Source organism: Pinus tabuliformis, chromosome J (genome assembly GCF_031772625.1).
Source record: "Pinus tabuliformis cultivar Carrire ecotype Pingquan chromosome J, CPIR1, whole genome shotgun sequence".
NCBI lineage: Eukaryota > Viridiplantae > Streptophyta > Pinopsida > Pinales > Pinaceae > Pinus > Pinus tabuliformis.
The window spans coordinates 385,202,488-385,346,666 of NC_142295.1; positions in this window are offsets into that span (position 1 = coordinate 385,202,488).

The following is a 144,179-nucleotide window of genomic DNA, read 5'->3' on the forward strand; positions in this document are numbered from 1 at the left end:
CAAAATGTATTCGAATCTCATATATATAAAATCATATTTAATTATGGGTATTTACTTGAAATTAGGAGTAGATTTAATTAATTTTCTAATGTGTTGATTCAAATGTCACTCAATTCCTAAATTCAAACTGTGATTAACGGCGGGGTGTTCGAGTTAGTGACTGAATGGCCATGAAAAAAAGGGCAGCGTACTCGGAATTTGTCCGGTAACTGTGCACGCCCGTGCGATTTAACAGTTGTTTATGGGTTTGAAAATGAAAGCTTCTATTTATCGTGATTTGAGTCGTTTTAGTTTTTATGTTAACAGAATATTTGAGATGTCTTGTGATTAAAATAGTGAAATATTTATGTGAACAAAATAGTGAAATATTTATCATCAATTTTATAACGTATATTTTATTAGTATTATTATATTAATTAAATGTGGTTTTTTTTTAATTAATGATATTGATTTATATTGTAAAATTGATTTTATTTGGTGAAGAATATTTGATTCATATTGTAAAATTAATGATAAGGAAACATGTTAACGACTTAAGATCCAAAAATATTTAGCAGGAGTGAAAACTTGCTCTCTTACGGATTACTAGCAGATTATTCCAAGTGGGGTGGTTTTCCTTGAATAAAGGTGATGAGCCAGCCTACATGAGCAATTAGCAACTTAGCAACTAGAGATGGTGATGGTTGTCCTCACTGCTAGTTTGACAACTAAAACATCTAGCAAGAGCGAAAACCTGCCCCCTTACGGACTACCAGCAGATTATTCCAAGTGGGGTGGTTTTCTTTGAATAAGGGTGATGAGCCAACCTACATTCGTAGTTAGCAACTTAGCAACTAGAGATGGTGATGGTTTGTCCTCACCGCTAGTTTGACAAATGAGTTATTGTTTGTAACCGTCATCAAAATTGAATTTTTTCTCAGCCAAAATAAAAAATTTTAAAAATCTAAAAATAGAAAAGAAAAATTAAATGACTATACAAAACATTTAAATAATGTCTGCTCATAAAAAAATTGCGAGTGAACAAATTGGATCCTTCTCTACTCATGTTAGATGTGTCTTTAAGATAGATCTATGTTATATCTGTCTTTAAGATGGATCTATGCTGGTGATAGGTTTTCCCACTTGTTAGAAAAAGTAAATATAGATGTACAAAGATGTCAATGGGAAAATGAATTAATAGATATCAAGACCAATAATAATTTTGTAATCATATTTAAATTTAATTAATAAGCACGTAAAAACTTTATATTGTATTTATATTTAAAATATAACAAGGTTCTTAATCATGGATATTCATCCCACTTTACCATGAATATTATTAATTTGTAAAAAGTTTTGTTACAATACTATGGACAAATACCATGGATTATCAATACCACATGCTCAAAAACCATAACTCTTTTCACAATTATAAATATTTTATTTTAATTTTATTTAACAACATTTTTTTATTAAATCTTTAAGGATATTTTTTTTAGATATATCTAAACCCTCTACCCTCACTCCTACTAAATATTTCGTGGATATTTCATAGAAATTAAATCAAGGTTTTAATAAATTTAAAAATGAGAATACTTTTACCCAGATCGGGGTGTGTGCATGTGGTTGGGACAGCCTGCGGAAAGTAATGAAGCGTACCTACGATTTATGTACCATCTCCCCCCACACGCTCAAAGCGATGGGTGCGGTGGCCCTTGACATGAGTGCATGCAAGGGTGGTGGGAAAGGTGGCAGAGAAGATGGTGGAGGGGCAAGATTTATAGGAGCAAAGGGCAAACAGGTGGGTAATGCTAGTGAGTTTGCTTGCGGACGAAGGAGTTGGTGTAAGGGAAAGGGAGGGCATTAACATCCTCGGTATCAAGCTTGGAGACGGCCTACAATCATTTACGGGTATGTTTCTTGGCTCTTCTCCTCCTTTGCAATGACGACCTAGTTGGGTTTCTGCTAGGGGGAGAGGGGGAAAATTAGGAATGTTAATTGGGAGGTTGAGAAATGCTGGGGGAAATGGAGGTGGTGACTAGTTGCATTGGCTTGGTTTTGCATCTATGTATTGCACTTGCCAAGTCTCGCCTCTGCCTTTTGTTGTCTTGGCCTTGTGTTGTTTCGCATTGGGACAGCACGCCTAGGGTTGAGTGGGGTTGGTTGAAGGGGTCAGGTAGGTAGAGGATATGAATCTGACATTGAGGGAAGTGGGGGTCAGTTACTACGTTGTATATGAGCTTGGCCCCGCTACCGAAACCACTGCAATTGTTGGGGTACTGTGAGAAATTCTTGTGGTAAAAGAATTGCTAGGGCCCTTGAGTGGGAAGTCTGGTATGAAAATGACAGTGGCCTTGCTCTAGTTTACTGGGAAGAGGGGAAAGGGTTTGCAATTCATGGACGGTAACATGTCAGTATGAGTTTGGGCTCACTTGCATGGCCTTAGCAAGGAATGCCAACTTGACTGCGTATGGGAGGCACTAGGGGTGGAGGTGTGAGATGACATAAGGGAATTGGAGACTGGCCCCTTCTGGGGACTGGATCTCTGTCCATTATGGCTTTGGTACTAATAGTAAAAGGAAAAGGGAGGAGCATGGGGAGGCAGATTGCACCGATAATTCAATTCAGGGAAGCAACCAATGCCATAATATGTCAAATTGTTTTCGGTTAACAAATTATTGTTGTGAATAGGTTTCGGGCATCTTTGACATGGTTCAGCCCGCGAAAGGTCGCGGACATGGAAGACGGGGTCGGAAGTCCAGAAAGGATAAGGACCTGAGCACGTTTGAGCCCCACAGAGGGAGGAAATCGGTAGAATACCTTATTAGTGAAGTTGTTGAGGCATATCGCGAGGGCACGGATGATAGCATCTGGAATTTGTTAGAGGAATGGGAAGAGGAAATTAAGCAGGGCAGTGAGAATGAGGAGGATATGGAAAATTGGAGGATCCTTGTCCCGAATCCTAGGAACACCAGAGGTAGAATAACACAATTTAAGCAGACCCTATACCTCTACTGGCTGATGAAAAGCCTGTTGGGCAAGGCTATGGAACATATCTCGGTGGGTATGGCGGTTTCTCTCTAAGGTATGCCGAGCCACAAACAAGATCTGTAGAAAATTCAATTCCAACTCCATAAGCAAAATATTAGGCTGGACAGAATTGAAACACATATTCCATGCATCTTGGAACTCTCTAAGATGCCTGGAGCAACTGTTAAGGACCCCGCGCCAGTCGAATCGGCCTCGGAGGAGCAGAAGGGCTAGTCTTTCTCCCATGTTTACTTTTGTTTTATATGCGGATAACATTTACTTTTCGTCGTACAAGTAGATGTATAGATAGAAATATAAAGTATGGTCATGAAACAAAGACATATATAGCTTGGCTAAAGAGATTGAAACTTTATTGTTTTTGGATGGCTTATAATGCATATAGGTGGCCAACAAACTTGGTTTCCCATTAGGCAAGTTGAGGCCACCTAACCAATCTATGTGGTGTAAATTTGCCTATGATGGAATAGAAAATGAAAGGTTGTGCCAAGCTTAACAAAATCAAAAACAAAATGAGAATACTTTTATATATGAAAGTGGAATTTGTATATAGATCAGCTTAAATTTGTTAACTGAGATCTACCAAACACTCCGAGAAAGATCAAATCTCTTGAAGTGAAGTGAAAAGAGATTTGATCCTTCTATGGGTAGATCTAGAGTTAAGATGGATCTAGGTTGGTTTTAAGATTAATGATATTGATTCTTACTAAGTTATTTACTATTGCTAATTTGTATGGTAATATGAAAAAGTAGATATAGATTTACAGGATGTTATTTGTTATATGATAATTTGCATAGTGATTTGATAATTGTATTAAACAAATGTGAAAAGGTAAAAATGGATTTAGAGATACAAGTCAGTTAATATTTAAAATTCTATTTGTTAATGTAAAGAAAACAACACGAATATACTACCTTATCTTCTTTTTAACCATTTAAAAAAAAAAAACTACTAATGTTCAATAAAAGAAACACCTATCAACATAATTATATATTTTAATAAATGTTATAAAGAAAACACTTACCAATATAATTATATATTTTAACAAGAGCTACATAGTCGCTAGTACATGTTGTTTAGCTTAAATATAGCTTAATTAAACTAAAACACAATAGGCATAAAGATTTCATCACAAAAAAAAACAACTATATTGTTGAATGTTATCACCAAAAATTAAAAAATGTTATTAACTAATGTTGTTATATATTTTTTTATATATATTTATGTGTTTTATTTTTTATTAATGTATCTAATTTTTTATAATTAAATTTAATAAATGTTTTTAATATAATAATAAGTCTTCTTAAATTGAAAAAAAAAAAAAAAAAAGTTATGAAAATAAAAAAAATAGAAAAAAGAAAAATCAGAAACCTCAATAAAAAAAATATGAAAGTTGTTTTGATCGTTTTGATATAAAAACACGAAGATGGGTGCCCCATGAAAGTGATGACTTGCATAATGATGGAGGTATAGTGTTTTTTTGTTGATTGTGGGGCGCCATTAGTTGGTCTCTGTTTGGCTTTGATGAGGCGGATGACATGCCCAATGTAGAATGTGGGGGTGCATTATCTTGATCTATGGAAAATGAAATAAGGTGGCCTGGGATAGTAACATGGTTAGAAAAAAGTGAATAAGAAAAGAATGGGGCTAATTTTCAAGTTATGTAAGTGAAATGGCTGGCGGGCTGGAGTAGATGGGCATGGATTTCCATCTTTATCATTCTATTCTTGTGTATATTTTTTTTTGGCGAAAAATTTCTCTTATGTAATTTTTACGGAAAAACTTTGCTTAAAAATCAGAAAGTTAAATAAAAATTAAATAAATTAAGAACAAAAAATTGGTAACTAATAGAAATAGAAGTTACTAAACAACCCATAATAAAACCTTAACCAATCACGTTACAAATAAATAGATTTAAATAATAATAATAAAATATCAAAAATTAAACTCTCAATGTTAAACTATGGATAAGCAACATAAATTTTTGGTCAAAAACAAATTAATACACAGTGAATTTAATAAATTATAGTTAAATTTACATTAAATTTTATTTTTAATATATATAATTATAATATAATTTTAAAATTATAGTTAAATTATACATTAAATTTATTTTTCATATATATATAAGTATTCTCTACTTAATAGATAAAATGATTTTTAATTTAAAATGTAGCAATATAACTTTTTGTAAGATAGTGATTTTTTATGGTTTAAAATATATAAATAGATTAACACTTTAAAATATAAACATTTATTTTTACAAATTAAATAATATAAATTTATGATTTTTAAAAATATTTACTATATTTTGAATAAAAATAACCATTACCAATTTAATATATATAAAAATGTAAAAAATTAAATGTTATAACATATATATTTTTAAAATATATATAATAAATATAAATTTAATTAATATTTAATAAGATGATGATAATGGTGGTGGTTAACGTTCACTGAGACCAAACTTTAATCTATCAGACCTAAAGAAACAAATTATTTAGTTTGATTTAAGATTTTATTCCTATGCTCAAAAAGTTTGGGAAGAAACCTCCCGAGCTCACTATAATTTATTAAATAATATAGTAGTTTTAATAAAATATAACTAATAACGTATATTTATTAAATAATATAATATTTTTTAATATAATAATATTAGTGTAATATTTAATGAGATATAATTGGAACCTATATTTATTATAATGTATTTTTAAAATGATTAATGTTTAACGGTACAATATTTAATGACATATAAATTATAATATATATTTATTAAATATTATAAGGTGTCATTTTAAAATAGGACAATATCAACTTAATATTCGATAAAATATATTTGTAAAGTATATTTTATTGAATGTTATAACTTATTTTATTTAATAAAATTGATTTTTATAGAGAATCAATAGAAATATCTACGTAATTTGTTTTATATTATTAGAAATATATATAGATTATAGATTTGATAAGCTGGAGTTATTTATGCCGAAGTAAAATATGGATAATAGAACTTTGTGGAGATTGTCTGTTTATGAAAGGGAAATTAGACAATCTTCCTCAAAACTTTGAGTCTGAATGTTAAAGGGGTATAAAATATTATACAAAACCTTAAGAGAGAGTCATTTGCCCATAACTGGGAAACCAAATGGTCTACTAGTGAGTTCGGGTGTGAGATATATACCATATGATAACAAAACCAAAATGAACATATTAAAAACTAGACGATCTAGAACAATAAAGTAACAAGTAAGTGGGAACTTCTGATAAAGCAAAATCCTAGAGATTTGTCATGCTTGGGGGGCCCTGACCTGGTTAGATTTGGGTTGAGTTTGTTAAGCCATCTCCCCTTGGACCTTGTTATGTTGACTTTTCTCCTTCCAAGTATGCTCCTACAACTCTAGGAACAAGAATATAGCATCATAGCCCTCTGAAAGCCAAGGAGGGCACTCCCATTCAATGTAAGCCCACCATGTGTAAGAGTCCTTTAGTTTCTTTAAGGGCTCACCCTTTGAAGTGCCCTCAGCTTCGGTTTGATTGGTCAGGTTCGGTAGTTGTTCTACCAGTTCCAGATAGTTTTGGTTGGCCATCACCTTTAACCTTTTTTTATTCAGATTGGATCATTATATTGTTTTTCATCCATCTCGATGCATTCACAGTGGAAAAAGTGGAGGAATCAGCTCACAGGATCATTTTTACCAATGGGACCCAATTTGGCTAAAACATTTCGGGAGCATTTTAGGCATCAAACAGTGTTTTTTGGGGGTAAAACTTTGTTTCTCTAGTGCGCACCTTTTTCTACACACATAGATCTACCCAACGACGCAAGAAGCACGTCAATCAGAGTTCGTATGCAAAAGTTATGCCACTCAGAAGTTGACCTTCCTATTCCTATAGTTCGGGAGGGTGTCGCGTCAAGCCCCGTTAATCATGGAAAAGGGGTTAGCCACGTGTTTGTGATGTAAAAGAATCTAAAAGAGTCTATATTGTAACTCTAGTTAAGAGTTGATGTAGTCAAACTTAACCACTAGCAAGCTATCAGGCGACGTTATACTTGACCCAATAGGAGGAAGAGGCATTCCATTCTTTCGAGAGCAATTTTTCCATAGCTAAGCAAAGATAGCCAGAAGAGATAGGAGGTAGAGCACACAAAGAGGATATGTGCATTGTAGAAGCCCACGGGCCACAGACATTACTTCTTTGAACCTATAATCATATTTTTCAGACAAAGAAAGAGAGCGAGGCAACCTCACCTTCCAACTGGGTTTTCTCTCGAAAGGGTTTCCCAAAGCATATGTTGTGTCTTCTGTGTGTGTGTGTGTGAGAGTGTGAGGTTATTTTGTTGTTCTCTACTTTTCTACATAATTTCCATTCACATGCATGCACTAATTATAATTAAATTCATAGATCTAGAGGTTTAAATAAACTGTAATGGTGTAGAAATTTAGAATTTTAATATATTATTATCATATATGTTGTGACGAACTGTTCAATGGAATATCCATGATAGTTTATGGATCATTTTTTCCTGCGATTCTGAGTGTCCCCGAAGAGAGTGTCTTTGTCCTTGGTGGGAAGAGCCCTCCACTTCAGATCTACCATGTGATTTGGAAGATGAGAGAGGAGTTGGAGGAGGAGGAAAGGGGATCGACATCACCCTAGCCAGGTTCTAAAGTGTCGTTCATGTGTGAACCAAAAAGGCATTGGCCTCCTCCATCTTGCTTTCAGAATTGTCTTTAACTTCCGCCTGGTCATTGAGATGTTTGGCAAGCACATTCCTTACAGCCCAAAAAGCATTGCTAGTGTTGTGTTGCTCCTCGGCCTCCATGGTAGCCACAAGTTTGTGGATATGAACTAGTATGTCCTCGTCAAATTCCTCCTCCCCCTGAGCATGCTAGGGGGGAGAAGTTGACGACCTCATCCCCTACCACCTCGTATGGCACAAGCTCTCTCTCTCACCATAATAATCAGAGTGATGAAATACCAATTGGTTCATGGGAGTTGATTGTGCGCTCAGCAGCTCCATACCACTAGTAAACAAACTCTCTCTGCGCCTGGAGTTTGCCTGGAGGTATGTTTGGGGTAATTAATCTTGAATCCATGTCGTGCACCAAGGGCAAATGCATTGTCCTCGACGAAAAGCTCATGGCCTGAGCGCAATGAATGTGGTTTGAGGTAAGGTCAAGGAATAGTTGTCACCCTACCATTCCTTCAATTTTATCATGTAACAAAAACATGAAACAAGTACTCTGCCTCATAATCACCACGTGCACCCTCATCCAAAAATCATTAATTAAATTGTAATTTTAAATACATATTTTTATATTCTAGAGTAAATATTCATATTATATTACATTATCAAATAAATATTTACATTAATTTAAAAAAATAACATTAAAATAATATATTAAATAGAAAAAATTATATATATATATATATAATTCAAAATCATTAATAGAAATGCATAAAGTCGGTAATATAAAGGCATTAATTAAAAAAAAAAAATCTGAAAACATTTTGATTAACCAATTAAATTAAATCATTCCAATTTAACATTACCATTTAATATAACTTTATTATTGAAAATAACCATACCAACTATATGCACTATCATACACAGAAAGTACTAATATTATAAAATTATATATGCAAAGCCAAAAAAATTCTTTAGTTATGTAAAATGAAAGAAAATTACGTGTGCAAAGCCAAAATACATTCGTAAGGTATGTACCATGAAATAAAATTTATACAAATCCAAACATCAACGAATTTGACATTTCCTTAATCATTTAGTCCTAATTGTGCCCGTGTGTAGTGTTTTCTGGAGAGTGTTGACTTTATACAAATTATTGGTACATAAGACTTTCGAGTAATATGTCCTTAGAGTTAGGTGTTTTGTACTCAATATTACAAAATGTGATGTAACGATGAAGGAATAAAGCTATTATAGTTACTTTGAAAAGTATGATTATATATATAGAGGAGGAATATAAATATTATTAGTGGTAATATTTCGATCTTTGATGGCAGTGTGAGCAAGGGTTTTGGTCCTTGAGATTTCGGATTCAACTTTTCCTTGGATGAATAATGTAACATGTTATTAATATAAAAAAATTATTTTATTTTTTAAATTTATAAAAGATTAAAAAAATATGTGATAATCTGTTTAATATATCACAACAAATTTTAATATGGAAGTTAAATTTTTTTCTTCATTATTAGTTTTATCTCGCTAAAGACTATAGCATTTATCTCGCAATCAAAGTGCATTGACTTTGCATTTTTGTTGTTGTGTTTTTGCAATTTAAAACAAAGTTTTCGGAAAATGATGAATATTTCTATTTTCTGTAAATTCAAAAATAAATTTTTTATTTTTTGTAAATCTGATTTTTAATTTTCAATTGGCTAAGCTGATGGGACATAGTTCTCTTGGTGGAGGACGCTTTATTTTCGGTATTTGTTAGCGCCTAAATAATAATTAAAAAAAAAAAAAAACTAATTTTCTGACTCGCTATTTTGTCAGTGAGTGCTTTGACACTGACATTGTTATGCCTGACACTACTATTGGTTTGCCCAATGTTGCAGGTCCCTTACGTGGGCGGGGGCGCAAATTGTTGATACATTGTGCACTAAAAATTACATCGCATTTGCAGAGAAAAGACAAGTTGATTGCAATTAATTTGAAAATATTTTATTTCATTATGTATGTTTTATGCAGTTGAGTTTTTTGAAATATGAGAAGCTCATGTTTCTACACAGTTGCAAGCCCTTTGCATGGGAAAGCGGGAGTGGAGTGGAAACATTGATACATTGTGCGCTAAAAATTATATAGCATTTGTAGAGAAAAGGCAAGTCAATTGCAATTTATTTGAGAAATATTTTAATCTAAAATGTGAATAGATTATTTACAACTTTTTATCTTCCCGAGTCACCACGAATACTTTTCCTTGTACTGTGTAGGACATGTGCAAATAACATTTACTAATATTTTAATAGTCATTTTTTATAATAACAGAACTCCACACAATAATCTGTGTAAATAACATTTACTAATATTTTAATAGCCATTTTTTATAATAACATAACTATGCACAATAACAAAACTTTTGCACATGAACATTAAATTTGTCTATGTGGAGTGCAAAGAGCTTTCATTGTGCAGAGTTTTCTCTGCACTCCACACAATGACAAAGCTTCCACACACTAAATACATCTATGCACTGACTTTCACGACATCTTCTACTGAATTTTTCTTTCAAAATTATCTATTGATGCGACTAGACTTAAATAAAAAAACAAGGGGTCTGCACTTCCAACTTTAGAGTAAAGCAAATTGATGTTAGGAACAATTTAATGAAGCGAATCCTTGAAATCTTTCATGCCACTATCGGTTAAATTTGGGAACATTTCTGAAGTCTTTGGTAACAAACAACCAAAGTAGCTTACAACTCTCTATGAATTTAACCTATCGACGTCCAAGAACGTGTGGCTTTTAAAGCTTTAAATTATTATTTCCATTGCTTTCTCTCGTCATTTGTAACATCATATTCCATCTTTTGGAATTCAGTAGCAACAGTTCTCCACCTGCAATTAAAAACACAAATCTGTCACTATCTATGGCCTTCAGAAAACTCGAACATTGACAGAACTAACAGGAGCATTTTTAAAATTTATCTACACACCACAATCATTAAAATGTTAAAAAATATTGAATCAACAATAACAATTTTTAGACTTGAAAGTTCAAATTCAAAGGAAAAATTTAAATAACTAACTAACTCCTATCGTGTCAATTATATAGATTAAATTAATACAATGAGGCCTAATTACTAATTACTATATGTTATTGTTAGGTCTCTATACTACTAGTGTAACCCCTTATTGTTATTAATGCAACCCCCTTATTGTATTATTGTGCCCATATAGTCCCCATGTTGTTATTATTATGCCCCATAGAAGCCCACTATTGTTATTGTTGTGCCCCTACAATATTATTGTTATGTAGGCTTTGATTGTATTGGGACCCCTTAGATTCCTATATATAGAAAGGAGGCCTTTTCATTTGTATCATCCAAGAATTGTTCATTTGTGTAATGTAAAGGAGGTTTCCCCCTCGAAGAGACTGAATTATAAGGCGTTGATCTTTCTTTTCTATCCTTTTGTGAGCTAGTTTCATAACATTTGGTATCAGAGCTTTGGATTCCAGGGTTTCGCTGCTCCAAATAGGACATCGTGGAATGTTCGCTATAATGTTTTCACTACGAAGTTTCATAAGCTAAAAACAGAACCCATTTGACACGAAATCCTTCTGAACCTTGGGTCTGAATTTCAAATCTTTTCTCTCTGTAGTTTCGGAGATATGATCTAAGGAAGTTAGAGTTTTTGCAAGATCCAGAATTCCATCTCAAACAGGTCATTGTGGAATTTTCACTATAAGTTTCTAAAATTAAAACCCATTTGAATCGAAATCTTAGCGAAGCTCGGGCCCGAATATCATATCTTGTTTCTCTATATTTTCATAAATACGGTCTAAGACATTTAGGGTTTCTGAAGGCTCCTTAATTACATCCCAAACAGGTGACCTTGGGAAAATCGTCATAACTCTCTCTCTGAGCATCTAATTCACATTTCATAAACATTTAAAAAAAGAAGACGGACTGTAGTTTTTTGGGTATCATTTTCAGAACCTAAGATCGAAACAGTGAAACGTGACACATCGTACAAGTTCGCTCTACTGAACCGGTCTATAATTAGGCCATCACAGTAGATTGGGCAGAACCCTTTCTTCAGGAATCCAATTGCGATTAGACTTGCAGTATTAGAAAGAGGACTCAAAGGGATATCATAGGCCGATATTTCAAAACTTAAAGATTCGAAATTACAGAGTTACAGTCGTTTCAGGATCGAGCTCCTAAAATCAAGAAAAAACGATATGAGGAAGTTTGACGGCAAGGATCCGGTAAATTGGATACTATAGATGGAGAAATATTTTGATCTACATGAAGTGCAACTGTTACAAAATGTACATATTGCATCTTCATATTTCAAACCGAATAAATTTTTATGGTATAAAGGGCTTTGTTCTCGTAAACCACTTGTCACTTGGTCAATTTTCATGGAGGAAATGATAGCACATTATGAGGATACAAAGAGCAACACCTTCTTTAGCCAATTGATAAATCTCAAACAAAAGGGTTCAATGGTAGAGCACATTGAGGACTTCCAAAAATTGAATATAAGGGTAAATGATATTCCAAAGAAGCAAAGGATTGATGTCTTCATAGGGACTTTAAAGGATAACATTCAACATGAGGTTTGTCTTTGGGAACCTGATTCATTGGAGAAGGCATTCAGGTTGGCAAGAAAAATTGAAAGAGGAATTATGGAAACAAGGAATCCTACCACTCACAACTATAAATATGGAAGTGTTTTTGCTCCTAGCCTTCCACAACCTACAAGGTTTACACCACAACAATTGGAAGAAAAAAGAGAAAAGGGGCTTTGTTACATTTGTGATAGCAAATACACTAAAGGTCATAAGTGTGCTGAGAAGAAATTATTTTACATAGACTATGAAGAGGAGGAACAAAAGGATCAAGAAACATCAAAGGAAGAGGATATATACCAAGAACAAACCCCAAAGAAAGAAGAAATGAATCCAACCATATCTTGTAAATCATTGACAAGAATTACCACTCCTCAAACTCCCAAGATAGGACATATCAAGAAAAAAAAGGTTCAAGAAGTGAAAGATCACATCGAGCATCAAGAAATGAATCTGACCATATCTTGTAATGCATTGACAGGAATTACCACTCCTCAATCTCTCAAGATAGAAGGACATATCAAGAAAAAAAGGTTCAAGCAGTGAAATATCACATCGAGCATGAACAACAAGTTCTTCAGCTTTTAAAGGATAACCCCACTTTGGCGAAGAATAGAATGAAACAACAGGCAGATTAGAAGCCCACTATTGTTATTGCTGTTCCCTTACATTATTATTGTTATGTCATCTCTGACTATATTATGACCCCTTAGACTCCTATATATAGAAAGGAGGTCTTGTCATTTGTATCATCCAATAATTGTTCATTTGTGTAATGTAAAGGAGGTTGCCCTCTCAAAGAGGCTTATTTCTAAGGCATTGATCTATATTTTCTATCTATATAACTAACATGAAATGAGAAATTCCACATGAATTCTAATTCATTGATCTTTATCCAAATACTAAAGATTAATGGTCGAATGAGTGACTAAGTAGAAGATAAACAAAATAGAAAAATAGACAAGAAATCATTCACACATGAATCTCTGAAACTGCACATATAAGATTGCTTATAGCCAAATATATTGATCTTCAAAGTCTACAACAATACACAAATATTTGTCTTTTTTTTCAAAATTATAAACCCTTAGTTCTCCTTCATGGTTAGCTTTATAGAATATTTACAAACTATAACCATGTTTTTAGAAAACTTTAATTACAAAAAGTCTCAAAAATATATGTAAGTCTCTAATTGGGATCAAATACATTTCATAGAGATTTCCTTGATGTACTATTTGTTTAACCATAAAACAAGATGATAAGATGTTTTATCTGGAAGTTGAGTTGTAGCTGAAATTTTGGTTGAAACTGAGGACAAAATCACCCGTTGATACCATGCCAAAATCTTCTGAAATTCCCTACTTTATCACCATGTTTGAAATAGCAACCTTGCCTCGAAATTTGGGCATGATCACCAAAATAGGAATCTGGTATATGAATCCATCTTTCATAAGATTTATCTGCTCCAAACTCCTTATCGTTGCCTCAAAAAAAAAAAAAAAAAAAAAATATATATATATATATATATATATTATTTATTTTCCCGAGTTGTTGACAAATTAATTAGTACATATCTTATCGAGATAAAAATTGTGAACCGATGCCCAATTAACTGTCAATGCTCGAAAGAAATAGAACAAAAATAACACTAACAATTTAACTGTCAACGCTTTGTCAAAACGTTTTTAAAAAGAATGTTGATAGACTAACAGTCAGCACTGTGATAAAACCGTACTTGAGTTTGTTGGCGGTCTCCAACAAAAGATCTACATTACTTGGCTTCCATTTCTTAATATTCTTGGCCTTGGGGTCAGGCTCTCGCCTCCTTTGACCTTTGTGCTTCTTGGAACTTGAAGGCTATTATGTGTTTATCAAAAAATCTTTCAGGGGTGTATCATTTGCTTCAATGACCTGATTTGCTAAAGTTGGGTTTTCTTTTAGCTTAAACTTAAGTTTGGGCTTGTTTATAAGCATGGCACAAGGCTTTTTGACCCCATAGATTTCAGCTAGATTGGGTTCATTTAGAATCTCCCTTTCCTCTATTTTAGGCTGACCCTCCCCTGTTTAGTCGAACTGATTCTCTGTAACTTCCACTCATTCTTCTGGTAGCTCAGGGGATGGATCTTGAGGAGGAGATAGGGCCTCTTCCTCCACAATCACTTTACCTTTTCTTGTGTAAACCCTTTTAAAATCAGGAACTAGGATTAGGGTTTCTGTTTGACTTTTCAGGGAGGATTTTTGTTTTTATTTTGGTTTGGACCGAAGAGGTTCCTTATTCTGGGATCTCAAAGCTCTGGGAAAGGTTATTTTGTTTCCTCTTCTTGCCACTAGTTTTGGATTTAGGAGAAACAGTCTCTACGAATCCCCCCCAAAATAGGGAATGCTCCCAGGTTCTTGTTATCACCCCAAGAAACTCTCCTAGGTTGCATCTCAGAGATGCTCGGGAACATTACAAACTCAACCAAAATGTTGGAAATAGGTGGATGAATGGAAGGAATGATGTATGTTCAAGCCAGATAACCACTTCTACTATGCTTAACCCTAGACATGGGTGAACACCCCCCTTCCTTCTTGCCACTAGTTTTGGATTTAGGAGAAATAGTCTCTACGAATCCCCCCCAAAACAGGGAATGCTCCCAGGTTCTTGTTATCACCCCAAGAAACTCTCCTAGGTTGCATCTCAGAGATGCTCAAGAACATTACAAACTCAACCAAAATGTTGGAAATAGGTGGATGAATGGAAGGAATGATGTATGTTCAAGCCATATAACCACTTCTATTATGCTTAACCCCAGACATGGGTGAACACCCCCATACTACAAGGATTTAGACCACCAATTACTCACAGTTTGAGGAACAGGTGAAGATGGAGAATACTGACCACACCAGCAGATACACAGGACCTTGTGATGGCCGACTACAACCAGTTAAAAGGTCTGTAAATCTATTTCCTAATGCGCAGACAGGATGACAGCTCTCTGGCATTAAAATAACAGAAACCTGCATATACATTCAATGATACATACTAGATTTTAACACAAAGGTGGGATGACAACCCCTCTAATGCTAAACATCAAGAGCACATGAAAAATGCATAACAGGCACATCCTGGAACAAAGAAGAAGTGGAAAGTGAGCAATTAACAGCAAAAGAAGCTTGTATTAGCTGAAAATGAAGACCAGACATTGCAGGTATCATAGTAGTTACAGTCTCCAGAAGTAGAACCTTACATCAAAACAACAACCATCAACCCCCCTTTACATTGTCTTTTTTTGGGGGGTATATATGGAGTTTTATTACAAAGATATTCTGTTGTTCTATGTGTGGAAGGGTCATAAGGGACCACCAACCACCTTAACTCTCTGATGGAGTCACAGTTACGATCTGCTGGCTTTAATGAACAGATTGACCTTTTCTACTGTTTCAGTGAACAAAATCAATCTTTCTAATACTCTGTTGTACTTCACGAACCAGTGGGGTGCTATATTGCAGGAATTCCATAACTGATAAAGGTGGTTATCTGCCTGAGCTCTGTACTTTCCTTCCTTGTCCATGTTTTCTTTTAAATGCGGTTGTTGAGGGTTAACCACGCAGAGTGCTGGTAGGTAATCATCTTCATTCCAAGGCAACAAAGAACAGTCGGTGGTGGTACAGACAATATGGTGAAGGCGTGAATATGACGGGAACAATTATTGGCCGTCGGATCGCGCGGATGAACAACTGAGATTGAATCGAAGGGAGCTATCGGTAGGAAACGTGGACGGGTGAACGTGGGCCGTCGGATCACAGTCGGGCAGATCCGACGGCTATCGGGCGGTAGAGATGCGCGAATGTTAACGAGCGGGGAACGTACGAGCGGGCAATAAGCAATATTCCCTGCACCGCCTACGCGATCGGGCGGTAAACGTACAAAGTCGCGCGATACCATTGAACGCGCGACACGTGGTGGATGGGATGGGGCCAAAACCGCTTTCCCCGTGCGTTATCATGCGTGCAACTTATGGGAGCGGGAGGTGCGATCACTGTTAGATCTCACGGTGGATGCGATTGATAGTGGGGAAATGAACAGGGTTTAGCGTGTGGGAAAAAAGGGCTGAGACTGTTGGATCGGGATGATCAACAGCGGGGATTAAGGCAATGAGTTATGAAAGCACCGAGTCATATGGTTGGGTCATATGGTGGCTAAGCTTAGCGCTCAGGGGTCAGAGGAAACATGGGTTTACACAAAGTTTCAAAGTTAAAATGGAGGTAACTGTTTGAAAGTATAAGCGGGGGCGAAGGGGAATATAGGTTTACAAAGGATTTTGGAGTAAAACAGAGATACAAAGGGCTAAGAGAGAATGAGGAAGCAGAAGGAGAAGAAGGTAAATGATTGTTGCGAGCTCCCTTTTCTGCATAAACGCATGGCCGAGTTGATATTTGGTCCTCCAAATGCTGAAGTTTGTAGCAGAGCTAACACTGGCTCCTTCTGGGGATGAGATCCTCCTTGTGAGGTCTCAAGAACTGCAGACCAATGCCTTCATACAAAACAAGCTTAAAAATAGTGCCTAGTATCCATTGGGCATGGAGTCAAACTAAGTCTACACTAAAACCTGTAAAAGAAAATGCTTACAATCATTAAGGCCTGAGGACCTTAAACAACATAAATATTCAAAAACTGGCCAACTAATGGGCCATCAAAATTGTTTCTCCTCCTCTCGGCCGGTTCATCATAGATTTGCAAAACTGGATTTATTTGATCATCTACCTCAAAAAGTTTAGAACATTTGAGCTTAATAGGTAGATATGGATCAAATTTCATCTCCCTTCTGTATGTTCTCATCCTCTGATGTTCTTCATGGGAGCCTTTGTACACCTGCTGGATAACCATGAATGTTGTGTACTTCTCTGTGTCATCTGTGGCCTGCACAATTAGTATAAATGGTGTACCAATGTGTTCATGTGTGGAGGACACAAAGGCATCATCTGCTCCTTGATTTTTCTTAGAACAGTCTTCATCCAAGGAGGAGTCCCAAAACTATGCACCCTCTTCCTCTGTCATCTGGCAAGCTGCCCTTTCAATCTGTATGGAGGCTACCTGAGCATGTTTCAGAATATCAAGACTGAGATGATCAGTATCAGCCTTGGGCATTGAGTTATGGCCTGCCTCAATGCCTAGTGGGCAATTGTGAGGGATTGTCACTTGAGCAGACAAAGGGACGGAAGATGATGGGGAGCTTTCCTCTCCCTTTCTGATCACTGTGTTGGGAATAATAGCAGGCTGGTGAGTTTGTAGATTAGCATAGTGGTGTGAGGATAGGACAGCTTCAAGCTCAGGGTCTTTGAGGATGGTACGATGTGCTACTGGTTGCTTCTGCTGATAAGCTTGTTGTTCTGCAGCTACAACAAACTCACGAGCAGCGTCTTCAGACAATGACTTTTCATAGGCAGCTCTGGTTAAGAAAGGGGCACTGGTCTTACCTTCCGAACCATGGACCTCCTCCTCTTCTTCATATCACTCTTCCTCCATGACTATATTCTGAAAAAGGGTTTTCACCCTTTTGTCTTCGTTTGTATCTCTACTTCTTTGCAAAATCTGCAACTGCTCCTGTGCTCCTCTATATGGGTTTGGCTTTGGAAGAGTAAAGGAACAAGGAGCTCCTGCTTCCTGAGAATATTGCTCAGCTTCTAGTCTGGAAACTTCAGAGGTCAATAGCTCTATCATCCTAGCTAATTTATCGATCTTAGGATCTGAGGATGATGAGAGTTCTCCTCCCTGTCTTCTCCTTTCAGCATCATCTTCGAGCCTCTCTGCAGCTATGATGTTTGATTCTACTTCAAAGGTTGCACCTTGCATATCAGCCAAAGAAGTACATCTTCTTTCTTTTAACAGTAGGCAGAACTGAGAATCAAAGGCATTGACATAAGTGAGCATAGGAACACATCATCTAAGGTCTCAATATCTGTTATACACCTAGGGGTTAATTCTCTGAACCATTTTCTAGCTTCTCCCTCTAGGCTTTAGACAAAAACCCTCATCCACACATCTTTTTCATTAATATCTAGGTTATCAGCATAACAATAAAAAGACTCGAGGTGCTCTTCAGCTAATACTACTTATGTACCAGTAAACTTAGGCATGTATTCTTGATAATCTCCTGCAGGCATGGCATTCAAAGGGACAAGCAATACCAAGGGTCCATACCTAGCAGCAACGATTTTTTGTATCTTCGTAGGTACTTGCTGACCTGCGATGACTGGGGTATGAAAGGATACTGGTAGACTGAGTGGTATGGATCAACGAAAAGGATGACAGAGACAGAGGAATATGATGGACAGCATGGATGCTTCTTTAAACTGAGATCCGAAAGGGAAATGAATGAACAAGGAGCTGTATGAATCTCCGAAGGTATTTCTACACTAGCAGAGATACATGGGACTTTTAAGGCTTACCTGATCCTGATGCTCCTTTCTATGATGTTTTCTTCAACTTGACAATCTTCTTAGGGTTAGGCACTGGTTCAGCTGGTGATTTCTGAGGATTTCTTCGAGTATGTCTCACAAACTAAGCCAGAACTGCAATTTGGAGTCGCCAAAAGTTGGTCTTCCTCCAGTGGAGTCGCCAGATAGATGATTAAAACCAGAAATGTGCCCAGACCTTGTCTATCATCAAAATCTGGAACTGTGTCATTCTCCTAGGGAAGCTGAGCTTCAATCTCCTCTCCCTGGCAACGACGCCAATTAATGTTATCACCCCAAGAAACTCTCCTAGGTTGTATCTCAGAGATGCTCGGGAACATTACAAACTCAACCAAAATGTTGGAAATAGGTGGACGAATGGAAGGAATGATGTATGTTCAAGCCAGATAACCACTTATACTATGCTTAACCCCAGACATGAGTGAACACCCCCAGACTACAAGGCTTTAGACCACCAATTACTCACAGTTTGAGGAATAGGTGAAGATGGAGAATACTGACCACACCAGCAGATACACAGGACCCTGTGATGGTCGGCTGCAACCAATTAAAAGCTCTGTAAATCTATTTCCTAATGCACAGATAGGATGACAACTCTCTAGCATTAAAATAACAGAAACCTGCATACACATTCAATGATACATACTAGATTTTAGCACAGAGGTGGGATGACAGCCCCTCTAATGCTAAACATCAAGAGCACATGAAAAATGCATAACAGGCACAACTTGGAACAAAGAAGAAGTGGAAAGTGAGCAATTAACAACAAAAGAAGCTTGTATTAGCTGAAAATGAAGACCAGACGCTGCAGGTATCACAGTAGTTACAGTCTCCATAAGTTGAACCTTACATCAAAACAACAACCATCAACCCCCCTTTACATTGTCTTTTTTTTTGGGTATGTATGGAGTTTTATTACAAAGATATTCTGTTGTTTTATGCGTGGAGGGGTCATAAGGGACCACCAACCACCTTAACTCTCTGATGGAGTCACAGTTACGATCTACTGGATTTAATGAACATATTAACCTTTTCTGCTGTTTCAGTGAACAAAATCGATCTTTCTGATACTCTGTTGTACTTCACGAACCGGTGGGGTGCTATATTGCAGGAGTTCCATAACTGATAAAGGCGGTTATCTGCCCGAGCTCTGTACTTTCCTTCCTTGTCCATGCTTTCTTTTAAATGCGATTGTTGAGGTTTAACTACGCAGAGTGCTGGTAGGTAATCATCTTCATTCCAAGGCAACAAAGAACAGTCGGGGGTGGTACAGACAATATGGCGGAGGCGTGAATATGACGGGAACAATTATTGGCCATCGGATCGCGCGGATGAACTGCTGAGATTGAATTGGAGGGAGCTATCGAGAGGAAACGTGGACGGGCGAATGTGGGCTGTTGGATCACAGTCGGGCAGATCCGACGACTATCGGGCAGCAGAGATGCGCAAATGTTAACAAGCGGGGGACGTACGAGCGGGCAGTAAGCGGTATTCCCTGCGCCGCCTACGGGATCGGGCGGTAAACATACAGAGCCGCGCGATACCATTGAACGCGTGACACATGGTGGATGGGATGGGGTCAAAACCGTTTTCCCCGCGCGTTATCATGCGTGCAACTTACGGGAGCGGGAGGCGCGATCACCGTTAGATCTCACGGTGGATGCGATTGATGGTGGGGAAATGAACAGGGTTTAGCGCACGAGAAAAAAGGGCTGAGACCGTTGGATCGGGATGATCAACGACGGGGATTAAGGCAATGAGTTATGAAAGCGCCGAGTCATATGGTCGCTAAAGCTTAGCGCTCGGGGGTAAGAGGAAACACGGGTTTACGCAAAGTTTCAAAGGTAAAATGGAGGTAATGGTTTGAAAGTATAAGCAGGGGCGAAGGGGAATATAGATTTACAAATGATTTTGGAGTAAAACAGAGATACGGAGGGCTAAGTGAGAATGAGGAAGCGGAAGGAGAAGAAGGTAAATGACTGTTGCGAGCTCCCTTTTCTGCATAAACGCATGGCCGAGCTAATATTTGGTCCTCCAAATGCTGAAGTTTGTAGCAGAGCTAACAGTTCTATTAACATTTTTCAAATAATTGACAATCAAAATCTTAATTAAGCTCCTATGAAAAACATAGTGAGGGGATGCATTTGGTTTAGCCAAAATCCTCATTGACATTTTTTTAAGACTCATAAGCAAAAAGAAGGGCATTTTTTTCCTAACTTGTCTAGAGATATGAGTGAGAAATCTAAAATGATACATGTTGAGCCTGTTGTAGCGTCCCTTGTAGGTAAAATAAGCTTGATTTGTCCTTATTATTTGGTCCCATTCATATTTGACCTATGATCTTTTCATTCCCAAACACCATGGCTTGTCCTTGTGCTCTTACTTCAGAAAAAAGGGGATATCAATACCCACCAAGGTTCGATTTTTGAACCAACGATCTTGTTGTCACTGCTACAACACCCTCCAAAATTTTGGCCTACACTGAATTTCAGAGCCTACCTTGGTCTTGCATATTGTCATTGCAAACATTGAAATCCATTGTATGTGTTTTCTTTAAGTATTTTGGTCCCTTTCACAAGAAAATCAAAATGTCATATTTTCACATGTTAAGTGTCGCACAATGTATGTGAAATTTTTTTGGTTGTTTCAAGAGGTTACCTTTGGGTAAATGAGTTGATCATACCATGTAACAATTCGTCACACTCATTTCCAAAGTTGTAAACGTTGTCGCACAAGTGTCATTACGGTCATCGCAAAGTGTATCTTTAGTGTCACACTTGTCGTGAGTCATCACAAAGTTGTCGCACTAAGGGAAGTATGTTGTTCATGTGTCCCGAATGATCTATGTTGGTGTGTCGTTAAGTGTTCTAAGTGTGTGACCATAGTCGAGTCTTATCATTGTTCACATAAGCTTCATCGATCCCACACTTAGTCAAATTTTGAAAGCTCTCCGACCAAGCAACTTAGCCTCATCTAATCCTCCTGAACTGCACATTGCGCAATCTCAGCCCTCTAGCTGCAACCTTTCCTCTTGACATTGTACAATGGGTAGTTCCTTCCTTCCAAGACTGTGAACTGTGCAGTTTCAATGCTCAAGCCCTGACCTTGGCCTCAAAAACTGTGCAATTCATCCCTCCAACCTAGCCTCAACTGCGCATTGTGAAGTCTCATACCTCAAGCCCAACCCTTGAGCTCCTGAGCTACGTAATTGCGTAGTCACCCAGCCTCCCCTACCTTCCTAAACTACGTAGTAGCCTAAATCAGTGCTCAACCCATCAACCTAGCTCACTGAGCACCCAAATTGCACTATTTTCTTCCTTAGTCCATCCTGAACTACACATTGCATAATCTCAAGGCTCAAGCTTCACCCCTGACTACATGATTTGTGCAATTGTACAGTCACTGAGCCTCTCCCTCACCCTGCAATCCAGTTCTGGCTCAGTTAGTGGATCAACATGCGACATCTTAGACCATGGGTTTATTAGATTGATGTCGTCTTGTCATGAGTGAATTACAGATGCATGTACTCATTCATACCATGACAGGATTATGAAGAAGGATATGGAGAAGGGAAACATGCTAAAAAGCATCTTTTTAGATAATTATTCAAGCTGATCAATAAAGAGAAAGAAAAGGGGCACCAGTTTGTGATCGTAGCTCAAGACCTAATATCACTAAAGACTCCTTACCTCTAAGCCATATAGTGGTGGATAGAAGAGCATTCCCAAGAAGACACATAGAAAGGAGCAACAAGAATGGCTTGAAATTTCCATGTCAACAGTGTCATGTCATGTCATGTCATGAGTTGTCATATGCCACATCATTATTGTGGATTATGTAATTTACTATTCGAAAATGTATTGTAAAGTGGAAGTCCAAAGGACATGTACAAAATATGAAGAGTCATGTTAAGTTGAAAAGTCATATGAAGTCAAATAGTCATGAGGGTAGTCAAAGAGTCACAAGGAAGGTGAAACATCACCCCATTGGCTCCTCCCGCAAGGCATTAGAGAGACAAGCTAGTTCTTTTGAGGAGAAACTAGTGGTTCCAATGCTCCACTATTGGAGCTAGTGGTGTTCAATGTATACATGTGTCTTGGGAATTTTACTTAATATATGAAGCTTGATGGCCAACACATTCTTCATGCATGGATTATGAATGTTTGTAAGACTATTCTGTGAATGTTTATGATTCATGTTTGTTTTCACCTATACTAAAGTAGTTCAACTATTTCGGTTATTTTAGTGCTATCATATTGAGAAGTTGTTGTATTGGTTGCAATGACCATCACATCTTTGTGGACTATTCAACTAGATGTTAGACAAACCTTTTTTGTTCATTTGTGTCTCTGCTAGGGTAGTACTATTACCTCTCTCTCAGAGGCTCACTTTATATTTCCCTATGTAGTGGAAGAACCTTGACACGCCTACAACCGAACACTCACTACACACACTTGCTTTTCAAAGGCACACATGTGTTCCTCTCTCTTGCTGAAAGTCAGAGCCAAGGAAAATCTTTACGAAATTGGCAACCAATCCATAGTCCGGATGGGGCTCCTATCCTAAATGTTATGAGGTCTAATTGGGACCACATATCGGGGAGACCCCTTGAATGTTGGTGGGTCCAATAACGTCAAAATTTTTGGAGCTAGAAGGAGGGAACCTAGATTTTAATGGTTGATAACCTCACCCACCCTCACCATACATCTTTCGGTCAAGGCAGTAATATTACTGTCACCTCCCCTATTCATATTCCTGAAGATGGTGGATCTTCTCAGCCCAATCTTGAAAAAACCTGTGAAATCTCTTACGAGCACATCTGGGCTATCTTACCTATAACCCGTAAGTTTTCAAAGGTTATCAAATTGATTCCCAGAGTACACAATCTGTCTTATTTTCTAAAGAAGAATGCAACCACTCCTTCTAGGATAGTGGTTTCGATAGTCAAAGATCTAGTTCTTGCAACCCTTAAACAGTTATCAAAGACTGCAGAAAGCACAAAGAAACTAGAGCAACCTCCATATTTTAACAGATGTGATGCAAACAATGTTGTACTCTCAGATGATACTTTCTGCAGGATAGGTGGTGAAGAAGAAGAAGAATACCCATCAAATTCTAGAGAAGAAGAGGAATATCCATCATGCTATGACGAAGTAAGTTAGACCAAGATCTAGATTGGATGTCTCAGGGTTTGCTTGCACTACAGGGTGTGTTACATAAGATGTCGAGGCACCTGGAGAAGTTGTTAACAAAGTATGACCCTGAAAATGCAGTGAAGGCGGAGGACCACTTGGATAACTTTTACATGCATCTGCAAATTCTTGAGGTACGTTATGATGATGTTGCATGTAGAATTTTTCTGTGTACCTTAGATGGCAGAGTAGCTGCATGGTATAACAGTCTTCCTCCTAACTTAATCTAGAATTGAAAGGGGTTTAAGAAGTTGTTTCTTGAAAAGTTTGTCGATGAAAAAAGCCCTACCATGTTATTAAGAGAGCTGGTAAATATTAAGATGGAGCACAAAGAGAAAGTGAAAGATTTCAATTAGAGGCTTAATTGTATGTTGAACAGATTTCCTACAGATACGAAACCTCATGACTCCATCACTATCGATTACTATACATCTGCCTTACCTACAAGCATCATGCAGTTCGTGAAGAGAAGTACAAAAGCGGCTCTTGCGGAGAATTATGAAGAAGAAATCATAGTTGAAAAATAATTGTGTGCAATCAAAGTTATTGTTGACGATGAATCATCAAGGGAAATCAAAGAAACATGCAAAATTTCTCAGGCTTTCTCAAGCAAGGCCAAGGAAAAGGAAGTTGTCAATATTGAGAGCTTGACCCACACTATCAAGTGTCTGTCCAATGAGTTGGCAGAGTTAAAACAAAGGTCAAGCGAGACCACCCTAAGCAACAATCCTCCTAAATTCAACTTTCTGAGAAGGGTTTCCAACTTCGGTAGCAACAACAACTAGCCGACCAAATTTGCGCAGAGCTCGAACATTGTGTTGGATGTTGAGAGTATGGGCATGGACCAATATTGTTCATTTCATCAAGAGTATCATTCAGAAAAAACATGCTTGCAATGGAACCACCACATGAATGCTCTAGATGCACATATTATTGATACAATACTTTTTGACAAGCAGATTGAGCCAGTGGAAGAGAAGGAAGAAATTGTCGTAGTTGAATAAGCTAAGAGTGTTGGGCATGCATTGAATACACTTAGTTGTGTTTACGCAACTAAAAAGAAAAGTGTCGCAAAACAACCACTGAGTGAGGACCTGACCCAAAAGAAGAATAGTTGATGCAAATTGAGAAAACAAGGGTTGGTCTTCGAACAAGAGTTGATAAGGAAAAATTGAAAGAGCATTTGCTCACACCGCCTGTCAAATAAAACCAGAACACTCTGAGCAAGTTTGGAAATGTGGCTACAACAAAAAAGGCTTCCATGAACAACAGAAGAAAGTCCATCATTTTGGAAGTAGCAGATAATGTTACTCCTTTAGACACTTCAACAATGTCTCTCGCACTTGATTACAACATCGTTGATGACATGAAGAAATCTCACGCCCAATATCTCACTCTTTGAACTTACAAGGGTCACGAGCCAACAAGAACTACTTGTCCACACTCTTGAACAATTTGCCTCAGGTAACAATGCTTCTTCACAAAAGGGATTTGAATTTGGTAAGTCTTATGGTCCTCTGGAATCTGTGCTTAATGCTTTAACATAGGATGCAAATACACTTTCCCTCTATGTTTGTTAACGTTTGAATTACAATGTACATAATTTCTTAGTTGATTCTGGTGCATCTGTAAGTGTAATTCATTTATCTGTAGCCATGAAAATAAATGAAAAATGGGATAAAACAGATGCACAGATCATTCAGTTGGACATGACTCTTGTCCATGCTATAGGTGAACAAAGAAATGTGCATCCATCTATCATCCGATCAATGAGTTCAAGAATGTATAAATATAGTAATTGTGGACATTCCGGAAGCATACGATGTATTTTTGAGCATAGACTGGTCCAACAAACTACAAGGGTATTTTGCTACAGGTTGGTCACATTTATGGCTTCCGTACAAGGGCAGAAATAACTAAATCTGGGTAAACTTAGAACCTTACATGAAGCATATTGTTACACCCTTCGAGGGAAAAAATGAACCAATTGCTTTCACAAATCTAATATTTGGAATTTTCTTTCTAAAAATTGATCTGGGGTGTTATCTTGCCAAACCATCCCAAGTCCCACCTGAAAAACTGTTAGATCTCCTTCCTAGTCCAACTGACACAAATGACGTATGTATAGTAGACAGTAATAGTAGTAGTAGTATTAGTGTAGGTCCTAACTCTTGTACATATGATGTTTGGATTTTGTACTTTGATGGTTCAAAGATGCAGGAGGGCTCTGGAGCTAGTTGTGTTTTAGTAGACCCATGATAGAGGAAACACCTAATCTCAAGCCGCTTGGAATTCGAGTGCACAAACAACATGATAGAATATGAAGCACTCATCTTGGGTTTAAAAAAGGCCATCAACCTCAATGTTGGGGTTCTCAAAGTAGTAGGTGAATCTGAAATAATCATAAGAGAGGTACGCAGTAATATTCACTATGTGTCACCTCATCTGAAAGGTTATCAACAAGAGGTATGGCATTTGATTTCTCACTTCCAAGATTTTAATATTATATTTGTTCCTAGAATGTGTAACATAGTTGTAGATGCATTAGAAAATGTTGCTGCTAGTGTTGGGTGTGTGTTATATTCTTTCCATGACTTCCCCATGTGTGGAGGGGTCACAGTGGAGGCGGTAGTCCCCCTGCATGGGGTCTGGGGCAGCGCCCCGGGAAATTTTTTTTGGACCCTATATTAGGTGGGCGAACATACCTATGGTTTTGTGCATGGATTTTTCACATGATTTTGGGCATGATGGTTTTTTTGTCCATGGTATTTTGTAGATCCGACCAAGGGAACTACGGTTATGTTCTAATCTAGGGTTAATGGATTGGGGTTTATGGATTCTTCAGCATGAATATATATGTAAGTAACATTGAAAGGAATATAATGAAAAATCAATCTGATAGTCCCAATTTTGGGATCTAGGGGAAAATATCTGTGTATATTTGTTTTATGTTTTATGCTCTCATCATTGTTTATTTTTTGTTTTTTAGAATTCATATGTAGGTAATTTATGTACGGGGTTAAAACATAAATTTGGAATCATAGTTGTTTTGGATTCAAGGGGATGCCTTTGCTGCTGAGGGGTTTTGCTCGTACCTGTGGTAGACCCTGTTCAGTGGGAGATCTGCGGGATCGATTCTTGTGGTGAAAGAATATGGCAAGCAGTGGAAAGATAGAGATCGAGAAATTTAATGGTCATGGTTTTGAGTTGTGGAAACTCAAGATGGAGGATCTGCTAGTGGATAAAAGTTAGTGGATCACAGTAGATTTGAGTGCTAAATCAATGACAATGTTAGCTGAAGACAAGGAAAAGTTGGATCGAAAGGCAAAGAGCACAATACGATTGTGTGTCTCAGATTCAGTATTTCTGAATGTATCAGGGGAAGCTTCAGTGAAGGCTTTGTGGGACAAGTTAGGGAATTTGTACCAATCTAAGTCTTTGGTGAATAAATTGTTCCTACAGAAAAATTTCTATAACCTGAGGATGAAAGATGGAGACTTGGTGACAGAGCGTCTAAACGCCTTTAATATTGTGGTAAGCCAGTTATTATCTGTTGATATTAAAATTTTAGATGAAGATAAGTGCATCAACTTGTTGTGTTCTCTACCAGATTCGTGGAATAGTCTTTTTGTTGCAATAGGTAGCAATGCAATTTCCTTACAGTTTGATGAACTAGTCTCATCCTTGTTGTTAGAGGAGATGAGATGAAAAAATATGGCGGGCCATAATGGTGATGCATTGTCTATTAGGACGGCCCCGAAGAAACAAAAAGAAGTCCTTGAGTGGGAGATCTAAATCTAGAGGGAGATCTAAATATCCAGGGAAACTATAAAGGTGTGTTGGAAATGCGGAAAGGAATGGCACTTCACAAGGGACTATAAATATAAAGCTCCTGAGGAAGGAAAGGGATTTGATGATGCTCCTTTTACAGAGGCAAAAACAACCTCAAATGAAGGTGGTGATGTTTACTTGGCTTCTTCTTCAGGTAAACATGTAGATCATGAGGCATGGTTGATTGACTCAGGTGCATCCTTTCACTTCACTCCCCATAGAAAGTGGTTTTGCGAGTGTGAGAAATATGATGGTGGTGATGTCTTCTTAGGGGATGACAGGACGGCTAGAATTGTTGGTCGCGGAAAAGTCAAGTTGAAGTTGCAAGGTGGAAGGATTAGAACACTTCCAAGTGTTCTGCATATCCCTGCATTGGCCAGAAATCTAATTTCTGTAAGCAAGTTGGATGATGTAGGTGTAAAAATAGTGTTCGAGAAAGATACATGCAATATGGTTTGGGGAGCACTGGTATTGATGTGGGGAGTTTGGATTGGAACTATGTACAAGCTTCAGGGTAGCACTGTTATTGCTGGGTGAAATAGTTATGTGGTTCCTAAAAGTGGAGCAGAAAATCTAGTGGTCTCTGGAGAAAAGACCTTGTTATGGCATCAAAGGCTTGGACATATTAGAGAGAAGGGTCTTTGAATACTTCATGGTAATGGTATGGTAGAAGGTATGTCTAATTTCTCTATGGATTTTGATTTCTGTGAAAATTGTGTATATGGGAAGCAGAATCGGGTGAGTTTCCCCTCTGGTGCTAAGAGGGTGAAACCTATATTAGAGCTTATGCATAGTGATGTGTTTGGACCTGTGTTAGTTCCATCATTGGGTAAGTTTGTGTACTATGTATCATTTATAGATGACTTCTCAAGGAATACATGGATATATTTTCTTAGGAAGAAATCTAAAGTCTTTGACAGGTTTAAAGAATTTAAGGCTTTGGTGGAAAACCAGACAGAGAAGAAGATAAAGGTGCTGAGGACATATAACAGTGGAGAGTTTTGCAAGAAGGCCTTTGAAGAGTTATGTAAGAAGTGTGGTATAGCGCGAAAAAATAATACTCCATACACACCTCAGCAAAATGGAGTTGTAGAAAGAATGAACAGGACGTTGATGGAAAAGGAAAGAAGCATGTTCAGTGGTGTCAGGTTAGGACAGGAATTATGGGCAGAGGCGGTGGAGACTGCATGTTACCTAGTCAATAGATCACCTTCATCATCGTTGGAGGATAAGACTCCACAAGAGGTATGGGCTGGTAAGGAACCTTCTCTTTCACATTTGAGGGTATTTGGATGTGATTCATATGTACATGTTCCAAAGGAGAAAAGAACAAAGTTGGATAGTAAATATGAAAGGTGCATCTTTATTGGGTATAAGTATGGTTTAAAAGGTTATAAGCTTTGGAACCCAGAAACAAGGAAGGTTGTGTATAGCTGAGATGTGGTGTTTAGAGAGGTGAAAGATGTTATTAAACATGAAGTCCTACCAAAGGAACCTAAGAAGATAGAGTTTGAACTAAAGGAGGAAGAATCAGACTCTACAACAGAAGAGGAATAAGAAGATGAAGAGCCACAAACTTCAATTGTGAGAAGATCAGTTCGAGAAAGAAGTCAACCAGAAAGGTATAGTCCATCTGATTTTTGTTCAAATTTTACTTTATCTATTATTGATGATGATCCCAAAACTGTCAGGGAGGCAGTAGATTTAGAGGATGGAAAAATCTAAAAAGAGGTCATGAGGAAATGGCATCTTTGCACAAAAATGAGGCTTGGGATCTGGTGGAGTTATCGGCTGGAAGGAAACCCATTGACAACAAATGGGTGTTTAAGAAGAAGATGAATGCAGAAGGCAAGGTGGAGAATTACAAATCTCGGTTGGTAGAAAAAGGTTATTCCCAGGTGTTGGGAATTGATTTTGGTGATATATTTTCTCTTGTTTCCAGGTAGCTTCTATTAGATTACTTTTATCTATTGTTGTTGCTTTTGATTTTGAGGTAGAACAGATGGATGTGAAGACAAAATTTCTTCATGGGGATTTGGAAGAAGAGATCTACATGAAGCAACCTGAAGGATTTGCGGTGAAGGGTAAGAAAGAACTAGTATGCAAGTTAAAAAAGTCTCTATATGGGTTAAAACAGACACCAAGGATGTGGTATAAAAAATTGATACATTTATATAGGGACTTGGCTTCACTAGACGCAAAGCAGATCATTGTGTGTATTTTAAATTAATTGGTGACCGTGTTATTTATTTGGTCTTGTATGTGGATGATATGTTTCTTGTTGGAAATGACAAAGAAATTATCCAAGATTTGAAGACCCGATTGTCCTCCAAATTCGACATGAAAGATATTGGTGCTGCAAACTATATTTTGGGCATGCAAATTAAATGAGATCAGGCAAAGAGGAAGCTCTAGTTAAACTAGAGGAATTATGTCGAGACAATACTGCAGAGGTTTAATATGCAGGATAGTAAACGGTGAAAGTTCCTATTCTTGTAGGTGTAAATTTATCTACTGAACAATGTCCCCAAACACAAGAAGAGGAAGGGGACATGTCTCGTGTTCCATATGCAAGTGCAGTCGATAGCTTGATGTATGCAATGGTCTATACTAGACCAGATATTGCACATGGAGTGGGAGTATTGAGCAGGTTTATGTCAAAACCAGGGAAGGAGCATTGGACAATAGTGAAGTGGGTTTTCAGGTATTTGCATGGCACTAGTGATCATGGTTTGTGCTACCAAGGAAGACCGTGATTGGACAGAGTTTTCGACATTCGTGGTTTTGTTGATGCAGACTGGGCTGGAGACCTAGATTAGAGAAGATCTACAAGTGGGTATGTGTTTAACCTATTTGGAGGCGCAGTCAGTTGGATGAGTAAGAGACAGTCTATAGTGGCCCTTTCAACTACAGAGGTAGAATACATGGCAGCCACTCATGCAAGCAAGGAAGCAGTTTGGTTTCAGAGATTGTGTTCAAGTATGGGGTTAGTACAATGAGATATAAGGATAGACTGTGACAGCTAAAGTGAAATTTTCTTGGCAAAGAACCCTGTTTATCATTCAAAGACAAAGCACATTGATGTTCAGTATCACTTTGTGAGGGATATGGTTAAGGACAAAATGGTGTTGCTGATAAAGGTGGATACTTTGAAGAACACTGTAGATGCATTGATAAAGTCTGTGAGCACTGAGAAGTTCTCTTGGTGTAGAGAAACAATGGGTGTTGCAGGGCTTGATCAATGGCTAAGCTCTCCTTAGGACCCTTGTGGAAAGAAAAAAATAAGTGGGAGAATGTTGGGTGTGTGTTATATTCTTTCCATGACTATCACACGCGCGGGGGGGTCACGGGGGGGGGGGGCAGTAGCCCCCCCATACATTGCGCCAAGCGCAATAGGGGGGTCACAAGGGGGGTGATTTTCCCCCTGCACGAGGTTTGGGGCAGTGCCCCGAGAATTTTTTTGGACCCTATATTAGGTGGGCAGACGTACCTATGGTTTTGTGCATGGATTTTACACATGGTTTTGGGCATGATGGTTTTCTTTCCATGATATTTTGTAGATCCGGTCAAGGGAACTACGATTATGTTCTAATCCAGGGTTAATGGATTCGGGTTTATGGATGCTTCAGCATGTATATATATATGTATTGTAACATTGAAAGGAATATAATGAAAAATCAATCTGGTAGTCCCAATTTTGGGATCCAGGGGAAAATCTCTGTGTATATCTGTTTTATGTTTTATGTTCTCGCCATTGTTTATTTTCAGTTTTTTAGAATTCGTATGCAGGTAATTTATGCATGGGGTTAAAACCTACAAAGAGGTTATCACTGCTTCGGGATGATTTTTCTGTTGAAATTATTTATAAGCCATTCATCCTCGACAATATCACTAATTTATATGTTTTCAATGATGACCAATATATATTGAACTTTATGCAAACACTGATGTATTCAAAGATGTAACTATCGATGAATACAAGCATGAAAAGGTGTTGCAAGATGAAGCCAACGCAAATAAATAAAACCCCATGTCGAAGGGCGTGATATCATTGGAAAAGTTGTATGATTTGCATAATGCTTTCAAGGGCCAGTCAATGCCAAAACCCACAGTTCAATGCCATCACGCGAACAAATAAATCTTGGAACAGAAAAAGGATCTGAAGTTTGTCAATCTTGGTACTTGTTGCACATCACAATAACGACAAGCTTTCATATGTATATTAAAGTAGTACCAATATGTTTTCACGTGTACATATGATGAGCTCAAAACGTATGACACGTGAATAATCTAGCATGTTATCCCAATCACGGAAGGGGCCAATCCTTTTCAACAAAAGTTGCGAAAGGTACATCTGACACTTGAGCCCATGATTCAAAAGGATTTGAGGTAGTTGCTAGATGCTCAGATCATCGATAAAGTGTGACATTCAACCTGGGTATCTAATCTGGTCCCAGTAAGGAAGAAGTATGGGGAAATCTGCTTGTGTGTTGATTTCTGAAACATGAATCATGCCTTGGACAAAGATAAATACCATGTGTCATCCATAGAATAGATACTGTAGACAATATCAAGGTCAGAGATGTTCTCCTTGATCGATGGTTATTCAGGTTACAACCAAGTTCTAGTATCATAGCTTAACAGACTAAAAACAACATTCCGCACCAAGTGGGGCACGTTTGCATTCTAAAGAATGCCATTTGGGCTAGTCAATGCAGGTGCTACATTTCAACGTGCAATGGACATCGCATTTTGTGGACTGATCGGGTAGAGCGTAGTGGTGTATCTCGATGATGTCACAATGTTCTCTAAGAAGATATCTAACCACTTATGCCATTTGAAGAAAATATTCGAGCAATGTCAGAAGTACGAGATATCCCTTAATCCCAAGAAAAGTATTTTTGCAGTGTCCGAGGGTAATCTCTTGGGCCACATTATCATAAAAAGTGGGATTAAAGTAGACCCCAAGAGGGTCAGAGTTGTCACGTAGATTACCTTCCAAGTGAATAAGAAATCTATGCAGTCCTTCTTGTGGAAGATTAATTTCCTCTGCAAGTTCATCTCCGATTACACTCAGATTGTGAAACCTATGCAGGAGATGGTAAAGAAGGATGCATTATACAAGTGGGACAAAAGGGAAAAGGACACATTTTCCCGTATCAAGCAGGTTATCATAGAAGCACCAACCTTGTACAACCCAAATTTCAAGAAATATTTTTTTCTCTACACTTTCGCTTCTGACACTTCTCTTTCCATTATGCTCACACAAAAGGATGATCAAAATAATGAGCAGTCGATATCTTTCATGAGTGCCAACCTACAGGGACTTGAACTTAACTATCCCACCATTGATAAGAAGTAGTATGTAGTCAACAAGGCAGTAAAGCACTTCCGACCCTACCTATTGAATAATCATTGTATTATCTTTGTGTCACACCCAATATTCAAATGGCTGTTTGTTCAACAAGAGGTGGGTAGGAGAAGAGTGAACTGGATGACGAGTCTGCAAGCGTATGACTTAAAATTAAAAATAGTTCACATGATCAACGGCCACAGTCCATGTTAGTTAGTAGCAGAAGTGGTGGATGCTAAAGAAGAAAATTCATCTGGATGGGAGTAAGAAATCGAAATGTACAACATTGAGTGAACTTTCCCCACTATTATCACAATATCTTGGTACGTTGATGTGCATCAGTATCTTGAGCACGACACAATTCCATCACACTTATCTGCATGGTAAAAGAGGGCACTCATACTAAAAGCATTATCTAGTTTGTGCATGGGGTGCTTTTTAGAAAGTACCATAATGGAGTATTGCTCAGGTGCTTGGAGGCACACAACTCAGAGAAAGTATTGTGTGATCTCCACGATGGACGAATCGGAGGACACTTTGTGGGTGACAAAACAATGCATAAAGTTATTGGGCCAATTTATATTGGCCCACATTATTCAAATATGCTCACACCTATGTTTATAAGTGTCTGGTCTGTCAAAAGTGAGTCGGTTGAAACAAGAAGTCAATCGCCATGTTGCATTGTATTGCAATAGAAGAACCATTTCAAAAATCCACTAAAGTAAGTGAATGATAAGGAATTCAACAACTTCCTTAAGCAAAATATCATTTCAAAGTTCGGCATTCTGACTTAACTTGTTTTTGACAATGCAACATACTTTTCAATGCTAAGATTATATGATTTTGCATGATAAAATGGAATTGTATTGAAACATTCAACTAATTACTATTCGCAGGGAAATGGTCTTGTTGAGTTTACAAACAAGAACCTTATATGTAACATTAAGAAGATAATTTTCTCTAAACAAAGGAATTGACACTCCACTTTGGTGAATGCCCTATGGGTTGACCGAGTCACACCAAATCCTTCTCTGAATACGTCTCCTTACTTCCTGGTGTACGGAAAAGAAGTCATCCTACCCCCGAACATCTATTTGCCTACCCTTCAACTTTCACAAGAATCGAAGCACAAGTCATGCTTAATGGTTCAACGTAGGATAGACACCCTTCACAAGCTGTAGGAAGAAAGAAAAAAAGCAAAAGACATGTCTTATCTTCACCAAAGTGATATCAAGAGGTTGTTCGACAAGAAGTCTACACGGAAGAATGTATTTGGTGTGGGTGACTGAGTCTTGAAGTGGGACAAAGCCAAAGAGGAAAAAGTAAAATACACTAAGTGATGAGCCCCAAATTTGGTAACATTTTGGGCTCATTTGGCCTAACTACCTCTGCTCAATCCTTCATTTTTCATAACTTATGCATCATTTTTTTAGTATATTTATGTCATTTGTACGAATGAGGGCAGTCACTATTCCTAGGTGGCTAACACGTGCTTATTTCAGGTTTTTTGACATTTAATGGAGCAAAACCACGCAGATGAGGGCTAGGAGACAGCCAAGATGGGGTTGAGGATTCGTAGGAGGGTTTTCCACAGCATTAAATGGCCTTCCTCGGGATTTTCACCCCCAACTCCGAGCTCTGACAGCCACCACAACCGGATCTAGAAGGCAGCCAAACGGATTTTGAGGAAGCAGCAGTTCACTCTTAGTTTGGTCAGCCAAGCCCCACTGATTTAGGAGGCCAGCTTGGGGCCTTGAGATGTATAAATGATAGGGCTTTAGCCTTCGAAAAGGACTTTTGAAACCTTGTTGCACATTCTGAACTACGAGCTGCTAGCTCTGTTTTGCTCTTTTGTAGCCATCATTGGCATGTTATTTGACTTATGATTATTATCTTTTAATGGAAAGCAGGTAGATTTGAGTCCAGTTCTAAGTTTTTAAAGGAGCCATAGCTCTCGGGGTTGGGCCCAACCTGAGAGCCTAAGGCCTCCTTCCTTTGTATTGTTATCTTTCTTTCAGCATTATGTTTTTTTCCTTTACATGCATTTGAAACATAGTTGTTGAATCAGATTTCTTGGTACGGTTAAGTAGGTCATTGGTAGAAGATAGAGTTGCTTTAGCTGTTTAGAATAAATTGGAGAGATTAGAGTTGATAAAGTTTCTAGAAAAGGGTTGCTTGCACACTCATTTTCACCTCTTTCTAGGGGCTGGAATTGCAGACAGTGCTGCCCACCAAAACCATTGGTTTACACGTTCATGCAATCTTTGATGCAATATTTTTGTTTATAGAAGTGTCCATGCATTCAGATCTCTTGGTATGTTTCTTTGTTTCAGTACCATGCATGATTCTCCTTAGGAATAACGTTGCTGTTCATTGGTTTTATTAAACAGTTAGAATAGGTTAATAATATTTCGGTTATGTGCAGGACGTGGATGATTTGTTTCGTTTACACTGTGCAGCGCTACTCCCTCACTCTCTTGTCCTTCTAAGCCGTGCCCAGGCCGACTACTCATCTCCCAATCAGATCCCTTGTCTCTCAACTATTCTATTACCCTCGTTATTCTACCTTCTTCGGCCTTCCATTCCCTCTGCCCTCTTCAAGACAACCTAGATTTGCACACCCCCTCTTCATCTCATCTCTCTGTCACTGAGTCCTTACAAACTACCCTCCTACCTCCCTATCCATCCATGCAGCCTCTTCCACTCACCCATCACCCACGAATCCGATTGTAGAACATCCTGTAGGAATTACTGAACTTCCTGTAGAAATTCTGAACATCCTGTAGAACCCCTGCAGACTTCTTGTAGAAGCTCATAAACACGGTTTCTTGGCATCCAAACTTTGTGAAACTCTCTGAAAGGATGTTAGGGACTCCTTAGACCCTCTCTGAGCCTTCCTGGCCTCTTCCAAGCATTTCCCCCCTTGATCTATCCCTGCACAGTAAAGACCCAGTTAGAAGCACATGCATAATAATTCCAACAACTTGAACAAAAATATAAAAATATGTTTTCTTCAGATCAAAGTAGTCTAGACACATGCAGCTCACCTTCCTAGAAGTAATGGCATCTCTTTCAGTAGTTTGCATTCCCACCTTTGCATCAGTAGGACTAGCTGGTAGAATTAGGGTTTGCTAGGGTTTGTGTTTCTTGTTGGCTTTCAGTTCGTTCCTGCAGTAGGTAAATTTCCTTTGAGTTAGCTTTCGTTCATCGGTTAAAAAGCTTCTTCTAAGAGCTCATAGAAGTTGGCTTGAGCCCTAGCGGACTTGTGCCAGCTGACCAAGTGACAGCTGCGGCAAGAGCTAGTACTTGTGCATACAGCACCGTCGCTTCCAAGTTTGTTACGAACTACCGGGTTGATAAAATTAGAGAAGGAAGCTCCAGGAGTTGTAGCATTATTGCTACAATACTGGAGCCCACCATCTTTTTGGCGCCATTGCCGGGGAAGCGTCAGAGTATTAGTGATTGTTGCTTTTCTTCTACTTTTCTACTCTCGCCTTCTGCTAAGTAGTATTTCATTTCCATTCTGCAATTTCCTTTCTGCAAAAGTAGTATAGACATTTCCTGCTTTCATAGATTAACATTTCAATTCCGCAATTTCATTTCTGCAAGCGTAGATTAGCATTTCAATTCTGCAAGCGTAGCTTAGCATTTCATTTCTGCAATTTCATTTGAGCAAAATAGATTAGTTCTTTCATGCTTTCATTTCAATTCTGCATTTCCATTTCAGCAAGGTAGTTAGTTGCAGTTCAATCTATTTTGGTTTTGCAGGTACCAGGAAAAAACAAAAGCAATCAGAAGTCTTTTCATTTCATGCCTCGTAGAAATCGAGATAAAACAGGCAAATTCTTACCCAACACCCCCACCACATCACTAAGTTACCCTTCTATCTTCTTTGGTGACAGTGATCTAGAAGAACCTATAGGTGAACCTCCTGAGATATACGAAGATCCTATAGCAGAAGAAGAGTTAGAGACCACTCCATCTGAAGCTATGGCTGACAATAGGGGAGAAGATGAGAGAATTGAGGGTGCCTTCCCCATCTGAGAGACCAATGGGGACATGAAAATGAAGAACATTAGCCCCTCCACTTTACCTCACTTCCATGGACTGACTACTGAATATCCTGATACCTTCCTATTTGAGTTTGTTGTCCTTTGCCGAACATATGACTATACTGAAGATGAGCAGAAACTGAAACTCTTCCCCTCAACCCTTAAGGATGCAGCATTACGCTGGTTCATGGGCTTACCTGGGAACAGTATCACCACTTGGGCTCAGATGCAGCAAGCTTTCAATACCAAGTACAGGGACTACTGTAGGTCTAAGGAAACCAAGGGAGAAATCTTTCGGATGACCATGGGGAATGATGAGTCTTTAGAAGATTACGAGGAAAGGTTCCAACTCAGCTATAAACGGGCCAGGTGCACACTTGACCCTGAATCCCTCAAGTTGGTCCTGCTCCGAGGAGTCCCTGAAGACCTCTTAGATACCCTTCACATGCTAGCTGGAGGAGATATTTACCAACTGCCTTATGAGGACATAAAGACTGTGTTTAGAAACCACTCTAGGGCAGCCCGGAAAAGAGGTAGAGGAAACCTCCTCTCCGCTGGTATTCCTTTCTCCAAACATGAGTTTGCAAATCAATTAGAGGATCTCAAGAGTGAGGTGAGACAGACCATCGCCATGCAACTTGATACATTCCGAATCCAGCAGAAGAAAGAGGAAGCTGAGAGGGCTTTGGCTATTTTCTGCCCTAGGTGTACAAGGAAACACCCTAAGAATGAGTGCCCATTACATTCGGTTGAGGTATGTTTTGTCTGTGAGGAGGACCACCCCACAAACCAATGTCCAACCTTACCTGGGCTTAAAGCCATGTATCAAGGGACAGAAGCGCCCACTGAACCTCTCTATTTCCTCAACCAAAGAAGGCCACATGGACCTAGACCTTACCAACAGGGGATGCAAGGGACACCCCAAACCTATTACAGCCCCAACCAATCTGCTCCTATGCCTTCCTGGGGACCCCCTGTTCATCCTTCCTGGTCTATACCTCCTCCATGGTCTTACCCACCTCAGTACCATACTCAGCCCACTACTCCTTCGTTTCACTCACATGCCCAACCACAGCCTCAGTGGAATGCACCTCAACCGGGGTGGAGGCTCCAATACAATACTCCTCCCGCCATTTTGCCTCCACCACCAGTTCAACCACAACCATTACCTCCTGCTCCTCCAAGGTAACCCCAAATGCCTGCTCAACCGAACCCGAACCCCAACAACAGACAGGCCCAACAGGTATATACTGGGGAAACATCATGCCCTACCTATGCTGTGGAGATCTAGGAGATCAATCTGCGATCGGGGAAGACTCTTCCGGATCGCCAACCTCCTCCCCCAGAGGACGAGGAAGATAAACAGGAAAGTGAACCAAAGGCTATTCCACCCTTTCCTGAGAGACTAACGACCACCACACAACCCAACCCAGAGGAGGATGAGCTTCTGGGGGAACTCAAATAGTTGTGTGTGAGAATACCACTTCTCCAAGCCATCAAAGATGTACCGATACACAACAAACTGGTTAAGGAAAAGTGTTTCAGACACCCAGGCAAGCGAAAAAGAGATGCTTCAACCATCAATGTCATAGGACAACTGTCTGATCTTATGTTAGGGCAGGCCATCTGCCCAAAGTATCTAGATCCTGGGAGTCCTGTAGTGGATGTCCACATCAATGGCACCATCATACCTCACACATTGATTGATCTGGGGGCTGCCATTAATGTGATGACAAGAGATACCATGCTCAAACTCAACCTCCAGGGTTCCTTGAGAAAGACCTCGACAATCCTACAACTAGCAGATCACTCCATCGTGACTCCCGAAGGGATCGTAGAGGATGTCTTGGTCTCTGTTGACTCTTGGGAGTACCCTGCAGACTTCTTGGTTCTGCAACCAAAGGCAAAGCTTACTGGATACCCTCTCATTTTGGGAAGGCCTTGGTTAGCCACTGCGGATGCTTACATAAGCTGCCGTGCAAGAAACATGACCATCAAAAATGGTCCTATGTCCAAGCAGCTAGTCCTGTACCCTCCTGCCCAACCCTTATTAGAGCATGACTTACCACTTTGGTTGGAGGAAGGAGAAGAAGATGAGGTGTACTCAGCACCTTTGTGCACCCTAGACACCACTAGGGGAGGCCTCCCAACAGAGGATGATTTGATTGAAACCTTGATCCAGACTCCACCTCCCAGTGCATTTTCCTTAGAGGAATTGGTGGAGGATGCCCAAGCTAGCACCTTAGTGAACCTTTGTGTGACCGACCCTGTCACTCCCAGAGTCAAAAATGTGGATTTCGGTCCTGAGAGAACGTTAAAGATCAGCTCCTCCCTATCTCCTTCCTAGGAAAAGGAGCTGTGTAGTCTGTTGGCCAGTCATCTAGATGCTTTTGCTTGGAACTATAAGGAGATGAAAGGAGTTCATCTTTCGGTCTGTACCCATCACATCTACATCAAAGAAGACTGTAAACCGGTTAGGCAACCCCAAAGGAGAATGAATCCAGCCCTTAAGGACATCGTCAAGGAGGAATTACAAAAACTGTTGGATGCCGGATTCATTTACCCCATCTCGGATAGCGAATGGGTGTCCCCTTTGGTGTTGGTTCCCAAGAAAAACGGGAAGTGGAGGATCTGTGTGGACTACCGAGAACTGAACAAAGCTACCAAGAAAGACCATTTTCGTCTACCTTTCATAGATCAAGTGTTGGATGGTCTGGCAGGAAAGAAGTTTTTCTCTTTCCCAGATGGGTTTAGCGGGTACAACCAGATCTAAATCAGCCTGGAAGACCAAGATAAGACCACCTTCACTTGTCCTTGGGGTACCTTTGCTTACCGAGTTCTTCCCTTTGGACTATGCTGTTGGGTCCCTATAATACTAGTGATTACCCCATTACTATTGTAGTTATACCCCCTATTTATATTGTTGTGCCCCTATTACCCCCATATTGTTATTTCTGTGCCCCATAGAATCCCTCTATTGTTATTTTTGTGGCTTATTATTATTATTGTTAGGTCGGCTGGATTATATTGTGACTCCTGTTGGATACCTATACCAATAGGTTTCATATTTCATGATTGGCAAGAGAAAGGCCAAATATGCCCTGCTTTGGTATCCCAAAGATCCCATATTTCCTAGAAAGCAAGAGCTGGAAAAAGTGTTTCAAGTATTGAGGACCTTATTTCAATTTTGTGGATGATTCAACAGTCTAATCTGGATCATGCCATATTTCAATTTTGTGTTATAGAATAGAGAAAGAAGTCTGTCCAAACAGCCTAATCTTGGCAGACAAGCAGTTTAGGTAGAGAAGCAAAGGTTCCCAACAGTTTAATCTGGGACCTTGGAAGAGACAAGGGTAGAAATAGATAGAGAAAAGAATAAAGAAAAAGCCAAAGAAAAGAAAAGGCAAGTAAGGGTTTGCAAGTCCAAGTGCACCCTCCAAGGAGAAAAAAAAAAAAAAATGCTAGGCAAGCAACTGGGTAGGTAGTTGGGGTCGCAGAAAGTGAGTCCTATCATTGCAAGAATGGTGATGATGGGCAGCAAAGTAAAAGACTACAGCAGGAGCATGACTAACCTCCCTCTCCCCCTTCATTTCATCACTAACATTCCCTTCCTTTCAGCTGAGATTTATGAAGAGAGATCATGGTTTTATGGTGGTTCTAGTTCATTCAGAAGCCACATTTCTTGTCTAAAAACTTTTCATTTTGATCTACTCTCAAAACCAAATCATTTTCAGATAAACTCAGTAAAATCCCTTTCATTTGCCCCTTCATTCATATTAACCTCTAATTTTACTATATAGCTCCCCTATTTTTCCCATTCCCCTAATATTACTAACACCAAGGTGTATAAATCCCCAACTCTTATAAATACCCACCCCCTTGGTATTATAGCCAATAAAGTTACAAGTCAGGGATCAAATGACATCAGGTCATGTTGATAAACCTATGCCAAATACCCCTTCTCCTCATAAGCCACTTCCTCTACCTCTACCCCCTTTTTTGCACATAAAACCTTTAAAATGGGCCCTAAACCCCACCTTACCCGCTTCAAAGGGCCAAAGCAGCATAAGACCCACTTTCCGCCTGTTAGCCAAGGTTGGCGCATATAACTCTTTTTATCAAAATACATTGGAAAAGCGCACAAAACAGGTTTATTTGCTTCCGCCCTCATCCGTATACTCCGCATATGTCAACTCCCCGACCACCATTAGATCAAGGGCCTACAGATCCGACGGCCCTGATCGCGTTGGAATCCTTCCGACGTCTGAACGATAGCCGTACTAAACCTCCCGTCACATCTGCCTCGCGTCCGCCGTCCGATCAAAGTCCGTAGATCTAACGATCATCGTGACGTCGGAGCCCATCCGATGACCGATAGATATCTCCCGACGTCCGTATTTGGAGGACGTCATGCCTCTGCTACGTGCCCTCACCACCTTACGTCGGAGGTACTACTGTCCGATACCGCCCCGTACATAAGGCGGTGCGATATAAAACCACTGCTGGTTTCCGGATTCCCTCATCCCGCCTACCCGCGTCAGCAATGCGTCACCGCCCCGTCACCCAGCTACGCTGCCCCGTCGACCTCTCTGTCCCCGCCATTGGTCCACCTGTCCTGCCATGTCACCGCCACCGTGTACCAACCATACAGCGCCACGTCACCCGATGACGTCAGCATGACGTCATCCGACCTTGACCCCACCCTATGACGTCATGCTGACGTCAGCACATATTCGCGCCAAAAGCATAAAAAGGTCTATTTTACCCAAAATTTCATGTTTTTTGGTCATTTCGCGTATTCGTCGTTAATCTGCTCTGCATGCAAACAACGTCCAAATTGTCTACCAGCTTGCTAAATTGACCAGAAGGCCTCCAGCGCACCAGTTCACCTGCGGTCACGACCTCTGCGCGCTGTCTTACCAGGTATTCCTCATCATTCATCCTCTGTGCGCCTGCAATTATCTATTTAACGCCTTAGAGAGCTTAATGAAAGCCGAAAATCAGAAATTCACCACTGAATTCCTCAGCAAAGCCTCAAAGTTCCAATTATCACTTCGAAAAACACCGGCCGAGCCTTTCCCAGTGGCATTTTGCTAAGAAACCAGGCCCTGTCTGCGCAATCGTGGCAGGCGCATTTGAAACCAATTTTTAACATTGAAAGGTGCCGAAACAGGGCTAAGCTTCGCTCTTAATTACAAAAACAGCATTTCAACTGCTGCACACCCGGCATTTACCTCCCACTTGCATTTCCATCCCTCTACAAAGAAACTGTGCTGTTGTTACTCTGCATAGTAACACAGCCCCTGAGTAAGAGTAAAATTTGCAAAGGAAAATCATGGACCCCCCTGTAGCTCCCATAGCCCTCAATGTGGCTCCCCTGAATGTCCCTAATAGAACATTTGACACCAGAGCATTGGCAGACCTGGACTACAAGATTACAGAGGAAATGATGAGCAGAAGCAGGTTCCATCTGCTGATATTAAATGAAATAAAGATCAAACATGAGAGGGGGACAGACATCCTGGGAATTTGGGAATCATTCCTCCCAATATTCAAACTTCCTCAGGTTAATCAATTCCCTGAGCTTGTGCACATAGTTGCTGAACACTATGATGCATCCCAGAGAGCAGTGCTAGATGCTGAAGGTTCAATCCTGTTCCTCATTACCCCTGAAGCCATCAGGGAGATGTTGCAATTCCAAACAGAGCATAAGATGGTCCCTCTGACACTAGCTGATTTGATAATACAGGGAGCCAGAACCACAGAGGCCCAAATCACTAAGGTCAACCAGCTCTTCATCAAAGCTGACACTTTGCAGATTCCTCCCATCAACTGTGTGTACCTCAATCAATTGGGCCAAGACCTGGTCGACATGATCAGTCCCATCCTGGGATATGATTCAATAGAACATATTGATGAAACAGTTATACAAATGATGCTTATGTTCTCCCCAGGAAGGAAACCAATCCACTATGATTATGCAACATACATATCAGACAAGATGCATGAACAGTTGATGAATTTGCCAAGAGAAAGAGTGTTTAGGTACACCTCCTACCTATATCATCTGCTCATATACTTCCAGCATGATAAATTTTCTTTCCCAATAAAGAGACTAGATGCACAGGGCAATCTGAGATCAGTAGTATATTGGACATCCGTTTTCCATGTATCATGCTACTCTCCATATACCTACTGTGAGTTTATTGATCTCTTCATCCATCCAGCCTTGACTCTACTGATTGGTTCACCTCCTCCTAGACTGACAGAGGACATGAAAAGGTGCCTACATTTGTCAAAAGTATACAGTATTGGGGACTGGTATCTTTACCAACACCACACCGTTATCAGAATATATGGGTGTGAGTTACCCCCATTTAGACTACCCAAATTTGTGCCCATGAGGCTATTTGCCTTAGAATACTTCAGGCAGTTTGGCTATGTGGATATGTTCCACTTCTCAGGCAGAGGCAAGAAAGCACAGCTGAAAATCAAGAGCCAACTTGGCCATTTAGTCTACAATGAAAGGGATGAAGGGTGGAAGGAGGCAGATAGAATACTGGGGGGTTTTGGTTTGAAGCACAGTTTTACATGGAAACCCTATGACCCCAACAACTTCATCACAATGAGGAGACTCAAATATAAACTGTCTGCTTATGGTCATCATAGCCTCCCCAAAATTGAAAAATATGCCAATCAGAACAAGTGGAAAAGGGGAACTCTAGAAGAAGATATAACTCAAAAAGAGCTTGATCAAAGAGCTCTGAACAATCAAAAGAAGATGGCTGACCTTGAGTTTTATGCACAGGTCCCCTCACTGCCAAGCACACAAATTGGAGCAGCAGCCTCCTCTTCAACTACTCCACAGCAAACTACAAAGGTTGCTGGAAAAGTCTCAGAAAAAGGAAAGGAAAAGGAAATGGAGGCAGAGCAAGAGCAACAGCAGGAACAGCAGCAGGAAGACATAGAAGAGCAAGAGGAACAGCAGCAAGAAAAACAAGGGCAGGAGCCACCTGCCCAGCAAAAGGAAACAGTGGATACTCCTCAGACCACTGAACAAGTCATGCCTACAAGGCAAGACTCTACATTCGATGCCTCAGTCCTACAAACCCCTCAAAAGGAGGACACATTTATCTTGAGGAAAAGGGAAAGAGAAACTCCCTTGACATCCTCTATCAATCAAGGAGAGAAAAGGCAAAGACTCAACGATTTTCCAGAAGAGGATATAGCCATCCGAGAAGCATCAGGCATGGGCCCACCAAGTCAAGATATTTCAGCAAGTTCCTCCCAGCAGGAACCAGACAGGACAATGGGAGGGGAAGTCACCTCCTCCAGCCAGCAGAAAGAAGAAAGAGTGAGCATAAAGCAGCAGTTCATAGACATCAAGAGAAGGAGTGACCCAATCAAAGTTCAATTATACAATCACCTACTTAACATGGCTCCTTCCAATCAGCAGAGACTCATGTCTGCTTTCGATGTAGGTGAGGGCAAACTGACCTTGAGTCATTTTATGCCTACAGCACTCAAGCCACAGTCTTCTGCTGATTATCTCAGGACCAATTTAGAGGTCCTTGCCAAAGACATACACCCCATGGACAAAATTGAGTTGCATAAACAAACAGGGGAAATGGTGTATGCTTCATTGGCCGATAAGACCTTGGACAACTACAAGTTAACAAGCAGTCTGAATGCCACGGCTTCCCAGCTGGAGCTAGAGAGAGCCTCTTCTCAGGCCAAAGATAACAGGATCAAAACCCTGGAAGAAATCATCATAGAGATTGGGCACAATCCCAATGATATTAAAGGGATACAAGAGATCTTAAAAATCAGAGATGCTGATATGGCTGCACTAAGGAAGAAGATTAAACTTCCAGCCACTATCCATCCACAGACCGATGAAGTGGCAAAACAAAGGTATGAGCAGGATTCCACTGCTCTGTTAATGTCTGTTTACAAAGAACTTCTGAAGGCACAAGAAAAGTTGGGGCAATATGAGGCCTCACAAGCACCTCTGAAAGGATCATCAACACAAGCACAAGAGGGGCAAACATCTCAGCCCCCTCCACAGGTCATTAATCTTGAGGAGACTGCTCCTACTACTGCACCTCCACCTCAGCACGTTGAACAACCAGTCACATCTACTTCAGCAGCACCCACCAGCGCAGATCAGAGCTTAGACATGCAAAAGCTAAAAAGTGAAATACAAGCTTTAGAAGCACAAATGATGCAGCTGAATGAAACTAAGGAGCAGCTGGCCAAGGTGAGTGAAAGGCATGACAAAACAAAAAGAGAAGTAGGAGAGAAGGCCCAAGAAATTAAAGCTCTTAAAGACAAAATCAAGGAGCTTGAGAAAGAGCTACAGCTAGATAAAATCATAGCCGAAATCAGAGCAATGATATGGTCCAATATTGGTAAGTCCATCAATAACCAGTGGTCATACATTGAGACAATCCATGAGCAACTGGAGCTCATTCCTAAAGCACAGAGGGAAATCAGAACAGCAAGGGCCTTGTTGGGGAACATGCCTGAAATTGCAACAAAATTGATCAATGTGCTCAATCATAAGACCAGTTCTCAGTTGACAATCATGGGAATAGCAAACAGAACTGATACTATCCAAATGATCAAGAGGGTTATTACTCTTAGGAATCTGATGCAGACCTTAGACAGGAGAACCCAGGATATGCAAACTGAGGTAAACAGATTCTTTGAGAAGTTTCGGGTATTGGAAAGTAAAGGACTCCCTAGCTTGCTGAACAATGGAGGCAGATTATTCACCCATGAAGAATATGCCAAGAGAGTGAATGTTTTTGCCTCATCACAGGTAAATGAGAAAGCCAACACCTCAGAAGATACAGGGCCTATCACCGGACAGGTTTTCTATGGTAAGATAGAACATCTACTTTTTATAATGAATGAAATGAATCATCTATTTGATGTAGCCCCCAATTTTTTCAAATATACAGAAGCAGAAGAAACAATGCAGGCCATCCTCAAGCATCAGCTCCCTACACAAGAATGGTGGACAGATGCCATCCAGAGAATTTTGTAAACATTAAGCCATCCATTAATTTCTGTTTTTTCTATAAATTCTGATGGAAAGAACAGTCAGCAAAATCAGCAGGCATCATAAACTCAAAGCTGAGCCAACTCAGCAGATGGAGCAGCCAACAAAGCAGGCAAAAGACTAACGCAGCTGGCAAAGCCGAGAAATTCATTGCGCAGGCAAAAGTAAATACGTACCTACAGATCGGTACATAGTAAATGTAACCGACTCAGTGACTCCTTAAAGTCAAAAACAGTCATCTGACAGACATAATTGGCATTTACTCCGCATTTAATGTTGCAATAACTCCCTGCGTACTTTCTGAACACTACCGAAGATATTTTCTCTCTCTCAGATGACTCAATGCCTGAGATATTTTGTATACTTATTTCTATATAAACCCCGGCGCATGATAGAGGAAAGGGTTGTTGTAATTTTCCTTGGAAGAGCTCTCGCTCGTTGTAAAAATTCCCAGAGAGAAATAATAGAAAAGGAGAATGGAATTTCCAAAGCGTGGTGTATTTGGTGCGTTGTGGTGAATGGTGAATGTTGCAGGATTCCAGTTGTTTCATAAAACAATAAGTCTTCTCAAATCTCTGTATTACATGTTTTCAAGTCTTTTGTTCTCTTTTATCGTTCAGATATTTTACACTTAATAGCAAAGTAGAAGAATAGTTCAGGACTTAATCCATGATTACCCTGAACTCAAACTGAGCTATTATCTATGTTTTCCTCAGATATAGTAACAGAAGAGTAATTCTTAGTTGCTGCACTTTGAATCTATATCTTTCACTGTGATAGACATTCCCAGGGATTCAAGTTTGCCCCTGTGACATCTGTCTTTTCTCATAACCAGTTTGGTGGAAACAGTTAACAACGAGTGAAAATTCTTGAATGCTTTCATTGTTTGTCTTACCTGTTTCCTGTTATTAATCAAAATTTGTTCTATGAAACATCCAAATGGCCCTGTAAGTTTCACCAGTTCATCTCAAAGTTTCTAGACACCTACAGCCGCAGACTCCATTGCCCAATGATACTTGACTCTCTGAAAATCACATCACAAGAGATCTGAAGGATATTCTTCAACCAAAACATAAACAAAACCTGTGCATAATAGCTAGCCTAAAACCCTATCATAAACAGTTACAAATCATAAAGAGAGAGCCCTCTCTGATCACAGTTTGGCTAGAAACAGTGATCCAAAGATTGGTTAGTGGTTACCCCGGCCGTATTCCCTTGGGAGTCATAGGGAACAACCTGGGTGTTAACAACTCCTTAGACTCCTATATATAGAAAGGAGGTTTTGTCATTTGTATCATCCAAGAATTGTTCATTTATGTAATGTAAAGGAGGTTGCCCCCTCGAAGAGGCTGAATTCTAAGGCGTGGATCTCTCTTTTCTATCTTTTTGTGAGCTGGTTTCATAACATTTGGTATCAGAGCTTTGGATTCTAGGGTTTCGCTGCTCCAAACAGGTCATCGTGGCATTTTCGCTATAACTTTGTTTCTGTGATGTTTCAGAAGTCACAAAAAAAACCCATTTGAGAAGAATTGGTGTTGAACCTTGGGTCTGAATTTCAGAGCTTTTCGCGTGATATTTTCGGAGATATGATCTGAGGAAGTTGGCCTTTTTGCAGACTCCTGAATTACATTCAAAACAGGTGACCTGGGGAAAATCGTCATAACTCTCTCTCTGAGGATCAGATTGAAATTTCGTAAAAAGGTACAGAAAGAGGAAAGACTGTAGTTTCTTTTATATGTGTTTCAGATTCAAAAGTTGAAACAGTGACTCGTGGCACGTCGTACAAATTCGCTCTACTGAACCAGTCTAAAAGCAAGTCACTGTGGGAGATTTCACATAACTCTTCCTTGGAGAATCCAATTTGGCTCAGACTTGTGGCATTGGAAAGAGGACGCAGAAGGCTACTGCAGGTAGCAATTTCAGAATTGGATGATCCGAAATTACAGAGATACATCAGATTCAATATCAGGCTTCTACAAAGTAAAAAAAGGTGTGTAGTTTTTATTTTTTATTTTTGCATAAGCTTGGTTTGAAGGAATTCAAAGGGCATAGTAAAGCATTATTATCGGTAACTGATGCCCCGAGGAAAGAAAATGCAAACACCTAGTAAGGAACCTGAAAGCTCTAGCATGACTCATGAAGAAGAGGAAGAAATGCAACATGATATATCAAAATTACAAGACCAAGTGAAACAACTGTCCCTTGCACAAAAGGGAACAGAATCTAAGATGGATGGTCTAAAGAAAGATGTAGAAGCTAAGATGGATGGTTTAAAGAAAGGTGTGGAAGCTAAGATGGATGAATTGAAGATAGATTTGAAGACAGACATGGACGAATTGAAGATAAATATGAATAAGTTGCTACAAGAAATCGTCCCTAAGGGTGAAAGGGTACTAAAGGAAACTCATGATGAGAACAAAAGAAATGTTAATCATGATTCCATAGACTCTAATGTTGGATCAAAGACTCACCATGTTCCAAAAATCGATATGAGGAAGTTTGATGGCAAGGATCCCGCCACATGGATATTACAGATGGAGCAATTCTTCGATCTCAATAATGTGCAAAACACACAAAAGGTACGTATGGCAACTTTATATTTGGAACCAAATCAGTTTGTATGGTATCAATGGCTTTGTTCTCGTAAACAATTTATCACTTGGGCAATTTTTACGGAAGAATTGATAGCACATTATGAGGATACAAAAAGCAACACTTTTTTTAGCCAATTGATAAGTCTCAAACAAAAGGGTTCAATAATGGAGCACATTGAGGAGTTCCAAAAATTGAACATAAGGGTAAAAGATATTCCAGAGGAGCATAGGATTGATGTGTTCATAGGGTCTTTAAAGGATAATATCCAACATGATGTGCGCCTTTGGGAACCTGATTCATTAGAGAAGGCATTCAGGTTAGCAAGAAAAATGGAAAGCAAAATTATGGCAACTAGGAAGCATACCGTTCACAACTATAAAGACGGAAGTGTTGTTGCCCATAGTCTTCCACAACCTACAAGGTTGACACCACAACAATTGGAAGAAAAAAGAGCAAAAGGGCTTTGTTACAATTGTGATAGCAAATACACTAAAGGTCATAAGTGTGCTGAGAAGAAATTATTCTACATAGATTGTGAAGAGGAAGAAGAAAAGGAGCAAGAAAGGTCAAAAGAAGAGGATATATTCCAGGAACAAAGCCTAGATGAAGAACAAATAAATCCGACCATATCTTGTAATGCATTGGCAGGAATTACCACTCCTCAAACCATCAAGATAGAAGGACAAATCAAGAAGAAAAAGGTAATAGTGTTGATTGATTCAGGAAGCACCCACAATTTTATTCATTGTAGGGTAGCAAAAGAATTGAATTGCTTCCTATATCCAGCACCAGAGTGTCAAGTGATGATTGCAAATGGAGGAACAATAAATTGTTCTGGAAAGTGCCATAATATCAAGCTATCCATGGGAGAATATGTATTGACTAGCCCAATGCTTTCCATTCCAATGGGAGGTGCTGATGTTGTACTAGGAGTCCAATGGCTACAATCCTTGGGTACAATAGCTTTTAATTTTCAAGAACTTTTCATGAAATTTTCTGTGGAAGGAAAGGAAGTTGAATTAAGGGGTATTGCAGGGAAACCAGGAAAGATAATCAGCTCTAATGGCATGACAAAGCTTCTAAAAAAGGAGCAAAGAGGTGTAATTGCACAATTATGTTCGCTAGATGTTTCCACATTGGAATCATCTATTTCTCCAGATCTCCAAAAAGTCCTGGACAATCATTCCAAGGTATTTGAGACTCCCAAAGGTCTCCCACCTATGCGTGATCATGATCATGCTATTCATCTGATTCCAGGAAGTGTTCCTCCAAACATCAGGCCGTACAGATATCCCTATGTCCAAAAAAGTGAAATTGAACGTATGGTTGCAGAAATGCTAGAGGCTGGTATAATTCAACCGAGTCAAAGTTCTTTCTCAGCTCCAGTAGTATTGGTGCACAAGAAGGATGGATCATGGCGCATGTGTCCAGATTATAGGGAGCTCAACAAGCTCACTATTAAAGATAAGTTCCCCATTCCTGTTATTGATGAATTACTGGATGAATTGCATGGATCAATTTACTTCACCAAGTTGGATCTTCGTTCGGGATATCATCAAATCAGAATGAAGATTGAAGACATTCCGAAAACAACATTTAGAACTCATGAGGGTCATTATGAATTTTTGGTCATGCCTTTTGGCCTTACCAATGCACCTTCAACATTTCAAGGTTTGATGAATTCAATTTTCAAACCATTCCTTAGAAAATTTGTGTTAGTATTTTTTGATGATATACTAATCTACAGCAAGTCTTGGAAGGATCATGTTGAACATGTTGACAGGGTGCTACAACTATTGGAGGAGAAACAATTATATGCAAAAAGATCCAAATGTTTCTTTGGAGTCCAGGAGGTGGAATATTTGGGTCATATTGTATCTCATGAAGGAGTTAAGGTAGACCCTAGCAAAATTAAAGCCATTAAGGAATGGAAAATCCCCACATCCATAAAGCATCTGCGAGGATTTCTTGGGTTGACAGGGTATTATCGCAAGTTTGTTAAGAATTATGGGAGAATAGCAGCACCTCTAACAACATTATTGAAGAAAGATTCATTTTCATGGACTTCGGAAGCAACAAAGGCCTTTGAACATCTTAAAGAGGCAATGTGCCAAGCACCGGTCTTAGCTACACCGGACTTCACAAAAACCTTTATTGTGGAATGTGATGCTTCAGGAAATGGAATTGGTGCTGTTCTAATGCAAGATGAAAGACCCATTGCTTTTGAAAGTCGTCCAATCAAGGGAAAGTTTTTAAACAAAGCTATTTATGAGAAGGAAATGTTGGCAATACTCCATGCACTTAAGAAATGGCGACCCTACCTAATGGGAAGACACTTCAAGGTAAAAACGGATCATGATAGCCTTAAATACTTTTTAGAACAAAGATTATCCTCTGAAGAGCAACAAAAGTGGGTCACAAAGATGTTGGGTTATGACTTTGAAATCATCTACAAAAAAGGGAAGCAAAATGTGGTGGCAGATGCACTCTCAAGAAAGGATGAGGATGTGGAAGCATTGTTGTGTGCCATTTCTATTATCCAACCAGATTGGATAAACGAAGCAAGGGAGGAATGGAAGAATGACGAAGAAGTGTGGGCACTTATTCGAAAGCTACAACAAGATTCCAGTACTTCTGATACATTTAGCTGGCAAAATGATTCGTTATGGTACAAAGATCGCTTATACCTCTGTAAGAATTCCCAGCTAAAACAAAAGATTCTTATGGAATTGCACACTTCTCCCTTAGGAGGGCACTCAGGATTTTTAAAAACTTACCACAGGGTTAAGAAGGAATTTTTTTGGGATGGCCTTAAATCAGATATTCAAAAGTTTGTGGCGGAATGTTTGGTTTGCCAACAAAATAAAGTTGAAACAATTAAGACACCAGGTCTATTACAACCTTTATCCATTCCAAGCCAACGTTGGGAGGAGGTTTCAATGGATTTTATCACAGGTTTACCCAAGTCTGAGGGAAAGAGTGTCATCATGGTGGTAGTTGACAGACTTACCAAGTATGCACACTTTTGTGCATTATCACATCCATTTAAAGCCAGTACAGTTTCTACTGCATTTATGGAAACAGTTCAAAAGCTACATGGAAACCCAAAGATTATTGTAAGTGACAGAGATCCCATTTTCACTGGAAATTTTTGGACAGAATTATTTTCTTGTCTTGGTACTCAGTTAGCTCATAGCTCATCTTATCATCCTCAATCTGATGGGCAAACTGAGATAGTAAACAAATGTTTGGAAGGATATCTTCGTTGCTTTGTATCTGATAAACAGACACAATGGGTCAAATGGTTGCCTCTGGCTGAATGGTGGTATAACACTTCCTTCCATACAGCAACAAAAATGACCCCATTTATGGCACTTTATGGGTATCAACCACCATCCATCACATCATATTTAAGAGAAAATTCTAAGGTTCAGGCAGTGGAACATCACATCGAACATCAACAACAAGTCCTCCAACTCTTAAAGGATAACCTCGTGTTGGCACAAAATAGAATGAAACAACAGGCAGATCAACATCGCAGTGAAAGAAGTTTTGATGTAGGTGATTGGGTATTCCTACGGCTACAACCATATAAGCAAATGTCCCTAAAGCAAGCTAAGAAGGATAATAAATTATCACCAAAGTATTATGGTCCGTACAAGGTGTTGCAAAAGATTGGTACTATGGCATACAAATTGGAGCTTCCTGCAGCTTCTCGATTGCACCCAGTTTTCCATGTTTCATGTTTAAAGAAGGTTATAGGTGACAAGCTCCCAATTCAAACAATATTGCCAGAACTTGACGAGGAAGGAAAAATTATATTGGAACCGGAAGCAATCACAGAAACAAGAACTCGACAGCTACGAAATCGATCAATTTCAGAGTATCTTATCAAGTGGAAGAACTTATCCGCTGAAGATTCCACATGGGAGGATGAGAATTTTATGCAGAAGTATCCAGAACTACTCAAGCGTTGAGGACAACACTTTTTTGAAGGAGAGGGGCATGTTGGGTCCCTATAATACTAGTGATTACCCCATTACTATTGTAGTTATACCCCCTATTTATATTGTTGTGCCCCTATTACCCCCATATTGTTATTTCTGTGCCCCATAGAATCCCTCTATTGTTATTTTTGTGGCTTGTTATTATTATTGTTAGGTCGGCTGGATTATATTGTGACTCCTTAGACTCCTATATATAGAAAGGAGGTTTTGTCATTTGTATCATCCAAGAATTGTTCATTTATGTAATGTAAAGGAGGTTGCCCCCTCGAAGAGGCTGAATTCTAAGGCGTGGATCTCTCTTTTCTATCTTTTTGTGAGCTGGTTTCATAACATATGCAATGCTCCTGCCACCTTCCAGAGAGCCGTCTTGAGTATCATTTCTGAGCTGGTCCATGATTCGGTGGAAATCTATATGGATGACTTCACTCCCTATGGGTCCAACTTCCAGGAAGCATTGTCCAATCTGGGAAAAGTCCTAACCAAGTGCATTGAGATGAACCTGTCCCTTAGTCTTGAAAAGTGTGAATTCTTGATGACTGGAGGGACCGTGCTAGGCCATACCATTTCTTGTCAAGGATTACAGGTGGATCCCAACAAAATTGCTCTCATCAAGAAGGTTCCACCTCCTCAGAAGGTAAGAGATGTTCGAAGTTTCTTAGGATTAGCAGGGTATTATAGGAGATTCATTAAAGACTTCAGCAAGCTAGCCTCGCCATTGTTTGGCCTCTTGGCAAAAGATGTTGAGTTTAAATGGACTGACAATTGTCAGAAGGCTCTGAATGAATTAAAGGACAAGTTGGTGTCTGCCCCAATCTTGAGAGGTCCAAACTGGGCCCTACCTTTCCACATCCATACTGATGCCTCGAACAAAGCCATAGGGGCAGCCTTAGGACAAGTTGAACAAAAACTTCCATATGCCATTTACTTTGTCAGAAAAAACTTATCCAAGGCAGAACTGAATTACACTGTGACTGAGAAGGAATTCTTGGCCGTGGTCCATGCACTGAACAAGTTCCGACATTATATCACTAGCTATCAAACATTTGTACACACTGATCATGCTGCAATTAGATATTTAATGAATAAAGCGGATGTGAATGCTCGTATTATTAGATGGTTACTTTTGTTGCAACAGTTTGATTTGACCATTGTTGACAAGCCAGGTAAAGAAAATTTTGTTGCTGACTTTTTGTCTAGATTGGATTTACCTGCAGGGGAGGATGGAACAGTGGATGACCAGATGCCCGATGAACATCTGTTTGCTATCTCAGTACTCTCTCCATGGTTTGCTGATATAGCAAACTACCTTGTCTCAGCACAGTTTCCTCCGCACCTATCCTCAAGAGAGAAGAGCAGGATCATACGGAAGAGTGCCTCATTCACTTGGATCGGGGGCAACCTGTTCAAGCTTGGCCCTGATCAGATCTTAAGGCGTTGTGTAAGGGAGGAGGAAGTCTTTGATATCCTCCTCACCTGTCATGACGGGCCTTGTGGAGGACATTTTGCAGCAAAGAGGACTGCCTTCAAAATCCTGCAGGCAGGCTACTATTGGCCCACGCTTCATCAAGATGTCAGAAGGTATATCAGCCAATGTGACTGATGCCAAAGAAACCGACTCCAAGGGATGAAATGCCTCTCCAACCTCAAGTGGCTCTTGAGCCATTTGAGAAGTGGGGTATGGATTTTGTGGGTCTAATCAATCCTCCTTCGAGGCAAAGGTCTTACATCATTGTGTGCACAGACTACCTGACAAAGTGGGCAGAAACCAAGGCAATCAAAGTAGTGACAGAAGAAAAGGTGGCCGAGTTCTTAAGAGAAAACATCTTCTACAAATTTGGCTACCCAAGAGAGTTAGTCACCGATCAAGGAAGCCAGTTCACATCCAACTTAATTGAAGACCTACTCGCTCATCACAAAATCAAGCATAGGACTTCCACCCCCTATCATCCTCAAGCAAATGGGCAAGTGGAAGTCACCAATAGAGCACTAGAAGGGATCTTGACTAAGGTGGTGAGCAGCAGTAGAAAAGATTGGGCAGATCGCCTGGTTGAGGCCACATGGGCTTACAACACCACTTGGAAGACCACAACTGGCTTCACACCTTATGAGCTGGTCTATGGGAAGAAAGCTTTGCTGTCAATTGAGTTTGAATACAACACCTTGAGGATGGCAGCTCAGCTGGACCTAGATCTCAGCCATGCCCAACAAGAAAGGTTATTGCAGCTGAATGGATTGGACGAGCACCGAATGCAGGCCCTTCTTCACTCAGAAGTGGTTCAACTTCAGAGGAAGGTGTGGCATGACCAACACCTCAATGACAAACAATTTCAGCCGGGAGATTGGGCGCTGTTGTATGATTCCAGGCATAAAGATTTCAAGGGGAAGCTGAGAACCAGATGGCTGGTACCATATGCAGTGGAAAAATGTCATGACAATGGATCTATTCTTATTCAGACCATTGATGAGGAGGCCATCCCTATGCTTGTCAATGGGCATCGATTGAAGATCTACAGGAAACCTCTCTCAAGACAAGAATTCATCAAAACTGTGGAAAAATCAGTGCTGGTCATAGATCAGGGTTCTGCCTCTGTTTTGGGCACACCCTGAAGATCTTAGAAACAAAACAAATAAATAAATAAATAAATAAATAAAAAATAAAGATCCTTGGGTGAAAACCTTTCTGAGGCTCCCAAGGCAGATGGTAGGGGTGAAAACCTCATTGAGGCGTCCCTACTATCTTTCTGAAAATGTTTGAGAAAAGACCCTTGAGTGAAAACCTCTTTGAGGCACTCAAGGCAGATGGTAAGGGTGAAAACCTCATGGAGGCGCCCCTGCTGTCTTTCAAAAAAAAAAAAAACAAAAACAAAAAAACAAAAAAACAGGGACAACAAGTTCACAATGTGGCAATGCATGCAGGTTGCAGGTATTCTATGAAGGAAAAGAGGCCCTCAACTCAAAGATAAGGGTCCCTACGATGCTACCAGGTGACCTCACCAGCACCCCCTCCAGAAACACTCATCTTCTCCAAGGTCTGGGCACGATTTGATCACAGTTTAGTCTTCTACAGGAAGCTACAGGACTTTCTACAGGAAGTTCTGTATTTCTACAGGAAACTTCCTGTAGAAGTTTTGGACGACCCAGAACTAATTGTGTGGGGAGATCTAATGCCCGAGGTCCGGCACGGAGGCATGCAAGCTAATATTTTCTCCATCACGCACTGCTATCACCTCCTTCTACCACCCCAGTTGCCATGCAATGAAAATACCTGCACAATCAAAACAGCACATTGAATTATCAGAGGAAGCGCTTCTCAAATGAAAAAAGATGCAGAGATACCATGCAATACTTATCAAAGCCATCCGAGGGCCCTGCGTTCATGGCTGCGATGCCACCGTCCCCACTGTCTCAGCATGCACCCGAGGAGGAAAAACTGCTACAGGACATCCCACAGGAATCCCGTAGCAGTTCCTCCAACTAGAGTGTACACCATTAAATCGCCTGCAACATGCAATAATAGAGTGGGCACATGCAGCCGAGTCACAAGCTTCGTCATCAGCGGCAGTCTGCAAGGAAGGACCCCCGGGCCTGTGCAAATAGCAGCAGCGAACAAATCTAATCACCATTGTCCTGAAACCTGAAAATCATGTCGCGGCCACACAGGTAAGTGCCTCACCCTTTCTTTCATCGAATTACATGAATAATACTTTGAAATGTTTGCAAGTATGAAATGAACGAGTTGAGCAGTCGAATGGCCATTCAACTGGCCACGACGACCAGTCAGATGGTCTAGTCGGATTTGGAAAGTGGTGGTCGTGGCTAGCTAAACGGGTAGTGGACACGTGAGAAGCGTCCAGTTGGGGAGAAGCGCGATTTAACGGAAATGGCGGCGACAGATCTGCGGGGAATGATGCGGCAGTCGGGGAGATTTGCAGTGAAATGAGTAGGTGACGTCGTCCAACGGTCCGGCAGGGACAGCTCACCCCCACGCCACGAGTTTGGCCGAGATTCAAATCTACCGGCTGGATCGCCACTCCACTCATTTATCATCAGCCGTTTTGAAGTCAAGTGAGCGTCCGAATTTCTCTGAAGCTCGTTACTCCAAGTCTTCGGCTTTTTCGAACGTCTGGTAGTGGCACAGAAGACGCAGAACCACTGCCGTGCTCTCCGGAACCTGTGCGCTACTCCTACAGGAAAGCTACGCTAGAGGAAGCTCACTGCCACGAGGAAAATTAGTCCCTTCACGTCAAAGGTGGCGAATTGGAAAAGGTAAGCCTGAACCTGTTCCTCCCATGCAATTGGTTAAAAGGGTGGCTAAGTCGACGTCTTCAAAAAGTCTGAGCATAAAATTGCAAGCGTCGTCTTCCTTTTGCATGAATTGTCGTCGAAGTATATGTGGGGTTCTCTACAGGATGTGATTTATAATTGAGCCCCTGTCAAGGCTCATCTGTAGATAATCTTCACGAATTGCGTGCGTGACAGAGGCGTAATTCTACGCTCTGTCCCAAAGAAATCTGAAAGGCCATCTTTTGATACGCACCCGCCACCTCCGGTTAACATAGCAGGTTTTCACCATGCCAGGTGGATTCATCAGAAAGGAACCGACCGACTCACAGAAACTAAGGGAGAACCCGGAGGTGGTAGAATTGTTCACTCGGGCGCAATGGATGTCGTTCTGCGACAAACTTCAAGGCTATGATGATGAGGTGGCAGAGGAGTTCCTGCGCGCGTTGAAACCAAAATAAAAAACGCTAGCCATTGTTAATTTCAGGGGTTTGAATCTAAGGATCACCCCACAATTCATCAGCAGAGTCACTGACCTCCCAATGGGGGTACCATGGGACAAAGAGGAAAGGAAATTAGGCCAGAAGGCTAAAAAGGAGTTCTTCCCACCAGAGGAGCAATTCTCAGAGGATAAGAACGAGGTTCGCAGAGCTAGCTTACTGCCACTTTGGAGCGAGGTCAGCCTCCAAATTATGAAATACATCACGTGCGAAGGACGGTTCAACATTGTATATGGGTACCATTTCCGACTACTCACAGAATTAAGGCATAAGATGGACCTACCTGCAGAAAGCAAACTAAGTATTCCCTACTTTCTCCTGCAGTCTATGACTGAATGTGCCACCAAATTATGAGAGGGCACACCAGACCAGGTAGCTCATCATGGGCTCATTAAGCTCCTCGTGGAGGATGCACTCCACACATACAAAGTCCCTCTCTCGTGGGAAGCCTTCCGAAATCTGACTAAGGATGGCGATATAAAAATGTTGACCGAAGAGCTTGGTTCCTCCAGCAGCGAGGAGAAGGAGTCAGTACACACAAAGAAGAAAGGAAAAGGCCAAGAACCCACGGCCAAAGCACCGAAGAAAGAGCAAAAAGGGAAACAAGAGAAAAAGGTTGCCGAAGAGAAGGATGATAAATCCACATTGACACCCAGGGAGAAAAGGTTACAAAGTAGGGTGGACAAGACTGAGCAGGTCCACGTCAGTAAAGGCACCTCGATAGCAGCCCCAACCAAGTCAAAAAGCAAAGCCCCCGCAGTCAAACAAGCTAAAACGGTGCCACCTGTTTCTACAGGAAAACCAAAACCGGCTTCTACAGGAAGCCAGAAATCAGCTGATAAAGGGCCTTCTACAGGAAGCCCTGAGAAAGGAAAACCAAAAGAGAAGACAGCGGAAATTCTTGCAAGGGAGGCAGCAGCCGTGCTGGCCACCCTCAGTACACCTCCTAAGCCAAAGGAAAAGAGAAAGAGGGAGGCCCCTCTATATTTCAAAGCTAGGAGAAGTGTGAGAATCAAAACGGGCAAGCCCCAACCTCCATCCAGCAGCCCAATTACTATAGAAGATACTCCTACCTCGCCAAGGGAGAGGTCCCCCTCAAAGATATCAGTCACTTATGAGAGGGGGAGCCCGAAGACGACTACTTGGAAGGAGAGGATGGACCGGTTGGCTTCAAAAGCCCGGCTACAGGATGCTGAGGCCGCTCTACAGGAAACCTTGGCCCGGCTTAAGGAGACAGAGAGGATGGAGGGAGAGGCACCCTCATCACCACCGAGGTGTTGGAAATAATACTGAGAGGGGGGGGTGAATCAGTATTATCAGATCAGATAAAACTTTTCAATTTCATACTCATAAACCTATACGCTACTTCAGTTAAGTGAACCTGCGTGTACACGCTACTGTGTCTAATGAAACTCGCGTATATCCAGAGATCTTATAATTCAGTTAGCTTAATCTTCAGTAAATGCATCAGAACATTATTAAGCATATTAACAGTAAACAGGTGCAGAATAACAGAACAGAACATCACACAAGAGCCACACACATGAACACCATGGTATAAGGTGGAAACCCAATGTGGGTGAAAACCACCTGCTGCAATTCGTCTCTTTGTTCTTTAATAAGAAACTTCTTTTACAATGTACTGGTGCAGTCCTTTGCCAGTATGCAGGCTACAACCTGCAGAGGGCTACAACCCTCTCTCGTTTTCCAACTACTTCTGGAAGGGAGCTACAACCCCCTCAGCTCTTGTACTAGCCGATCCATTTACTAGTACGTAGGTGCTGACCCTACAACCTTCTTTCCTTCAGGGACCACGTTTCATCAATTTTCAGACTGGATCCAAGAGTACAAACAAACATTACTGCAATACAATCATCAACTTATACTTGCATCATAATTCATTAAACAACCCAATACTGAATCACTGAAACCCTGTCATCAAGAACACAGAACCCAAACCAGAGCCCAGAACTCTGCAACAACCACCAGAATCAACAGCAACCTGAAATATCAAATCTTATTATGCATACGCTACTTCACTGTACCAAAACCGCGTGTATACGCGCTTTCTCCAAAGGCAACCCGCGTGCAGATCTAGAAATAATTACTTATGCCTTTGCTATCAGATCCGACCCTTGCCAAGCGTCACGAACAGATAAACAGTAATACCAGATCTCCTCACTTCGTCAAACACACAATGCATACTTGACTTGCCTAATGATCTTCTCCTTATATAGCCTTAGGCTTTGTTCAATACCAAGAGCCAAAACCATAGTAACCCAATACCATCAGCTTCAAAACTAGGGATCAACACGTTCGTCGAGACATCAAGGTCCAAAACCATAGGCACAACTTCCAAGGAATAACCGTCGTGGACCAAAGATAACTTTTCCACATAAACGCGCTTTTACTGAAGCCAACCAGCGTGTACACGCGAATTGATATATAGAGAACCTGCGTATACGCGACTTGGTATATAGTGAACCTGCTTGTATACGTGACTTGGGCTTAACGAACCTGCGTGTATGAACTTTCTTGGCATGCTGTACTAAGATCTGTCCTCTGATTAAGTTTCCATCACCTGAACCAACCTCTGAGCACCTGTACCAACAAGATCTGTCCTCTGATTAAGTTGCCATCACCTGAACCAACCTCTGAGCACCTGTACCAACCTCTGAGTGAGTTGCCATCAAGGACAACACTTGAATCATAATGCCAACAATCTCCCCCTTTGGACTTGATGGCAACCACCACACCAAGTCACTCTCCCCCTTTGACATCAAGGGCAAAGGGCGGACCAAGATATTCTCTTCTTTGGTATACCTTTTACTGTCCATATTGTTGTCCATACTCCCGCTGAGTACATGCTGAAGTTTCTGATTTGGCTCCCCCTTTGTATATGCCAAGTTGTATTAATCCATCCATGCTCCCCCTGAGCAGATGCAGGTTCTAAGACCAGCCATTCAGATCTGTACCATGAGCATCACCCTGCAATACTATTCCTTTGATCAAACAACAAGATGTATCATTTAGTTTCATCAACAACTTCTAACCATAATGCCAACAATGAATGATTTGAAGCATATGCTCCCCCTGAGTGTGAGCCAACCATGACTGAACCATTTCCTGAGTCTGTTCTGCTCCCCCTGAGCCTGAGCCAACCATGACAGAACCTGGGTCTGTTCTGCTGCCCTTTCTTCATATACGCGACTTTGCAGCCTGTAACTCGCGTATATACGCGACTTGTCTTCATTATATCAGCGTATGCAGGATGGAATACTGAATTTCATCACTTTCAGATTCCCCTGTGTCTATTATGTCAGCTGTCTGAATTATGCCGCACCTTTCTGTCTCTGTCTTCTTCAGTTCCTGGAACTGTGATGATGTATGATCCTCTTGTTTTGAATTTTGAAATCTACTCCTGCATTCCCTTGCTTTATGCCCATAGTTGTTGCATGTATAACACCTTACATTTTTCATGTTCCTTCTATCACAATCAGTTGCTTTGTGTCCATATGCATTGCAGACAAAGCAATATCCTCTGAAATACCTGGGATGCAATGATCTTTCTTGAACCATTCTACTTCTACATCTAGCTGCAACATGTCCAAGATTATGACATACATAACATTCAACATTATTCAGTGAAGGAAATAATCGTCTATCACGTCCATAGTTAGGAGCAAAGGATCTTCCTTGAGGAATTTCTTTCCTTGGTTGTTCCTTGTTGAGCATTTCAGATTTCTCATTAGAGTTTCTTGCCTCACCTTGTGAACTAGATTCACCTTCAACATATTCATGAAAACCAAGACCAGTTTTGATAGCAGGAGACCTCTGACTATTAAGAATATCATCCAAGACTTTAGTACTATCTTGAAATCGTAAAAGCTTATCCTTTTCTTCTATTTTACCTTTCAAGATATTTACCTCAACTTGATGTTGTTCTTCCTTTTTCAAATATTGATTCCTTAGGCCTTCTTCAGCTTTTCTTCCTTCTTCCACTTGTCGCTTTAGTTTGGTCACTTCATGTTCTTGATCTTCAAGATCTTCTCTGTTCTGTTCTCTTGATTTTTTAAGATCTTCTTTTAGAGAGAGGATCTTTGATTCAAGTCTCTGAATAGTTGTACTCTGATCCTTTACTATATCCTGCAATTGCTCCCTTACCCTGATTTCTGTCTCCAATTGTTCTTTTAATTTGGAAACTTCTTCAGTTTCTGCATTCTTCTCTTCATGTGCCATGAGACTTTTAATATCTTCACTATTATTGGATGAAGCATTCTTCTTCTTATGTGCCATGAGACTTCTAATATCTTCACTATCATTGAATGAACTTTTAATATGGGTATAATAGCTTCTACCATCTTCTTCAGATATCTTTCCTTTGTTATGAGGACATCTAGTAGCATAGTGACCAACTCTACCACATAGAAAACATTTGAAAGGTAGCTTACCTTTGAACCGTCCAGTTCCCCGTTCAAGATTCTTGACAAAATTTACCTCATCTTCTTCCTCTGACACTTCGAATGCGGCCTCTGGTGGTACCTCTTGTCGCATTTCAAAAGCAGTTAAGATCCCGTGAAGCTGTGACATGGTGATTTTCTGCACATTCTCCTTTTCTTCTATGGCAGATACTTTAGAATCAAATTTAGTAGACAGAGATCTCAAAACCTTTTCAACTAAGACAACTTCCTCAAATTCTTCACCCAGATCCCTCATACAATTCAAAATCTCATCCATACGCAGGAAATAATTAGCTATGCTTTCATTACTACGCATCTTAAGAGTTTCATACCAGATTCTGAGAGTTTGAAGCTTTGCTCTTTTTACCTGATCATCTCCTTCGTAGCTTGTAACGATTTTGTCCCATATTTCCTTAACTGATTTGAAATGCATGATCTTCATAAATTCTGATTGAGTCAAACTACTCAATAGGACAGTAACAGCTTTGGCATTGAGCTCATATTGCTTTTTCTTTGCTGGATCTGTAGGAGTTGCTGATGGGAATTTGTATCCTCCTTCTACGATTCCCCAAACTTCTGCTCCAAGTGATTGTAGATATGCAGTGGTTCTTATCTTCCAGTGAGTAAAATTGTTCCCGTCAAAGACTAGTGGCCTGATGTGTGCCTCTCTTTCTGGATTAGCCATTCTGATGGATCTTTTCCTTCAAGCGATCAAGCTTCCTCTGAAGGACCCGCTCTGATACCAATTGTTGGAAATAATACTGAGAGGGGGGGGTGAATCAGTATTATCAGATCAGATAAAACTTTTCAATTTCATACTCAGAAACATATACGCTACTTCAGTTAAGTGAACCTGCGTGTACACGCTACTGTGTCTAATGAAACTCACGTATATCCAGAGATCTTATAATTCAGTTAGCTTAATCTTCAGTAAATGCATCAGAACATTATTAAGCATATTAACAGTAAACAGGTGCAGAATAACAGAACAGAACATCACACAAGAGCCACACACATGAACACCATGATATAAGGTGGAAACCCAATGTGGGTGAAAACCACCTGCTGCAATTCGTCTCTTTCTTCTTTAATAAGAAACTTCTTTTACAATGTACTGGTGCAGTCCTTTGCCAGTACGCAGGCTACAACCTGCAGAGGGCTACAACCCTCTCTCGTTTTCCAACTACTTCTGGAAGGGAGCTACAACCCCCTCAGCTCTTGTACTAGCCGATCCATTTACTAGTACGTAGGTGCTGACCCTACAACCTTCTTTCCTTCAGGGACCACGTTTCATCAATTTTCAGACTGGATCCAAGAGTACAAACAAACATTACTGCAATACAATCATCAACTTATACTTGCATCATAATTCATTAAACAACCCAATACTGAATCACTGAAACCCTGTCATCAAGAACACAGAACCCAAACCAGAGCCCAGAACTCTGCAACAACCACCAGAATCAACAGCAACCTGAAATATCAAATCTTATTATGCATACGCTACTTCACTGTACCAAAACCGCGTGTATACGCGCTTTCTCCAAAGGCAACCCGCGTGCAGATCTAGAAATAATTACTTATGCCTTTGCTGTCAGATCCGACCCTTGCCAAGCGTCACGAACAGATAAACAGTAATACCAGATCTCCTCACTTCGTCAGACACACAATGCATACTTGACTTGCCTAATGATCTTCTCCTTATATAGCCTTAGGCCTTGTTCAATACCAAGAGCCAAAACCATAGTAACCCAATACCATCAGCTTCAAAACTAGGGATCAACATGTTCGTCGAGACATCAAGGTCCAAAACCATAGGCACAACTTCCAAGGAATAACCATCGTGGACCAAAGATAAGTTTTCCACATACACGCGCTTTTACTGAAGCCAACCAGCGTGTACACGCGACTTGATATATAGAGAACCTGCGTATACGCGACTTGGTATATAGTGAACCTGCTTGTATACGTGACTTGGGCTTAACGAACCTGCGTGTATGAACTTTCTTGGCATGCTGTACTAAGATCTGTCCTCTGATTAAGTTGCCATCACCTGAACCAACCTCTGAGCACCTGTACCAACAAGATCTGTCCTCTGATTAAGTTGCCATCACCTGAACCAACCTCTGAGCACCTGTACCAACCTCTGAGTGAGTTGCCATCAAGGACAACACTTGAATCATAATGCCAACATGAGGGAAGACGAAGTAGAGCCACCAAGGGAAGAAGAAAAAGAGCATATTCCGGAGCCTAGTCCCCAGCCAAGTTTAAGCTCATATTATAACTTCTTAGAAGTTGGAAAAATTATACCACAGAAATTCACTGTGCCACTTTTCTTTGCATTGGAGGAAGAAAGGGTACGAACCCACACGTGGATGAAAATAGCTAAATCAAAAGGTGTGGCAGACATAGGCCCCTTGGAGGAACAACTCAAGGAGGCAAGAAAAGAATTAGCTATGGCTAAACACGTGGCAAACTGCCAGCGGGTGTTCCTACAGGAAGAGAACGAAAAACTTAGACTGCAGCTACAGGAGCTGAAGAAGGAAAAAGGCACATCCTCAGGGGACACTACAACAGAACATCAAGGCAGAGAAGGACTGCAAGTTGGTCTTGGGGAGCCAACCTCGCATCTACAGGAAAAGGAACTGCAAGCACAAATTGAGATACAAGCTCTCAAACAGCAGTTGCAGCAAAAAGAGGCACAACTGGCTTGCATGGCCAGTTGGGCCATGGATGCTCTACAATGCAGACAGCCGACCAAATCCTATGGCCTGTACCTACGAGACCAGTGGCTGCAATTTCAGATAAATGCATTGGCACAGAGGGGTATCTCCTAGCTCCAAGACCCCCAGTAGTTCACAGCATTATGTAATAGCAGTTCATCAGAGGATAAGGCCAAACTCTCGGAGTTCTATCTCCATAATTTGTCCCTTCCTAACGTGACTACATGGGATCCCAACACAGTTGTAGGGGATATGCAATTGATGGCATTTGCCTCATGGTTGAACCATGAAGAAAAGAGGGCAGCAGAAGTCAAGGAGGTCATGGACCGAGAATTACATGAGCCACTGCTGATCAGAGCAGAGCCAGGGGATCCCACTGCGTTGATATCGGCCCACCAACACTTAGCCACCAACCCTCAAACTTTATTGAAATACATGGATCAGCAGGCACATGCCATAGCACATTTCGAGGATATGGAGCGACTGTTAGGGGACAACTGTGTTCATGCTTGCACCCGCCGATGGAACACATTGTCCCACAGCCTTAAAATCAGAGAATATCATACTCCAACTCGAATGAGGGAAGCTCTAGCACGGGTGCCCCTCTACAAAAAGTCCATACAGAACCTTCAAGCCAGCTGGATTGGCCTCAAGCTAAGCCCACCTCTGCTGTTAGGATTGATGGAAGGCAACACAGACAAAGAAGAGAAAAAGCAATGGGAAGAGGTGGAAAGGAAGGCTGGGTTCCATGCCAGTGAGGAGGAGACCACTTCAGAGGCCTGGGATGTGAGGGTGGCAGTGAAAGCAATGAAGGACGAGGAGCTGGATTAGTTGCTCAAGGATGAGCAATCATTTTAGCTGGGGGGTGATGATGAGCCCCAAATTTGGTAACATTTTGGGCTCATTTGGCCTAACTACCTCTGCTCAATCCTTCATTTTTCATAACTTATGCATCATTTTTTTAGTATATTTATGTCATTTGTACGAATGAGGGCAGTCACTATTCCTAGGTGGCTAACACGTGCTTATTTCAGGTTTTTTGACATTTAATGGAGCAAAACCACGCAGATGAGGGCTAGGAGACAGCCAAGATGGGGTTGAGGATTCGTAGGAGGGTTGTCCACAACATTAAATGGCCTTCCTCGGGATTTTCACCCCCAACTCCGAGCTCTGACAGCCACCACAACCGGATCTAGAAGGCAGCCAAACAGATTTTGAGGAAGCAGCAGTTCACTCTTAGTTTGGTCAGCCAAGCCCCACTGATTTAGGAGGCCAGCTTGGGGCCTCGAGATGTATAAATGATAGGGCTTTAGCCTTCGAAAAGGACTTTTGAAACCTTGTTGCACATTCTGAACTACGAGCTGCTAGCTCTGTTTTGCTCTTTTGTAGCCATCATTGGCATGTTATTTGACTTATGATTATTATCTTTTAATGGAAAGCAGGCAGATTTGAGTTCAGTTCTGAGTTTTTAAAGGAGCCATAGCTCTCGGGGTTGGGCCCAACCTGAGAGCCTAAGGCCTCCTTCCTTTGTATTGTTATCTTTCTTTCAGCATTATGTTTTTTTCCTTTACATGCATTTGAAACATAGTTGTTGAATCAGATTTCTTGGTACGGTTAAGTAGGTCATTGGTAGAAGATAGAGTTGCTTTAGCTATTTAGAATAAATTGGAGAGATTAGAGTTGATAAAGGTTCCAGAAAAGGGTTGCTTGCACACTCATTTTCACCTCTTTCTAGGGGCTGGAATTGCAGACAGTGCTGCCCACCAAAACCATTGGTTTACACGTTCATGCAATCTTTGATGAAATATTTTTGTTTGTAGAAGTGTCCATGCGTTCATATGTCTTGGAATGTTTCTTTGTTTCAATACCATGCATGATTCTCCTTAGGAATAACGTTGCTGTTCATTGGTTTTATTAAACACTTAGAATAGGTTAATAATATTTCGGTTATGTGCAGGACGTGGATGATTTGTTTCGTTTACACTGTGCAGCGCTACTCCCTCACTCTCTTGTCCTTCTAAGCCATTCCCAGGCCGACTACTCATCTCCCAATCAGATCCCTTGTCTCTCAACTATTCTATTACCCTCGTTATTGTACCTTCTTCGACCTTCCATTCCCTCTGCCCTCTTCAAGACAACCTAGCTTTGCACACCCCCTCTTCATCTCATCTCTCTGTCACTGAGTCCTTACAAACTCCCCTCCTACCTCCCTATCCATCCATGCAGCCTCTTCAACTCACCCATCACCCACGAATCCGATTGTAGAACATCCTGTAGGAATTACTGAACTTCCTGTAGAAATTCTGAACATCCTGTAGAACCCCTGCAGACTTCCTGTAGAAGCTCATAAACACGGTTGCTTGGCATCCAAACTTTGTGAAACTCTCTGAAAGGATGTTAGGGACTCCTTAGACCCTCTCTGAGCCTTCCTGGCCTCTTCCAAGCATTTCCCCCCTTGATCTATCCCTGCACAGTAAAGACCCAGTTAGAAGCACATGCATAATAATTCCAACAACTTGAACAAAAATACAAAAATATGTTTTCTTCAGATCAAAGTAGTCTAGACACATGCATCTCACCTTCCTAGAAGTAATGGCATCTCTTTCAGTAGTTTGCATTCCCACCTTTGCATCAGTAGGACTAGCTGGTAGAATTAGGGTTTGCTAGGGTTTGTGTTTCTTGTTGGCTTTCAGTTCGTTCCTGCAGTAGGTAAATTTCCTTTGAGTTAGCTTTCGTTCATCGGTTAAAAAGCTTCTTCTAAGAGCTCATAGAAGTTGGCTTGAGCCCTAGCGGACTTGTGCCAACTGACCAAGTGACAGCTGCGGCAAGAGCTAGTACTTGTGCATACAGCACCGTCGCGTCCAAGTTTGTTACGAACTACCGGGTTGATAAAATTAGAGAAGGAAGCTCCAGGAGTTGTAGCATTATTGCTAAAATACTGGAGCCCACCACTAAGGTCCAATCCCTGTGGATTAGAATGTTCACCATACACAAAAATCTTAGCCAACACACATATAATCTTTAATCATTGGACCGGAAGATTGACTCTCTTCCTATCAATGGCTAAGATTTAAAACAATATTTTCAATGATGATTTTGGGTTGTGCCCTTCCCTATGTACATAGTTTCTTTTCTCGTTTATTCGTTTGGACTTGTTTTTGTTTTCGTTTTTGTAAATAAGCATAATGTGTGAACGTGTTTTCAGGCTTCTTTGTGTGCGGCTGAGTTGAAAAGAGTCTTGTGACACTACAAAACTTGGCTAAAATTTGGTCCTCCTTCTTTGTGTTGGTTCTATCATTTGGTCGATGACTTTCTGACAAAAAATGCGATCCATTAACTGTGTCTATTCTGGAAACCTTATGTCTGTACTTGATTCGTTATGTCTTAGCTTTTCATGCTTATCCAATCAGTAGAGGAGGAAAAATGGAAAAACTCAAACGAGAAAACCTAAATAAAAGGTCTTTATATGATTCTCTTAAGGTGAAACATCTCATTCTCTGAATAAGTCAGGATCCCTCTTCCACCCATAAAATGAATAAGTTCTAATGAAATCATCTTTAAATATATAAATAAAGGTGAAAGAAGAGAAAGGATTCTGACATAGAGAGTTGAAACAAGTAACTCCATCGAGGTACTATCCAAGCCTTCTGGCAACAAAGCAACACCAGAGATGAAAAACTGTACTCTGAAAATCTAAAGCTCACAAACCACACTACCCTTTCCAATTCAAAACATTGTGATATTGTTGAATCTTATGATTGTGTTCAAACCAAGAAGGCACAAAGGGGACCATGTTTATTCACGAGGTAAGTGGAAGTGGGGAAGCCAAAGTAATATACATGATAAATCAATACTCCCTGAAGAACTGAGACCCTGCACAAAAGAGTCAACTAAGACAATGAAGCTGGAGTTCTACAAGTGTGTCGCCAAGTGTTTTCGTTTCCACAAACCCTCTAAAATTTGTCCTACACCAAACTTTATAGCCTACCTTGGTCTTGCATATTGTTTTCTCAAACATTTAAATCCATTGTATGTGTTTTCTTTAAGTATTTTGGTCCCTTTCGCAAGAAAATAAAAATGTCATCTTTTCGCATGTTATGTGTCACACAATGTATGTGAGCTTGTTTTGGTGGTTTCAAGAGGTTACCTTTGGGCAAATGAGTTGACCTTACCATGTAAACATCTGTCACACTCATTTCCAAAGTTGTAAGCATTGTCACACAAGTGTCGTCACGGTCGTCACAAAGTCTAACTTTAGTGTCACACTTGTCATGAGTCGTCGCATTGAGGGAAGTATGTTGTTCATGTGTCATGGATGATCTATGTTTTTTTGTCATCAATTGTTCTAAGTGTACGATCACAGCTGAGCCTTATCATTGTTCACATAATCTTCATCAATCCCACACTTAGTCAAATTCTGAAAGCTCTCCGACCAAGCAACTTAGCATCATCCGATCCTCTTGTACTACACATTGTGTAGTCTCATTCTTCTCGCTGCAACCCTTCCTCTTGACACTATGCAATGTGTAGTTCCTGCCTCCCAAGACTATGCACTCAACATTTTCAGTCCTCAATCCCAGACCTTGGCCTCCAAAATTGTGCAATTCAGCCCTCCAGGCTGGCCTCAACTATGCATTGTGTAGTCTCAGACCTCAAGCCCAACCCTTAAGCTCCTGAGCTATGCAATTGTGTAGTCACCCAACCTCCCTTGCCTTCCATAACTATGTAGTCGCCTGAACTAGTGCTCAACCCCTCAGCCTGGCTCACTGAACTCCCAAACTCCGCAATTTTCTTCCTCAGTCCAACATGAACTATGCATTGTGCAATATGAAGGTTCGAGCTTCACCCCTCACTGTCTGAGTTGCACAATTCCAAAGTCATTGAGCCTCTCCCTTAGCGTGCAACCAAGTTTCGGCTCAGTCAGTGGATCAAAATGCAACATCTTAGACTAGGGGTTTATCGTACTGATATCGCCTTGCCATAAGTGAATTAAAAATCAATCATACCTTGACAGGATGATGAAGAAGGAGATGGTGAAGGGAAAAATGTTGAAATACATATTTGTAGCTAATTATGCAAGATGATCAATCAAGAGAAAGCAAAGGGGCACCAGTGTGTGACCATAGCTCAAGACCTGATATCACGGAAGACTCCTTACCTCTAAGGCATATGGAGGTGGATAGAAGAGCATTCCCAAGAAGACACATAGCAAGGAGTGACAAGAATGGCTTGACATTGCCATGTCATGAAGAAGTCCATGTCAGCAGTGTCATGTCATGTCATTTCATGAGTCATCATATGCCACAACATTATTGTGGATTATGTAATTTACTATTCGAAAATGTATTGTAAAGTGGAAGTCCAAAGGACATGTATAGAATATGAAGAGTCATGTTAAGTTGAAAAGTCATAGGAAGTCAAACAGTCATGAGAGTAGTCAAAGAGTCACAAGGGAGGTGAAACATCACCCCATTGGTAATATATACACCATCATTGTATGAGCAAGGTACTTTTCGCCTTGGGTCCTCCCGCAAGGCATTAGAGAGACAAGATAGTTCTTTTGAGGAGCAAGTGGTGGCTCCAATGCTCCACTGTTGGAGCTAGTGGTGATCGATGTATACATGTGTCTTGGGACTTTTACTTAATATATGAAGCTTGATGGGAAGCACGTTCTTCAAGCATGGCCTATGAATGTTTGTAAGATTGTCCTGTGAATGTTTACGATTCATGTTTTTTTTCACATGTACTAAAGTAGTTGAACTATTTTAGTTATTTTAGTGCTATCATATTAAGAATGTGTTGTATTTGTTGCAATGGCTGTCACATCTTTGTGGACTATTCTGCTGGATGTTAGACGAACCTTCTATGTTCACGTGTGTCTCTGTCAGGGTGGTACTATTACCTCTCTCTCATAGGCTCACTTTCTCTTTCCTTCCGCAGTAGAAGAACCTTGACACACCTACAACCGAACACTCACCAGACACACTTACTTTCTTTTCAAAGGCACACATGTGTTCCTCTCTATTGATGACAGTTAGAGCCAAGGAAAATCTTTAAGAAATCGATAACCGGGCCATATTTTGGATGGGGCTCCTATCCTAAATGGTGTCTGGTCTAATTGGGACCACATATCGGGGAGACCCCTTGAATGTTGGCGGGTTTATCACAGTCAACAGATCCCCATCCATTGGGATATTGTTAGCCTTCGCAATTGTTTCCTTTATAAATGGGAAGGATATGCCAGCAATGTTGACCCCATGACCATCAAAACTTTATGCAAACACCCGAGCCACTCCATCATGAAAACCATCACACTTGAAATAGAAATCCTCCTAGCCTACTTGTCGAAATCGCCCCCAAAATTTTGGGATGGCTTTGAGGGCTTCAAGAACCTTAAGATCTCCCCTGTGTAGTCAACCATCTTTCCCCATAATTGCTAACAATCAACAACAAAAATTATGAAAGGAAAATCAAGATTTGTTTATGGCTATGCTGGAATCTTAACTGACATATTACCACAAAAGGAAATAATGACATTATATGATAATCTTGCAATGATTCCCTTCACTTGAAATCTCTGGTTTAGAAAAGACAGGTGAAAACAAAAACTGTTATAACCGCAATCATTCTTTCATGCCTCAACCATACCATCAACTTTGATAATGATTATCACCTTTGACAGCGGTAATTTGAACAATTTTTTCATTTCGAGAAACTTTAATAACATGTCATACCAATTAATTGATCAACACCATTTGTCGAATGATGACGGGTTATGGGAAACTAATTTTCTAGTGCTCGCTTGTCCAAAAATTTAAACATTTGCTGACATTTGATTTGTCGGCACTTTGTTTCAATTTTTTTGAACCAACACTGAATTGTCGGCGCACTTGAAACTTTCATGAAAAACTTAAGACAATTGTTCCAAGCTATTACCTATGATCCATCTATCCTAAAACTAAATTGTCATAACACTATATTTCACTATTAATGTGCGAATTTGAGCATGTATGATTCCTTAATTTCTTTTCAACATTTCATTATTATAATTCATTAATGTATTATAATTCGTGGACTAACATAAATGCATATTTCATAGTGAAAGCTTTAATGCAATTTATTTCATAGTGAAAAAGGAATTGCAACTCTGTGAGGAGAGATTTGTGGGTATATTTGTGTTCTTTTCTTGGCACACACATCCTTTGTGTTATTTTCTTCACACACACATCCTCCCGCATGCACACTCATTCTCTTGAACACTCTTTCTCTCGCACGATGCTTGTTATCAATGATTTAATTAACCTAATTAATTTATTAACCATGTTTACAACAATGAGTTAACTAGCCTTTCACTTCCCAACGTATTGATGCCTGCCAATGACCATTGTTGTCAATGCATGGCAATTAACAATCGGAGAAGGCATGGGCATGAAAATTGCCCAGTCTTGCAGAATCTTACGTTGCAGTCACAAGCGTTACTCCTCTGTGTGTCAAATTTCAGTCAGGTCGGAGAGCTAGTTCTTACGGCTAGAGAATATATAGAAATCACAATTCAAATATTTTTTTGATTTGATTGTTGTTGCCACATTGATTTTTCGAGGTTGGATTATTGTATCTGTAAAATGATCAGGCAAACCAGGCTCAAAGCTTCTTTGTTCATGAAGCAATACTAAGGAAACAAAGAACCAATAGAGTTCTCAAAGCATATGGATGGAAAATCTTACTTCATTATTCAAAGAAAATCTTCCCTATTAGGGCATTGCGTATCTTCTTACCAAAGAGAATGCCTAAATGTTAGTATTTTACCATGAAAAGGATATTTGAATGATTCGCCACAGTGACCAAAGTACAACTCATGGTTGAATGAAGATGAGAGATATTAGTAATTGAAAATATGGTCTATGCAGGTTGTCTGAAGATTTTGTTTTTCCCCAGGGCACTTAGAAGAATGCCTAACAATATGTTATAGTGAACAAAGCACAAATGATGGTTAAATGAAACTGAGAGATTGAGGTAATTGGAAATATAGTCTATGTAGGTTATCCGAGTATAGGCTCATGTGGTCTAGGTTCACGATTCCACTCTGATCATTACAGTCTGGAACCAAGATTTGGTCTGAAACAAATTGACCTGGCTTACAGTCGATGTCTCGCTCAAATCTCAATTGAAGCTAAACAACTTTCACCATAAATAGACAATATTATCTCATTTACTTTTAATAATAAATTCATGTGCATGGCTTAATTAATATTTTTCATGATATGGGCTAGCTTCATTTTTTGGAAGCAATAACTATACCTAATTGGCCCCCAACACTCTTTTTAATCAATTGTGCATGTGATGAAACATAGGGATTCAAAGCGAAAAATATCGGATTTATCATAACATCTTCTTTAATTGGCCTCTACATGCGAATAAAAGATTTCAGTCAAAGTGTGCGAAGGCTTTTATTGAATGTGGAGGCCTCTGCATTTCGCACAACTACTCCATCCGCCATCGCCTTGTCCACAAATAATTTCAACTTAAACCCACAATATAATATACTGAGACTGTCATTGCTCTCAAGCTAGTGAGCTTTGAGTCTTTCTCTTTAACAATCCTCGCCAACTTTATTCTCCAGTGACATTCAATTCACAGAGGTTAAGAATGTTTATTAACCCTCATCACTGTCTTTGAATGTTTATTACATAAAATATATCTATTTATTAACTTTCCATAAAATATCTATTAACTACTTTTCTTTTGATTTTGAAAATCAATTTTCAATTTTCTTAATAAATGTTAATGTAATTTGAATCCTGGGATGTTATGGAATTTTTGTGCTATTTAAGAATAAAATTGGATAGAAAAAATATTTATTATCAAACCACTGATTAGATTTGAAATTCCAACCCTGATGCCAACCCTGATGAAATCATGGAATCTATGTGATGCTTCACCTAAACAATATAGCCATGATGACATGAACATAACTATGCTCCTATGTATGGAATATTTTGGACAAGGCACATTTCTTTTTTTAATTTAATGCCTCATAGATACCGTGGCCAACTTTGTTCTCTAGTGGCATGCAATTCACGCGGGGTTAAGAAGGTTTATTGACCTTCATAAATATCTTTGAATATTATGTTATCCAATTTATATACATTAGAATAAATAAATATTAAATATTAAATATCAACGTGCTATTGCAAATATCAATAAATTGAATAGTTATTGAACGTCAACTCTAAGATAAATGAATAAAAAGCACTACAGAAAGTAGGAAAATGTTGTTTATCATTTTATTACATGCAATAATGCCTCGGAAAAACCGGTGATGGAAACTGAAATATAAATTCAAAAATGTAGAAAAATGCGCACTGTGAAGTTTTTTCATACATCGGGAGACTATAAAACATTGGCATCAAATTTGACGTTAACAGCCTTCAAAATTTTCAAAGATCAAATTTAATCTAACAGTTTTCAAAGTTGATCTTGGAAAATGTAGGCGTGGATTCCCATCAAAATAAATGCATTGTTTTGATAATTACGAGATAACATAATTTAAAGTGGATCCCATCAAATGTAGACACAGATCTCAGCCATCAAATTAAAGCATCATCAAACTAGAAAACAACATAAAGGGAGTCGATGGAAGAATTGTCTGGACTGTCAAAAGTGGTGGACTGTCAAAAGTGGTGGGAATTTGGGCAAAAAAATTACAATTTTTTTTTGTAAAGACAGTGTTTGAATCGTGTTTTTGATGGTGGAAATGGATTCAGCACCATCAAAAAAGTCTAGAACACCTAAAATTTTGAAGTTTAACAACTATAACTTGGATTTACAAAAATCCTTGCCGGATTTTCTCTAAATATAACTGAAATTTTCATCTTTCTGAGCAACTCCTCCGCCTCGTTAGACTACGTGACATAAAAGTATTTTCCATTCATCTCGCGTGAATTAAGTGTTTTCCATCCATCTCGCGTGAATTAAGGACCATTATGTCATACTTAACATGGAAGATATTGAGAGTTTTAAGATCTCAAAACATCCACAATATTTATTTTTAAGTTTTCTGGTCAATACCATGACTTATCATCAGGGAGATCATTGTAATGAAGTTGAACAAGTACATATTAAACTCAGGTCAAAAAGAAAATAGAAATCATTTATATTCTAATTTATTTTTAAGATATGGTTTCTTAGGCATTTAATTCGTTCTAATATGCTTCAACTTTCCGATACAATGCAGTTGCCACTTCCATAAAGACACCAGGGATTTTCCATTGGAACAACTGCTTCCATTGAGATAGCATGATTGTGAGTTAATGAAAGATTCGTTCGTTGTTCATCTCGCTCACATGTATATCTCCGGTGTTCATAGAATGTGGTCATAGTAAAGCGTCAATTAAGTTAGGAAAATTTACGCCTGCAGATTTGGTTTGAATGCACAGTTCGGATTTCCATATATAGGTGATCAAACATCCTCAACCATATCGACTATCCACAGCACATGGAATATCCAGTTAATTGCACATTGAAATTTCACAAATTAGTTGGGTTGATTAAATGCATATGAAACTTAGTATCTAATGCTTATTCAAATTGTTGGTTGTATGCAATGACTTAATACTATACAAAAACAATATAAAACAATAAATTAACTGTTGAAATCATTAAGTTTACAAGACACCATATCGTTTATTATTTTTATTTGTATTTCTGCACTCGTTTTTTGGCTGCTCTAGTTGTGCAGAGGAAGTGTGTGCGGAGGAAATGCATTTAGAGGAAGTGTGTGAAGGAATTGTGCCAGATTATGTGAATGAGGGAATAGCAAAAGAAAAAGTGAAAAAAATAGACCCCAGGTTATGTGAATGAGGGAATAACAAAAAAAAAAGTGAAAAAAATAGACTCCAGACTGTGTTAATCAATTAATTAGTAGTAGAAGCAGGGACTATGTTGCGTTCTAGTTATTCCTCTAGTTAAATCAAAAAACATATTTTACAATTCCATTGAGACTTCAATAAGAAATCTAAAAACCACATGTGTAAAATAGAATTGCACATTTTAAGATGACCTTACTCATCTATTATTATGAAGATTGAAATAATTCTTACTAGCATTTGCACCTGATGTTGCAAAGAAAACGCCGTAAGGCATAGAGTGTGAAAGAATAGGGACATGTGAATGGGCATTGTTGAAAGCAAGGGTGGATAATAATGAGTTGCATTTGAAATTGTTAGTTATGTGTATGTTGAATATAGATATTTTTTAAATAATAGTGTGTAGAAGAATAGTGACATGTGAATGGACATTGTTGAAAGCAAAGGTGGATGATATTGAGTTACACTTGAAACTATTAGTTATGTGTGTTTTGAATATGGATAAGTAATAGTAGTGTGTGGAAGAATAGAAACATGTGAATGGACATTCTTGAAAGCAAGGGTGGATGATAATGAGTTATAGTCAATGTCATATAGAGGTTATCCATTATTCATGTAGCAGTTGTTGTTTATGTGAACATGTTTTTGTACATTATTTTAAGTTTTTTGTTTTGTATTTAGAGATTTTGTTTTTCCATATGTTACATATTTAAGAATGAATTGTCACTTTTAAAGAGGGCACACAAGGTTGCTAGCTGTCACAAAATATTCCACTGACTATAAATATGATTTTATTTGTTGTATAATTCGATTTACCATCATGCGAGTAAAAATTAAATGTCCTTTTCCTACTACGTGGTTCTGTCAACTAGGGGTTTCCAAAAATACAAGTGAATGCCATCAAACTCCTCACTAAAATCAAACTCTCGGTGAAATTTTCGTAGATATAGGGATGCACAAATTCCTTAACTTGCCAAAACTCTATTAAAATGACATTTTTCTCTACTAACTTCATATGAGATGTCGTGAACTTTATTTTGGATAAAAATTTGACTGTGTTTTTAATATCCCAATTCATGTTCTATAACACTCACTTTTAAAGGCTTGAAATGCAAATTATGGTTCAAGCCACAACTTTATAAGGAACATATGCACAGAACATGCTTAGGACAACCAATGCAAATTATATTTGCATTATTTAGCAAATCCTGCTTAGTAGAAACACTTGTGATAGCTATCAAATTTCCAATTTGTCTATCTTCAACTAAACCCCTCTGACAATACTGAGATTGCCCAAGAAAGAGCAACTAGAATGAAATAACAAGTTGAAATATCATCGAAAATCTATACCTCTGATTGTATATGATGGCTGAAATGTATCATAAAGATACACTTTTGTCAAAGATAGTTAAAAATAATGCTAGAAAGTAGCAACCATAAGCTTAACTGACAACCTCTGCCCACTCATTTCCATTCAAATCCGATGGCAGCAAGGCCTAAAGTGCCTACCAATAAAAAAATTGCTTCGATGAAATAAGTTGAAAAAGACCCCATCCGACAACATACGATATGAATACTATCTTCCCCTGCCTGTCACAGACCAAAAAAGGCCACATATCATATACAATAAATGTAAATGTGTCAGCTGAGGGAACCAATTACCCAATATTATAGATCAAGTCCTAACAAAACTCCAAAAAAAGGCCACATATCATATACAGTACACAACTCCATTGTTCTACGTGCTGGGTAGAATAGGAATGGTCACTGCACCAAACCCCTTTTTCTTGAGTACAATATATCCATTATAGTAAGTTTTAGATTAAATTTAAAACATGTTAATTAAATTTTAATATGAAATTTTAATGGTTATGAAGATGAAGCATTAACAATATGATTCCTTTCTAAAAAATTGTTTATAATTTTGTTAATATAAAAGTGAAAAATTAATATAATAAATTGAATTAAATTGTTTTATTATTATTATTATTTTAATTTAATGTTTCGTTATGCATACTAAATATTTTTTTCATATAAAACTAAATTTTAAATGTTTACTCATTTACAAATACTACAACACATACCCCTTTTTCGGATTGATGTTTATGAGTAGTAGGCCAAAACTTGCCAAATGCTTCAATTTCTTTTCCAAAATTTCAGAGATGCCTATTTGAAAACCCTTGATATATCAGTGTTTGATCTGAACAGGTTTCGAACATACTGGTTGTTGGGTTATAGAGATTTTTGTAAATTGCTACCAAGCAAGGAAGAAGTCAAAAGCAGATTGGTATTAAAACCATGGCTGCAGCCCAAGGACTTGTGTTCTTGTCCCCAAATAAGACACTGCAACTGACATATGAGGGTGAGTTTTATGAGGTACTCATAGCAAAAGCCCAGCTCTCCGTTATAGCAGAAAAATGGGGCATACCCTCATCTACAGATACTGTAAAGCAAACGTAGCCACATTTTGAATATTGCTACAGGGGCTTAGAGCACACTATATTGCAGGCTGTAAAGACTCCGCATTCAAAACAAAATGGAAAGATAAGATGAGAAAAATATTGGATCATAAAGCAATAGAGAGTATAGTGGAAGCATGGGATCCTTATAGTTATTGTTGGTCCTCCTTAAGCCTTGCTAGGATTGGTGGCTTAGGCAAGAAGAGTGATTTTCTAGGTATCATTTTTATTTTGTTGCTCCTATGGGGCTTCTTAGATTCAGAATTTGAAGGGACCCAGCATGGGAAAAGTGTTGTTTGGTGGCTTGCATGTAACACATGAACTGGTACTTAGCCCCAAACAACTCAAGAGTGTACAAATTTCGAAGGACAAAGGATAAAAAGGAGTTACTATTAGAATTTAAAATATCCTCTTAAAAAACTCTACCTGGGATTTCTTGAAAATTTTAATTTACCAGGCTCTTCATTTCATCAAAAGATAAGAGCATTAGTGTAAAAGAAGGATTGAAACTGAAAAGTAATGAACTGTTATCATTTTTTTCCATTCTACCAGCGTCACAAAACATGTATGTACTAGTTCACTCTAAATGATGCATGATTTATTGCAGAGATGGTAAAAAACTCAATGCTCATTTCTTTTGATCTCACCGGAAATTCGCATTTTAAAATCTTCTAAATCTATTAAAATAGTAACAATATTACAAAATTATATCCTATTTTCCAGTGATTAGGAACTTTACGGCCCTAAAAGCTTTATTATGAGTAAAATATTATGTTTTCATTGTCTTCTAATAGTTTTGTGTGAACAAACTCCAAATTTCTTGCACCATTCCGACTTGAACTAAATGTGCAGGTGGTATATGGTAGGTAGACAGAGTAAACCTGCAATTGTTTTGGAGAAATCTGTAGAGCTTGTCAATCAGTAATCCTTCAAAAGGACCAGTGCTCTTATTAGTCTTCAATGTGATTTTTCCTAGAACATACACAACCCTTGTATTCTTTGCCAATTCAAGCTACTGCAATTCCTCATCTACAGAGTAGTTACTTTCTACCAATGTATTTCTGCTTGCATAACTTTTGTCATGTGAGGAGGAATGAGTTCCTCTAAGCTTGAGATAGTCTTTTATGCTTTCAACAACCTGGTTGATAAATTCAGATCCTTCAATGTTTGGGGCATCTTTGTAGCCATATTGGGCTATGCATTTATATACACTCTTTGGCTCTAGTTTTCCAACTATAAATCTCTCCGAAAAAATCATTGTCTTGACTGGAATCATTCTTATGATGACAATGACAAGAACTTCATGCAGAGACCCCACATTCTTTTCATAATGTTCAATAATCGATGGTAAGCCAGAAATAAGGTCACTGTAGAAGAAACAAGTTCCTGGTACATGTGAATTCACTCGGGTAACCAATCCATTCAAAACTTCTATGCTGAGTTTTCTTCGTGCTAAATTTTTATACTTTTTTTGCCTTCCATATTTCCAAGAGAAGATTATGGTCAGAAAATTAGGAAGGGACACCAACTTCCTTGTGGAAACTTATTCAATATAGATGATAGATAAACGCCTTCAAAGATAGCAAAAAAATAGAATGAAGGGTAGTATAAGAAAAACATGTATGTTCAAAACCACAAGCATGACCAAGGTTACTATGCACATTGTAATGAACATAACCCCAACAACTGCAACCCCTGCACCACCAAACACCTAAAATTATCCTTGGAAACTCAAAAGAATCCATAAGAAATACCAAATTCTGTTGTCAAATATAAATTTGGATATTCTTACCATGTGCATTACCAATTTGTGTTCCATCCCAGAATCCTACGATAATTGCAATGTAGATAACCATGAGAACATAGTTAACTTCAGGTGAATAGATTTGACCCTCGTAATTTTGGGAGGTATGCAAAATCTTCACTCGAGGGAAGCAGCTAAGAGCCATGGATTATTTTATGATTGAGAATGTTGTTGCAATCAATGCTTTGCTAGCTACAATGGCTGCTAAAGTGGCAACATTCCATCCATAGAAAAATGAAAAAACATAACTATTCAACCTATCTTTTATGTAGATTTTGAGGGGTTACAATCAGAAGCATCCAAGGGGTGGTAGGAATGAGAGGCAGAGGGGGGAAAGGTTATCTTTTACTCCAATCGAACTACATAATCAACCTTTTCTTGGGGTCTACTATTGAGATCAAATAATTAGGCTCAAGCCTATGCTCTCCTTCAAGTATTATCTTTGGCCCATTCTCACAATATTTTTAACCTTGTGAATATTAGGGACTCTAAAATTATCATATGGTACTAAGAATTCTTCCAAAGGATATGTATCTGAAGAAAATTCTCAAGCGAGTTTGAGCCCTATTATGAATTTTCATTCTTACAAATTGTACCATGTGTTGAGGTAGAATAATAGTGAAGATGATAAGTATGATAATCAAGGCACATCCCTGGCCTTGGGTAAAATATTAATCAGTGACAAAGAAAAAATATATTACATTATTTAATGAAATTGTTTTGGGTTAAAAATTATCAAATTTTGAAAAGAAAGTGTGTCAAGTGGTGTTTCAAAAAGATAATATTAGTCTCCTCTTCCCAGTGCTTGTTAGGGCTTGTTTGAGTTTTGGGTATGTGAATCCGGTGCCAACAACATGTAAGGGGTCATATCAAATAATATTCATGACCACCTCCTTTCTAATTTCATTAACTCTGTGAATAATAATTCAAGATGGTCTTTTGTCATCTTAGAAATGACACATTTTAGGGCTTTTGGGCCCTATTTGATTGAGTATTACAAGGGATTTGGGCATAGCTTTCCATGTGGAAATATTTTGGTAGTGATTTCAGATGTCATTTCCATGATTTAGGTTATTTGGAAGAGATTATATCATGATTAGGAATTAAATTTTAATTGTGGTTTGTACTATTTCCTTGCAAAAAACATCGCAATGACCATAGGAAGGTAGATAGATTTATGGGTACACATATATTACCTCCCAGTTCTTTAGCGTTGCAAGGTGTGTGACATTATTATTCATTATAATTCACTTCAATTTATTTCTATGTACCTTTTTTCCCCAGTGTAGGCTCCTCTCTTCAACTTGTTTTTTGGACTCCATTGGATTTTTAATGGAAAGTAAGGCCTAGATTAGTAGAATTTTGTTGCCGTTTTTTGATATTTCACATGGAGTGGTTGAGGTAGAACATTTAGGATGAAAACCAATGCATCAATGGGAATACAAATATAGGAACATTTCTACTTATTCATGCAAGTGGTAAGCCCCTTCTTTGTCAATTCAATGCAATATTTAGAAATGCTTTATGTCTGGCAGTCATGTTGGGTTCTTTCATTCCCTTTTATTTTGTCATTGAAATTTTGTTGAGTTTGTTTTGGGCCTGTATTTAGGTTGGTATAAACCCTTAGTGGAATTTTAATTTGAATTTGAAGTTGATGCTCCTAAGAAAGAGATTTTTTCAAGGAATTTCTATTATGCCTCACCATTTTGGTAAATTTAGTGTCAACTGATGGAGTAGATGCAACAACTTCATGAGGAAGTTTTTACTCTGTTCTTAAAATATAATCATATACAATGGAAATTTTTATTGATCATTGATCCATTTTTCAAAAGATATAAGATGAACTATCTAGCCCTCATGAGCAGTTTGAGGACCTACAAGTGACTCTCAACCAACAACCTTTAGATTTATCTACATCTAATAAATCACTTTGTTCTAAGAAGGAAATCCTTTCTAAATTTAATGATCCAACCCTAGCTTTGGAAAATGATACATAGCAAGAAGGTTTAGGCTAACCCACTCCCACTTATTAGCATGTTTAGAAACTGTTGTCAAATTTTAAGCGCTTTTTGGAAAACATTTACCACTAAATATCATAGGTCAGTTATATCTGAAGACTGGATATTTGAGCTCTTGGGAATTTGGAATAGACTTCCAAACATTGGTTTTTCATTTATTTCTTTCCCATTTTGATGCAAAATTTGTGACCTAAACACATTTTTTTTAATATCTTTTCTCATTCCAGCTAGAAAAAATACAACGAGACACATCCAAACACTTCGGATGAAAACCTAATATATATACAACACACTTATATTAGAGCAGTACATACTTATATTAGTAAGTCCCCTTTTGAAACTTGCTTTAAAGATTTGCAACCTTCACCTTTGGATGTTACACATGGACAAAAAGGAGGAGTGAGGGAGGATCTCATAGGGGATGCATTAAGAGTAGAAAAATTATTGAGAAGATTAGATAAATCCATTTGCAAGTACATAAGACATTGAAGAAATCAAAATAAAAATATAGTACCATGAATTATTAGCATGTAACAAAGAATTTATTTAGAGTAGGAGACAAAATATAGTTGCAGTTGAACAAGGAAATACTATAGGGTCCTGATGGTAAGAAGATCAAGGTTTTGTGGTATGAACCTTTTGAGATATTGGAAAAGGTGGGAGATAATTCCTACAAACTCAACCTACCTTGATACATGCACATTTACTCAATAATGAATGTGGAAAGTCTCAAACTCTATGAGCCTTCCATTTTGGAATAAGAAGAGGATCACACGTTACCTTCCATAGAGGACTTCCCCAGTAGAGTTGAAAAGCATACAATTTTACAAAAGAGGTCAAGAATTAGAAGATAGGGGTAACATGACCTTTGGTAGAATGAGTTGAAAGGAAAAATACCAAGAAAATACAAATAGTACTCCAAGAAGAAGGTAGAGAGAATTTCCTCACCTAATTCAGTATGAATTTTGAGGATCAAAAGCCTTCAAAAATTGGGAGGCATGATTTGTATCAGATCATATTATTTTTCATTTATCTTAATTCTTTTAGAGTGGAAAAAATTGGATGAATCAACTTGAAAGGTCATTTTACATTTAACCTATTTTATGATTCGATTCCTCTTCTAGGCCCTCTACTGGGCTTCACAAACATTCTCTAACAATATTCTACAATTACACGTCTCTAATCTAGACTTCATTTCATCCTTTACTTTGTTCCTTCATGCCATAAAATACGACAGACAATCCTTTTCACAAACTTCGCAGATGATCGAATATTACTTTCCCCCAAAAAATGCCAATCTCTTTTTCCTATTTATATTTTACTGGATTGATCAGAAATGGCAAGGCCAAGTATCAAGCTTTATGATTTTATTTTTTTTCTTACAAGAAATCTTGCCCGAATGACCCAAATATAGATTGATTCCTTAATTCTTTGGAGCTTAAATTGAATTGCATGAAACCATATGATGTGATTGTATTCTATAAAAATATAGATCTGAGACCTTATGAGCATTGTAAATTAAAATACATCAGATATTTTTGACTTAGATTAAATCTTCAACACCGAAATTCATTATTCACTGCATAAGACCAGGAGTTGTGATGACAGGCTAAAACAACAAACTATGACACCTAAATTTTGACCATATTGTGAAGCTCAACAAAAATGGAGTTGTATGGGACTTGCAAGAAATTTCCAAGCCAAGTAACACAATCTGTAAATAATGTCAAATTGGAAAGAAAATTTGAGTGCCCTTCAAACCCAAAGAAAATTCATGAAGTAGGCGACTACAACTAGTTCACACAAATTTATGTGGGCTCGGAAGAACTGAGACTCCAAGTGGTGTGGTTGAAAGAAGAAATAGATCCATGCAATACTTAGTAAGAGCAATGATGGAATCACTTAGTATATTGCTTGAGGAAAAAACAATTATCTATATTCCTTTCTTTTATTGAAGTTGAATATATAGTAGCTACAACTTGAATATATAGTAGCTACAACTAGTTGTAGTCAGATTTCATGGTTGAAACAAAATCTACATGATATGTAAGCTACTTATGATAAACCCATTCCAATCATCTGTGATGACATAGATGTAATTGACTCAATTTGATTTGAAATAGCAAAGAAGAAGAAGTGCGAAGAAGGATGAAGAAAGGAAGAAAAGAGTGAAGTTTCTTGGGAAAATATCTCTCTCTCTCTCTCTTACATGTATGAAGCTAGGATTTCCGTGAAGCTGCAATTGTAGGAAGTCGAAATTGCAGGGCCGAAATTTTGGGATGAAGTTGTAGGTTGAAGTTTGGAAGTTACCTTGAAGAAGATCTTGCTGGAGGATGACATGGTGCTTGGTGGGGTTGTTGGCTCTAGTCTTTGGGTCTTGGAATTCTCTTTGTAAGTAGATTCTAAAGAAGAAGAGAAGCATTTTCTGGGTTTTCCCCTTGGAGGGGTTTTGCCCTAGCTTGGAGCCTATATCTTGTGTATTTTGTTGTGGTGTGATCTTCATTGTTTTGGTAATTGCTTGAAAATATAACACTCCTTTCTTGATACTCTGTCTTATTTTTTGTCTCCCCCATTCTTTCCTCATTTTGGTTCTATACATTATTACAAGCAAAGAGAAGAAGAGTTCAATTTTATTTTGTCAGATCTTCAGTGCTTGTGCTTTCTTCTCCCCCTTAGCCTTTGCTTATTCCCCTAGAGAAATTGAAAATTGAGATTGATATGGGGTTTAACGGTAAGTTTCGCTGGGTGAAACCCACGAGATGAGCGTTCAAATCTCATTGAGTATATATATGACCTGTTGTGTCTTGGCTAGAAGAATAGGCGATCCCATAGCAGACGTCTCAGCTCTTGTTGAGGCATAAGTTTCCTGCTATTGTGCGGCTTGCAGGCTGTTGCACGTAGCCTAGGTTTATAGTGGCAGCCAGTTAGATTTGATCCTGGGTCTGTTCAGGATAACTCTCATCAGTTACCGATTATCCTAGATTTAAAGAAAAAAAAAAAAAATTACCAGTATGGAGTACCTATGGTGGTGGATCTGTTTTGCTGGATCAGGATAAGTGTTTCCCCATTTAGCAAAGCTAGTTCATACCTTGGAGTCTTACTGCGAAAACTTATCAAAACTTAGTTCAATTTACAACTTTAGATAATAAAAATACAGACTTTCATTGGAAAATACTACAACTTGTGAAAACTTATCGAAACTTAGTTCAATTTACAACTTTAGATAATAAAAATACAGATTTTCTTTGGAAAATACTACAAGTTCTTCACGTGTGAAAATTCTGTTTTCTTATGCTTTCACTAATATTTAATCTTGATCTTAATTGGATTTGAGAGATAATCTTCAAATTGTCTTCCTCCCTATTCGCTTTATCTTCCTTTTATCTCTTTGACTCCATTAAAAGGCTCTAGTTTACTAAACAACAAGTTCTTATAGAATAAGATGCACTATTAGGCATATTTGAGTAGGCATTTAGCTCATTTTCGTTCTATTTTAGATAGATTACAGTAAGATTAGCTTGCATTATGGCACAGATATAGAAGTGTGTGTTTTTTTTCAGTTTTCATGCATAATAATCGTAAAAAATCATTTAAAAGACTCAAAAAATTACATAAAAATAACCTTCAATTCATAAAAACAGTCGACTATTTGTTGTGGTTTATGTGTACTTTTCAGCCTCTAAACAGTCAATTTAGAGTTTGTTGTAAATTCATTTTTGTTGCTTTTGGCATATCCTTCATAGAGTAATTGCAATAGACTTCGTCCTCTGAATTATAGGTAAATATTGCACCATTTGCCATCTGAATTTTTATCCATTTAATCACTTATTGCTTGCTGTGTTTTCCATTATTACGAAAATACTTGTCTAGGACAGTCGCTAGTAGTTTGAATTGGGTGGCAGTGACCATTTATTACATTGTAGTTTAACTCACCAAGTCATCTAAGGATTCTCCCCCGTAGTTAACAAAAACTAACCCAAAGTGCGGCGAATGAGTACGTGGTGACAGTGTACCATTTCCAGTTACACTGAAACAGATGGTTTCGAATGTTAACAACAGCGAATGAGTACGTGGTGACAGTGTACTATTTCCAGTTACATTGAAACGGATGGTTTCGAATGTTAACAGGTAGATCGGATTTTATCATCCCCTCTTTCTGAGGTGAAATGAAATGAAATGATATTTTAAGGTCTACGGGACTAAAAATAGTCTATGAGACCATTAGTTCCCAGTTTTTTTTCCTCCTTGCAATTCAGTCTTTTTCTGATTCAAATTGATGATGACCTGACCCAACCTTCCAACAATCCCCTAGCTAAAGAGAAAATGCCAAAAAACTAATACTAACTAATATGATAAAAAGGCAAGAGAATTAAGATGTTGATATCCCAGCAAAAGCAAGCTAGCATATGGACTTTGAACCAGAAAACAAGAAGCATGCCAACAAGAACAGCTGCAAGAAAAAAATCGGCAAATGACGAAGTAATCTCAGGTCTTAAGCCTGGGAGCCTATATAAAAGCTATTGAAGCAATTGTTAAAGAAGTATCAGGTGTCACGTCTGAAAGACAAGTATAAATTAATATTTTATCTAGTTATATCTCTGTAATAACATTCCCGAGAGATCTGGGAAACAATGTATGTTTTCTCATTAGAAATATATAGAAAGTCTTTTTCTCTAGCATATGGACTTTGAACCAGAAAACAAGAAGCATGCCCACAAGAACAGCTGCAAGAAAAAAAATTGGCAAATGATGAGGTAATCTCAGATCTTAAGCCTGGGAGCTTATATAAAAGCTATTGAAGAAATTGTTAAAGAAGTATCAGGTGTCACGCCTGAAAGACAAGTATAAATTAATATTTTATCTAGTTATGTCTCTGTAATAACATTCCTGAGAGATCTGGAAAACAGTGCATGTTTTCTCATTGGAAATATATAGAAAGTCTTTTCCTCTAGCATATGGACTTTGAACCAGAAAACAAGAAGCATGCCAACAAGAACAACTGCAAGGAAAAAATTGGTAAATGATGAAGTAATCTCAGATCTTAAGCCTGGGAGCCTATATAAAACTTAAAAGCTATTGAAGGAATTGCTAAAGAAGTATCAGGTGTCACGTCTGAAAGACAAGTATAAATTAATATTTTATGTAGTTATGTCTCTGTAATAACATTCCTGAGAGATCTGGGAAACAGTGTATGTTTTCTCATTGGAAATATGTAGAAAGTCTTTTCCTCCCGACCAAAAGCAAAATATCGAACTCTATGTTTATACGGGATGAGTAGGGACAAGACAATAGCCAAGTTGGGTTAAGGATTGGCCCAAAAAGTTATTCAAGGATTGGCCCAAAAAGCTATTCAAGACAGTTGGAAGAATTTTGGTGATGGAGATGATGTGCATCACTAGCATGGCAAGATTGAAACGAATGGCGCCGAGCATACAGGAAGAACCTCGTGGCTCGTGGCTATTGCTAAGAAGGGTGAAGAAGACTTAACAAAAAAGGTTTGCACAGTATTCCTAATTACATTATTCAAAAGACAATTCCGAGAATTATTGTTGTACATTACTTTTGAAAGAGGGCTTAACGCATTGGCAAAATATGATCTACCTAATGCATTTGGGTGAATTAATTCTCAACTCAATGATGTACCAGTCTGCAGAATCAGGTCTTTTTTCAAGTGTGCAATTCGAGTGGTATAGCCCATTACAATTTCCGTTCAAACTCTCTTTTATTTTCTTACTCCAATGCGATCCATGATTGTCAAAATGTGAAAACAAACCTAGCAAAAAATTTGCAAATTCCAATGCATTTTGGACACTTGTGACCACCCAATGTTGAGTTTCAGAATTTTTAAATAAAACATTATCAAACCCAGTGAGACCGTTAAAGAACATTATATTCCATTGTAAATCTATTTTGAGCAGCCTAAAACTTAATCTATAGGAATCCATGAAATAAAGTTTAAAATAAGCATACCAAGAGATCGGAGTAAGGGATTGTAACGACATTGCTTGTTAGAACGTGGGCTTCTTCAACGCTAGCCTTCGGCTATCCTGTTTTTCCAGCTTTGACGTGAAATCTTATCAGCGTTGCATTTGGATTAGTGATTACAGACGGGGAGGAAAACGGACATGAAATCTGCTTAGGAAAATGCTACATATCGTTCATAATTGTGAATGCAGTTACACTCTGAAAGAAAGTAGTAAATGAGTATAAGTATTTCTGGATTGTTTTCCACAGGAAGTTGAATGGGAAGACAGTAGAAATAAGGAAATAAGATAATTTTAAAAGGGCCAAAAATATTATATGTTATTAAAAAAAAAGTGGAATTATGTGATTGGAAAATGAAGAAAACAGCTGCAAGAAAAAAATCGGCAAATGACGAAGTAATCTCAGGTCTTAAGCCTGGGAGCCTATATAAAAGCTATTGAAGCAAATGTTAAAGAAGTATCAGGTGTCACGTCTGAAAGACAAGTATAAATTAATATTTTATCTAGTTATATCTCTGTAATAACATTCCCGAGAGATCTGGGAAACAATGTATGTTTTCTCATTGGAAATATATAGAAAGTCTTTTTCTCTAGCATATGGACTTTGAACCAGAAAACAAGAAGCATGCCCACAAGAACAGCTGCAAGAAAAAAAATTGGCAAATGATGAGGTAATCTCAGATCTTAAGCCTGGGAGCTTATATAAAAGCTATTGAAGAAATTGTTAAAGAAGTATCAGGTGTCACGCCTGAAAGACAAGTATAAATTAATATTTTATCTAGTTATGTCTCTGTAATAACATTCCTGAGAGATCTGGGAAACAGTGCATGTTTTCTCATTGGAAATATATAGAAAGTCTTTTCCTCTAGCATATGGACTTTGAACCAGAAAACAAGAAGCATGCCAACAAGAACAGCTGCAAGGAAAAAATTGGCAAATGATGAAGTAATCTCAGATCTTAAGCCTGGGAGCCTATATAAAACTTAAAAGCTATTGAAGGAATTGCTAAAGAAGTATCAGGTGTCACGTCTGAAAGACAAGTATAAATTAATATTTTATGTAGTTATGTCTTTGTAATAACATTCCTGAGAGATCTGGGAAACAGTGTATGTTTTCTCATTGGAAATATGTAGAAAGTCTTTTCCTCCTGACCAAAAGCAAAATATCGAACTCTATGTTTATACGGGATGAGTAGGGACAAGACAATAGTCAAGTTGGGTTAAGGATTGGTCCAAAAAGTTATTCAAGGATTGGCCCAAAAAGTTATTCAAGATAGTTGGAAGAATTTTGGTGATGAAGATGATGTGCATCACTAGCATGGCAAGATTGAAACGAATGGCGCCGAGCATACAGGAAGAACCTCGTGGCTCGTGGCTATTGCTAAGAAGGGTGAAGAAGACTGAACAAAAAAGGTTTGCACAGTATTCCTAATTACATGATTCAAAAGACAATTCCGAGAATTATTGTTGTACATTACTTTTGAAAGAGGGCTTAACGCATTGGCAAAATATGATCTACCTAATGCATTTGGGTGAATTACTTCTCAACTCAATGATGTACCAGTCTGCAGAATCAGGTCTTTTTTCAAGTGTGCAATTCGAGTGGTATAGCCCATTACAATTTCCGTTCAAACTCTCTTTTATTTTCTAACTCCAATGCGATCCATGATTGTCAAAATGTGAAAACAAACCTAGCAAAAAATTTGCAAATTCCAATGCATTTTGGACACTTGTGACCACCCAATGTTGAGTTTCAAAATTTTTAAATAAAACATTATCAAACCCAGTGAGACCGTTAAAGAACATTATATTCTATTGTAAATCTATTTTGAGCAGCCTAAAACCTAATCTATAGGAATCCATGAAATAAAGTTTAAAATGAGCATACCAGGAGATCGGAGTAAGGGATTGTAATGACATTGCTTGTTGGAACGTGGGCTTCTTCAACGCTAGCCTTAGGCTGCCCTGTTTTTCCAGCTTTGACGTGAAATCTTATCAGCTTTGCATTTGGATTAGTGATTACAGACGGGGAGGAAAACGGACATGAAAGCTACTTAGGAAAATGCTACATACCGTTCATAATTGTGAATGCAGTTACACTCTGAAAGAAAGTAGTAAATGAGTATAAGTATTTCTGGATTGTTTTCAACACGAAGTTGAATGGGAAGACAGTAGAAATAAGGAAATAAGATAATTTTAAAAGGGCCAAAAATATTATATGTTATTAAAAAAAAGCGGAATTATGTGATTGGAAAATGAAGAAAATGTTTTTTGGGTTTCTAGTTCTTCCATGAGTGTGAATTGTGGGCCCCATTTCAAAATGGAAACAAATTGAGAAAATCCAAAAATGCTTAATCATGAGCAAGTTCAAAATAAAAAGTTAAGTCCCTATGAGATAATGTTGAGTGGAAGAGGGCCAACTCCCATCCAAGCAATTGCTATAGTGCGTCTCATAAAATATCTACAAAGAGGTGAGCAAATGTGAGTAGGTAGATGAAGTTGTCTTCCATGAAGGCATGAGTGAAAGAAATAAAACATGGATGAAACAAAACAACAAATGGATGCATATGTAATATCTTCCTCAATGTTTGTTCCACAAATAGCAAGGAGTTAAAGATTTTGTTATGGAGAGATGGGTATATGGAAAAGAATTTGGTAGAAAAAAGTACTATGTCACGAATTCAACTTGTAATCTCCAACAAAAAGTGTACATTGGAACTAATATTTTATAGAGAGCAAAGATTCGTATTATTCAATTAAGAACTAACTCATAAAACAATGGAATCGAAAAAACATCTCATTTTGAAATGTGATACTTTTAAGATAGCGAAAATAACCCTAACAATATGTTAACAATTTTTTTTTAACATTATATTTACCATGAACTTCCACAGAATCTTTGGCTCTCGATCGTAAAAGGTATAAATTAGGAATCGATTTGATTGGTGACATATTATATAGTTAGAAAATAACTAAATACTCGTGGACTTGTAAACATATTGCCAACGTACATGATGTACATTACCAACTTTCTACTCTTCATGTCACATATAAGATCCGTCGAGAGATACACTTCATTTTTTTTTTTATAATAAAATTATGAATAATCTATTTACAATAAATGAAAGAAAAAAGAAATTGCTCAGCAGCTCCAGGTTAACAACCGGAACGATGTGAAAATGGAGGCGGTGCTTGCTTCTGCTCACGGTGGTACTCGAGAGAAAACGCGTTCGTTCGCTCAATTTAATGTCGATGAAAACGATTTGGTTAAGATTAGAAAATGCCGCCTGATGCCATTAATGGTCAATACCATCCACCCACATCTTAAAATCATTGTGATGAGCAAGCCAACGAGAAGATGATCTGGTCGTCTGAATCTTTCTTGCCTTTCCAAGGAAATGTCACCGGCTTCATCGTGTTGTAAGGAGACACAATGTTAATTCTGTACCAAAAAAATTCTTCCTTTTAATACACATTTGCCTACTCAGTCATCTAAATTTACACTAAATATAATTATCGTAATTGATTTAAATGCTGGATTTGCTATTCAATCTTCTGAATATACATCATTTTTAAAAATGATATAGAGTTTATTTACCTCTCCGTTCGCTTTTGGAGGAAGCGTTGCACAGATAATTTCCGGACAATTTCCAGGCCTGCGCGCGAAAAAAGTTAAAAAATAAATGTTAAAAACACAATTTTCAATCTTGAAAACCTTTCTATACTTTTTACTTTCTGTCGAATAGTATGAAATTATGAACCACATTTGTCAATATAAAATATTTCACGATCCGCGTCTTACCTACGGAAAGTTTTTCAGGCTGATCTTAGTTGTCAGCGTTCGATGCAGGGTTATGATGCAGCGGTTTCAATATCTGTTGGATTTTGAGGATATTAATCTGAGGTCTTCTTGTCTTCCTCGAACTTATAGAGCCGACAAGCTTAATAATGGCTTCTGCCTGCCACGAAAATGACGAAATAAGCCTGCGAATAAATTAAAGAACGCGAAGAGGACTAAAGATGCAAATGTTACGTCAAAAATATATACGAAATTTGTTGTGAATGTATTAAATTTGTTGTTGAGATCAATATAATACCTTCTCAGCCGGCACATTGTAAACATTCACCATTCCATTATAAAAAATAACAAATTGAACTGTGGACTGCTGCTCGGGGGGTTTTGCTGGAACTGATCTGCTTCAAATAGTGCGCAAAACAAAACACAAAGTTAGCCTTATCATACATTTAAGCTCGCTCAGCTATCAAGAATTCGTAAATATATCAAATTACAAATGTCTGGAGATGAAAATACCTACAAACCGGATCAGTTTGGCTGATTGCAAAGGGCATAATAATGTTTCTTTCTGCAACTCTACTGTTTGAAATGAAACAGGTGCATACGGGAAATAATTCCATCAATTCCGCGTGACTAGATGCCTCAAAGCGTCCACTAAATCCCTTGGCCCGATGATTGACATGAGCCAAATCGCCTTGCTTGTCATCTGAAAGCTTGATTGACGAATGCGGTTTTATCCGTGACAGATCTTGCACTGTTACATTCATCAAAATAAATACGAAATCAGCGAAAACATTCTGCTAAAACAAGAATAGAGTGCTAAGTTTGAGGGTTTCTGTTGCTGATAATCTTGCAACTGATCATCTTGAAATCAGAAACAAGAAACGCCAGTTAGTGATCGATCACATTCTATCAAGAAAGGATAACCGCCGGTTACAACCGCCCGCGTCTAGTCACATGTAAATCAACGGATGATCATAATTCAATCGTCTAACGAAAGATCCAATGGTGTACAGTGAAGACAGGTAGACAGTTAGGGGAGTTAGTCTCAGAGGGAAACGCCTTACGGCGTAAATATAAGTCTTCATAAATTCGTTATGTGCAATATTAATTTTATCTGTCTTTGATTAACTTCTTCTTCATCTAACAATGTAAATAATGTCAAAAACAAGACATGACCACATCATCGCCTTCTTGTTTGTTTCGGGTCTCACACATTTGATTGGTAAATACTCTCTTGAGAAGAAGAGTTTTTTCTGGATTCACATTTAGAAACATTGTTGGTGCGGGAGAGAGACATGACTTTCACATTGTTCACCATCTTTTCAAGTGTTGCAAAGGCTTGTTCTTGTTTGACTATAAGGGCTTCCTTAATGAAGAAGCTGTTAGTTGGAGCTTGAGAGGTGCATGTAGAAGTAGTGCTTGAAACTCAATTGCTTTCCCTGCTTGAAACTCAATTGCTTTCCCTTTGCATTTCTAGATACAACTACTTGTATTGATCTACTAGGATTGAAGGTAGGAATTAATTTCAAATGCTTCTCGATCTTTAAAATCAAATCACTGACCTTTTTTCTTATATGCTAACTAGAAAACACATCAGAACTTAGTATTGTTTACTTTTCAAAACTTAGTATTGTTTACTTTTGCACTATTGCAAATTCTTTTCGGAGAAAGTCATGCAACCTTTTAACCTATTGTGAAGTTTTCTCATTCTATTCAAATCCAGATCCTTGTTGCAATAGGCTCTAGGTGCCTTACCAAATTACTCAATGAGTTCAATTATTTCTACAGTAAAGTGCCAATGTGCATGGTGAAGAAACTAGTTGATTCTATGTCGATGATTTTATTGTGAAGACAAAGTGACTATGATCCAACATGAGATGATTTGCCAATAACAATAATATACCAAGATGCCCACATTTTTAACTCTAACGATACTAACAATATATATCAAAGCCTCAAGTATTTATGAGGAAGTAACCAAAAATCAAACCCAATATTTGTAACTGGTATCTCAACAAAGCAATCACAAATTATTTATAGAGTTGTTTCATTCAATTCAAATGCCTTTTTTACAACATGGTGTTTCGAGGGATTTTCCATAAATTAACACATGGCATACGATGACAAACTTTATTGGTGAGGAAGTGGAAGGATTTTTTCCTTGTTAATCACAACATATAATAATATGTGGCAATGTTTATATGTAGGATATGATCAACATACAATTCATTTTTTTTTTTAATTCTTCGTGAAGTGTTTATTAATTGATTTAATAATACATAAAAATCCATAAAATCCAGCTTATCTCAAGAAACCTCCATAACGGATGAAGATCAAAGGAAAAAATCCATCCATCTAAATTTATCAAGTTAAAACAATTTAGCTTAACCTTTCTTATCTCACATTCCAAAGAATCTCCACTTGGACAACATTAGGAACCATGCTTACTATAATAAGTAACCAACCACTTAGGGGAAAGATGCACCTTCAGTTCCAGAAGAAGAAGAAGAAAAAAAAACCTAAAAACGTTTTTGGATGCATATCAAAATCACGTTGTTTGATAATCCTAGTTAGTAAACAAACTTTGCACGACATAGGGGAGAGGCTTTTATTGTTGTGCAGGGACCAATAGTTGTTATAGTATTGGTCCCACACATCCATAAAAAAATCATCATAAACCATTAAAAAAAATGCACATAAATAGTTTATATTAAGTTATATAAGTTATTAAATTATGTCCAAAATGGGCCCATATATTGATTGAATCAACAACTGTCAAACACCAAGCCTTAACATAACAAGTTGACAAGACATACTGTCCCAACTACCTCCAACTTTGAATTACCAATTAAGTCAAAATGCACTACAAAACATTCCATTGAATTCTATCTAGGAGTACACATATCCCATCAAACAATCACCCACTGATTTCCACTGGAGCAACACATCCCATTGTTGGGTAATACCTGCACAAGAATAGGTGAAATGTGTGTCAGCCATATCTACATGTGTTTTTAACCATTCAACCTAATGAAGGCAATAAACGACACCATTAAATTCAAGAATTAGTTCAGAGTATGCAATAAATGACACAGAGGAAATGCGCAGTTAGTTTTGAGAAATTGAAGAATTGTTGACAAATGCTCCAATGTTGAAGATTGCAAATCCAGACAAAGAATTTTTGATGTGCACAGATGCTTGCAAGAAAGGACTTGGTGGAGTCCTTATGTAAGAAGGACGGGTAGTATGCTATGAGTAACAGAAAATGAATGAGCACGAGCATAATTATCCGACACATGATCATGAGTTGACAGTAATCATCCATGCATTGAAGATGTGGAGGCACTATATTCTTGGTAAAGGGTTTGTATTGATGAGTGATCACATTGGATTAAGGTATCTATTTGACCAACCGAATCTGAATGCTAGGAAATCCAGATGGTTGGCCACGATTAATGAGTTTTATTTTGAGATCAGGTACATCAAGGGTAAGGAGAATAGGGTTGCAGATGCTCTTAGCAGGAGAGTACATGTGAATCACATAACAACTATGAGTTCTTATGGGATAGACTTACAGGATCAGATTTTACAGGCGGGACAACAGGACGACAAATACATGGAGCTTATGCGTAGGTTACAAAAGGGTACAGGTGGTTAGGATGTGGACTATCGTCTTACAATGGATGGTTTGGTCATATTTAGGGACATGATATATGTGTCGAATGACAGTGAGCTCAAGAAGACTATCTTGCAATAGTTTCATGCAAAACCGTATTCAAGTCACCCAGGATACCAGAAGACATTAACAACAGTGAAGAATTTTTGTCATTGACCGAAACTGAATAAAGAAGTGGTAAAGTTCATGGCTAGATGTATGGACTGTCAGTGGGTGAAAGCCGAATGTAAGCATCCAGGTGGACTATTACAACCAATTCTGATTCTAGAGTGGAAGTGGGAGTTCATTTCTATGTACTTCATTACAGGTTTTCCGAGGACATCTAGACATCATGATTCCATCATGGTTGTGGTAGACAGGTTGACAAAGGTAGCGCACTTCATTCCAGTAAAATCTATATATTCAGCTAGTGATGTGACATATGTATTCATCAGAGATGTAGTGAGGGTGCATAGTGTTCCAAGGAAGATTGTGTCAGACAAGGATGCTAAGTTCACTTCCAAGTTTTGGAAGGAGTTGTTTGTAGTTTTGGGGATAAAGTTGGCCTTGAGCACAACTTATCATCCACAGACATATGGACAGACATAGAGGGTCAATAAGATATTGGAGGACATGTTGAGGATGTATGTGATGCATCAACATAAGAGATGGGAGAAGTACATTCCTTTGGTTGAGTTATATGGGAGGTGCATGTGTTGTGTTGTACATTGTGTATGTGCATGTGTTGTACATTGTGATGAGATAGGCAAGTATGGGACCGTCTAGGCCCTTGTTGTTGATATTGAGGGTTGAGGAAGTTTAGTCTCGGGATACCCCTGTTGTTGTTGAGGTTTGAGGCAATTTAACATCTGGATGCCCTTCTTGTTGATATTGAGGATTCAAGTGGTTTAGTCTCGAGATACCCTTGTTTCTATTGATGGTTGAGGTGGTTTAGTCTCTGGATGCCCTTGTTGTTGATATTGAGGGATGAGGTGGTTTAGTCTAGGTATAACCTTATTACAATTGAGGGTTGAGGAAATTTAGTCTCAGGATACCCTTGTTGCTGATATTGAGGGAGGATGAGGCCCAGTCTCTGGGTTCCCTTGTTGCTTAAGGAGAATGCATTGGGTGCTTGCCAAGTTTGGAAATCGATCAATGTGTGTATAGAAAGGACAAAGAACAAAGGCAAAGAAAAGAATCATTTGAAAGATAAGTATCAATATTTTATTTCAGTTTTAATTATGCATGTGAACTATGACTCTGATTTATGATGGTTGCATGTGATTTATGATTTTGTTTTATGATAGTTGTGTTTCGAGCTAAACATATGTGATATGTTTATACATGGTGATTTGGTCAAAGATCTAGTTTGTCTTGTTGTGACAGGAAGTAAACAGGATTGCAGGTGTACCTTATTGACGAGCTACCAATTAGGTATTATTTTCATTTATTTCAATTCCTTTTGAATGTAATGGAAATTATGTGCTTGGTACAGGAAAGCAGGGTAATGCTTGGTTTGGGTGGTTGAAACTATTTGCAAGGATTAGCAGAAGTAACAAAAGGAATTGGAATAGGCAGATGTTGGTAAAGCATTTAGGAGCAGGGATATTGTGGGACACTCATACCCAATAATGTCCATTAATTTCCATGAGCATGCTATGACTAGTATGATGGTTTTGAGGGAGAGACATGCCTTGGTTTTTGGACCTTGTGATGCGAGGAAACCTTGCCAAGGTATGGATTTCCTGGGATAGGGGATGGTGAGAAACTTGGAAGGTGAGTGATTGCATGGAAGGGGGTTCTAGGACTACCCGAGGGACTATGTAGTAGAGAAGGGAAGGTCAGGGGATGGATTTTTTTTTGTCAATATCATTGCCAAATGGAATTAGATGCACATTAGGAGTGTGCCCTAGAACAATGAGCCGGTAATTGTCCACTAAGGGAACAGGCAGGGCAAGGATTGTGGCGCTGGAAATTGGATGCAGGTGTGAGCCTATGGATTCTCTTGTTGCGGATGAAGGAATCATATCCTTTTATTTTTTGGTTAAAGCAAATGTTCATATGTATATATATGTGTATTTTATTATAAATATTGTATTGAGATGGATTTATAAAGCTCCATAGGTGGTATGATTATTTTCTAGTTGTAGCAAATGTGCATAAGTATATGTGGTTGTTATTGTAAATACCGTAATAAGTTGTGTTATAAAGCTCTAGTAAGCAGTATGTTGTCATGTTTTCAATAGTTGGTATAATGTAAATACTGCAACGAGTTGGGTTATAAAGCTCCGTAGGCAGTATGTTTTTCTTTCAGCAGTTTGATGGTAATAGGTGTCATAGAACATCGACGATGGTGTTCCCCTAAGGGGGAGGGGTCTGTAACATCCCAAGGTCCAAAAACCAAGGCATATCCCTGCCTCATTACATATGTGATATGTTTATACATGATGATTTGGTCAAAGAGATAGTTTGTATTTTTGTGACAAGAAGTAAATAGGATTGCAGGTGTACCTTATTGATGATTTACAATTAGGTATGATTTGCATTTATTTCAATTCCTTTTGAGTCTAATGGAAATTATGTGCTTTGTACAAGAAAGCTGGGTAATGCTTGCTTTGGGTGATTGAAACTGACTACAAGGATTAGCAGAAGCGACAAAAGGAATTGGAACAGGAAACAATATGTTGGTAAAGCATTCAAGAGTAGGGTTATTGTGGGACACTAGTACCCTAGTGTCCGTTGATTTCCATGAACATGCTATGACCAGTAGGATGGTTTTGAGGTAGGAATATGCCTTGGATTTTGGACCTTGAGATGTTACAGACCACCCCCCCTCTTAGGGGAACACCATCCTCAGTTTTCTATGACACATATGACCAACAAACCATTGAAAACAAAACATATCACCTATGAAGCTTTACAACCCCAGTCGTTCCAGTATTTACATTATACCAACTGCTGAAAACAGGACAACATACCTCTTACTAGAGATTTATAACACAACTCATTATGGTATTTACAATAACAACCACATATACTTATGAACATTTGCTTCAACCAGAAAATAATCATATTGTCTATGGAGCTATATAAATCCAACTCAATACAATATTCACAATAAAATACACATATATATACATATGCACATTTTCTTTAAACAACAAGTAAAAGGTTATGATGCCTACATCCACAACAAGGTAATCCGGAGGCTCACACCTCCACTCTCAAAAGTAACACCATGATTCACATCCTTCCCAGGAAGTACAAAATTCACTGCGAAATTCAAATCTGCATCCAATTTCCCACTCCACAATCCTTGCGCTACCTGTTTCTTCAACGAACAATTACAGACTCATTAATCTAAGGCACACTCCCAATGTGCATCTGATTCCATCTGGAAATTATAATGACCAAAACAAATCCATCCCCTTACCTTCCCTTCTTTGCTACACAGTCCCTTGGGAAATCGAGTCACCCCCTTCCGTGTAGTCACTAACCTTCCAATTTCTCTGGCATCCCCTATCCCAGGCAATCCATACCTTGGCAAGGTTTCCTCGCATCAAAAGGTCCAAAAACCAAGGCATATCCTTGCCTCAAAACCATCGTATCGGTCATATCATGCTCATGGAAATCAATGGACACTATTGGATATCAGTGTCCCATAATAGCCCTGCTCCTGAATGCTTTACCAACATGCTGTTATGTGTTCCAATTCCTTTTGTCACTTCTGCTAATCCTTGTAGTCAATTTCAACCACCCAAACCAATCATTACCCTTCTTTCCTGTACCAAGCACATAATTTCCATTAGACTCAAAAGGAATTGAAATAAATGCAAATCATACTTAATTGGTAGCTCGTCAATAAGGTACACCTGCAATCCTGTTTACTTCATGTCACAACAAGATAAACTAGCTCTTTTATCAAATTATCATGTATAAACATATCACGTTTGGTTAGCTCGAAAAGAAACCATCATAAATCAAAATTATAAATCACATGCAACCATCATAAATCAAAGTCATAGATCACATGCATAATTAAAATTGAAATAAAATATTGATACTTATCTTTCAAATTATTCTTTTTCTTTGCCTTTGTTCTTTGTCGTTTTTGTACACACACTAATTCAGTTTCCAAAGTTGGAAAGCACCCAGTGCATTCACTTTAAGAAATAAGGTAACTCGAAGACTGAATCATCTCCTCCCTCAATATCAGCAACAAGGGTATCCCGAGACTAAACTGCCTCAACCCTCAATAGAAGCAAGGGTATATTGAGACTAAACTGCGTCAACCCTCAATAGAAACAAGGGTATCCTGAGACTAAAACACCTCATCCCTCAATATCAACAACAAGGGCATCCAAAGACTAAACCAACTCAAACCTCAATAGCAATAAGGGTATCCTAAGACTAAACCACCTCAATCATCAATATCAAAAAGAAGGGCATCTAGAGACTAAACCGCCTCAACCCTCAATAGCAACAAGGGTATCCCAAGACTAAACTGCCTCAACCCTCAATATCAACAACAAGGGCCCATAAAGTCTTGTACCTTCCTGTATCATCATACTGTACAAAAAATACACATACATAGTGTACAACACAACACAACACATACACCTCCCATGACCTTGGTCTTATTTATTTTTTACATGGAAAATCAACTAGGGCTATTACACTAACCATGTTGCATCAAAACCGCTCCCATAGCATAATTTCTTGCATCGGTTTTAATCTCAAATGGTTGCTTAAGATCTGGAAGTGCTAGAACCGGGGTTATACTGATTTTCTCTTTCAATGTGTTGAAGGCTTTATGATACTTGCCTCCCCACTAAAAGACCTGTTTCACACTTGTCAAAGCATGAAATGGTGTTGCAATAAGTGAGAAGTTAGCTATAAATTTTCTCCAATATTGTGTTGCTCCCAAAAAGCTCCTAACTTCTCTTACATTGTTGGGTTTAGGCCAATTTTCAATGACTTCAACTTTCGAGGGATCAATCTTCAATTCATCCCCTCCTATAATATGACCCAAATAAACCAAAGTGGTTTTCCCAAATTCACACTTAAACATATTCAAATACAATTTATCTTTCTTCAAGGCGTCTAAAACTTGTTTCACATGCTTGACATGCTCTTCACGAGTCTTACTGAAAATAAAAAATCATCTAAGTAGACTAAGACAAAATCATCAAGGAATGGTTTGAACACATCATTCATAATTCTAATGAATGTTGCAGATGCATTGCAAAGGCCAAATGGCCTACTTAACCATCAAACAAACCTTGTTTTTTCTTGAAATATTTTTTCCAAATATCATATTCAACGATCCTTATCTGATGATAACCTCTTCTCAAATCTAACTTAGTAAAGTAAACAACATCCTTTAACCGATCTAGGAAACCATCAATTCGAGGAAGAGGATAGCGATTCTTTACTATGATTTTGTTTAAAGCTCTAAAATCCACACACATGCACCATGTACCATCTTTCTTTGGAACCAAAACAATAAGAGACCCACAAGGAGATGTGTTAGGCCTGATGACCCCTTTTTCAAGAAGCTCTTGAATTTTCTTCTTGATCTTTGCATTCTCCAAAAATAACATTTTATACATGCCAATATTTGGAAGTGTTGCACCTTGCTGCAAATGAATCTCATATTAGATTCCTCTTTTAGGAAGCAACCCTTTAGGTTCCTAAAATTTCTTATCATCAGTGTTAACAACTTCAACCAAATCTTTTTTGAGTTTAGAGTCAAATCTCGTGAAAGCTTCAGATTCAACAGTATCTTTAGATTTAATAATCAACAACACAAAATTCTTACCAACATTTACAACCCTTTTCATCTAACCAACACTTACAAGAGATAAGTTCATCTTCTTTTGATGTGCTCTAACAATACACTCAACTTTGTCTTTAAAAATATGATTTTTTTTTCATGACGATAGAATATGGATTTTCAGTCATACAAGTATGGACTCCCTAAAACAATTCCACATATATCAAGTGGTACAACATCAAACTCTACCTCATCAATAAAGTTTGCAATGATGGTGAATTTGAGTTTACATTTTCTTGTCACTTGCAATTTGGCATCTTCACATACCCAACACAAAGGGTAAGGTTTAGTATGAGGTCTATTTTCTACGTTTAGTTTCTTAACAATAGCTTCAGAGATAGCATTGACTTGGGATCCACTATCAAACAATGTATCAACTTTTGTATGTTTTGTAATGACCCTGATATGGAAAAGATCAATTCTTTCTTTATCATTTTGAGACTCAATAGGCTTACTAGAAGAACTAGTACTTGCATTAGAATATTTACCTTTCATTCCCATGGTTGTGATTTTGGTTTCATCACCTGAATCAGATCCTAGATCTTGTTGAGTTGTAGCAGCAATCTTTTGCTTCCCCTTGTTATTGAACTTATTTGGTCTCATTTATGGATGTAGTTTCCAACAATGGTCTTCATCATGGCCTTCTTTTTAGAAATGTTTATAGGTAAGTTTCTCTCCCTTTTTCTTGATTGTAGCATTCTTTTTGCCTTTTCATTTAAACTTCCCCTTTCCTTTATCTCCAGATTTGGATAACTTCTTGCTAATCTCTTGAGGAAAATTCTTACCTCTTGATTGTAAATGAGTTTCCTGAACACATACTGCATCTATATTGGTGGGATTAAACATAATTATATCATGTTTCAAATAAATATTTAATCCACCTATATATTTAAGGAGAGTATCTTGTGAAGAAAAATCAACACCCAAGATCAAAGCTCTTGTTCTAAATTCTTGTGTGTAACTTTGAACACCCTAACCTTTAGCTTGTGTAAAAATTTTCCAATACATAATTGCCTTTTGCATATAAGATAATGGATGCAATTTTCTTCTTAATGCAGCTATAAAATCATTCCAAGAAGAGAAAAATTTACCACTTTTCTTCAAATCTTCTTGCGTTTTGGTCGCCCACTAGATGAGGGTTGCACTTTCCAAATGAAGAGAAGCAAGTTGGATATTTGTAACATCATCCTTAATATTTTGAATCCTGCAATAGACTTCAATTTAACGAACCCAGTTATCCAACTTTTCAGCATTTACTTCCCCATTGTACATAGGAAATTCAAACTTGGCATCAATCTTAAGCAAAGGAGACCTAGTATGTCCTTTTGGAGACCTAGTGTTATAGACATTTTTGTGCCTTACAGCATTGAGCATGAAATTTCCATAATCCAAGGGATCCAAAGTCCCTAAATGAGTTGTTCCTACCCCTAAAGGAACAAGGTCAACCAAAGACAGCTTCTCCCAGAAGTTCTCCACCAAAAACCACTCAGAAACAGTCAATTCAGGATCAATTCAGAGGCTCCACTAGCTGTCTGCGCTAAAATGCAGAGATTACACTGGCTAGGTGCACTGCAACGCACGTAGAAGCACTACCAGGGTGCGCTGAGCGGGAAATGACAAATGGCAAGTTCATTCAACGAGGTGGAAAGACCCTGGAAGCTTCCAGAATCTTCCTCAATGACACTTGCCTCAATGAATTCGACTAGTGATGAGTAAGAGGTTCTGAACCTCCAAGTGGAAGCAAGAACTGACAGAGAGAAGCCACAAGTCAAAACATAAGCTGACTCATCCTCTCTGCTTACATCTATATATGGATCTCTCACCCAGAGGTTCAGGAGGCCAGAATTTGGTATTTTGCAGAGAATTGTTGTTGGTTTGAGATTGAGATTAGTACATTGGGTGATTTATGCTTTGTTGGAGGAGAGGAAGGGATTCCTTTGCTGGGAGGTAGATGCTGGATCGGGACTCATTTGGTTGTATCTCCTCTTGAACCTTGTTATCATATCAATAAAGCTACTTGAGTTTCTCCTATATGCTTGTATTTCAATGATGTTTTGTTATATTTGCATATTTAGTTTATATCTGATCCTAAACTAGTTATGAATGTGAATCTATGTCTTTTGTGTAGTTTTCCTCTCTTGTGATCTTGCAGGAACTGGATGAAGCTGGACCAGTGAAAGAGCAGGAAGCGGGAAGCGAAGAGAGAGAGAGATTGGATCGACAAACTAGCGGAAGACACCGGTTAGTTACATCCTTCTTTCTCTATTTACATCTCATAAAGAAGAATACTCAGATAGCTTTCCTTGTTTGTTGCTAAGGCACTATCACCTCTTAGAGTGGGATAGGGGCATTCCGAATTGGATACTTTTCCCAACAACACCTAGGATGAGTATGTCTAGGTGTTGAAGGAGGTGAAGAAGGAGGTGAGGATGGAGGTGAAGGAGGTGGTGGAGGTGGAGGCCTGCTCCCATCACCACCATTACCTTTTTGTTGATTGAAACTTTCTCCTTGCAACCTTGTTGTCCTCTCATTGTACAACACTTTCAATGTCTCTTACATATCATAGAAATCATTTCTGAAATATCTCTCATCCTCACACATCAACTCCTATCCTTCTTCTTGTGTCATTACTAGAGTATTTTTTGGAGTTTGTGACCTCCTTGAACCAATTTGAGGGTTTGTTTCTTCAAGCACTCCCTCTCCTCTTCTCAACTTAGACCTTGTAATCATTCAAAAATGCTTGCAAAAATGTAAAACCTTCAAAACAACCATGCTATGATACCAAACTAATCTGAAATTCAAAATTGAAGGTTTCTTGAAAAAGTTTGCAAGCTAGTTTATGTCTCGTGGGCAATGGATTGAAATTACAAAAGCAAATAAACTTAGAAATTTTAGTTAAGTTTTGTATATTTAACCAAAGAAAAATAGACAACATGCAACATCGTAAAACAACAATTGTATGATGGAGTTCACCCCTCCTGGGCTACGTCTCTGGGTCTAGCTTCCAATGTCGGCCGATCACCATAACAATTTTTTGTACAAAACCTAAGGGCCACATGGCATCATCCCATTGGGCCACGTGGTGCCTCCCAATTGGTCCAACCAAAATCTTGACAACCAATAAAAATTTGTCAATTCAACCTGTATGACCTACCACATGTCAACACAGGATTGGCCCATCTGATCACCGTACCTACCCAGTCATCCTTCTCATGTCAACACCACATAACCATATGGTTTTCCCAGTCAGCAACCCAACGAACCCTGCAAATTGACTTTTTAGTTGTTTGCCAAAAACTTTAGAATGTGACAACTTTCACATATAGTTTCAAATTGAGGTGATTTAAGTGTCATTGGAATCAAAATGACGATAGCTATGATTCAGATCTAGTTTTAGCGATTTTGAGAACTGTAATTTTTGAGCATATTTTTGATCCCCTAGGTCATAAAATGGCCAAAAATTCATGAGGGGAAGAGGGTGCTTCATAAAGAGATTCTGGAAATTGATCCAAGATGAGGACCCCTCCTTCAATATGTGGAATCTCATTATAAAATTCACAATATGTATTTACATGAGTGAATATATTTAGATGATCAATTTTCCGCTCAACAATATTGTCAGTCTTGGAAGATTTAAGAAAAATAAACTTGTTATTTACCTAATCATAAAGATGATATTCCTTGCTCGTATTTGACTACCAAAAGAAGATGCAATTTTGACTCCTTTCATCAATCTTGTTTCTTTTCTCTATAGGAATCGAGGCATAACAAGAGGAACCAAAGACCCTAGATGCCTTATCAAAGGAATGTGGCCATAATGTGATTTTAAGGAGTCTTATTTTTAAGAGCATGAGATGGAACCTTGTTTTTCACATATACAAAACATATAACTTCATCAACACACACCATCAACTTTACATTTTTTAAAAACATCATGGAACGAGCTATATTTAAGATAGTCCCATTTATTCTTTTAGCTATACCATTTTTTTTAGAATTGTATTAAACACTGTTTTAGTATTGAATCACGTGTTGGTGAAGATAGTTTTCAAATTAATTAGATGTATATTTTCTTCCATTATCAATATGAAGAGAGTCAATATGTGATTGTGCTTCATTTTGAATACATACATGAAAATTCTAAAAGTTTCAAAAGCTTGAGATTTACTTTTCAGCAAGTATGCCCAACATATATTGGTGTAATCATAAATAAAAATAATCATATATTTATTTTCGTTAACAACTGGAATAGGCATAGGGCCACAAAATCAGAATGCATCAATGCAAGTTTTCCATATGTTGTAGAAGTATAATCATGAAAGAGTTGTTTGTTGTGCTCTCCAAGGATACAAGCATCACATTGCTTCAATTTCCTAGGAATAGTAGGAAAACCAAAAACACCATTAGTCTTCAATAAATGGAGGTTGTTGTAATTAACATGTCCAAATATAGCACGCCATAGAAGACTAGATGTAAATGCACCTTCTTTATGATGATATAGGCATGTTGAATTATGTGCTGACACAAATGTCCCTTTAAGCTATAGCAATATTTCATCCTCCACTCTAATCATGACAGCTATGTTGTCACAAACCTTCCTTATTTCTACTTTGCACCAAAGACGTGAATAGAGTGGCCTTGTTGATTAATGTCCGCAAGGGATAACAAATTTATTCATAGCTCTGGAAGATAGAGTACATCATGTAGAAAAAAACTAGTGAATCCAAGGATTTTAAGTCTGATGGTGCCAAATTATGATGGTTTGGGACTTGATTTATTTGCAAAATATACCATTCCTTCTACATTGTCATTAAAATGCTCAAATAAGTCTCTTTGGAAGTTCATGTGGCATGTCACACCCATGTCAATTAGCTAAGCATATATCTGAGAATCAAATGAAGAGTGAAAAAAATCCTTAGTTACTCCAATACTACAATGAGAAATAATGTAATGAGCAAATTTAGGTGCTTCACCTTTCATTGGATTTGGTGTTTTACCTCAATCTTCTTTATGATCTTGTTTTTCTTTGATCTACTCCTGGGCTATTTTTCATGTTAATGCATCATGTCCATTATGTCACAACAAACATAGTGAATATTGATTCTTTCTCCATGGTTGTCTACCCCCTTGCATCTGAAGTTCTTTCTTCCATATCCCGTTTCACCACTTTCTCCTCTGGAAGAATCATGTGATTGATTCTTCCATTTCTGAGCATGGAATGTGGTTTCTTTAAGGGGTTGATATATTTTCTTCCTCTTCCCAAATGATTTCTCATGTTTTGAACTTTCTACATCAAAGAGTCACATGTAATAAAGTTTAGTTGGTCACTAGCTTCTAGGGATTCAAGATAGTGAGTGTAGGATAGAGGGCCTTGATGAAGGTTGTTAAAGGAAGGTTTATCTTTACTCTAGTGGCATTTGCATCATGCATGATGTCTTTCATCTTAGAAGCCAAGGCCATGGGGTCATCATCATTCAACCCTAGGTTGAAGAGTTTTATGAGCAATTACACAGGCTCCAATTCTATGTGAAACACGTAGATATTTTAATTTATTTAGTGTACCATAAGAATATGTAATGGAAATAATATGATATCTCACCTCTTCACTCATTGATCAATGGTTAGGTAACATGCTATATTTTCTTTATTCTTCCATATTGTGAGCTCCTTATCTGATGTATACTTCTTAGGATTGTTTTCCTCCTCTTCTTTTCAAATGGCATTTTGATATTTTTGGGCCAATATCTATAATTTTCCTTTTTATTCAGCACCACATCTACAATAGAGATGAGGGAATGCATCTTCAAATAGAACCAAATATTTGCAACAATAATCTCTGGTGAAAAAAAATTGAATATATCTCTACACATAGCAATGACCCATCCCATAACTTTGTCCAAGTTCCAACCATTACAAGGATTAATACAAAACTTCAGTCAAAATTTGAATTTCCTTTTACGTAAGTATCTCTCAAAAACTTTCAAACAAAAATTTTGTCCCATGACAAAGAGTGGATTATTCAAAAGGTCAATTGAATAAAGGACTGAAAAAATAATTGATCAATTTTTACACAACAAATCCCAAAGGCGAAGAAATTTGTCAATGTCAAGCTTACTATGGATTAAAATCATAGTCCGGTAGCTAATATAATGAGAAATAAGTAATAAAATTAATCCAACATAACCATTAAAATGACCTTTTAGTATACATTAGCCATTGTAACTTCCTCTCCACCCTACCTTTTTTCCAGAGGCAAATAAATTTCTTTACTATTAACAAAAAAGGGAGTATAGTAACGTGTGATGCCCGCACATAAATAACATTCCAAAGTACAACATGCAGACATTAAAGATCATTTCTAAAGTATAAACATTAGAAAACCCTAGCTACTACAAAGTGTAAACTAATATCCAAACAAAAAGATACATATGATATCTGATGTAATAATTGTCTATTTAGATACAAAAAAATATAACAAAAAAGTTGTAGTGCACTGTAGTAGATAAAATTCTCACACAGGCTATTAGTAGGCTCCTTCGGTGGCCTGCTATATAACCCAAGATTCTAACACCTCTTATGCAGCAACGAGTATATTTATCACCTTCGTCTTTCTGGTTTCCATAGCACTATTCCCATATGGATTCGAAGCCTTGCAATATCCATTCCATTCGGTCCTCGTCTCCATTTACCTTTCTTACAAGGGAAATGTGACACCCTTAAGGAGCTTATGTCTTCATAATGATGGTGGCCACTCTTCCTTTAAATGACCTCTCTTATTTATTTAAATACAACTCTAGATCCAATATGTATATACTTGTGCCTTGTGACAAATTATTGGAGTTGTATATTTTTTGGATTGACAACCTCACTTGAGGCTTCTCAAGGTCCACCATCTACGCCATAAATATGCCTTCCTTTGTTTTTTTGACACCTCCTTTATCATTCCACAATTTTGTTTTTAGACCGAGCCCTGAAGATCATGTATACACACCTTTGGTGGTCAGGAGTCAGACCCTTTCTCTTCCTTGGTTCTACTTCGCACCACCTGACTTTTTCCCAAGATCAAAATGGCCTACACGAATTTGGGGAGTCGGGTCTCTGTCCACCTTGCGACCCTTCTAACAACCCGACTTCAATTCAAGCTAAATGATGAGGTTCAATCAAGTTAAAAAAAATCAACAATTGACTCTGAAATAGGGATCCCTTTCATGCTCCCACTAGATTTATCACTCTCCTTCATTCTATAGATATGTCGATGATTGTATTTCTTTCACTGTCACCTTTTCTCGTGGGGTCCAAAACACACACAACTTCTTGTTTGTATTTATTCTTCGGCCTATACAATCTCATGTGGATGACTATAACTATTTTGTGACCATGCACAACAAGGATCCCTCGTATCGACCATGGTAATGATCGTTAATAAAATTTATCTCTCATGGCACTAATCCCACATAGGCCCTTGATTTCAAACTTTCCCATAGGTTCCTCCCCTCTATATGTCCTTTGATCCCAAAAAAATGGTGCATAACCCCGACTTCCAGATGTGAAGGTGGTTACACTACTCACCTCCTCTCTTATTAGAAACAACAAACCTTTGCTTGTATGCAAATTATACCATATTGCCAAAGGGTTCGAGCCTCTCACACTTAAACGACGATTCCTATCAACCTTCCATGTGCAGGCTATAGAGTATTTCTCACCGTGTCATATGCATTAATCCCTTCGATCCCTTACAATGCAACCTTGTAGTTTCACTGTTTACACATCGGTCAAACAATAGAATAAACAACGCCAAGAACAATCGCTCATGATTTTACAAGTAATTCATACAGGAGAATAAGAACATCAAAATTCATGTAGATTTTGTTAAGACATAAAGATAATATTTACAGAGGAAAATTACCAAACTCACTTCTTGATCTCTCCTTTTCTTTTGGCTTCTGCTTTTTGCCTTCTCCTATTCTCTCTCTCCTACAGAAGTTCTTCCCTCACATATACATTTCCATGAACATAAAAAATATCTACATAGTTACACAGAAATTAGACATCTGCCCCAAATTGCATACCACCTAAGCTAGACACTTGCCAAAATTTACAAGGCCCACTTGGCCCAAATATCAACTACTCAAAATATCCCAACAATCCAAATTACTCTAGAATCAAGACAACTGGCTTTATAACAAAATCCTCTTTAACTCTATCTTATATAAATAAATTAAAGAAAATAAGACCTACTGTTAGAATTTACAGGATCCCCTTAGGATCTTACACAAAGTAAATTTTCGTAGGGTGGTACTCTTGCATCAGACTCCCCAGGTGGAAAAAATTGATCTCCTAGTAAAATAATTAAACCTTGCAGGATCCAAACAAAATGTTTTTTTTGTGTGCATATGCACAGTTGTCTTGTTGTTCTAACTCTAGTTTCAGTCTGCCAGGATCCCACACATAGTTCTGTAACATGGCGTGCACTTTGATGGGAAAATCTTGCAAAGTCAGCTGCTTGTTGTTGTTGGATGTTTTCCTCCTCTGTTTGTACACTTCGATAGGTACCTTTTGCATCAAAATTCACATTTTCCTGACTTCATCTTCTAGCTTGGACCTATGGCCATCTTCCTATGGCTCAAATTTTACATGCTGGATGTCACTCATTTGGTTCATTAATTTCTCATTTAAAGATTTCAGCTCCACCAACAACTTTAAAGTATATTCATCACCCTACATAAGAATCTCATTTAAGTAATTCTCTTCATTTTCATCATTTCCATCAACTCCCCATGAATATCTTTCCAATCCAATTCAATTATGTTCATCTCAACAACAGGTTATTTGCTTGTATACTCGTCCTTATTTCTGTCCACCATAGTATTTTCCAGTATTTCAAGAGATACTTTTATCACTCCTCACCTTTTCTGCTGAAAATTTGTTTCATCTTGTATTGAGGACTTTCCTTCATCCTTCAACCCAAATGGGTTTTCCTTCGATAATTCAATATTTTCATTCACACACCAATTGTCAATTTCTAAAACATAAGACTCCCCAGACTCTTTGGTTACTTCCATCAACACTTATCCATGTGCAAAGCTCTTCTTTTGATACTCCTTATGAGGCAATATTGCATCCTTCTTCATTCCAACATAATTTAAACTACGTCATTCATGAGTGGTTTGAAAAACCAAGCCTTCATCCACAATCTTTATGGCAACTTCAAGTGGATGTCCATTTTCTACAAAACTCATTGCTCCTTATTTTATCTACTGGTGAGGGTTCTCAACTGCTTCTCTGTTATTTCCTGTTATAGTCTCATCCTCTTGTATGACAACTTGTGATGTTTGTCCCTCTTTCTGACCCACACATGAAAATAAATGATCAATTTTAAAAGGGTGGGTTTCTTGGGCCTCCATTGATGCTTCTAAAACCTGTTGTATATTTGGACTTATCCTATAGTCCCTGAGAACGTCAATTAGTCTCATCTTCTCAACCTTACTATCATCTCCACTCCTTTTCATGATATCTTTTGAGGGTTTCTCTTTTCCCTCAACATCATTTTTCTCATTTACTAGTATGGTAGTCTCTGGAAACTGTTTGCAACAATCCTCCTCGACTTGCTTCTAGTATTGAGAGGTATTCCATGTGGATTCACCTCAATGTTGGACATCCTGTCCATGCCTCTAGCTATCATTCACATACAAGTCACCAAATTTAAAGACAAAGTGCCATCTAGACACATCTGGTATTTGAGCTACCAGTTCTCCTTACTGACCTTCTTCCAATATCTCCCCAACATCTTCCAAGATAATTTATCCACACTCACTAAAACATTTGACTATTATCTCATCAACATCCTTTATTGGTAGACCCCTCCGCTTCTTTGGAATTTTCACACAGTCCATAAGACTCTTAGAGAATCTCTTATTATCTTCTCCTCTGAGGATGTCACCTCTCATTGGTTCACAAGTGTGAATTATTCCAGCCTTAAGCTCAAGTGCTATGAACTCTTCCTCTCTTATTGCAACATTCAACAAGTGCTTATACTCCTTCCCCGACCTCTTAGGGATCTTCTTCATGAAACCATTTTTCTGACAATCAACTTGAACCTTCTCACGAGGTTCAATCTTCGTTTATGGTCTTCTTGTTCCAACATCATCTCCACAAATTTGAGCCTCTCTTTCAACTCAACTATCTCCTTATCAATTTCCTCTTGGCTTAATTTCTTCTGCATGCCATTCCTCTTCTTGGAATCCTTTTATCCTTTGTTGTGGCTTTTCTTTGAACCTTGATCATGGCCATCAGTAGCCATCACCTTTCCTCCCTTCTTTTGAGGTTTCCCTTTCCCATTGTGAGCCGCAGACAACCCATATAATAAGTCTTTCCCATTGCTTGTTACTAGAACACCTCACCTCCTCCTAGTTATTGGTGTCCCTTAGTTCCCTCCTTTGGAAACTCTTGAGCACCTCTCACTCCTCTTTGGATACTGCTACACCTTTCTCACATCTAGATAACTCCTCTGGTTCTCTTCTCTTGAGGACCTCCTTTGTCCCCTTTTCTCTCCAATTTCAACTAGGTCTTCTTCTTTAGCAATATCTCTTGTTGTAAAGGTTCTTGCCACTTCCTCTAGGAACTTCTAGTAATTATTTACAACTCTTGCTAGTCGTAGTTACACCATCCACATCTACTTCTACCTGCAATTATTAGCTTGCCATAATTTCAACAACTTAATGACCAATTACTTTCCAGGATTTCTTCTCAGTATCTCTTCCATCTCTTCACTTGGTTATGGTTTCTTTCACTCCTTCCAGCTCTTCTCCTTGTTGGAAATTTCTTTCTCTGTGATGCTTCCTCCTTCGAGCAATTCCTTTAAATATCTTCTCCCAGACTCACTTCTCTTCAGAATCTACTGTTGTGTCCCTCCTTTTGGCAACTTCCTTTGCCTACCTCCTATCCCTTTGCCTCACTTCTATATCCTTCCTTCTCAATCCTATCTTTAAAAAATCATTAAACCATTAGTCACCATTAAAATAAATAGAGAAAGTTTACCTCTCTAGTCTAGTGCATTTTCCTATTGGTTGCAACGTCTGATAGCTACAATATTCACATAATAATGGGCTCTGATACCACATTGATAGCAGGCCCCTTCGGTGTCCTGATATAGAACCCATGATTCTAACACCTCCTATGCAATGACGAGTCTATTTAGCACCTTCATATTTCTAGTTGCTAGAGCACTATTCCCCTATGGAATCAAAGCCATGCAATCTCCATTCCATTCGGTCCTCATCTCAATTTACCTTTCTTACAAGGCAAATGCAACACCCTTATGGAGATTAAGACTTCATAACAATATCGACAACTCTTCCTCTTAACGACCTCTCTTATTTATTTAAACACAACTCTAGATCCAATATGCATATATTTATGCCTCATGAAAAATTATTGGAATTGTCTCTTTGTTGGATTGGAAGCCTTGCTCTAGGATTCTCAAGGTACACCATCTATGCCCTGAATACGCCTTCCTTTGTTTTTTGACACCTCCTTTACGATGCCATGATTTTAATTTAGACTGAGCCCCAAAGATTATGTATACACACCTTTGGTGGTCTCTTCTAAAACCAAGTGATGGTTGGCTCAGACTATGAGGCTGAGATTCGGATCCTTCCTCTTCCTTCATTCTACTTCGCACTACTTGAATCATTCCCAAGATCCAACTGGCCCACACAAAGTTGGGGCGTTGTGTCTCTGTCCACCTTGCGACTCTTCTAGCAACCTGACTTCACTTCAAGTTGACTATGAGGTTCATTTGGGTTAAAAGAAAATCAACAGTTGAATCTGATATAGGACTCCCTCTTGTTCTTGCACCAAACTGATCACTCTCATTCGTTTTGAAGATATGTCGATGAGTTTTTTTCTTTCGAAGTCACCTTTCCTCACGAGGTCCAATACACACATAACTTCTTGCTTGTATTTATTATTCAACTTATATAATCCCCTGTGGCCAACTATAACTCTTCTACGACCACACACAATAGGGCTTGGTCGTATTGACCTTGGTAATGAGCATTAATAACATTTATCTCTCAGAGTACTAATCCTGTAGAGGCCTTTGATTTCATAATTTCCCATAGGTTCCTCCCCTCTATACGTCCTTCAATCCCAAAAAAAGAGGTGCATAACCCCAACTTCCGGATGTGAAGGTGGTTACATTGTTCACCTCCTCTCTAATTGGAAATAGTAAACCTTCGCCTATATGCAAATTATACCATAGTTCCAAAGGGTTTGAGCCTCTCACACTTAAATGACAATAACTTAAATTTCCTATCGGCCTTCCATGTGTAGGCTACAAAGTATTTCTCACCCTGTCATATGAATTAATCCCTTCGAGCCCTTTCAATGCAACCTTGTAGTTTCTCCATTTACGCATCAGTCAAACAATAGAATAAATAACGCCAAGAGCAATTTCTCAAGATTTTACAAGTAATTTGGACGGGAGAATAAGAACATTGAAATTCATGAAGAGTCTATTAAGGCATAAAGAGAATATTTACAGAGGAAAATGCCCAGGTTCACTTATTGAGCTCTCCTTTTCTTTTGGCTTCTGCTTTCCTCCCTCTCCTATTCTCTATCTCCTATAGAATTTCTTCCCTCACATATACATTTCCATTAACACAAAATAATCTACAAAATTACACATAAATTAGACATTTGTCCCAAACTGCCTACCACCTAATCTAGACACTTGCCAAAATTGACAAGGCCCCACATGGTCCAAATATCAACTACTCAAAATATCCCAATATTCCATATTCCTATGGAACCAGGTGTTGGGTTGTGTTATATTCTTTCCACGACTAGCCCACGTAGTTAACCGGGGGGTTAGAGGGGGGGGCGGAGCCCCCCTTCGTTGCACCGATTGTGTAGCGGTGGGGGGGGCGGGGGGTCACATGGGGTTTGAGGCGTACCCATAACCCCACTTTATGGGGTCTGAGGCAGCGCCTCAAAGATTTTTGGTTTTGGACCCTATGTTAGGATGGGTGGACCCACCTATGGCTTTGTGCATGATTTTCGCACATGTTTTTGGATGCGATGGTTTTCGGTCCATGGTATTCGATGCTTCGGAATGTATAAATATGTATTATAACATTGAAAGGAACATAATGAAAAATCAAGCTGGTAGTCCCGGTTTTGGGATCCAGGGGAAAATCTATGTGTATATGTGTTATGCTCTCGCATTGTTTATTTTCTGTGTTTTAGAATTCGTATGCAGGTAATTTCTGTACGAGGTTAAAACCTACATTTGGTATCAGAGCTGTTTTCGCTTCAAGGGGATGCCTTTGTTGCTAAGGGGTTTCGCTCGGGCCTGTGTAGACCCTGTTCAGTGGGAGATCTGCGAGATCGATTTTTGTGGTGAAAGAAGATGGTGAGAAGTGGAAAGATAGAGATCGAGAAATTTAATGGTCAAAGTTTTGAGTTGTGGAAACTCAAGATGGAGGATCTATTGGTGGATAAATATCAATGGATCGCTGTAGTTCCGGGTACTAAACCAACGGGAGTGTCCGATGAAGAGTGGAAGAAGTTGGATCAGAAGGCAAAGAGCATAATACGATTGTGTGTCTCAGATTCAATATTGCTGAATGTATCAGGGGAAGCTATGGCGAAGGCTTTGTGGGACAAGTTAGGGACTTTGTACCAATCTAAGTTTCTGGTGAATAAATTGTTCCCGCAGAAAACGCTGTATAACCTGAGGATGAAAGATGGAGACTCGGTGACAGAGCATCTGAACGCATTTAATACTGTCGTAAGTCAGTTAGCATTTGTTGATATTAAAATTTCAGATGAAGATAAGTGCATCAGTTTGTTGTGTTCTCTACCAGATTCGTGGGATAGTCTGGTTATTGCAATAGGTAGCAATGCAACTGCCTTGCAGTTTGATGAAATAATCTCATTCTTGCTGACGGAGGAGATGAGGCGGAAAAATATGGAGAGCCAGAATGGTGATGCCTTGTCTGTACAAGGACGGTCCCAAAATCGAGACAAAAATAAGTCATCGAGTGGGAGATCTAAATCTAGAGAGAGATCTAAATCTCCAAGAAAACCTGTAAAGGTGGTGTGCTGGAAATGCGGAAAGGAAGGGCACTACAAAAGGGACTGTAAATCTAAATCTCCTGACAAAGGAAAGGGATCTGATGATGCTCCTTCTACAGAGGCGAAAACCACCTCAGATGAAGGTGGGGATGTGTACTTGGCTTCTTCAAGTACACATGTAGATCATGAGCATGGTTGATTGACTCAGGTGCATCCTTTCACTTCACTCCCCATAGAAAGTGGTTCTACGAGTATGATAAATACGATGGTGGTGATGTCTTCTTGGGGGATGACAAGAAGGCTAGAATCGTTGGTCGCGGAAAAGTAAAATTAAAGTTGCAAGGTGGAAGGGTTAGAACACTTCCGGGTGTTCTGCATATTCCTGCATTAGCCAGAAATCTGATTTCTGTAAGCAAGTTGGATGATGCAGGTGTAAAAATAGTGTTCGAGAAGGATACCTGCAAAATGGTTCGGGGAGCACTGGTATTGATGCAGGGAGTTTGAATTGGAACTCTGTACAAGCTGCAAGGTAGCACTGTTATTGATGGGTGCAACAGTTCTGTGGTTCCTGAAAGTGGAGCAGAAAATCTAGTGGTCTCTGGAGAGAAGACCATGCTGTGGCATCAAAGGCTTGGACATATTGGAGAAAAGGACCTTCGAATACTTCATGATAAAGGTATGGTAGAAGGTATGAGTAATAGCTCTCTGGAATTTTATTTCTGTGAAAATTGTGTATATGGGAAGAAGAATCGAGTGAGTTTTCCCTCTGGTAGTAAGAGGGTGAAACAAATATTAGAACTTGTGCACAGTGATGTGTTTGGACCTGTGAAGGTTCCATCACTGGGTAAGTCTGTGTACTATGTATCATTTATAGATGACTTCTCAAGGAATACATGGATATATTTCCTTAAGAAGAAATCTGAAGCCTTTGACAGGTTTAAAGAATTTAAGGCTCTCATGGAAAATCAGACAGAGAAGAAGATAAAGGTGCTGAGGACAGATAATGGTGGAGAGTTTTGCAGCAAGGAATTTGAAGAATTCTGTAAGAAGTGTGGTATAGCACGACAGAAGACTACTCCATATACACCTCAACAAAATGGAGTTGCAGAAAGAATGAATAAGACGTTGATGGAAAGGGCAAGAAGCATGCTCAGTGGTGCCGGGTTAGGACAAGAATTCTAGGCAGAGGCGGTGGATACTGCATGTTACCTAGTCAACAGGTCACCTTCATCAGCGTTGGAGGATAAGACTCCACAAGAGGTATGGACTGGTAAGAAACCCTCTCTTTCACATCTGAGGGTATTTGGATGTGATGCATATGTACATGTTCCAAAGGAGAAACGAACCAAGTTGGATAGTAAATCTGAAAAGTGCATCTTTATTGGATATAAGGATGGTTTAAAGGGTTATAAGCTTTGGAATCCAGTAACAAGGAAGGTTGTGTACAACTGAGATGTGGTGTTCAGAGAGGTAAAAGATGTTATTAAACATGAAGTCCAACCAAAGGAACCTGAGAAGATAGAGTTTGAGCTTAAGGAGGAAGAATCAGACTCTACAGCAAAGGAGGAATCAAAAGATCAAGAGCCACAAAATCCAGTTGTGAGAAGATCATTTCGAGAAAGAAGGCAGCCAGAAAGGTATAGTCCATCTACTTTCTGTTCAAATTTTGCTTTATCTATTACTGACGATGATCCCAGAACTGTGAAGGAAGCAGTAGATTCAGAGGATGGAAAACTTTAGAAAGAGGCCATGGTTGATGAAATGGCATCTTTGCACAAAAATGAGGCTTGGGATCTGATGGAGTTTCCGGCTGGAAGGAAACCCATTGGCAGCAAATGGGTGTTCAAGAAGAAGACAAATGTAGAAGGAAAGGTGGAGAAATAGAAAGCTCGGTTGGTAGCAAAAGGTTATTCCCAGGTGCTAGGAATTGATTTTGGTGATATTTTTTCTCTTGTTGCCAAGGTAACTTCTATTAGATTACTTTTATCTGTTGCTGCTGCTTTTGATTTTGAGGTAGAACAGATGGATGTGAAGACATCATTTCTTCACGGGGATCTGGAAGAGGAAATATACATGAAGCAACCTGAAGGCTTTGCGTTGAAGGGTAAGAAAGAACTGGTATGCGAGTTAAAGAAGTCTCTGTATTGGTTAAAACAATCACCAAGGATGTGGTATCAGAAATTTGATACATTTATACGGGGACTTGGCTTCACCAGAAGCAAAGCAGATCAATGTGTGTATTTTAAATTAATTGGTGACCATGTTATTTATTTGGTCTTGTATGTGGATGATATGTTACTGGTTGGAAATGACAAAGAAATTATCCAGGATTTGAAGACCCAATTGTCCTCCAAATTCAACATGAAAGATCTTGGTGCTGCAAACTATATTTTGGGCATGGAAATTAAAAGAGATTGGGCAAAGAGGAAGCTCTGGTTAAACCAGAGGAAGTATGTTGAGACAATACTGTAGAGGTTTAATATGCAGGATAGTAAACCGGTGAAGGTTCCTATTCCTGTAGGTGTGAGGTTATCTGTTCAACAGTGTCCCAAGACACAAGAAGAGGAAGAGGACATGTCTTGTGCTCCATATGCAAGTGCAATTGGTAGCCTGATGTATGCAATGGTCTGTACTAGACCAGACATTGCACATGCAGTGGGAGTATTGAGCAGGTTTATGTCAAAACCAGGGAAGGAGCACTAGACATCAGTGAAGCGAGTTTTAAGGTATTTGCGTGGCACTAGTGATTATGGTTTGTGCTACCAAGGAAGATTAGAATTGGACAGAATGTTGGATATTCGTGGCTTTGTTGATGCAGACTGGGCTGGAGATCTGGATCAGAGAAGATCTACAAGTGGGTATGTATTTAACCTATTTGGAGGTGCAGTCAGTTGGATGAGTAAGAAACAATTTGTAGTGGCACTATCAACTACAGAGGCAGAATACATGGCAGCCACTCATGCAAGCAAGGAAGCAATTTGGTTGCAGAGATTGTGTTCAAGTATGGGGTTAGTACAGGGAGTTATAAAGATAGACTGTGACAGCCAAAGTGCAATTTTCTTGGAAAAGAACCCCACATATCATTCAAAGACAAAGCACATTGATGTTTAGTATCACTTTGTGAGGGATATGATAGAAGACAAAAAGGTGTTGCTGGAAAAGGTGGACACTTTGAAGAATATTGTAGATGCATTGACAAAATCTGTGAGCTCTGAGAAGTTCTCTTGGTGTAGAGAGATAATGGGCATTTCAGGGCTGGAAAAATGACTAAGCTCTCTTGTGGCCCCCTGTGGAAAGAAAACAACAAGTGGTAGAATGTTGGGTGGTGTTATATTCTTTCCACGACTAGCCCACGTAGTTAACCAGGGGGTTAGAGGGGGGGCGAAGCCCCCCTTCATTGTGTTGATTGTGTAGCGGGGGGGGAGGGGTCACAGGGGGTTTAAGGCGGACCCATAACCCCACTTTATGGGGTCCGGGGCAGCGCCTCGGAAAATTTTGGTTTTGGACCCTATGTTAGGATGGGCAGACCCACCTTTGGTTTTGTGCATGATTTTCACACATGTTTTTGGATGCGATGGTTCTTGGTCCATGGTATTGGACGCGATGGTTTTTGGTCCATGGTATTGGATGCTTCGGCATGTATAAATACGTATTATAACATTGAAAGGAACATAATGAAAAATCAAGATGGTAGTCCCAGTTTTGGGATCCAGGGGAAAATATATGTGTATATGTGTTTTATGTGTTATGCTCTCGCATTGTTTATTTTCTGAGTTTTAGAATCTGTATGCAGGTAATTTCTGTACAAGGTTAAAACCTACACCAGGACAATTGGATTTACAACAAAAATCTCTTTAACTCTATTTTATACAAATAAATTGAAGAAAATAAGACCTACTCCTAGAATTTATAGGACCCCCTTAGGATCTTACATAAAGTGAATTTTCCTAGGGTGGTGCTCCTGCATCATAGGTCCTACAAAGTGCGACAAAAGAGTATAGAGGCAAATGTTTCCAAAGTTAATCCGACTAGACTAGCTAGCCATCTAAAAGAATGATTTTCCCTTGATAGAGCACCTTAGTTCCATGTCCCTTCTCTAAAAAAATATGCCCCTTTTCTACATTGAGAATCTTCTTAGATAGATGATAAACTTGATGGTTCCAATCCCTAAAACTGTGCTAGAAAACAAGGAGCTAGAAATGGAGTTTTAGGTTAGTAATGCGCTCCATCCAGTATCGTAGGTTAAGAAATTGAATTCCATTTCTCCTAGCAAGCCAATAAATAATGCACTTTGAATCATCGAGTACCTATAAAGATACAATGTTTAAGGAGGAAACAACATTCATTAGTTCCCAAGAGGTGCAAAATTTATCTTTTGTGTTGGAACTTGATCCAAAATTGGTCTAAATGTGATAAGAAAATTTCCCCAGAAGTAGAAGAAGTTCCCTCCCTCCACAAGATCTGTCTTATGAGGCTCCACAAAAGATACCCACATTAGCAAAGAGTGAGCTTGACATATAATAGAAGGAATTAATCCTCTTATGATACAAAAGCCTCGAGTAATCCAAAAAGAACCCTAAAATCTGAGACCAAATATAGGGGAGATTGATGGATCACCCCTAAAAAGTGAGAAGGTTATATACCTTCTAGATAAACCAAACAAAAAATAAAGGTTAATATTTAAGGAAACCCATCTTACTAGTCCACCACTACAAACCTACCTCTAGGGAGAAGAGGGGACCAAAATCCCAGATTTTGAGCGAAGCCAGTAAAGCCTCCCATAGTGATCTCGAATATGCATGCTGGAAAAACAGATGATCAACCAATTCAACACCTCTGTCGAAAAAACATCACATATTAGGACCATCGAAACCCCTTCAAATCAAGTTATCCCATGTTAGGATATGATTTTATAGGGAGAGCCAAATGAATCATCTCAATTTTGGTGGAATCGACCATCTCCATATTTTGCTAGTCCACCAACTAACCCTAGGCTACATGAAAGAGGTAAATATTGAATGGTAGGCCAATTTGGTAGTGATATGGAAAATTAGGGCATTCCATCTCCAAACTAAGGAATCATTTTCATCCTTCAATAATGGAGCATTTAACTCTAGGTGATTGATGAATAAGTCTCATTCTGAGGCCAAAGGGCCATGCAACCACAAGGATGAAGAGCGTTTCCAACCAACAAGGGGAGGTACTTGTTGGGGGGACAATGAGACATGAAAAATCAAAGAGATGTCCTTTGCATTGAGACAAGAAATTATTGTGGGGGATAAACAATCTTGAGAACCACCTATAAAAGAGCCCTTTCCAAGAGTGACCAACTACCCATTTCCAACTCTCCAAGCAAGCCCTCTATGAATCCAAGGAAGGTCTTCTACCAAGCCTCTCTAGATATTTGAACCAACAATATATTTCCTATGATTGAAAGACCCCAATCACTCCGAGAATGGCATGTTATGAAGATACTTATCTGCAATGATGTGACACCAAATTTCTGAGCCTATTATTGAACAATGCAACAAGAAAATCCTAATTTAATTTTGTCCTTGAATTAAATTGTAATTCTAATTATCATAGCAACTTGTAATAGTTAACTAAGTTAATTTGACTTAATTGACTAAGTTAATTCAGACTGGGAGTCTATCTAGAGTCATGTAGAATGGTTCCTAAATTTTAGGGGCCCAAGCTGAGTTCTTTTAAATTGTGATTATTTAATTTAGTTCAACCGAGTTAAAATCAGTTAAACTAGTTCCAATTGATGGAGGAATTAGTAGGAGATCCAAGAGTGGGGTGTAACCTGTAGTAGTGGGGTGTAACCAACACTGCTCAACCAATAAATTGAATATTCACTCACAATTAACTAATGCATGCTAGATCAGAGAAAGACCCAGTTGAGATTAGAGTTCAGGGAAAATGTATTATCAATTTTAAAATCATCTAAATTAAACCAATGGTGCATGCAATTAGAGGAGGGCCTATTGATGGATTGGAAAATTATGGATGAGGAATTTCCCAATTAAATACAGGATAATTCCCTGGGAAACTATGCAATGAAGTAGGATCTTTTCAGGCAACAGATTTGGATAAGTATTGGATGGAGATTGTTTGTGAAGTAGTGAGACAGATTGAGATTGTGCAGAGATTTCTCGGGTTTGAGCAAATCATTGTAATCTTCTCATATTTTCTGATTAATGAAATATACATATGGCAGGGGTTTTTAGCTGTGGCTTTCCCCATAAAATTATTGTGTTATGTGTGATTAAAATCTTTCTCTTTTATGCTTCACGATTTCATCGATCAATTATTGTTTCCGCTAATGAGTAGAGTAGATTCAAGTCAATTGTTTTAGCATATTACAATCAATTTGAATCTATAAGGAATTTCTACATGGTATCAGAGCTTAAATCACTATAGAGGAGGAGAATACAAGTTTGTCTTTTGCAGGAGAAATCGAATTTGTAGTATCATACTTCAGAGCTAGCAGGATGTCATTCTACAGATTGAGACTCGAATATGCCCTTGAGGGTAGTTCAAACTATATTGCTTGGAAGGACAGGATGGAGGCAGTGTTGGAAGAAAACGAGATTAAGAAATTCATGAACAGTGATGTTCATAAGCCAGTTGATCCTCAGGATCTGGAAGAGTGGAGAAAGTGTGTGGAAAAGGCTAGAAGGATTATCCTAGAAGGAGTTCGAGATCATATTGTCTCAAACCTCCACGGTAAGGAAACTCCATGTGCAATGTGGAAGGCCTTGATAGACATGTTTCAAAAAAATAGTGACCACGAGAAGCTAGCACTGCAAGATAAGCTAAAAAATATCAAGATGGAGAAGGGTGACACAATACTGAAGTACTTAACCAATTTCATCCAATGTCAGGATGATCTTGGAAGTGTCGGTGTTATGGTTGTTGAAGATGATCTAGTGAGCCTAGCACTTCTAGGTCTTCCTAGGAGCTGGCACAACTACTAGGACTCAGTTAATGGGAGGGAGAAGCTACCAGATTTGGAGCGATTACGGTCCGACTTGGTACAAGAAGAGATTCGACAGAACACTAGGGATGGATCCTCATCCAAGCATGATGATGAGAAGAACTATGCCTTAGCTGGAAAGGCAAAGAAAGGGAAGGGGAATTCATCCCATTCCAAATCAAATTCTAGTTAAGGTGGAAAGAATAAGGAAATGTAGAATATTAAATGTTTTCACTATCACAAGATAAGACACTATGCCCCAAAGTGTCTGCACAAGAAGGTCGATAAGAAGCCCTCAAGAGGAGTGGAAAGTGAAGCTCTTGCTTCACATTTCAAATTGGATTTCACCCTCACCTCTTGCATGGTGACATCGGTGATGGGTAGTGTGCAGTACCTGGATAGTGGAGCCTCATTCCATATGACCGAAAACAAAGAGTTCTTTAGTGACTTAGAGGAGAAGGACCTCTAGATGCACATCGAGATGGGAGATGATGGGAGGTATAGCGCTACCGATATCAATATTTTTACCTTTCATAGGGAGTCTGGTATTCCTCTCACATTAAAAGATCTCATGTATGTTCAAGGTTTGAATAAGATTTTGGTTTCAATTTCCATGTTGGAGGACCATGGCTACGATGTGATATTTAGAAAAGGAAAGGATTTCCTTCATCACATAGCCTTAGGATAGGTGAACTGGATCGAGGTTTGGGTGAATAACCTCTACAAATTGGATGTAGAAGACTGCGATGCTTTGAGCACTAAAGAAGAGAAGGTGCAGAGGCGAAAAATCACTGAGTTGTGGCATAGAATATTGGGTCACTTCCACCATGGGGCTTTGAAGATCATGGAACAAATCTCTAGAAGACTTCACAAGGGTACACTAGAGCAGAGAGACACATGCAAGGGGTGTAAATTAGGGAAGTACACCAAAGCTTCCTTTCATGATAAATACAGTCGAGTGCAAGTGATTATTGATAGAGTTCACTCAAATGTGTGTGGATCATTCTCGATAGCATCCACGAAAAAGGACATGTATTATGTAATATTTGTTGATGATTTTTCTCGTAAGTGCTGGAATTTTTTCATGCAGAAGAAAGATCAAACGTATGCTAAATTTTGTGAGTTTAAAGCACTTGTCGAGAAATATACTGGCAAGAAAGTTAAATCTCTCAGAAGCGATAATGGTGGAGAATATGTGTCGAATGAATTCAAGAACTTATGTGCATTAGAAGGCATTCGACGAGAATTAATAACACCTCATAACTCACAAAAAATGGGGTGGTTAAAAGGAATAACATAAGTATTATGGGAGTGGCATGGATGATGTTACATGATTAGGGCCTACTGTTGCACTTATGGGCTGAAGCATGCAACACAACTGTTTATTTGTAGAACAGAAGCCCTCATCGAATTCTCCAGATGAGTACACTAGAAGAAGTTTTTTTAGGTAAGAAGCCAGATGTGGCACACTTCAAGATCTTTGGTTCATCAATCTATTATCATGCTATCAAGGATAAACAAAAAAAGCTAGAGCCAACAACTAAGTTGGGCATATTTGTGGGGTACACTGATATAGCTCACAACTATCGGGTGTACCTGTCATCTAACAGAATGACAGTGGTTTGTAGAGATGTAAGTTCGATGAAGAGAAGGCCATGATATGTTCCCTTGAGAATGAGCTTCAATTACATGCAAATGAGGAGCTTTTAGCTCTAAAGGAGGAACCTCATGATGATGTGGAATAGCCACATGCAGAGGAGCAGAGAGTGGAAGCACCCATTCATGCAAAGACTTCCAGAGATGGAAGGAAGTGCACTAAAGAGGCTGACAGATTGATGCATGATGTTAGAGAGAATGTGGAAGCACCCACATCACAACACAGGAAGAGGAGGTCACTAGATCGGTACACTGGCTACATGGCTTTGATGAACAAGAGTGTAGAGGTAGAGAAAATCCTCATTTGAGAAAGCAGTGCAACAACCATTATGGTTGATGCCATGGTTGAGGAGTATGACTCCATATTTAGAAACAATGTTTGGGAAGTAGTCCCAAGACCAACAAACAAGTCAGTGGTGAGTTCCATATGGCTTTACAAGGTAAAGAAAGCAACAGATGGGAGTGTGGAGAAATGCAAGGCCAAATTTGTGGCCAGAGGATTCTCTCAGGTGGAGGGAATTGATTATGAGGAGACCTTTTCTCTAGTAGCAAGGTACTCATCAATATGATCTATTATAGCACTGTCAGCACAACTGGGATGGAAGATACATAAGATGGATATGAAGACAACATTCTTCAATGACATGATTGAGGAAGAGGTGTCTATTGAGTAGCCAAAAGGATTTGAGACCTTCAACCGAGAGTCACATGTGTCCAGACTCAAGCGAGCATTGTATCAATTGAAATAAGAACCCTGTGATTAGTACACCATAATTGACAATTATTTCACCAGGTTGGGCTTCACCAAAAGTGCAGTAGATGCGAACCTTTACCATATTGTGGTTGAAGGTAAATTGTTAATTATAGTATTATATGTCAATGATTTGATTCTGACAGGTGATGAGAAGTTGATAAAATATTGCAAAGAGGATCTTGTAAGAGAGTTTGAGATCAAGGACCTGGGGCTCATGCATTACTTTCTTCGTATGGAAGTATGGAAAGGAGATGAGGAACTGCTTGTCTCTCTAGGAAAGTATGACAACGAGATACTAAAGAAGTTCCACATGGAGAGCAACAAACCCATGGATACTCCTCTAGCAGGTAACTGGAGGAAGGAGGATGCTACTTCAGGTGAAGTAGTGGCGGCTACTATTTATAGACAGCTTGTGGGTTCACTTATGTATTTGGTGAACACACGAACGAACATGTGTTTTGCAGCTAACCAGCTTAGTCAAGCCATGGTTAAGCCAACCAAATTTTATTGGAAGGCAACTAAACATGTGTTGAGATACCTTAGAGGCACCACTCAGTTTGGGCTTTGGAATTGACAAACACAGGGAGTGAAGCTTCATGGCTTCACAAATGTAGATTGGGTAGGGAGTCCATCAGAAAGAAAGAGAACATCAGGGGGAATCTTCGGTATTGGGTCAACAACAGCTTCTTGGCACAACAGGAAGCAAAGATCAATTGCACTCAGTTCAGCAGAAGCAGAGTACATGGCTACTAGTCAAGCAACTTTTGAAGCTATTTGGATGAAGAAGATCCTTGTTGGGTTATTTGTTAGTAGATGTATCCTATAGTGATTTACTGTGACAATCAGAGTTGTATCAAAGTCTCTGAGAATCTAGTTTTTCATGATCGGTCAAAGCATATCAACATCTTGTATCACCATCTATGAGATTGTGTGCAAAGGAGAATCATGTTGTTGGAGTACATTCCTACAGAGGAGTAGGATGCAGATATTTTAAAAAAGGCATTGTCAAGATGCAAATTCGAGTTTCATAGAGGTAGGATCGAGATAACAAGTAATCCCTTTCTTGTTGAGAGGGAGTGTTGAAAAATGCAATAATAAAATCCTAATTTAATTTTTCCCTTGAATTAAATTGTAATTATAATTCTCATAGCAACTTGTAATAGTTAACTAAGTTAATTCAACTAAGTTGACTCAGTTAATTCAAGTTGGGAGTCTATCTAGAGTCATGTAGACTGGTTCCTAAATATTAGGGGTCTAGGTTGAGTTCTTTTGAATTGTAATTATTTAATTCAATTTAACTAAGTTAAAATCAGTTAAACTAGTTCCAACTGATGGAGGAATTAGTGGGAGATCTAGTAGTGGGGTGTAACCAGCACTACTCAACCAGGAAACTGAAGATTCGCTCATAATTAACTCATGCATGTCAAATTAGAGAAAGACCCAGTTGAGATTAGAGTTTAGGGACGATGTAATATAAGTTGTAAAATCATCTAAATTAAACTGTTGGTGCATGCAATCAGAGGAGGGCGTATTTATTGATTGCGCAGTTATGGATAAGGAATTTCCCAATTAAATACGAGCTAATTCCTTAGAAAAATATGTAAGGAAATAGGAGCTTATCAGGCAATACATTTGGCTAAGTATTGGTTGGAGCTTGTTTGTGAAGCAGTGAGACAGACTGATATTGTGCAGAGATTTCTCGGGCTTGAGAAAAGCATTATAATCTTCTCATATTTTCTGATTAATGCAATATAAAGATAACAATGGTTTTTAGCTGTGGTTTTCCCCCAAAAATTATTGTGCTATGTGTGATTAAATTCTTTCTCTTTTATGCTTCGTGATTTCATATATCAATTAGTGTTTCCGCTGATGAGTAGAGTAGATTCAAGTCAATTGTTTTAGCATATTACAATATGCAGTTTGAATATGCAAGGAATTTCTACACCAATAACGGCCCTACAGAAGCTCTTCATGGCCAGAGCAATTCCAAACCAATGTAAAATTTTGAATCCCCATCCCTCACATTTTTTTGACTGAGAATGTAGATCCCATTTATCCAAATTCATTTCATCTCATTGCTTCTTACTAATCCAAAGGAAATTAAGCACGCTCTGTTGGATCTTCATGATGGTGGATTTTGCAATCTTAGATAGTGAAATCCAATATACAAGAATGCTCTCAAGGACTGCTTTGATCAGGGTCATTCAACCACCTATAACACTAATTGTTGATTCACTTTTCAACTTTTTTAATTATCCAAAACCAACCTCCTTCAAATAGCAATTGGGCTTGAGATAATAGCCTAGATAACAAAATCCATGTTCAATGGATACCATCTTAAAAGGGAGGATGGATGCGATAGAAGTCTTGGTCAAGTTTGAAATGTTATGAAAGAGAAAATAAAACTTTTGATCAAACATACCAATAGTAAAATAGAAAACATAAAAAATATGATGATAAAAGCTCCATTCAACAACAGTGCCCTCCATAGAGATTATCACGTCATCCACAAAAAGTAGATGTGAAAGAAACATTGACTTAGAGAATTTAACACCTTTAATAAGCCCCTCTCGCTTGGGTGAGTTAGTCATGCATCTCAGACCCTCAATAATGAGAAGGATTAAAAGAGTGGAGGGGAGCAACCCCTATCTTAACCCCCTTATGCAAGAAAATAAATCAATAAGAGTATCGATGATGAGCACAAAGAAATTTTCTAAAGTGATACACCCCATAATCCAGTTGGTAACCTTGAAATCCAGGCCAATGTGAAGAATGAGGAATGTGAGGAAACTCCAATTCACCCTGTCATACGCCTTCACCGAGTCCATTTTAAGAATCAATGCACAACGCTTTTTGGTCTCAATAGAATGTAAAGCCTCTTGAGCCAACCCAATGACATCATGAATTATTCTAGCTGGGAGAAAACTGAATTGTTCAAGGGATATAGAAAATGAGATAAATTCTTTTAAATAGATAGAAATTACCTTTGCAATGGCCTTGTATATGATTTTGCATAAATATATAGGCCTGTAGTCATTGAAGGTGTGTGGATTTGAGAATTTTGGAATAAGTGTAATAAAGGAGGAATTAATAGCCCTTGTGACCTTACTTGAGGTTCTTACCTCCTCCACAACCTACAATATATCCTTCCCTAGCGCATAAAAAGGGCCAACAAAAATTCAAAAACCCAAATATTGGGGCTAGGACTCATGTCCTTGCCAAGGGATTTAATAACATACTTTAAATCCTCCAATGGGACAAGACCACCTAACCTCTTGAAGTCATCCTCATAACAAATACAGGGGATATACTAGAGAACTTGTAATTGAGCATGAATTAGGTTCTCACCAGGATCTCTGAAAATGTCAGAGAAGTGAGGTTAAGCAACCTTTTCCAAACCCTATTTTGAGAAATGGGTGTTCCTTACATTATCTTGGATCTCCTAAATGTGATTTTTGTTCCTTTGTTGGGATGAAAATTGGTGAAAAAAATAGTATTCCCATCACTAGCTTGAACCCAAATAGCCCTGCTCTTTAATCGCCAATGATCCTCTTCCACTTTGAGAAAAAAAGGCCTTTCTTTCTCCCAATGAACATAAGAAAATTTTATGTCCATCTAGAGAACCTTCAGAAATAAAATATGATTGGCAACAATTATTAAGTGACTCAATTTCAACCAACTCTCTCCGTTGCCCAAGGGTATGGAAACACGGCCATCTTTTGACTTGGGTTTTGAAAAACTTCATTTTATAGACCCAGGATTCCATAGAAGAAGGGAAATAAGTATTTGAACATTGCTTCCAATAAGGGTGAACCAACTTAGTGAAAGAGTGCTCAAGGAGCCAGGGATGATTAAATTTAAAAGGAGACTTTGGAGGGGAAACAATTGTTGCTAACTAGAGAAAGATCGGTAAGTGATCATAAATGACCTCAAGGAAATCCTAGGAATGATATTTTCCCAACGAAGCAACTAATTAATCCATCATCAAGAAATTATCCAACTGTTTAGCAATACCATCAACCCTCGTTCATCCATTCCTCCATGTAGCGGCCAAGGGGATATGGTAGATGTAGATGAGATTTGATTCAAGGACAATCTACGAAATAGCAGGAGCAAAGGAATGTACTCTAGCATTAGTTCCCTAGACTTCTCAAGTAGACATTGCAAAATTCAAATACCCAACTAGGATAAGAGATTGTTCTCGTAGAAGGCCACTGTGAAGAAGTTGATTCTGGAATGACTCTCGTTCATCATAAGGGCGATAACAATTCACCAGAATGATTGGTTGATCCAAGTCACTGAGATTACCTACTAAAATTGTTGGATGTGGAGCCTAATTATCTTCCTGAAGGTTTAGAGGTTTTTTGTTTGAGTTGTGTTAGATACCTATTGTTAACAGGGTAGAAACACCACCCATTTAATCGATGTCAAGGGGGTCTACGGGGGGCGAAAAATTGCCTTGTAAAATATTGTAATTTCATAGTCAATCTGGGTCATTCATTAGGAAAATGATATGATGGTAGAAGTTATGTTAATTTAGGTTTTTTTCCCTAGAACGAAACCCTCAGTTTATATGAGGGAATTGTATTGCGAGTATTATTATTCTAAGCAAGAAAGAGAGAGGAGATTGTATGAGAGCAAAGAGGAAACAACAACTGATATGTTATAGGTTGTATCTCTTTATTTTGTTGGATAACATAAAAGGAAGGAATGACTATTTCCTCGTGGACGTAGCCCAAATTGGGTGAACCTTGTATATTTGTGTCTCTCCTGTTTTATGTGTTTTTGTATTTTTGTTTCTGCAATATTTTGTGTACTTCATTTCTCCGTTAATTAATTTCTAACAAGAATAATGTCAACCATAAATGAGAATGGCCTAAGGAAAGACACACAAGGGTTCCAGAGGACCACAAGATTTCCAGAGTGACCATTCACATCAATAGTGAAAATACACCAGTCAAGATAGACTTTAAGCAATTCCTCCCTTGTTTTATTACAAAAAACCACAGTTTCTTGTTAGTGGAAGAAAATCACATATAGATGATGGACATCCCCCAGTCTATGGAGAGCACACTTTATGGGAGGGCCTATAAATCGTCTAATATTTAAGGACATAATGACCATAGATCCCATGAGAAAGAGGGTGCGTCTACTCTAAGGGAAATTGGAGAATAAAAAACGTTAGATATTTCCTTGAAGAGACCACTTTGGTAGGAACCCTCATGGGAAAGGTCTTTTTTATTTAATTTCTTCATTCTGATTGTGACATTTTGGAAGGATGGAAAGGAGTCTTCGAGTAAGGAATACAAGGTTGGGGAGAGGGATAGGAAGGGAAAGCCATAAGACTGAGAGATTCATGATAGGAGGGATCCAAAATTCATGAGTCATTCGTCATAGATAGGCCCCTCCTAGGAACTAATCCCAACAAAAGGCAAGGTAGAGAGGAAGGGTGTGTATTCGAAAGAGGAAACTTATCTCAACTTGTTTAGGAGGTTGGAAGTAAAGAATGAAGAACGAGGAAAACCAATAGAGCATATGACATGGTTAATGTTGGAAGGCGAAGACTGGAAGACAGAGAACCGAGCAGGTGCTAGGGTAAAGGGGGGACAACTTTCACGAAAGGAGTCAAAATATTTAAGGGACTCTGGATTGTCAGTGTTTATCTTAGAGTGGGAAATGGATAAACTGTACAAGAGAAAGATTTCATAAATAGAAAAAGACTCTAGGATCTAATCTGTAAAAGTGTCCGTAAATGGAAGAGATATCCCAGTAAGGTGATGGTTTCAAGATTCCTCAAGCGATACTATGACCCCAACAACATTGGAAGATGATACTCCAACCTTTGTCGCATTTTCCAATTGTATGGCAGTCAAATCATCCGAAACCATTTCTTCACAGGACCTGAAGATTGAAGACGACAACTTAGAATCGAGTGATACAGTGGAAGTGACTCCAATATCCTAGGAAGATTCCACGAAAAGAGTTAGTGAAACATGTGGACTCAAACTTAGATTTCCCCGTTTCTCCACACCATAACACCCATGCAACAATTCTTTTGAAGCCAAAAAAGGAAATCCCTTTGACCTTTGTGACACCTTGTCATCAGGATAAGATAAAGACAACCCGAGCTTTGAATCTAAAACATAGTCTACTTTCAAATGGCCCATTTGGTGGCATTTTAGGCATCTGAAAGGTATCTTCTAGAAGTCTAGAATTTAACAGAAAGACACCTATCCAAAAAAAATTCCATTTCAACCAGCAAACCCTTATATAAATCCATCTCTACCAGCACCAAATACATCGTCAAATAAAACAAACTTTCCAATGTTATTCACTGCCATAATGATCATATGTCTAGTCTAAATTTCGAGCAGTAAACCCACTAGCTTCACCCAAAGATACTTAGTTTTGGGCCTTTCTGATAAAGGGTTGAACCCCACATGCCATCGCTTAAGCCACAAATATCCTTGATCAATAACCCAAGGCCTCTGCATAATAGTTTGAAGGTCACCCTCATTTAGGAAGTGGAAACGTAACCAGTGATTCATTACCAGACTGAAAGTTGGACAATAACTGAGAAGGGGCTTCCAGTGCAAGGATACCCATGATTGTATCTGCAATTTGTTGAGTGATATGTAGAAAAATTGTCACATAATATATCGAGAGGACAAACTTGATACCATATTCATACCGACATCACAACTAGGGGTTAATAGGGGTTTTTCCACTTGAGGGCGGAGTGCCTTGGGAATGCAACGAGGCTTATGCAAAGAATCCTGAGTGGGGGGGGGGGGGTTGAAAAGTACTAAAGTCCATCACCCAACCCATCACCATGTGTCATACCCTGGATAGCTTGAGTCCAACCTGAGGGGGGAGGGGGTTACTGAGACATCTGTCTCCATAAATAAAGCTGTAAAATGACAAATCCTAGTATTTTTCTATAACCCTAGGTGTCAGGACCAATGAAAATTCAGAAATGGCAGGGTGTGACCAAAAAACCCTAAGAAGGGAGGCAATAGAAAAACCTCTTACCAGAGAGAACACGGGCCCACAAATGGAACAAAGAAAGATGTACAAAGGCGGTGTCCAAACCCTCCAGATCAGAGCCTGGCAACGTTCACGTAGAGCCGAACCTAGAGACCCCCGTTTGATATATTTGCATATCAAAATGCCTCTTCACCCTACATATTCTACCACTTTTCTTCGAACTCTATAAGTTGTAGCAACTATAAATCCCTTTATGCTAGGTTTTTATCACTCTCCAAAGCAGAAACCATCGTAACATGAAACACAAGAAATTCGATGGGTTTGTGGAATTATTGTGTAGAAAAAGAGCACGGGCTCAAACAAACTTAGTATGAAACACACGATGACCAAATATCAACAAATTATTCCACAAGATTTACAAGCATGTAGAATAGAAGAAGCTCTCAAACATTTCGAATACATAGTAGCCAAAGGGAATATTCCATATACGATTCCCTGATTTTCGTGACGATGGTGAATCTCCTATGAAGAAGAAAACCAAAATGCTCAATATAGTAGAAGAAAAATTACAGCAAAAGGAGGCCAAGTATCTCATTTAGAAAATAAGCAAAGGAAGTAAGACTTTAGAATTTGAGGAGAGAAGAGTCATATGATTTCTGGAGAGAAGGGCATATAGAGGTGTTAATGGTGAGAAGAAACACCAACAAAAAGGAGGGAGAGGAATCAAGTCTACTTGTGGCAAAGTAAAATAAACATAAAATCGTTTCTAACACCAAGCAAAAGAATGGTAGGCCTATAGGATAGGTCTAGTCATTGAAAACCAAGGGACTGGAGAGTAGAAGGCAATACACCAAAAATAAACATTGGATCTGGTACCACTATCAAGGTAAGGGGATAACTCCACTCTAATGTAGTTCTATAAATGTCAAGAAACCTTATCTAATACAATGTGGTGACTCTCGGTTACATCTTATATGATGTCTTTTGATATTTTGTATTCTCCTATTTCACCTAATATTTAAAATTTATTACAAGGATGAAAAATCTTGGAAGGAGTATGTGTTCAACAAGAATGAGTGAGGAATGTAGGTAACCTTGCTAAGATAGAAGGATAAAGGGGACCGTCAAAAATTTAGGGCTAAAAGAGGAGAATATTTTCTCCTCAACACATATATAGGAAATTCTTTGAAGCCTTATGCCTTACAAATGGGTTCACCTCTAAAGATAAGGTCATGATTATGTAGTAATGGATTATCCTCGAATAATATGTCCATCAAAAAAGGAGAAATATGTGCAATATGATGTTGGACAAAGAATTTGAGTAAATTATAGATCACCTTACATTGGCACACCAAACAAACAATAACAAACAACATGGATAGACATCTTGAGCAAGACTCCACTTTTGGAACATACTCTAAATGCCATAAAAGTTATGGATGACAAGTATAACTCTCTTTGGGATGCAATTCATTCTTTACCCATGGAACTTGAATACTCAAAGCATGGACATCATCAAATCAACTCAACACTAAAGGAGAGTGTGGACATCTTCAAGGCAACTCAACACTAAAGGAAAGTGTGGAAATCATCAAGACAACTCAACAACAAAGGAGAAACACTAACTTCTAATTAGAAACACCCCTCAATATCCTATGAGGAGGAGGATGCATAATCAAAGCTTTTAGAGCTCCCTTTTATTTTTTTATTCTTGGATTATGGCATTGGTGTTAGTATATCTATGTTTAACTTTTAGTTTTCACCATTTCAATTTAAAAAACATTGGGTCCTATGCACATTTCATATGGATTAGTTTATATACTCTAGTATACACTATAATACTACTTGATAATCGCACATTAGCAATCTATTTGCATTTTTGTTTAAGTGTGGTATCAAACCTTTTTGTACCATTGGTAATGAGAATGATTTCAAGGTCTATTTTCAAAATCTTGTTGTGTAATAATTTTTTTATATATTCAATGGACAATACACTTCATTTATGATCGAGTTGTCAAATTCACCCTTTTTTTATGTATAATTCTTTATATATATATATATATATATATATATATATATATATAATTTTGTTTGATTGATATGAATTTATCATAAATTTTTTTTAAGAATTTTTATTTATTTAAAAAAATCTTAATAATTAAAAAAACACATAATTAAACTTTATTTTAATTAAAATAAGTGTAATATGAAACATTGTTGCTTAGTACCTTCTTTTTATTCAAAAAACAAGAAGTTATTGTAACTAAGATAAAACAAATATTAAGATATTTCAAAAAAAAAATTAGACTATAAAGTGGAAAAAATAATATTATTATTTTTTAAGCTTATTGCTTTCATAAATATATTTTATGCTTAGAGGAAAGATTGAAATTGTTTGTAGTCTGTTGATTACTTGTAGTTTAAGGATTGTCCTAGTTGCCAATTTTACCAGTTCACACATGAAATAATGTTTGATAAGATTGAATTTGTTTGATGAAATTTTTAGAAAAGTAAAAAATTGTTTGATTTGCTTTAAAATTTTATTTATATATTTGATTTTTTTAATAAATACATTCATAAATCATTGTGATTTTTTATGAGCTTAAATGTTAAGAAATTGATATTGTAACAAATACTTTTTAATTATGATTTAATATGAGTGTATATGGGAAGACAAATAAGTCAAACTATGATTTTAATTATGATTTAATATGAGTGTATATGGGAAGACAAATAAGTCAAACTATGATTGCATACTTTGCTACTGCAATAATGAATATAAAAATCAATTAAAAAATGATTAATTAGATGTTTAACTAGTGAATATGAACATAGTTTAAAATAACATAAAAAAATTAATAACTAATCATTAATTGGATGTTGAAATTATATGGAGATGAAATAATAAAATTAGTAACATTTTTTCAAATTAATAACCAATTTGAAATTATGTAGGGATGCTATAATGAAATTAATAACAATTTTCTTTTCCAATAAAATTAATAAAAAACCTTTTTAATATTTAAAAAAATATTTTAATAATTAAAAAAATTTTAAAATAAAAAAACTAAATTAATTATAAACTTTCTAATAACTATTATATTATTGGTGTACATTCGATTTCAACTAGAGACACAAACGACTTATAAACACAAAAAATATATAATACAAAATAATTAATAATGAAAACAATATCTAAATAAACAACTTATAAACACAACCGAAATACAATATAAAGTAATTAATAATAAAAACAACACCCAACTTATAAACACAACCAAAATATAATATAAAGTAATTAATAATAAAAACAACACCCAAATGAAAAAAATAAACAACACCCACATTAATAAAATAAAACAATGAATGACCATAAATTCATATTATATCAAACCCACCAAAAATCTTTGTGCCTAAGTTTAACTCACATTCTAATGTTAAAGCTATTCACAATAGATGGTTATGAAAGTAGCTCTTTAAAATATAGAGAATAAGCTTAGGGAATGAAATCCAAATCACATGAATGCACATGATATGTATTCTATCAAAGATACGATTATCACCTTAAATCACCAAAAATAATTCCATGTCATCTTTCATCCATAAAACCTCACACAAGTCTGGAAATAATACAAATCCCTAACTTTTTGTTTCGAAACAGGGCGCGAGGCCCCTGCCTAAAACATTATAAAACTCCCACAAGTCTCCTTGTGGACTTGTGGGTACCTCCCAACCTAATATTGTTGGATCATATCTTCGAAACTTTTGCTCAACTAAAATTATCATACATATAGTGGTATATGTGAGATCCATCCAAGAGTACGGAAAATAAAAAAACCAGAAGTGTACCATGGTTCTTATCAATTCTCTTGATAAAAAGAAGGCAACTAACTTCTCTGGCTCTTTTCTGAGAATTGGCTCATGGAAGAGTAGGGAAAATAAAAAAAAACCAGAAGTGTACCATGGTTCTTATCAATTCTCTTGATAAAAAGAAGGCAACTAACTTTTGTGGCTCTTTTCTGAGAATTGGCTTATAGAAGATAAATGTTTGTAGATTTTTAATACCACCATCATGAGGATATTGGCTCATGGAAGATAAATGTTGTAAATTTTTAATACCACAATCATGAGGATATTGGTTTATGGAAGATAAATGTTGTAGATTTTTAATACCATTATTAGTGATTCTCATGGAAGGCAAATGTTGTAGATTATTAATACTATTTTTAATGAAAAATTAGAAATAGAAGTGAGTTTTAAAATGGAAAAATATTACTACATAAAAATAGATTATGACAATAATTTTAGTAGTTTAATGTTTATTTTTAAATAAAAATTATAATTTATTGATTTTGTAATTCATATAATATATTAAAATAATATTTTTTTTTTTAATTTATTTTAAATTAAAATTTGTCTTTTTGAAACTGTTCTAGATATCTTAGTTTCTGTTATTTTAGACAATTAGTATGTTCTCTGGTTTTCTTTATGTTTTGTTTGTCTATTGGAACTAATGGCTTTCTAGTTTGTAGACACTGTTATTGACATCTTTTTTATATTTTTACCACCTTCTGGAAACTTTGGTCAATAAACCGGATTAGGGTGAGACCACATGCTTTTTGAAGTATCATATATATATATAATGTTGACTTACAAAAAAAATTGTCATCTTTTATTTATATATACATATATAATAATTCATTTTAAATCAAAAATTAAAAATAATGAAATTATCATTTTCTTTATTTTTTTTTAAATAATAAATAATTATCAACTTCTAAATATATTTTTTAATAATTATATTATATCAATTTTTTTTTAATTATAAATATTTATTTTGCCTTAAAAATTATAAATCCTATATCATATAATATATTACAAAGTACATCATTTTATTGAGATAGTTAACTATATCTGCCATACATGTTGAAATAATCATCTCACCATATGGATTCCAAAGTGGACGATTAACTCAATAAATTAAATTAGTTTCCTTTACTTCGATAAACTTTTGATATTTACATATTTATAAATGTTTGCTCTACCTCGTATTTTCACTGATATGCAAGCTATAGAAGGAAGATTAATACCATTTGGGAAATGAAGGACTGAAGTAGTAACCTGATTCAAACTTTCTCGAAAATTCAACAGCAGACGGTCTCATTCTTTGAAAGGGAATACAGGGGCAGGGAGGCGGATTGCATAGAGGATCAAATTTGGGGAGCGGAGTTATACCCTTCTATGTTTGATGAGGACTCAAATGATGCACTATACGAGTGTGTCACAAAGGAGGAAATACAAGAGGTCCTCAAATCTTTTAAAAGGGACAAATGCCCACGCCTTGATGCATGGACTTTGGATCTATTTATACATTTCTATGATGTAATGTATGGTGATTTGCTGGAGATGGTCGAGGAATCCCGATTGAATGGATATCCCCACATCATTCCACCTATATCTCTCTCATCCCAAAGAGGCGGCTCACTGGGTCTTTTCTTGACTATAGGCCCATGTCATTGTGCAATCTGATATATAAGTTAATTTCCAAAATCATTGCTCTTCGGATTAAGCATATTTTGTCAAAGTTTATATCACCCAAGCAATTTGGTTTTCTGCAGCATAGGCATATACATGATGCAGCTGCTACTACACAAGAGTGCCTCCACTCCATCCATTCCAAAAAATTAAATGCAGCAGTCATGAAGGTTGACTTGCGAAAGGCTTATGACTATCTCAACTGGGGTTATCTGCGGATGGTTTTGCATAAAATTGGGCTCCAACCCAGGAACACAGAATGGATTATGGCTTGTGTTTCCAATGTAAGATTCGTTGTTATCATAAATGGTTATCCCACACATTATTTTGGGGTGGGCCGAGGTTTAAGACAAGGATTTTCTCTATCTCCATTGTTATTTATCCTGGCCATGGATGACCTCAGTTTGTGCATTAAACAAACTGCTAGGACAAGAGAATTTCAGGCCCTCAACCTGGGGAGGGGCATCAACATCTCACACAACTTTTTTGTTGATGATGTTCTCATCATGGGCTTGATCACAAGGTTCACCTGGCTTTCACTTTACCATATATTTTGAAAGTTTGTGAATGCTACAGGACTTCAAATGAATCAACAAAAATCTTTTTTTATTTATGGCCAGGGTGACGAGGAGGACATTGAATACATTAAATCCTTATTCAGAGTGGAATCTAAGCGAATTGAGGATGAAAACCCAACAATTACATGGCTAATGATTGGATGTGGCTGGTGGATCGTTTCTACAACAAGATCACGGGGTGGGAGCATAGATGTCTATCTCTTGGTGGCCACATCACTCTCACACAATCTATCATCACCTAGTTGGCAGTTTACTGGGCTCATTTATATTGTCTGCTTGGCACTATCATCAAGAAATTAAACAGGATCATGGCTAACTTCATATGGTCTGGATCGGGGGTTGGGAAAAAATATCATTTAACTAGACTAGATTCTATCACTTTTCCTAAATGCATGGGAGGATGGGGCATTCTGGATTTGTAGCGGTTTGGATGGGCTCTGCTGATCAAAACACTATGGTGTGGCATTTTCAGAAATGGTATCTGGGCGGACATTATTAGATCAAAATATCTCCAGGGTAAAAAAATTTCATATTGGATGCACGGGGATCTAGTTGGTGTTCAGATGGGATTTTCCATTTGGCTCAGCTTGAAAAAAATCAAACACTGGTTCCTGTGGGGGACTTGCTGGTCTTTTGGACTTGGCAATGAGATTCTCATTGGTTGGGATCGCATATTGGGAGTGAGACCGGAATATCACATTTCAGACAGGCTCATTCATTGTATAAATAACTTGGGATTCTTTTTTTGGATCTAGGCCATTAAAACTTGGAATGGTAATATCCCAATCTGGAAGGAGGCGAGGGAGATGGGCCTAAGGGGTACTGAAGCTTTGGAATGGGAACAAATCAGAAGAGACATGCGCCTGTCCAGTATATGTAGGGGGGAGGATGGAGACCAGATGGGATGGAATGGGGAGATGAAGCATGGGGATATATCGGTGTCTGACACCTACAAAGCCATTTGCAATTGCTATCACAATACAAATGAGGTAAGTTGGTTCATAAAGTTTTGGAAAATTAAGATTCCCATCAAAATCATACTTTTTGTCTGGCTTGTTTGGAAAAACAAAAATTTAACTTGGGACAATTTATAGAAGAGGAATTGGCAGGGACCTAGTATATGTGTTTTGTGTAAGGAGGAGGCAGAAAATAATCTACATTTATTTCTTAAATGCCCGGTTACATATCAGATCTAGCTGGAGCTATCAAGCAGGTTAAAATTCCCCTTAGCTGCGTTCGACTCTATCACTTCTTGTTTGTCTTGGTGGAGTCATAAACCGTCCCATTGGCAAGTTATTCCCCTCGCTTTCTTTTGGGAAATCTAGAGATGTCGGAATCATATTATATTTGAAGGATCGAAGATAGACTTGGCACTGGTGGTTAACTGGATTCTGGGATGGACAAATCCAATTCTGTCTACTCCACTTTGGCCTAATCGGTCTCCTCTTCCAGATGTTGGTCCCGGGATTAACTATCTGGCCAGATTTTTTGATGGGGCCGCACAAGGGGGCAAATGCGGATGTGGTTTCTGGACCGTTCTCTCTTTAGAAAAACAATACTAGGTACATTGGGGAGCGGGCAGTGGAACAAATATGAAAGCGGAGGCCTTGGAACTGTGGGGTCTTCTTTGGTTTGCTTCTTTCCTGAGCATTCCCTCCATTCACATATATGGGGATTCATAGCCTATAATCAACCACGTTCAAGGCATCACGTACATTTGACATCCACATCTATAAGGTTGGCTGAGGCAAATTGTTGAGAATGCAACAAGATGATGGAGCTTAGTGGAAAGAAGTCACCTTCACTAAGTGGGCCCGCAGGCTATTTTTGGCCCAAAGTCTATTTTTAGACATGTGGATCATGGTCTATGAGTTGCAGGATGCTATTTGTGGATGATTGGTCATGTTGGTAAAAATAGATGGACTTCTATTTTTAGACATGTGGTCGGTTTCTATTTTTAGACTGCTAGGAAAAAAATAGAACAATCGAATATTATTAACTCATAATAATATTTGGACTATAAACATTATCTTATCCTCTTGGAGCACTTCAGTTTGAGCTACAGATGTGGCACATGCAACTTTCAGAAGGAAATATGCTTTTCTTGTGGGTCAGTTGAGCTATTGCATGCAGGACTTTAGTTAGAACTCATGTGGTTGAGTTTCGGTGGAGTTGATTGTGGAGTTGATGGAGTTGTGTTCAGTTTGACTTGGTTAAACTAGTTGTATTTAGTCTAACTGCATAATACACTAGTGATGAGTTATGTGAATTAATTGTTAAATTAATTCACTAATTATTAACTCATAAAGCAACTAAAGAATACATCAGTTAACTCAATGCATGGACAGTTCAATGGAGACAGGTGTTAGAGGTTGAGATTGCTATCAGTTGTGACTATAGTTGTGCATGAGATCTTGCACAATTAGTGGGATTGAGTAATGCCAATGAGGATTGCGTGGTTCAGCGAAGGAAATACGAGTTTGCTTTAGCCATTCATCATCATTCCCTTGCAGGATTGCGTAGTGGAGGCAGGCAGACAGTGGAGGAGATTTGAGGCATCATATCTGAGCTAGTTTGTGTGTAACAGGTGGAGATAGTACTGAGTACTTGTGAGGAGTATTGTACTATGTATTGTTACATGTTCTCAATCATTATAATATACAGATAGTGTGGGGTTTTCAGCTATATGCTTTCCCCGGGATACATACTGTGTTAATGTGTGCATGCGATTGATGTTTCATTGTTTTTAATGCTGCTAAATTGATGATCAACGTATAGGAGGTTATGTATTATGCATGTATTCCGCAATAGTGTATAATCAGGATAATCTCTATGAATAAGTGTCATATTATTCAAAATTTCTACATGGTATCAGAGCTGTTGATCATCAGATCTATTATTCAGAAAGTGTTTACATTTTATTTCTTTAGGCAGAGTCTGTAATCAGGCTAGTTAGCCTTTGGATTCATCCTTCCTTTGGAAGGTGAGATATCCGGTAAAAGCCCATACAGTCAATCTACGAGAAATACTTTGTTCTCACGAATTTTAGATCAGAGGCGGTTGAGTTTTGAGCTGGTGGAATTCGAATTTGTAGCAGTGTTTTCTTGGTGTCAATGTTGCAATGTCTTTCAACGGATTGCGATTGGAGTATGCTCTTGAGGGCAGCTCGAACTATATTGCATGGAAGGACAGGATGGAGGCGGTGTTAGATGATAATGGGCTGAAGGAGTTCATAGAGGCTGAGGTCCCAAAGCCTACTGATACTGCGCAAGTTGATGCTTGGCAAAAGAAGACAACAAAGTGTCGAAGGATTCTGTTGGAGGGCGTGAAGGATCACATTGTGTCCAGCCTGCATGGAAAGGCTTCTCCATACTTGATGTGGAAAGCGTTTACAGATCTATTCCAAAGCAAGAGCGATCAGAGGAAGCTGGTGCTCAAGGATAAACTCAGAAACATTAAATGCGAGAAGGGAGACAGTATGCCCAAGTATCTCACGAAGTTCACTCAGTGCAGGGATGAGCTGGGAAGTATGGGGGTGACTGTCGATGATGAGGACTTTGTGAGCTTGGCTCTCCTTGGTCTTCCGAAGAGTTGGCATTCCTATCAGGACTCTGTCAATGGTCGGAAGAAATTTCCAGGATGGGAGAGACTTTGGTCAGATCTTGTGCAAGAGGAGATCAGGCGGAATACCAGGGACAAATCTTCATCAAAGGCACCTGACGAAGAAAATTGCGCTTTGGCTGCCAAAGCAAAGAAGGGGAAGAACAAGAAAGCTTCTCATTCCGGTGCGAAAGGCAAGAAGTAGGACATGTCCAAGGTGAAGTGCTTTCATTGTCACCAACATGGACACTATGCCACAAATTGTCCGCAGAAGAAGAAAAATAAGCAAGCTGCTGGATCTACAGCTGGAGAGGCCTTAGCCTCGCAGTTTGAGCTTGATTTTTCATTGATCGCATGCTTGGTATCAAGTGTGATGGGATCAATATGGTTCTTGGACAGTGGTGCGTCTTTTCACATGACAGGAGATTAAGATTTGTTTTCTGATCTGGAGGAGAAAGATCTTGGAGTGCACATCGAGATGGGCGATGATGGTAGATATAGTGCGACCGGTATTGGTACCATTTCCTTTCAGAGGGAGTCTGGTAAACCCTTCGTATTGAAGGAAGTGATGCATGTTCCAGGATTGAAGAAGAATCTTATCTCTGTGGCGATGTTAGAAGACAAGGGATATGATGTTGTTTTCAGCGAGGGAAAGCCTTTCCTGCGCGGCAAGACAACTGGAGAAACCCGGAAGATAGGGGTTCGAGTCAGGAACCTTTATCAGTTGCATGTAGATGGCTGCGCAACAATGGCATGCAAGGCAGAAGGATTGGTGAGCCGGGATGATGGCGAGATGTGGCATAAGAGATTGGGTCACCTTCACCATGGAGCCTTGAAGATACTGCAGCAGATCACTACTGGGCTTCCTAAAGGCACTCTTGCGCAGTCAGATCAGTGTAAGGGGTGTACTCTGGGAAAATTTGTGAAAGCCACCTTTCACGAGAAGGATAGTCGTGCCACGACAATCCTTGAGAGAATTCACATAGACGTGTGTGGACCTTTCTCAGTAGCTTCGACAGCAAAGCACATGTATTATGTGATCTTTGTTGATGATTTCTCTCGAAAGTGTTGGATCTTCTTCATGCAAAAGAAGAGCAAGACATACTCAAAGTTCTGTGAGTTCAAAGCACTGGTCGAGAAGGAATCAGGGAAGAAGGTGAAGGCTCTTAGGAGCGACAATGGTGGTGAATACATCTCTGGCGAGTTCAAGGACTTCTGCAGCGTAGAATGGATTTGAAGAGAGCTCATAGCTCCCCATAACCCACAACAGAACGGGGTTGCTGAGCGGAAGAATAGAACGATCGTGGGTGCTGCACGGGCAATGTTGCATGATCAGAGCCTACCCCTTCACTTGTGGGCGGAAGCATGCAATACTGCAGTATATGTGCAGAATCGTTGTCCTCACAGGATACTTGGCATGAGTACACCCGAGGAGGCTTATTCTGGTAAGAGGCCTGATATTTCTCATTTGAGGATTTTTGGTTCTAACGTTTACATGCATGTGACGAAGGATGCCAGGAAGAAGCTGGAGCCGACTGCAGAGGTTGGGATATTTGTGGGGTACACTGATACGCCCCACAACTATCGTGTGTATTTGCCAGACAGTGGTAAGACTGTTGTGCGACGGGATATAAAATTTTAGGAGGAGAAAGCCATGAAGTGTTCGCTTGAGAGGGAGCCACACTTGCATGCAGATGAGGAGCTATTAGTTCCTAAGGATGAGCTTCAGGACGTGGATCAGCCACAGGACGAAGTTCATGGAGTGGAAGAGACCACTCATGCAACGCCAACCATCAGAGGGTGAAAGCGCTTGACAGAAGCTGAGCGACTGGCTCAAGATGCAGAGAAGGTTGTAGGACCACCTACAGCTCAACGTAGACAGAGACAGTCACCCGATCGGTACACTGGATACATGGCTCTTGTGAGCAAATGTGTTGTGATTGAGCCATCCTCTTTCGAGGAAGCTGTGGAGGATCCTGCATGGGTAGATGCCATGGTCGAAGAGTATGATTCGGTTGTCAGAAACAGTGCATGGGAGATTGTCCCAAGACCAGAAGGGAAATCAGTGGTGGGTTCGAGATGGATCTACAAAGTTAAGCAAGCAGCTGACAGGAGTGTGGAGAAGTACAAGGCAAGATTTTTTTCCCGAGGCTTTTCACAGATAGAGGGGATCGATTATGAGGAGACCTTTGCACCTGTCGCAAGGTATTATTCCATACGGACGATTCTTGCTCTCTCAGCGCAGATGGGGTGCCACATTCATCAGATGGATGTGAAGACTGTGTTCCTCAACGGAGTCACTGAGGAGGAGGTGTACATAGAGCAGCCCGAAGGTTTCGAGATCTTCAGCAGTGAGTCGCATGTGTGCAGGCTCAAGAGAGCGTTGTATGGGTTGAAACAAGCACCACGTGCTTGGTACACATGGATAGATAGTTATTTCACCGGACTTGGATTCTCCAAGAGTGACGCAGATCCTAACCTATACCAGATTGTGGTGGAGGGTAAGTTTCTTATCATTGTACTTTATGTAGATGATTTGATTCTAACAGGTGACGAGCTGTTGATACTTTCATGCAAGGATGATCTTGTTAAGGAGTTTGAGAGGAAGGACTTGGGCCTCCTTCATTATTTCCTGGGATTGGAAATTTGGCAGTGCAGTGATGGACTATTTGTTTCTCAGGGTAAGTATGCTTGGGAGATACTGGAGAAGTTCAACATG